The following is a 144,179-nucleotide window of genomic DNA, read 5'->3' as shown; positions in this document are numbered from 1 at the left end:
AGAAGAAAGGGAAAAAAAAAAATCAATGTTTTCACAAATCCCATATTCTAAAAACCACCTACCTGAATTAACTTTTAAAATTTTATATCACCTAAAATATTTTCCTCTGGAAGAAAAATGGCATTAGAAGCTTTTAGATGAAGTGTACTGAAATAAATATGTGTGGTATTTGAAAGGCTACAGCACCAATCTTTAAAATAAAGTTACAGACTGCAGATTTAACAATCTGACTCTAAAACAGTCCTAGACAATGACTGACTCTGAGATTTATACTTTTCAAATTATTAACTATTTAAATACAAACACTGATATTTCATTCTTTGATAGAATCTCTAAGAATAATGACCAATATAAAAATTGTTGTAAAAAAATGCCAGGTCACTTCCTTAAGAAAAGGAAGGCATTAAAACCAACTTCTTTCTAAATAAACAAGAACACTGTATATCTTTAAAGGATGTGCTGTGAAGTTATTGTTGTTAATAATACCTTGGTAAGATTCATTATTTATTTATTTAAACTGTGAAAGAAAAATCTCAGATATACCATTAGAGCAAAAAAGACTAGTTACCAGGGGTCCAAAGAAAGACCAAGTTTTTCAATCATATCCAACTTCCATGTCTGAAAAATATTTAAGAGTACTTTTGTAATTATACATTCCTCCCTACTGACAGCTCTCATCTACATGAGTCTGGCAAAGGTGTGAACATTGAAGCATGTGATAGAAAAGATTCACATAAATCTCATGGAAAGAATGGCAAGTAAAAAAAAGTACTGTAGAAGGTATATATTTGAACCATAGCCAGACCCTAAGGAAATTTATTTTAGATTATAAACATTCATATCTTCTCGTTTCTTTGTCATCTTTTTCTGCAACAGAACACAGCACCTTTTTTCAAAGAGGCAGTCTGCTGCGATATAAGCAGTTCTCAATTGAGAGTGATAATCTGTTCCCTGGGCATGTGAACTGTGTTTTTATTTATCTCTCTTCAAACATAATTTTGAACTACTCCAAATAGATTCTGATACAGATTTACATAAACAATGGTTAAAGCTGTGAAAATATCAAAGCTGAAAATAGATTTCACCTTACCCAACTAATTATTTGAAGCTTAGGAATCTATTTGAAACTAGCTGTCCAGAAGGTCCTTTTATGTCAAGAAAAGTATTTCTCAAAGGTATTTTGACCTGTCCCTCATTTGATGTCCCAGATAAGTAGAAAAATTCTCTGAGTTGGAATTCCTTCTCCATTAAGTGAGGATTTAGGCATTTTAATAAATAATTCCTAAATTTTAGAATATTTGTCAAAATTTTAGTTGGCTAAAATTAGGTGAGATGAATGGTGGGCTTAGAAGGTCATGTTGGAGAGCTGATGTCTTTTTAATAAATACAAAGAAAAGATTTGGTCCTAAATTCTTCTCTCTGCTTCACAACAGTCTATCTGTGGAATGCTCATACTTCACCTAGGTTTTTTCAGGTTTTTTAAACACAGTGCATTTTTATAGGCACAGTATACCTAAAGCTCTGCATGTGACCCCAAAATTAGCAAAAGAAACTCATCTTCCACACCTCTGCATTGCAGAATAGTGTCTGTTAAGGTATTAACTCACTTGAAGAGAGTGATTCTGGTAAACTTTTGGGAATTTAAAATTAAGAAATTACACTCTAGCATAGCATAGTCCTATTAAAAATTAAATATTAAATATCTTCAGCTCTTTGGAGTCCACAGAATGAAGTTCACATTGAAGTAGAACACTAGAAAATGGTACGATCACATATGACAACTGTTGGCAATTGCATGGCGCTACATTGCTTTACAAATTTTTTTTAGCTCGTTGATTTATTTCTGGATGAACACAAGGCACTGACCAACCGGCTTGAACTCACTGATTTCAGATTCTTACAGACAGGTCAATAGCAAACTTCAAGATGTGTCAGTATCTCACAACATCAAATGGCACCAACACTGCTGTATGCTTTCAGAACAGAAAGATTAGACCTGTCTTGCCTTTCTGTTTTTTGAACTGGAGATTTTAGGTATTGTAACACATAAATTGTACTGGAATGTGTATTATGTTTGACTTGATATTTTAACTTAAATACAAGTGACACAAAATGTCATGGTATAGTTATTTATGTCTCCATTAGTAATGGCATATGTTTAAACATTTTTCTCATGAAGTATGTTCTTCATGAAATACATTTTTTGTATAAGAGAATTGGCATCTGGTCCTAGTTTTCTTCTGTAATATACATAGCTGCATGGCAACAGAGACATTACTGTCCCTCAGTAACTACATTTGGCAATCTGTTTAAAAATGGTCTCGTGCCAAAAATTGACTGAAACGTTAGCCTGTTGTCACATTCATTAGCTAGTGTTGAGAAAGAATGTTATCTTCTTCCTATTGTATTTTCCTGTTCACTTCTATGCAACTAAGCACACAGTCACAACACATAACACATGAACTCTAAAAACTTCATTTTAAGGTACACTTCCCTCTAGGAACAGACAGATGACTAGTCTAAATCTTAGACTAATCAAAATGTTAACTCTGTCTGCTTTTGCAGAAATAAGGATTAATAAACCCTTACCTTTAGTGCCATAGAAAATATTTTCCTACACATCTGAAAGCACAGAGCAGTGCAACTAGTTAACAGATCACGGTCAATGCATCAGCTGAATAGCATGTAGTCAAAATAAATTCCTGTTCTTTAAACCAGAAGCTATTCCCTGTACTCTGTTAGTACCAGAGAACACAACTTCTTAGCCCATCTGAGTCAAGAGCTGTAACATGACTTACCCCATTCTGCAGACAGTGAAAATTTACTTACTCACAGTATTTTTCTCCAATAAAGAAGACCTAAGCAGGCAGTGTCATGGTGCAGAATGGATGAATAATTAATCAAAACATTGGAAATATGGGACAGGAGAAAAATGATTTATTTTCTAAGTAGAGATAGATAGCAGTAGCATCTCACAGAGTTCTCTGAGGGAACCTGTGCAATTTGACATATTCTCAAAAGAGGTGAATAATAAAGTGACAAGACTCGATATTGATGCTAAGCTACTAAAGGTAAATCAGGACCAAGACAAGAAGCACATAAGTTCTTTCTAATACTGGTAGATGAAATTCATTGTAAATAAATGTAAAATGCTGTACACTGGATGAGGAAATTGATGCTAATGTTACATATGAAATTGTGGGCTCTCAACTGACTTACAGCTCAGGTGAAAACTTGGAAATATAATACATAAAAGATGTTCTCTCACTACTCAGCAGCTCTCAAAAATAATAAATTTAAAGCTAGAAACTATTGAGAAAGAAAAAGGAAAAAGGGGATTTATGTCACACTATTATTCCATGGTTCAGTAGCATCCTGATTACAGTGTGAAGTTCTGGGTACTGATCCCCTCCATCTAAAAAAGGATTCAAAGGAATCTCTGAAGATGTACAGAGAAAGGATGACAAGAGTTACTTGAAATGGCTTCTGTGCACTGAACAGTGGAAATGGAGGAACAGATGACTAAAGGAGATATGAAAGAGGCCTTCATGGTCATGAGGGACAGTGAAAAATGTAGAAATCCATTTTTCACTGTGTCTGCCAAAAAAAGAATTAGGTGATATCAGATGAATCTAGAGGATGGCGATTACAAACAAAAGTCTTCAAATGACAGATAAGTAATTTGAAAAACAGCCAAAGGGGACTGAAGACAATAAATGCTTGTAAGGTTTGCAAAAGTAATTTGATTTTTCCTCCAAGGTTTTGTCCACTGAGGGCTACTAAGCACAAGGATACATGCTCTGCTATGCATCATACATGCTTACTCTGTTCCTGTATTCTTGCCTAGACATGCACTTTTGTCTCACTTACTGTCATGGGCAAAACAGACTCAACTTGGGGGAAATGAATTTAATTATCAATTTAATTAATTAATTAATTAATTATTTTATAATTCATTACTTTAACTGACATTAAAAAATAGAGTTGGATGGTGAGGAGCAAGACAAAAGCTAAAAGACCTTCTCTCCCCTTCTTCCCAGGTTCAACTTCACCCCATCACTCCTAACTCCTCTACCTCCTCCCTTCAGAGTGGCGCAGGGGGATGAGGAATAGGGGCCTGTGGTCAGTCCATAACAGCTCCTTTCTGCCGCTCCTTCCTCCTCACACTTTTTCCTACTCCAGTCTGGGGCCTTCCCACAGTCTGCAGTTTTTCATGAACCTCTGTAGTGTGGGTCCTCTCCATGGACTATGGTCCTTCAGGAAAAGACTGGTCCAGCATTGGTCTCCATGGGCTGCAGTTCCATCAAATCTTTTAAATGTTTCAAATGTATCTTTCAAGCATTAAACTGGATAGGACTATGCTTTCTTCTCAAACAGGTGATTACATAAATTGCAAACCCAACATTCTCCTTTCTGCCAAAACAACTGCTTAGGCAGCCAACTTAACTAGTAAGGCTGCCCTAAAGAATGCAGAAAGTAGTTCAATCAGACCCTAGAATAGAAGTCAGAAAATTCTGATTTTTTTTTTTTTTCTCTCAGGTATGGGTCCTGAGATGGTTACAGTTTTCCATTTTTTTTCATGTTATTGAAGACTTAAGTTTCTTGTAATTATACACGGAAATTATTAGAAACTCAACTTTAAAGACTGAAAATGCTATAAGACAATGATAATACTGAAATAGCATTAGTATAAATATTGCCAGTATCAGGATGGAGGGCCTTAAATGTCTTAGTTTGGTTGTGGCTTTCTCAGAACAATAGAGATAAAATCAGAAACACTTTCTAATCTTTACTCGGAAGAAGTAAAGACATTCCTGTATGAACAGTGAACCCACTGATATTATGTATCATTTTAAAAAATTTGACTCAGTTCACAGTACAAATACAAGGCTGAAAGGCCCATAGAGATTTTTAGTTGCTTGCAGTAGTACTCTCCAGAGCACATTCTCACTAATGCTACAGGAATACAACAGAAGGGGCAGGAAACAAAAACATGTTTACTAACAAGTGTATCTTGTCATAGACTTGATGGTTTCAGCAGGTTGACAGTGCAACTACAGTTCGAAGTACTACAGAAACCATTTCAAAGTTGGTAGGCGAGAGTTACCTCTTCTGCCCCATTGATCATTATGTCTACACAGCTACATTCACAAGTGATGCCCTGGGCCTCCTCTTCACCTTCTCAATTCCTATGCACCATGCATGAAATGTGTGGAGAAGAGGGAAGGGAGAAACACAGCTAACACAAATGTTTTCTCCTTTGTAACCCCACAGAGGCTTCCATAACCATGGAGCTTATCAGTGTTGTGGACAACATCCATGCTTGATCCTGTACTTTTAGTAAAATTGTCTTAGATATGAGGTGCACATTTCCATGCTGAAGAGCTCTCTACCCACATTTTAGGAATACATGGATTAATCTCATAAATTGCTTATCCAGGATTTGATTGAACACTCACACATTTTCCCATCAGCTGGATGAGGAATCCTTTGACTGTGTTCTGACCTGAAATCTGAGGCAAATCTGTTTGTTCACTTATCTGAAGTTGATTAATTTCATTATTGATCGCTGCAGCTTGTTTACCATGGCTACAATGTCACAGGTTAATTCTACTTGCTGTGGTCTTGACACCATATCTCCTAAATTATTGACTTTTGTGCATGCTACTCTCATTTTGTTTATTCACAGTAATAAATCTTCAACTTTGTTTACAAATAAACAACACAGCACTGTTTAAGTGACTTAAATGTCACTCCAAGGGAAAAAGCCTGAAACTACATCAAATCTTTACCCCAAAGTAATGTTGCTTTCTGGTCCTCTTAGTATTCCATTTGTTTCAAAAGTTATAGTCTGCTTTATGAACAACAGTTAATTTTCCTGATACTTTCAGGACTCTTGTAATAGAAAAGCCTAGTTAAGTTCTCCAAAGTTCTCCAAAAAACCCCAACCTGATCAATAACTTCTGTTCTATTTGAGTATTTCCTGAGATTCATGAGTATACCATGGTTGGAATCTATCTGCTCTATATGTGTCCTGTCATAAAGCTTGTTACACTCAAGACCCATGTCATGGAGGCAGGCAAACGTATCCCTTGGAGCTAATATCACTAAGTTAAGACAATCCTGCACTAAACAGAGTTGGATTCTCCACTTCTCTAAATGGTTATTTTTACTTCAATTCAAATTCTTATGAGTGAGGAAAAAGAAGGATCAACATTCACATGAGCAAAATGACAATGCAAACAAATTCAGAGTACTGTGGGAACCTCCCCTTCATCATTAAATATCATCATTCAACAATGGAACAACACTGTTCCATATTTGATCACCCAATGCTTGATGGAAAGAATATAGATCTTTGTTAGGCCACAAAACTAACTAGTCCTTATTTTAAAATTGTTCTTGAAGCAATAAATATCAGCAGTCAAATAGGTACTTAAATTCTTCAACAGTTTTATTGTGAATATCATAAATTACTATAGCCTTTTCATTTCAATACAACTATGTTAATTTTTTTCAGACATTTTGCTGCTTTCCTTAAGGGAAACTAAGCTGCTTATTGTACTTAGAGACACCACAGCCAAGAATGATGCATTTCTGTCCTGAATATCATTGCATTTAAATGACATTCTAATTTCTTTACATTCAGAAGTCAGAGGTCTCTACATATAACTTAAGAAGAAAATTAAATAAAGACTTCCCCTGATTTACATTTTCATATCAACTCAAGAGTCACCACAATGAGCAGTTAAACATTGTCTGTTGACAGTTCCATAATGTATATGTACAAATGCCTACAATCAGAAAGAATCATAATAATGTAGAGTTTCACTGGACACAGTAACAAGCTGCAACATTACAAAAATTTACATCTGAAATATTTTACCTAACACATCTATTTGACAAACTGTCAGGCAATTCTCTGCTGAATATGTATTTAAAGTCACTTTGAAAAATAATTTAAACGAGATTATAACTTTTAAAAGTTCGGAAGATGAAGTGGGACTCTTATTAAGCAAACATTTACATGCTAGTAAAAGGCTACACATGCAATTGAAACAAAAATGTTGAGAGACTGTGTTGTCTCGACATTGCTGTTGCACCACTACCACTACCTAGCCTCAACATCCTGTCGCTGTGGAGGAGTATGTTCTGGACGAGATGAACCGTCCCTGAAGAAACCACCATATCCGCCTGAAGCCAGAACAACAACATCCTTGTCAGTGCCTGCTAAGCTGCACTTGCTCACGAGCCACGTGGAGAAGAAATCAGGGTGAAGAAGGCGTGCGGAGTCTGAAGATGCCACAGGCTGACACCCACCCCCCTCCTTGAGCATGACTACCGTGAACACCTGGACATGCGCGCATGAAGGAACACAGGGCGGCACGTATGACAATAAGCTTCATGGAAATGGGTGGACTCTTTGGAGAAATTGTGGGGACTGGGACAATAAAAGGACTGCGTACTCCTCTCTCAGGGCTCAGAGCTGGGATTTCAGGAGAGACCGAGCCAACAGGACGTCATTGGATTCGTGGTGGTGGTAGCTGATTTTGCTGCATCTCTTCTGTTTGCTTGCTTAGGTATTCTGACTTTTTCTTTCTTCTTCCCTCTGTCCTATCACCGTTATTGCTTGTTACAGGAAATAGAGTTTACAAGGTTGTATGGCATCTAACCTTGTTTGTGTCTTAAGTTCACTATTGAGATCATTTAAGAACCCTCCCCGATATTGGATCGGGACATGTCTGACGAGATATCATCAACTGACGAATGAAGACTAATGTCACTAACCATAGAGATGGTTTGAGAGCCATGATTCACCTATAGGTCAAAGGACCGAATGAAGTGCTAAGGCTTGGACAATAGGCCCAAGCCAGAGTTGACCTATTGATGAATCCTGTATATTTTATAACTGATAACCATTGTGCTAACAGGTATTATACTAAGTTATAACAAACCACCTAGTCTGATGTAAAAGGTGGAAGTGTTGAAGCCTGAGCAACAGGCCGTGAACCAAAACTGTTAACTCAGTATGTAATCCCTAATGAAATATGGATGGAGGATGTAGCTATGATGAATGTATCTTTTCCTTCCTTTGTATGTGAATAGAACAACAGAGTCATGGAAGCAGGTGTCTGTCTCCAAGACCTGATGTGATGAATGTATCTTTCCCTTCCTTTGTATATGTATAGAATAACAGAGTCATGGAGACAGATGTCTGTCCCTGAGGCCTGATGTGAGACCTTGCACATAATCCAATCAGATAAGCAGAGAAATTCCCTTAGTTTCTTCCTTGAGCCCTGGCCAGGCTCTGGGGAGAACCTAATGTGAAATTTAAACCAGATATTTCCGCTTAAAACAAAGGTGCCAGCTATTCTGCTTGCTGATTTTTGGGTATATAAGGCTGGACCCGCTCACAGCGATTTTGGAAGCCTCACCTATGGGTGGACGCACCGCGTAGGATTTCCCACTTGCCGGGACAGGCTCTCCAAATCCTCGCTGTAACCGGGGCTCCCCAGCGACTGCGGATCTGGATGATGGTAACGTATGCAAGTGGTGATGGATCTTTCTTAATCACTATTCTCTCTCTCTTGTAGTAATGATTTGATGCATTACCCTGTATTTTCCTATTTGTTTAAGTGCACTATTCTGTCTTTTCTTACTGTATGTTTTCTGTATTATTCTGTTATATTATTTAGTTATTTCTAGTAAATACACCTGCTCTTTTCACTCTGGTGTCTGAGTTTAATTGATATCCCTAATCAGCAAAACCAACGTAGAGTTCCTCTTAAATTTAAGATTTCTCTTCTTGGCCTAAAAAAGTGAAAGGTCAGAAAAATGAGAGGAGTCACAGAAAGCATACAGTATAATCATTTAAGAATGAAGTAAGATTTATCTGAGCCAGGCACCTGCTTCTTACAGGTCTTCTTCCAGCAGTCAGACCCAAGGGCCTACAGCTGGACTGGATCACAGATGGCCTGGAGCACAGTCGGTCAAAGCAAGGGCCCGCAAGGGCGACTTAGAGGTCCTGACCAAGGAGGAGCAAATATGGGTTGAATAAAGTTTCTAATCATAGCATCTTCATGCTGAGAATGGCAGTTTTCTCTTTTGCAATGCTTTTCCCCCAGTTTTCCTACTGGAAAAGCTGGATATGAAGACAATCACTTTTGGAAAGCATAGGATTTTTGAGGATGAACTGGAAAGAACTAAGGACAACAATTCAGCATATGGAGTTGTGGAACCATTTTTTTAAGGATTTCTACAATTGTTTAAAAATCTGGTTATATCTACAGAGGGACTGAGAAGAAATAAGTTGGTGCTGACTGTAAACAGAATGTCTAGTATGGGAGGGAAAAAAACGAAACCCTTTACTACTGTGCAAGTGATATGAGGTAAATAATTAAAGATAGATATTGATTTTCTTTGAGAAGTATTCTTACAGAAATGAAGTCATACCTTTCAACAAGCTATCATGTCTTCTGGTTTAGAGGCAAAACAGAAAGTTGTATTTATACAGCAATGCAACAAGCACTATTCAGACCATTGGTAGACCAGATAAAGTAGGATGACAGTTCTCCTTCAAGCTGCTATTTTACCTGCCTCATTATAAATCGATCCAGATCTTCTTAGATGAATACTGTCCATAAATGTTTGTTTGACTGTATTTGTGTACTCAAATGGGAGAGTACCTTCACTCATTTTCCAAACATATATACTTTGTATCAGAAGTAGTTTTCTGAAGGCATATTTTCTCTCTAAAAAGTCATCTACTTGGCTACACAAAATTTACAAACTTAAATTCTACCATGTTAATCCAGGACTAGGGTGATTTCACGAGGTACTCCAAGGAAGAAATACATAGTATTTCAAAAAATATGCACTATTCTAATATTTTGCATCCTTTCATGACCCCATTTATCCAAAACATTTAGTTAAGACATAGTCATGTCACCTGTCTGCCAGAACTCTCATTTCCTTCAGTTTAAGAAGGGGCTTTAAATTTTGTTTTCTCTTTTTTAGGGCTCAAAATTTGCTATGAACTCTTATCTTCTCAAATGCTTTGAAATCTATTTAACAGTGCATCTGAACCTTGGCAGATTTCAGAAAGTAATTTTAGGTATTGGAATGAGAAAGTTAATAGTGTGGAGGGGTGGAGAATGTTGTACCTGGAAAACCACGAATCTTCTGCAGGAATTTAAACTGCTGTATATTATTCTTCCCTAGACAAAATTTTAAAGGAACTGAATAAAAACAAATCGATGACAATTTTAATAATTTAAGACAAAGCAGGGTAATATTTGAAAGAAACAGGGTTAGTATCCACAACACCCAACTTTTGGCATCAAGATGTTTTGCTGTAAAATACGTTCCTTTTTCATATCCCTAATTCATACATCAGTTCACCGCTAGTATACTCTTATTTCCTAGCTAAAACAGGAGTAGATATAACTTTTGCTTCTCTTGCCTATTTTTCTGTACTGTACATGTTTTTCACTTTTTCCAGGGTGGTTTTGTCAGGCTCCTGAGGGCACTACCAACCCTTCCTGACCCTGTTCAGCCTGGCCTGGGACATCACCCCACCGCTCTCTGTGGCCCAGAACTCTATTTGAGCTCAGCCTTAGGTATATAGGTGCTGTCTGAGATATCTGTTGGGGCAGTGAGGGGGCCACCAGCTCCCTCGGGCCTCTCCCAGGTGTGTGATGGCAGGGCCTGGCAGCCAGGGGCTGCCCCATCTCCCCAGCCAGGAGCAGGGCAGCTGGGGGGGCACCAGGGCAGCCCCAGCCCTGGGCATCAAGCATTTCCCAGGAGACAGGGGCAGGATGAGTATGGGCTGGGACTTGGGCCCATGGGTGGGCCCATCTTGGCAGAGCCCATGGTTGGGCAGGGCAGGGCTGTGGGGAGCTGGAGACCAGCCTTGCTGCAGCATTGCTGGGGCAGGGGCTGACATGGGGCCCTGGGCCATGGGCAGATGGGGGGAGCCCGAGGTGCTGGGCAGGGACATGAAAGCTGGCAGTGCCCTCGGGGCCATGACACACTGCATAATGAGCTGAGAAAGATGCTTCTCCAGAAGAGATTCAGAGCAACCCCATTTAGGGTTTTGAATTCCCATCTGCAGTCACCTTCTTCATGGGGTAAAGAAGGTTGCCTTAGAAGTTACTGTCTAAATTATTATGCAGTTAGGTGCTGAGCATAACGTCTGCTATTGTTTCCATGGATGACTTTCTACATTTTTGGTCTCAGTAAATACAAATTTGTTATCACTAACAGAAAGCCCAAGGCTTTGCAATCCCCTGACAACTCATGGATCAGGACCTGTCTGTTTGTAATACTTTGGCATGTGCTAGTGTTATTGTAACTGGAATAATACAACTTCTGGTTGCATTTTTGTTAAATTGTTATTATTTTAATTTGTTAACAGTAAATTGATGTTTACTGTTCCTGTGACAGGTGGGTTCCAGTTTTGTCCATAACAAGACTCTGAGTTTAACAAATGTAAATTACTTTCTTTGGACCTCTCATTTTTAAATGTAATATAAACACCCTACCGAATCTGAACATAAGTGAATGCAAAGCCTGAGATCCAGTCACCCTAACTGGTTACCTAAATGACATTCAACTTTTAGACACCTCACATGTTAGCTGTCTTAAATTACCCATCTGTGGTGGTTTAGCCCCTGCCGGGGTCTGAGACCACACGGCTGCTGCCCCTCCCCCACAAAGGGAGTGAAATACAAAGCCCTGGGGCTGAGATAAGGACAGGTTTAATACAACAGTGCAACAGCAACAAAACAAACAACAACAATAATAATAACAGTAATAACAATGAACAGAGCAAGATATCTACTAATACAGCAGTGAGAGCAGAGAGATCGCATAACACACGCGCTCACCAACTCTCCCGTGCTCCCGCACTTGGGTGCCAGGATGTGATGTCAGCATGGTATTGAATAACCCGGCTAGAGCTTCCCCCCCACACTGCTGGGGAAACTTAACCCTATCCTAGCTGAACCAGGACACCATCTAAATGCATACATAGCCAAGATTAGTGTTTTTGATAGAGATTAAAACAAAATAAAATTTTAAAGCCACCTATCTGGCTTTTTAGAATTCTACTGAGTGCTATAAAATTATCATGCATTGGAACTACATTTCCTGAAAAATACTTAAGTTATTCAGTCAGCTAAAATAATGAAAAATATGGTTTATTCCAGGACTCATAATTTGTAATTCAGTGTAAGAGTTTTACTGCAATTCCTCTATGTTCAAGCTAAAGTATAAAAACATAAATATTTCAGGAATAAACAATTAAAATCTTCGGCACCTCCCTCTCTCACTTGATAATTTATTTTGATAAGACAGGAGCGCACAATAATTCATCAGCCCTAGAGTGACATCTACAGTTCAGAAAAGTAGGCAAGAGAGAAGCAAAAGTTACATCCAGTCTTGCTTTAACTAGGAAATAGGAGTGTACTAATGATGAACTGATGTATGAACTGGGGACATGAAAAAGGAACACATTTCACAGCAAAGCATCCTGATGGCCAGGCAGCAACAAGAATACCTCAACCCACCTGTCAATTCAACTCTTCTGTCAGTAGTTTCCCACCTCTACCTTTTCCTAACAGTTCTATAAAGTTTTAATCCTCGAATAGGAAAGGAACATCACTCAAGTGTAGCTGTGAAATAATCAGATCTGGGGAAAGAAGTTATGTGATGAAGCAATCTTTTTGGGGGATGGAGCACAGAAACTAATAGGAAGGACAGCTTGAGCAGGGATGCAAAAGATTCCGTACAACATATTGTGAGATAACAAAACTTTACCTCATCCGTGTAGATAAAATTCCATCACATTACAGGTAATTGTGCAGTCTGCAATATTTGCTTCAATGATAATAAGCAGAACCAAGAATTTCATCACCAGATAACAGAATTCTATTTTTTCTTCTAAATGTGTTATACCATTTAGATGTTATTTTATGGGATAGATGTGTTTTCAACTCATCAAAGTAAGAAAAAAAAATAATTAACATTTCCAAAAGAGGAAAGCATTTAATATTGGCTTTAATGCAGTGATAAAGACAATAATTCCACCCTACTGATCAGGTCAATGGTACCATGCAAATACTGATTGGCGTATTTGATCTGATGGTAGTTCTGGAACTACACATATAGTATTCTAACCTTGAAGACTCTTCACAATAGAGTAAAATCTTAGTCATATGCAATAAATTTGAATGCTGAAAGTTGGAAGAGCTGAAAAAGTCATTAGAATGGTCACTAGAAGATAAAAATTGCTAGCTGCAAGAAAATTCATGATCTGTTTAGACACGATAATCAATGATAGATAATTTGGAACATGTGAGTCTATTGTAGGTCAGCTACTTTTGAAATATGAATCTGAAATTATGTCGATTTCTTGCTAATGTCAGGTTGTGAACAGTCAATGCAATATTTTACTTACAGGAGATAGATAATCTCTTTGCATGTGGTTAGAACAGTTGTAGGAAAAATGACCAGTACCTATCAAAAGACTTCTGTAAGAAAAAAACCCCACCTTTAAATTGTCCTTTTAAAAGTTCCTTTGGCTTGCTTTTCATGCTTTCAATTTTATTAGTCTTTGGGTATCTAGAAATGTAAAATTCTGATTTCTGTGTACCAACAATATTGTTTGTGCACAAAGATCTGTAAAAGAATACAGGAAGAAAGAATTATTTTTAAAAGGTTCTGGAAAAGACAGGAGGAAGAACAGGGAAAGTACCACCATAAATAACCCACTTGCAATAGACTTACTGTCCTTGTCAGGAAAGAACATGGTTTAAAAAGATTTAAACTTTGTGGACATGACAGATTTATTTTTACTGAACACAAGCGAAAGATAAAGCCAATATGAGTGAAGGTGAAATGAAAAAACTAATGTATAACTATTTTGTGTCATTTTAACAATTTGGCCAATAAATGTGTATGTGTCATCATTCAGAATAGATACAGAGCTCACTCATTAACATGTGCTCTAGCACAAATTAGGTAGGCTGCAACAATTGTCATCTTTAAAACCAAACAAAAAAAAATCAGTATGGAAGATAATTTTTTTTTTTTTTTTTCAATGGTGATGGAGTACGCCAAGATGTTAAGCAGTCCCACCATCACAGACAGAACACTACAAAAGACTTCAGTATAACTCCCCCTCTCCACTTCACCACACAGAGTTCGGGAGCTGATCATTGATTCTTATTAATGTTAAAAGATCCCAAAATAACAGTAAAATTCTGTTTGTTTGTAGTTTTACCTACTTTCTGGATTTCAACTTTTTGATTTCTACTCAAATTTATTTGAACATGTATTGACAAACTCTGTTTCTTTAAAAGAAAGGTCCTTTACATGTGTGTCCTCATGGGTATAACTCTCTACTCATATATAGCATATTATTTGTTATAATGCTTTGGTGGAGCAAGAGATCTACTTACTCTATCCTTTCTCTGGTGCGTTACTTCAAGGTGGAGGACTTATTTTCTGACAGTTTACCTTCCATTGCTATGTTCTGGGCAATTTAAAGGTGCTTGTTAGCTTATAGTTCCCCACTTGAAAGGAACAGGCCCTAGAATTCAGCACTGAGATTACCACTTCCTATCATGGGGAACAAACAGGAGGAATTAGAGGTCTGTGTGCAGTTGCAGGGCTACAATCTGATTGGTATCAGAGATGTATGATGAGACAACTCACTCATCTGGAATGCTCCAATGAGTAGATATAACCTCTGTAGGAAGGACAGACTGAGAAAGCAGGGAGAGGGAGTTGTCTTCTATGTGAGAGACATGGATGAGGACCAGTCAAGAGCTTATGGGTTAGCCATAAAGGGAAGACCATAGTGGGCAATATTGTGGTGAGTGTCTGCTACAGATTGCCTGAACAAGAAGCAGTAGTACACAACATGAAAAAGCCTCACATTTGCGGCTCCTGGACATCATGAGGAATTTGAAGAACCACTTTAATATCAGCTGAAGGGACTACTCAGAGCACAAGAAATCCAAGAGATTTCTGGAGTGAATTGATGATAAATCCTGACAAAAGTGCTCAAGCAGACAATGAGAAGAGCCACTCAGCTGGACCTAATACTTACAAAGAAGGAAGGACTAGAAAGAAGGTAAAGGCCAGGAGCAGCATTAGCTGCAATGACCATGAAATAGTGGAGCTCAGGATCCTGAAAGGAGAAAACAAGGCAAAAAATTCACAGTCACAGACCTGAACTTCAGTAGAGCAGGCTTTGGCCTCTTCAGGGACCTGCTTGGAAGAATTCCATGGGATGCTATCCCAGAGCAAAGAGGCTTCCAGAAGATCTGATTGGCTAGCAAGGATCAGCTCCTTCCAGGTTAAGAGCAGTCCAACCCAATGACCAGGAAATCAAACAAAGATGACAGAAGGCCTGAATGGCTGAACAAGGAACTCCTGTCAAAACTTGAACATAAAAAGGAAGCATACAAGAAATGGAAGGGGAGTAATGTTATCCAGGAGGAATATAAAGACATTGTGAGAGCTTGCAGAGTTAGGAAGGCCAAAGCCCACCTGGAGTACAATTTGGTCAGGGATGTGAAGGGCAACAAGAAGAGTCTCTGCAGGCACATCAGCAGCAAAAGGAAGGGTAGGGAAAATGTGAGTGTGCTGCTGAATGGGACAGAGTAGCTGGTGACAAAAGACATGGAAGAGGCCAAGGTACTCAATGCCTTCTTTACTTTGGTCTTCTGAGACCAGTGGGAAGTCTAGAGCAAGTCTTACCTTTAGTGGAGGAGGATCAAGCTAGGGAACATTTAAACATATGGAATATACACAAGCCCATAGGACCTGAAAGGATGTATCCATGAGTGTTGAGGGAGGTGGCTGGTGTCACTGCAAGACCACTGTTGATTTGAAAAGTTTAGTGATCAGGAAAAGCTCCTGAGAATTGGAAGAAAGCAAATGCCACTGTTACCTTCAAGAAGGGCAAGAAAGAAGATCCAGAGAACTACAGAACAGACAGACTTACCTGGATCCCTGGGAAGGTGAAGGAGTAAATTCTCCTGGAAAACACTCCCAAACTTCTTAAGGACAGAAATTGTGGAATAGTCAAGATGGATTTATGAAGTGGAAATCATTCTTAACCAATCTGATAGCCTTTTAAAATTAAATGGTCAGCTCAGTGGATGAGGGGAGAGCAAATGATTTTGTTTATCTTGACTTTAGAAAGGCTTTTGACAATCTCTCGCTAACATCCTTATTGACAAACTGATGAAGTGTGGGTGATAAAAATGGACAGAGAGATGGACTGAAAATTCACTTGAACTGCTAGACTCAAAGTGTTGTGATCAGTGGCATGAAATCCAGCTAGAGGGCAGTGACTCATACAGAAAGCAGGTCTGCAGAGAAAGATTGGGGGGGTCATGGTGGACAAAATGTTCAACACAAGCCAGCAATGTGTTATCAGCCAGCAAAGAAGGCCATCTGCATCCTGGACTGCATTAGGAAGAGTACTGCCAGCAGGTCAAGGGAGGTCTTTCCCCTCTACTCAGTACTGGAGATGCTGCATCTCGACTGTTATATCTGTCTGAGCTCCCCATTTTAAGAAAGGTATGGACTTACTTGAGTGAGTCCAGCACAGGGAAACAAAGATGATTAAGGGACTGTAGCACCTGTCATACAAGGAGATGCTGAGAGAGTAAGGACTGTTCAGCCTGAAGAAGAGAAGGCTCAGGGGGATCTTACCAATGTGTGTAAATATCAGGTGGGAACAAGTAAAGAAGATGGAGCCAGACTCTTCTCAGTGGTGCTCACTAAGAGGCCAAGAGAAAAGGGTACAAATTAAAATACAGAAAATTCTATTTAAACATAAGAAAAAGCCTTTCAACTGTGAGGGTGATAAGTCTCCATCCTTACAGATACTCAGAACCCACCCAGACACAGTTCTCAACAACCTGCTCTAGCTGATCCTGTTTTCAGCAGAAGTGCTTTCCAACCTGCACTATTCTATGACTGTGTGATATAAAATGTTTTTTTTGTGGACAGGGTAATGTTTTAGTCAGATGAACATTTCCAATAATTGTTATCTATGTCTAAGAGTGTAACATTTACTTCTTGGCTTTAGGAAGGGTACATGAAAAATATTCCATCCAATAATCAAATCAACCATGTGTGTCTTCCAACAATTGTACTTTTAGAGGAAGTTCTTTTAGATGTTTTTCTGGATACCTAGATGTATTAAATATCTTTTCAAACTTTTTTTTTTTTTTTTTAAAATCCAGTTGGGATTTGTGCTCCCAGAAGAGTGGTGAACACATGTAACATTTATTTTAATAGGATTGGTTTGGCACAGATCTAAGATATTTTTGATGTATTGCTCAATACTATTCCTGCAAGACACAAAGTCCCTGGGGTAAATGAAAGGTACTTCAGAGAAGCTGAAATCCACTTTACATAGCTAAATGCTTGGAAATGGTATCTTACTGTAAAAAGCAGAGAGCCATGCATTTCTGATAGCCCAAGACATTTCTTATGTCTCTGTAGAGGAAATTGAGTTAAATAGGTACTACTGAATTTAACATGAGATCATATGAGACTAGGGCAGCTCTACATTTCAGTGGAGAAAAATATCTACTGTTCAAAAGCTACAGAGAAAACACAGAGGAAAGCATGTAATGGAAGGTGTATGGAAGAGATTAGTGCTTGCTTTTCTTTGGATTATTCTAGTTGGTTTTTTGGAGGTGGTTTGTAACAACCTATTCTTAAAAAAATTAGAACTGGTTTGTCTTTAAAACTATCAAAACACATACTCATGGCAATCAAGAGTATCTTTCAGATGGAATAAAACTGCAAAACTCCATTAATACTCTATGGGATCATGAAGTTAACATTTTAATTTACTTATAGACAACACATTTTACTTATAGAAACAAATAGTTTTTTCCTAATTGTAGTTAGGTAACTATGAAATCTCAGATTCTGCTGTACCATGAAAAAGTATTGTCAGTTTTGCAGCAATTCTAACTAGTCTGTTTTGCTAACTTTTAATGTGACAACACATTGCCACAAATAATCATTTGCCTTGGAGAATTAGCACTGTAATTACATATTTAATTAAAGTATGTATTCCAGTGACACTGACAGACATATATTGCCTAGTCTTGTGTTATGTATGAAGTGTTTTTCAAGTCTCAGAAAAAAAGTGTTTGCTTTTTGCTAGTAAGAGACATTACCTTACTTTTTTTTTAAGTCATAATGACAGACTCGGAAATATATAGCAGGCTGTCCACAGATGTTTTTTGAACCAGTCGTATCAAATACTAAGCAGCAATAAAATCTTTGAGCAAAAAGATACACAGTCATACTAAATATTACAATTCTGTTCTTAAATAAGACATGATAAATAAAAACCCACAGCAAATTGGTGATCAATATTTTTCAGGAAGTTCTCCCTTATTTCTTTGGCTCAATATAAGGAAGACGAAGAAAAGCGTAAACACCAGCCAAAAGTTGAATAGTTTGTGTTCCTACAAGAATCTGAATCAAGTAGAACTTTATACCAACTTTGGTTGTCTCGTGCTGTAAATAAATGTTAAAAAACTGTAAAATATATCTTGCCTGCTCAGCCTGATAGCTTTCTACTATGAAATGAATAATTCAATGGGGTGAAAGCAGTAGATGTTCATTATCTAGATTTTAGCAAGGCATTTGACACAGTCTCCAGTTTCTATTGGAAGGTCCTCACAGTCTGTGCTGCCTTTTTCAAGCCGCCTTGTTTTCACCTTGTTCTTGTCCCACATTAGTTCCATTACCCTTCACTCTCCATGCTGTTATTCAAACTCAGGTCAGAAGGATGGGGAAAGTCAATCTACCACTTGTCAGACCATAGCAGGAGCATTAAGTCCACTTTAGTACTCACCACACCACAAGGATATTAGCAAGCTACAGCAAATGCCCAGCAAGCCCAGGTGAGCAGGCAGACAGAGCACAGAATATATGAGGAAAGGCCAACACAACTGAATTGAGTCACTCTGGAGAAGAAAGGGCAACGGGGCCACATCCTGTTCTCTTCAGCTGCGTTTCAGCATCCTTGAGAGAGAACATAGGATCTTCTCATAGCTTCACACTGAATTCATAAGAAGCAAGAAAAGATGCTCAGGTGACATTTGCAAGCAATGGAACACACAGGACCAGCTGGGCCTAGTCGTACATGAGGCAGGTGACCTTGTGACAAAAGACAGGGAAAAGCCCAAGGGCCACAAATGTTTATTTTCCCTTGGATGATGCTGACTGTTCTGCTCTTGGGCTGCCCATATACAGATCTGGTAACAGAGCAGGGGTGAGCAAAGAAGCCCAAGATTCTTCCCTTGAAAGGAGGATCAAATCAGAGATCACTAGATGCTTTGATAGCAGAGTAATAACCATGCTCTTAAGACCAAAAAATGTGCATCTCTTTCTAACGAGCTATTACTTAGATGTAAACTCTGCAAATACTAGTTTTCAAGGACGTGACATGCTAAACCATATAATTTGTAAGATTGTAGTGAATGCAACACTTAAAGCAACAGTTACTTTGCCTGCCCTGTAAAGGGTAAACCTAAGCATCTTTCTATGTATGATCAAGGCAGCTTTTCCCCAGCTTTCTTAAATTCATACTAAATTTTGATCTCATTTTTACTAAGAAGGCAGGTCTCCCAAGCATCGTACAGATGAAATACCATAGACAGAAGTTCCACTTTGAATGAAAGTTATATTCCAATACTGCATTTAAATGCATTAAAACCAAGCTGTAAACAATTTAAATCAGATACCTGAGATAGCCATAGCAGTTCACCCCAAACCTCAGCATTTGTGAGGACAATTAGCCGAATATTTGCCCTGCTTCTTATTTGTATCAAACAATATTGCTGACAGAAAAAAAAAAGTAGCACCCAGTTACCTCATACATGTCAGAGAGACTGTAGCACAGTCTTGTTAGTAAAGAATTCTCCAGGGCTTGTGATTCTCCTTTAACAGGACACATCTTCAGCAGCACTGATTTCTACAAAGCATTTGTGTTGTGCTTTTGTATATTATTCTGCATCTGTTACTCCAGTCATACATAAAGTCAAATAAGTCTTCGTTTGGTTCAGAACAACTTCTCTTGAAACATACGTAAGCTTTGTCTGAACAAAGACTTACACTGTTAACAACAAAAAGAAGCAGAAGTGTTATTTCCTCGTGTGGGCATCTTTCTGCAAAATCTGTGCCTTCACCTAGTCATTGCACACAAAGGCCACAAGATGGTAGTCTTGCCTTGAAAATAATATGTTGACTCCTTTTCCTAAATAAGGGATTGGTTGTTTTCTTTGTGACATCAGGGATTTTCACTCCTATCCTATTTCTCTGAAATACCTTCTCATGTGCAAGTAAAATTAGAGGACAGAGGGTTTAAATCTCAGCCCAGTTTTTATCATGAAAACATGATATATCCTTAGGGAAAATGAAGAAAGTTCATGTATGAGTAGTAACATTAAGAAATTCAGAAAACTAGTGCTTCTTACAAATAACACTTGTATTTTAGTGGAGTAAAGCTCTTTCCTTGCAGGAAATTCATTATTGTAATTTGGGCCTGGGTCTGATTGTTTCTTGTGATAAAAATAATTATGATGGATTATCTGCAACAATTGACTGCTTCAGCCTCTATAGTACTAAAAATACACCGAGCATCAGCAATTTTAAGAATCAAGGACAGGTTTACAAAGGCTTGATACAATCAAGCACCTAATTACAGGATTCTAATACCAGTTTTCCAGTTCTGTAACTTATTCTAGCAACTGTTAGTTCAAACTAGGTTGAGTAGCTAATTTTTTCTTCACATGCTTTGACCACTAGGTGATTCAGCTTTATACATGGAAAGGTGGGGTTTAAAATATATTACTTGAATTAAACAGAGTCAATCAATTGAGAGTCAGTCAATTTACAGTCCAGCAATTCTTACATCTGTATCCTAAACTAGGCCCCTAAAGGTAGATGTGCATCTCGTGTTTTGAGGGGGGGGAACAAGCAAGCAAACATCTATGACATTTGGATTTCTGTTGTGGTTTCTAATTCCTCAAAGCTGAGCTAGCTCTCTGAGCTTTTTTTCATTCCAAGTTAAATGCACTAAGAAAAGTTTCATTTCTTTGCCAAAAGTGGTAGAACACTCTGTGATGAACAGTTATGCCAAGCATATGGTGAAAGAATGAATAGAGTCTTCTCCCAGAAATGCTGTGATACCCTAGTTCATTGAGATGCAGACCTGAATCATCAGGTACACAGGTTTTCTTGACAAATCTTGGTTTGTAACTAATGTGGACTTCAGGAACCATTCTGTACATAATTCGTTCTCATCTCTTTATATCATATTCTACTTTTGGTCCTACCTATACTGGTCATTAATGGTCTTGTTCAAAAAGAACATCTTTGACTTTCCTTAAGTCAAAGTTTTTCCTATATTCAAGTTTTCATAATAATCATCATGATGAGTATTGCCAGATCTTCTTTTTCAAAACAACAAACTCCGGGTATTTGGAATAAAAGTTTTAGACACTTTCAAGTACTGCTGAAAAAAACATGATTTATCTTTCAGAGGAGAGAGGATTGCTGGTGGTCTACGCCTAATCTATAACATAAGTGTTAGCTATTCTGACACAATGAGCTATGGTTAGAAAGACTTAGAATTCTATAGTCTCCAAGAGCTACTACTCTATCACTTCTGTCAAAGAAAAAAAACTCTTTTCTCATTGCTGTTAGCTAGGAATGAACCAAAGGCTGAGAAAGCTATCTCGGCTTTGAGGAATTAGGAGATTTAAGTAGCAAGCTATAGGATAGAGCAATAGAATTTATTCTTATATCTGTTTCATAAATTTAACACAAATGTGGGTTTACTGGGGATTTTTATGGTTTGGGTTGTTTTTTGTTGTGTTTTTTTTTTTTTCTCCCTAGTAAAAATATCTACTTTTCAGCAAATAATATATTCCAGAAGCATATTACCAGGAATTCACTAGGCACCTCTCTGGAGGTATATTGCCATCAATAGTTTGGGATCTACAAACAAACCCAAGTAATTATGGAATAACTTTACACAAAAGCACAGAAAAATAAAGCTAAGGATAATTCATTTTTTCAGTTTAGATAGTTTAGATAAGCTTTAGATAGTTTACCTGTGATTCATTATTACTTCCACCTGGAAAATGAGACTTAAAGTGTCTTTTCTAAGGAAAAGATAGCAAACATCATAAATAGCAAAAAAGAGTGTGGCTTGGCAAAGCTCCTATCACCCTTTAAACCAGGAAAACAAATGATATGAGTTTCCTGTACTTGAGATGTCTACAACAGCAAATAATATGGCACAATAGTAGTTAATTTGTAGATCAAAGCATTTAGTGATGAGATTTCAACATGTTAACTGCATGAGGTATGAAGGTTTTCACTTTCAACCAGATTTAGCCTGCTGGACCATAAGCAAAATTGTTCAAAGCGACCTGAAGGACCAACTTTTGTGCTGGACACTTACATCTCCACCAGAATTTGAAGTGCATTTGCTGCTCACCTGGAGCTTGTAGTTTAGTTTCCTTGAAAAGAAATCCTGTTTATACTCCCCAAGGTTGCAGGTATTTATAGGCATCTCCACTAAGAAAAAAATAAAAAAGTTTCTATGAAAAGCTTCATTTTAACCTGTGCTTTCATGTAACCTTTAACTTAAAGTAGAAAAATAAGTCTGTAGAGAATTAATAGCTTTTAAAATATAAAATTTATTTATGAAGAGGATTTTGTATTAAACTATTTCATCAATGGTTTGGTATTCCACACCAGATCATAAATGTGATGTACATATACCTTCCCCACTACACACTCCACTTACTCGGGTTAGAAATTCTCTAGTAACTAGGCAACAAATTAATTAAGAAAATCAATTAATTAAGAAAAATTAGTTTTAAGATGATAGGTCTTTGAACCATGTGCATTACAGATTGTCATCCCCAATTTAGAAATAAGCCTAATAGTTACTCTAGTTGAATGATCTTTTTTTGACCCATGTTTTCCCTTCAAATTACTCACCACTGGAAGAAGAGTAATTCTGGGGAGGAGAAAAAAATACATTTTTCTTTTTAAGCTTCTGTTTGAAAACAGTTTTCTTTAAAAACCCTCAACACTATTTTTCTAATGAAAGCTAAACATCATTCTAGAATCCAGTCATATGCATCTTCAACCAGTTCAGCATTGATTCCTCAGAACAAATGCGAAGCTAATGATTGTTACTCATTGATTTAAAATGTGAAGCTGACCCTGTAGTTCTATTTCCTAAAGCAGTCATATTGTCACTTACTAGTCCATCTTTCCCTCCTCTCTCTGATGCTACATCTTTTGTTTTACATCAAAGATGTCTCTTGCCTTAACGGATTATAGACTATTCAGAATGTTGTCATATTGTATCTGTCTGACAGAAAAGTGGACCTAATCTTCTGCCAGAAGTTCTGGATTAAATACCTATACAAATATTAAAAAAGCAGAAGAGGCATGTCAATACATTAAAAAAAGAGCTGGTTTGTCTGTTTCATAGCTTTGTGAGAAGACAGCTAAGCTAGTCTATAAGAGTGAGGACACATTTCTGCTTTATGTTATGACTCCAACTGTATTGATAAACTAAAGCTATTCATCATTAATTTATGAATGCAAAATTAAGCAACGTATTATACTCCAAAGTTTGTTCTTTGTCAGCTTTAAGTAGAGCAGAGTGACCACCCCTATATTGTCCCCTCAGAGACCCACAAGTCTCAAGGTGAGACTCCCACTCTGCAGGTATACTCTGACAGTTTATAGCATCAGAATTAAAATGTATTCATGAGTGTACACAAAAGAGGTCACTTGTCACATCAGTGCTCTATTGCTTAGCTCAACTGTGGTCCAGACAACAGTAGCTAAAGTATCTGTTCTCTGGAATGTAATTCACTTTTCAAAGTAATCTTCCAATCTTTTTTATTGATGTTATGATTACTTCTTTCCATTTTATTATGCCTCAGAATTTCAACTATTAACAGCAATAACTGCTCTTAAATTTTTACACTCAGCATGGGTAATGTTAGATTATATGTGGCAACACTTACATTTACATACAACAGTCACTTACAAACCACCTTTGCAAGCAAACTCTTCAGAGAGAAAAGAAAACTGAATTTCTCATAGCTTAAGTCACACATTATACAGGTATTTGAGTTACATCAGCAAAAAGAACATCTCTACATCTCAAAAAGGCTGAGAAATACACAATAGGGAAAAAAATAATTCCTTTAATGGCTATATTTTTACACAAGTTTAATATGTTCTACTGTCAGATTGCAATGTATCAAACATTAAACAGAGTTTAGCCAGTGCCTAGATTAAAAGCAGTAAGCTGTTTCAGAAGCTGGTCTCTAATTTATTTTATTTTTTTCTATCTTATTTCACTGAACTATTCATTTCATTGTATTATTTATGTGGCTATGAGATTAACACAACCTTCTAGATTTCCTGGTTGCCTAAGATTAGTGGCTCTCTTTAATCAGATGCCAGAACTAATTCAAGTATTAAGACCATCACTGACAAAAAGCCTTATTCACATCCCAGGTGCAGTCAAGACTGCTATAGATACACAAGTGAAAACAGAAAAACAGTGTGCATTTAGAAATCTTCTGTACCTGTTGGTCTTATTTTCTTACTTGGTCAGTTAGAGAATCTGGAAGAACTTGACAGGACATATGCATTCCCCCTTACTGAAACTGTTGAGAGTGCATGCAATATCTGTTTCCACATCTGCTGAATAATCATAGAATCATTGGTTGGAAGGGACCTTAAAGATCATCTAGTCCCAACACCCCTTCCATGGGCAGGGACACCTTCCAGTGGATCAGGTTGCTCAAAGCCCCGTCCAACCTGGCCTTGAACACTTCCAGGGAGGGGGCATCCACAACTTCTCTGGGCAACCTGTTCCAGTGCCTCACCACCCTCACAGTAAAGAATTTCTTCCTAATATCTAATCTAAATCTACCCTCTTTCAGTTTAAAACCAATACCCCTCATCCTGTCACTAAACTCCCTGAGAAAGAGTCCCTCCTCATCTTTCCTGTGGGCCCCCTTTAAGTACTGGAAGGCTGCTATAAGGTCTCCCTGGAGCCTTCTCTTCTCCAGGCTGAACAATCCCAACTCTCTCAGCCTGTCCTCATAAGGAAAGCGCTTCAGTGTCCTGGATCATCTTCGTGGCCCTCCTCTGGACTCACTTGAGCAGATCCATGTCCTTACGTTGGGGGCTTCAGAGCTGAACACAGTACTCCATGTAGGGTCTCACAAGAGCAGAGTAGAGGGAAAGAATCACCTCTCTTGACCTGCTGGCCACACTTCTCTTGATGCAGCCCAGGATACAGTTGGCTTTCTGGACTGCAAGCGCACATTACTGGCTCATAGTTTTCCATTCGCTACTATTCCCAAGTCCTTCTCCTCAGGGCTGCTCTCAATTCACTTGTCGCCGAGCCTGCATTTGTGCATGGGATTGCACCATTCCATGTTCAGAACCTTGCACTTGGCCTTGTTGAACTTCCTGAGGTTTGCATGGGTCCACCTCTCCTTCTTGTACAGGTCCCTCTGAATGGCATCCCTTCCCTCCAGTATATCAGCCACACCACACAGTGTGCTGTCATTGGCAAACTGGCTGAGAATGCACTCAATCCCACTGTCCAGGTCTCCTACAAAGACGAAAACCAGCACTGGTACCAGTACCAACCCCTGAGAAACGCCACTCATCACTGCTCTCCACTTGGACATCGAGCTGTTGACTGAAACTCTTTGAGTGCAACCATCCAGCTAATTCCTTGTCCACTGAGTGGTCTACCCATCAAATCCTTGTATCTCCAATTTAGAGGCAAGGATGTTGTGTGGGACAGTATCAAATGCTTTGCACAAGTCCAGGCAGGTAGATGATGTCAGTTGCTCTTCCCTTATCCAGCAACATTGTAATCCCGTAGCAGAAGGCCACCAAATTCCTCAGGCACAATTTGCCCTTAGTGAAGCCATGTTGGCTGGCACCAATCACCTCCTTACTTTCCATGTGCCCTAGCATAGCTTCCAGGGGGATCCACTCCATGATCTGCCAGGCATAGAGGTGAGACTGACTGGCCTGTAGTCCCCTGGGTCTTCCTTTTTTTTCCTTTTTAAAAATAGGGGGTTATGTTTCCCCTTTTCCAGTCAGCGGGAACTTCACCAGACTGTCACAATTTCTCAAATATGATGGATAGTGGCTTAGCCACTTCATCTGCCAGTTGCCTCAGGACTCAGAGATGCATCTCATCAGGTCCCATGAACTTGTGCATATTTAGGTTCTTTAGATGGTCTTGAACCTGATCTTCTGCAGTGGGTTGTTATTCTCCCAGTGCCTGCCTTTCCCTTTTGTATCTTGGGCGCTGTGGCTGGAGCGTTTCATGGTAAAGACAAAAAAGTCATTGAGTACCTCACCTTTCTCCATATTCCGGGTAACCAGGTGTCCTGTTTCCTTCTGGAGAGGACCCACATTTACCCTAGTCTTCCTTTATCACCAATGTACCTGTTAAACCTTTTTTTATTGCCCTTGATATCCCTGGCCAGATTTAATTCTATCAGGGCTTTGGCCTTCCTAACCTGATCTCTGTCTGCTTGGACAGTTTCTCTGTATTCCTCCCAGGCTACCTGTCCTTGCTTCCACCCTCTGTGGGCTTCCTTTTTATGCCTGAGCTTGTCCAGAAGCTACTTGTTCATCCATGCAGGCCTCCTGGCATTCCTACCTGACTTCCTAAGTAAAGGAAGTAATTTGCATAAGTAAAACTACTTCTACCTGTAGGTCTGAAGCCATAGTGAAATATCTTGGTGACCACACAGTTATTGTAAAGAGTTGACATTCATGTTTAATTGCCTTCCAGTTCTATCACTTGATTTGATATTTTATTGCTCTGAGTACTCTTTGTTTGTGTAAAGCATTTTATAAAGCAAGCTATATTTTGCTGCTGATAATAGTAGTGTCTGAAGATAATTCTTCTAATTCTAATGTTGCAATAACAGCAGTCACTTCACAGCTGTCACCAACCCATTTCATTGACAAGAAAAAGATTCATTTCTCAAACTTGATGATATTTTAATGGAGACAATTTGCAACTCTTTACAATTAAATTATGCCTGAACATCTTAACACAGACATACTTAACCTTTCTGACCCATGGGAAACAACACTAAACAAATACCATGCTGGACACAGTGCAACACCTTGCTCTCCCTGTTTAGCTTCACCTTTCCAGGCCCATAACCAACAAAGTATTTCATTAGTAACACACTGTATGGAACTTATACTCTATTGCCCACCATTTTAGGGTCTTATAATGCTAATTCAGACTAAACTCATCAGAAGAAAAGCTAGATTTTCACATGCCTGTGAAAAGCAGTCAGTATATTGTCAGTATCAATAGCAATCAAAAAGTATTGTGGAGCTTGGTTTAATTAATTTAATTTTTTTTTTTCTTTGGCTTACTTTGACATCTGTATCCTGTTAGTGTCTTTTTCTTTGAGTAACTCACTCTGGGTAATTTCCTACCTTGTAATTTGCTGTTGCGTTCCCAAATGGAACTGAGTTTAGAAAGCAATCACATGGTCCAGACCTAATTTGCTTTATGCGTTTTTCTCTCATCTGCATCCCTCCCTCCCCCTAAATAAATAGATAAAGAACAAAGTTTTAATAAGTTTAAGCCAACATTTATTACTTTTTTGGGTTCCTGCTTGAATGCACTCAACACATGCAACCAGATGTCTGTCAATTTGAGGTCAGAAGATCAATTAAGCAGAAGTTACACTTTGGTTTTGATCACTGTCTCCTGTCTTAGAGAAGCAGAGATATACAAATGCTTCTATAACTGTGGTAGCTAAGCAAAAACATAGTCTGAAGCTTTCTTAAACCAGCATATATTACAGCAAAACAAAATGAGCTATTTTTTCTGTTTGTAATATTGCAAACCCAGAGTAGCTGTTCTCAACCTACTGAATCACTTGGTGTTTACCACCAAACCTAATCCCAAACATTTCACATCCTATTTCTGACAGCAAAAATCAACATCATAACAAATCACAAAAATCATCAATGCAGTTAAGTTGTTCAACACAGAATATTTCAAGTCATGTTTGTATTTTGCCTAGTCCAACATGTTTAGGCCTCTGCATTGTTTTCATATCTAGAGCCAAAAAGTAAAAATGCAGTAGATTAACCAATATTCCAGATCTCAGAAAAAATTAAGACATAGAAGTGGTAATGTTGCTGAGACTGTAATGTTTGCCAAACCATAAAGAAAACTAAATATATTGGGTTTATAGCACAGTGATTATTATATTCAGCCTTTTATTGTGATAAAGTTGAGAGAAATACTGAGAATCACTGAAAAATATGTCCAATCTGTACTATGCCCCCGATAACAGTGTAGTAGCAACTCCACAATTAAGACTGGAAAGTCAGTGCAAAATTATATAGTGCAATTTATCTCCTACACTTGAGAAATTTTTAAAAGAGTGCTCTTTGAGGCATAGAGCCCCACAAAGAATATAGAATTATAGGAAAACACAGGTTGCAAAGGATGTCTGGAAGTCATCCAGTCCAATTTCTGGCTTCAAGCAGAAGTAGTTTTATCAAGGTCAGCCCGCATTGCTCAGGATTTGCCAAGTTCTAAAAATCTCCAACAATGGTAATTACCTCTAATTGAGAAAATATTTTTCCTCACATCCATTTAGACTTTTATTTGCTGCAATTTATGACCATGCTTTGCATCCTTCCATGGTGCACCTCTGACAATAGACTGATTCAGTCTTCATAATCCTTCCTAAGGTATTTGAAGATAGTAAACATGAATCTCCTTAGCCTTCTCTTCTCCAGACAAAACAAATCCAGTTCCCTCAGCCACTATAACCAGGAGGAAGACAGGAATCTCTGCTTCCCTGAGCTCTGAATCTGGCCATAGGCAGAAAGCACTGCCTCTGAGGTGCGGTGATATCTAGTACTTGGCTCTGCACTAACCCAGATGAAAGTAATTTAAGGTTTGCATACATGTTGTGCTTATCATCTGTATATAGTTGGCTAATTCAGGGTGGCTGGATTTTCCTTCAGCTTCAAATAAAAGTTCCATCCTGGAGCTCACGGGCTTTTCTGTCAAAACTGCCATTCTCTCACAAAAGTTTGGTTTTTATTAATTATTGTTATTTTCTTACTATAGAGAAATATCAGTTCTAATCTGTCTTCTTACTAACAAGTCTTAAAGCAACTAAAGGAAAAAATAGCTGCCAAGATGTCAACTAAGAAGAGATCCTAAAGCTTTCAAAAATGTAATTTCTGAGGTGATACTTAATATTGTTCAAACAGCTGAACTTGAAGGAAATGCACACAAGAAATTTCACAAGGAAGACAACAAAACCAGATTTTTATATTCTGAGAAGTATTATGATAAGGTATCTTAACCTGTATCGCAACCCTGATGAAGTGATTCCAGCTTTCATCACAAATTGTACCTGATTCTAGTGCAGTGAGTGTTCCAAAAACAGAATCTAAGAAGGAGCTCACTAATATAGGCCAACAGGTACCTAAAGGGGTCTAAGGGGTACACAGCAGTTTTAAACCTGCAGATGACCAAACTAAAGTTTTTGCCATAAAAGTGCTAACTGGGTTCTCTGGTCCCAATAGCCAGGTTTCAGGTAGCTATTATTGCACATCAGTTAATTTCTACAGTGTAATACTCATTCTCTGGCTATTATTTTCCCATGCCTTAACTAAGGTGCAGAAGTTTCCATCATGTAACAAGTTCTCATGATGATAGTGCATATTCATTCACATAGCTAAGGTTATTTAACTTGTCAAGCTTTGCATGTCTGATAAGTAAAAAAAACCCCAAAACACAAACCCCCAAAAAGAAACAAAAAAACCCAACCCCCAAGCCCCGTGTTCCTGCAGAATTGAACTCACCAGCACCTTTTTTTATAACAGCAACTTAAGTCTGGTGGTAAACACAGGCATTGGAATCTCACCATTCACCAAGATTTTTGTGGAGAAAGAACCAATAGAATTTAAATTAGTAGAATAATAATAATAAAAAAAAATCATAGCCACAACTACATTGCATCTAATTTATCTATAGCTCTGTCAGCAGTGCCAAGACTCAGAGAATAGAAAATGCGTCCATGTCATCTGCAGAAACAGAAATGGAACAAAAATGAAAGTAGCCACACCATTTTCAAAGAGAGGAGTATTGTTAACTATAAAGGCTAGACAACTTTAATTGCTATGAATGGCAAAATGAAACCTTATGGGGAAAATATATTAAAAAGTTAAAATAATGTGTGATGAAAGTGAAGAAATTCAGCAAATGGGCTCAGCTACATGTTAAATGCCTAAAAAGGCCTCAGTCTCCTTTCCTCACTGCTGTCCAAAGTAGTATTTAAAGAAAATTATTTCCCTAAAATCATTAAATACTTGTCTTTGTAACAACTATGAACAGTCAGAAGATACCGTCAACATATGTATCTCCCTCTTTTACTCCATACTATTTTCTGGCATCTAGTGCATGAGTTTAAATCTCTAACCTGTTCCTCTGTAGACTGTGAATTTAGGTAGACATTAATGCAGAAAGTAGTTTTGCATACATCATCTCTGAAGTATAGAAATCCTAGACAAGAGGCTGCTTTACAGACATTATCTTTAATTTTTTATTCTTCTTGCATTCCTGTGACACTTCAAATTAATTCCCTGCCCACAGCAGCAGGGATGGACTAGATGATCTTTGAACACATCTCTTCCAACACAAACAATTCTATGATTCTATGAATTTGTGCCTTTTTTTAAGCATTAATATGACCTAGGGGCAGAAAATCCTTTCCTACTAGAACAAGCCTCTCCTGAATATGTCTTGGCCCTTGTAGTTTATCCATGCAGCCACTGGATGCCACTGCTAGCAATAACTTTTTTTTAATATATAAACATTTGAATGCTTTCTATTTGCTGACCAGCTTTTGGCTTGTTTTCTGCCATCTAATCCAAATCCAGTGCTGTTGACATCTTTATTTTCTTTGTCTTTTATACTCATACACTTGATCCCATTTAATAAACCAATACTTGTCATATATCCATTATGTCTCAATCCCAGTCTTCAGTCTAAAAATTGCTGTGCTTAAGGACAATGTCTCATGTATGAAGAAATTATGCAAAAAAATCTTTGTGGGGACATACATATGTTTCCATTCTTTAAGCTGTTAAAACACATTACCCTCTCTGGTTTTTTTACTGAGATGCTTAAGAAATTCAGTGGAATTTTGGCAGCTAAATATGTCTCAGTCATCAAGATATTTCTCTATATAGAATTAAACAATGGTCACACATATTTTCATATCAGAGTAGAATAATTTCCAAAATTACCTTGTTTTATTATAGCAGAAATGTCTTCTCTATAGCAAGTATGAATATGTATTTTTCTAGTTAACTTCTGATCAAATGATCAACATTAATCTAACAAAACTACACACAATTGTTTTTGGAATACCTAACATGCAGAATTCCCTCAAAAGTACAGTGCAAACGTTAGCAAATCATGTGAAGTTACAGCCTCATTAACAAACACGACTGTGGCCTATAAACAATTTTGTTCCCTTAAGGGGACTAGTGTATAACTACAGCATCATTTATATCACTACTGTGACTTCTGAAAAATTCAGGAAAAAAAAAATCTCATTACCTCAGGAGTACAATTATGTCAACAGAGCCTACAAAATATACGCTCTATTTGTACTGGCTGTGGAAAAATATTTGTTCAGAATAAAAAGGCTTCTAAAATTAATGTGTAATATCTAACTACTCTCAAACTAATAAGGATAAAAGAGAGTCAGATGCCTTCACTAATAAGAATCTAGGCTCCATCAGAGAAAAAAATAATTTCCATTCTTACATTTCAAGAGGAAATGATCGTAGGGCCAGGAGAAAACAATGGTTTGGAGGACTACTGGTTAGGCAGGTAATGTAGCTATTTTGTCTAAATGTGAATTGTAGGAAACTAAGGAAACTAAGATTAAAAGCCATCACTGTAGGATGGAGTAGCAATAAATATGAGAACAGTTTGTAAACAAATTTGAAAGAGTGTGAGACTGCAATGCAAATGAAACTTAATAGGCACTTTTTTTTCATTATTTACTTTTCTATGTAGAAAATTTTAGGTTAGAAATGGTATAACTTTGCTAAAGTATCATAAGTGAGTAAGTACTAAGTAAAATAACAAAAGCTAGTGAGAAAATGGCATGGTATCTTATTCTTAAGCATGTCACAACTTCTGGGTCAAAATATTTCAGATAATCAAGGGCAAAACTTACATCTGCAGATATCAGTCTTCACATAAACTAAGAACAGAAACATGAGAATATGCAAGTGTAACAGTTCCTATATTAATTTATTTGGAGATTAACCGCATTTCTTATTACTACTAATGAGTGTTTGTTTTATAAGATGCTCAAGAACTAAATGAAAGTGTATCAAAGCCCTGCTAAGCACATCCTCCAGTTCATAGAAATACCAGTGAAGAACTTCTGCTTGTTAAATGAAGTTTTCTGAGAAAAAGTGAAGGTCTGATACAGCAGAATCAGAATCTGACTACAGAGATGCAAAGGATGGTGAATAAACTACAGAAAAGCAGCAAAAGTATTGGCAGTACTGTACCACACCTGTATATAGAATTAGATTGTTAACCCAGACCCTTTCACAACGATTATATTTAGTACCACTATTTAAAATTTCAGAAAAATCATTTGCTACTGTGTTGTAGTCCTACTGTTTTATATATTTTACATCACTAGCTTTGTTTTGACAGCATGAAAGCTGGTGTTCAAAGTTAATAAAAACATTTACTCAGTTTTACAGAGGTATAATCAGTAAACCCATTGATAAAACAAAGGTGTTTTCATTCTCTATCCAATATCTTTGGCAAATTCAAAGAAAACATCAAACTTTCTCTTTTCTGAAAAAAAGCTCTTATTATTTTTTTAAAAATCTGTTATTCAGATGTGAATGTTTGGTTGCTCTTTTTCCCATACAGACCAAGTCCACTACAAAGCATAAAGGGAATAGTAGGTTGCACCTAGAGTTTGTGCAACTGGGGATCAAATCATAACAGATGTGCAAGAAATAAGAGCTATTAATATAAACCATATTTCTTTGAGCTTTTATTCATGTTTCACTCTTTACAAAATTTATTTCATTAATCTCAGGCTCAGTTAACATTTTTAATAAAAAAATATTTTTAAATAAATAACACAATCTCAAAACGTGGCTAGAAGTCAACCATATTTGAGAAACGAACACAGAAGCCTGATATTTACTTTGGATTTAGTCAGCTTTCTACGTGTTGCACAGACTTTTTAGTGATATGCCACTTTTTTTCAACTATTTATAAGCAACACCATTTTCTAGCTGTTCAACTAAGTCACAGATAGAGTAGTTCTACTATTCTTATTAACTTTAATTTCTTTACAGAATATTGTGGTAATTTAAATATAGTCACTTTCTTTCTATTAATTTAAACCACCTTTCCTAACTTCTGTTTCTTCTCTTGATGACAGATTTTGCTTAATTTCTGTAAATGGAGAATGCATGCTTAGAAAACAATACACTTACATCATTATTTTTCATCATTCTTTGGTGTCACTTTTCTAGGAGGATTTTTGTTAGGGCCTCACAACAACCATATTCCTTACAAGAGAAAAAAATGACCAGAGGTGTGACAAGCTCAACCTGACACAGGAATACTTTCTGTTGGACTTTATAAAGTCTTTACTTATAGCATTTTCTGATCTTCCTATGGTTGAATATCTCACATTTTAAAAGATATGATCTCATATTACTTTCTGGTGAGAGAATGTCATACTTGAACTACGAATTCCAGAGAAAGATAATACAACCACAATGCATCTACACAGAGATGTATGTCAGGGAGTTTGCTTTGGCTCCATTTTCTGGATAGGGACTGACTAATCTATTGTTAAATCTGGCCTAATTTATCTTCATAAACTGGGAGATGGCTGAGATTACTGACAAGTCTTCAGACCTTATTTGGAAGCAGAACTTGTAGGGTTCCTCCATTTGTGGTCTTCAATAGCTGGATAGACCCTTGACATATAAAATTCAACATGAGATTTTCACTCATCCAATTCCTCAGGATTTTTGTCTACAATTAATATCAACTTTACTAGTTTAGTTGTCAAAAACAGTAATAATCTAAGTATTAGCACATCACTACCTCTCTTGTCTAGGATCCTGGACATCGTCCAGGTATTCTGAGACCTATATAAACACTGATGGATCGAATTTCTCAGCCTTTAAGGTTCTTGAGTTTAACATTTTGTTTTAAAATGTTTAAGTTTTAAAACTAATCTGCTCCCTAGTTGGAATAAAAAATATCCCATTATGATAACTGAATATTATCTATGTTCTTCCTATAAATAAGCAGTAATAGCATTTAGTACTTCATTCTTTTTCAACTTCCTGGACAGGATGGTTATTGTCCCACTTCAGGAGCAAAACTATCACTGCTATAATTTCATTTGCTCCAGCATTTTACTTCTAGGTTATTTAAGTATTTTGAAGTATTTCTCTATTTTAAGTGTTTAAATGTAATCAGGCAAGATTAGGTAAACCGTTCAGTGATCAATTCACTTTTGTACAATAGACTGGAACCTAATACAGAATTATCTTGAGCAAGATATGCTTCTGTCAGAAAAACATTTTCTTCTTAGAATGTCCAAAAAAGCTAAAATAACCTGAAGCCTAACACCTGCAGCATATATCCATCCTTGATTGAAATCTTTAGTAACAACTTCTCTTCCAATGTATTTGAAGGACTGTTAACTCCTTAGCTAATTTAATGACCTAGAAAAAATTCCAATCTATTTTACCTTTTGTTTGTTATTTGTAATAAAGGTGCAAAAGTATACACGTTCTTAAACATGATATATTCTAAAGAACGTAATATTTCTTAGGCAGTATGAAATAAACTCTGTTCACTATCTTTCCTGTATTTCTAAGGACTTGAGAATTCTCTTCATATAAACCTTCCCATACAGGGCAGTCTTTAGTCTACCAAAAAATCCTTATGATTATGTTTGTGAAAGCAAGATGAGGCTGCAGAGGATGTATTCTGAGATTAGTAGGAAGGCAGAAAGGATGGTTTGATGGGTTAGCCAACATAAGTTAAATTTTGCTATCTCAAAAATTAGGATCTGTGCATGACAAATAATATATATTGCATATAATTGCTTAATGAAGAATTACAATAAGTATATTCAAAAGTTTATTCAGATGATGAGCCAGGATGGAATGAAGGTCTGACCTGACAAGGGAGTCTGGAGAGTTGTGAATGTGCAAGATAATACAGGAACACAGTAGCAAAGCTAGAGGGATAACTGAGTTCATAATGATGGTACCTCCTGTGGTTGAACACTCTAGTATACAGTACGACATAAAAAAACCCCAAAACCCAAAAACCAACCCAAAACTGACTGAGAATGAGCTTGTTAGGTGAAGCAAAGCACCACAGCAAAGTGACTTGACCAGTGTCCAGAGCACAGACGTTCAGGTCACACTCATGCACTTATGTAGATACACCCTGACAAGTTTCAGCAAAGATTGCAATCATTTCTGAAGAAATGCTTTGAGTTTCCCCAGATTCACTGCTTCTTAGCACACATTTCCTGTGCACCAATGGCCAAATAAGGAATTTTGACATGCTGCTCCAAACACAAGTCAAATGGTTATATGAAATTCATCTATGTGAAACAGACAGTGCATGTTGTGTCTCCAGCTCTTTTTCTCAAAACAAGTAGAGAGCTTTTTTAAAAGGACGTTTTTTATTTGAGAGAACAATTCATTTAACAGAAGACAAATATTGCCTTAAGGAAAGTGCAGTTGAGGTTTGGTCCTTGTACTGAAAGGAAAGTAAGGAAATTATGAACAGAGTTATATATAACTATGTTCAATTCATTGTTCAGAAATAGTAATCCAACACAAATGCAGCAAATGACATAAGTAATCCTTTAAAAACCTGAGTAAGGAATCCATTAACAAAATCACAGAAAGGTGCCACAGAAAGGTCTGAAAAGAAGAAAGATGCACTTATCATCAAATGCTAAGGGAGAACTGATAAGAGACCTCTTTTCAGAAACTAAGCAGTCTTTTGTGTGAAAGTGTTCATATTTATGCTTATTGTTAGATTTTAAAATTAAGAAAGAAAGGCCTGCCTGTCAACAATGGGAACTGTTTATAATACTTTAGAACAAGTGATGCTACTAAGAAATAAATCGATATAAAACAGGCATGTAAAGGAATAAAATTATAGAGCTGACCTAAATCCAAAACACATGGGTTGTATGCTATTCACTTTGAAAAAATGTTTGCAAATGTGTCTCTCAAAGTGTATGACCCAGTTAAAAAAGTATTTTTTAATTTCAAGGTACATAAACAAAACAGTTTTATTGCTACACTGACAGCTTACACATTTCTTCAATAAATTCCAAAAGTATCGTGGCAAGAAGCATAATTGAACATCCTACGCTTTGTATTTCATTTATTTCCAAGAATCTAATAAAATTCTAAACCTTGCAGAACTTAATGGCATGAAATATACATCACATGTGAAGCTCTCAAAGGTTTTCGTATGTATATGCAATCTGAGTTTCAGAAACAATGTAAGCCATGTATCTCAGAGGCATATCCTAACAAGAGCCTATCATCTCATTCAAAATTCTGAGCCTATGTCCTCTCAGGTGTCTCTTTTTCCTCAATATGTCTCATGGGACAAGATTATGAAATCTCATTTCACTATTTGCAGTATCCCAAATGTTTAAAGTGATAGCTGTTGTTGGTTCCAGCTTTTCCTTGTCGGCTAGTGAAAATTTGGAATATTTATGAAGTATTTTCATAGAATCATAGAACCATAGAATCATTCAGGTTGGAAAAGACCCTTGGGATCATCGAGTCCAACCATCAGACCTACTCTACAATGCTCTCCCCTACACCATATCCCCCACCATCTCATCTAAACGACCCTTAAACACATCTAGGGATGGTGACTCCACCACCTCACTGGGCAGCCTATTCCACTGTCTGACCACTCTTTCTGTGAAAAATTTTTTCCTAATGTCCAGTCTAAACCTCCCCTGTTGGAGTTTAAAGCCATTCCCCCTTGTTCTGTCACTAATTACCTGTGAGAAAAGACCAGCACCAACCTCTCTACGATGCCCTTTCAGGTAGCTGTAGAGAATGATGAGGTCTCCTCTCAGTCTTCTCTTCCTCAAACTGAACAGTCCCAGGTCCCTCAATCTCTCCTCATAGGATTTGTTCTCCAGGTCCTTCACCAGCTTCGTTGCCCTCCTCTGCACTCGCTCCAGCACCTCGATATCTCTCTCATATTGAGGTGCCCAAAACTGGACACAATACTCAAGGTGTGGCCTCACCAGTGCAGAGTACAGAGGGACTGTCACCTCCCTACTTCTGCTGGTCACACTATTTCTAATACAAGCCAGGATGCCATTGGCTTTCTTGGGCACCTGGGCACACTACCGGCTCAGATCCTTCTCTTCCAGACAGCTCTCCAGCCACACCTCCCCAAGCCTGTAGCAATGCATGGGCTTGTTGTGGCCCAAGTGCAGGACCTGGCACTTGGCCTTGTTGAAGCTCATCCTGTTGACGTTGGCCCACCAATCCAACCTATCCAAGTCTCTCTGTAGAGCCTCCCTATCCTCATGCAGATCAACACTCCCGCTTAACTTGGTGTCATCTGCGAATTTACTGATGATACACTCTATGTCCTTATCAAGATCGTCAATAAAGATGTCGAACAGAAATGGTCCCAACACCGAGCCCTGAGGAACACCACTTGTGACCGGCCGCCAGCTGGATTTAGCTCCATTGACCACCACTCTCTGGGACCGTCCATCCAGCCAGTGCTTGATCCAGCAGAGCGTTCGCTCATCCAGGCCATGAGTAGCCAGTTTTTCTATGAGAATCCTATGGGGAACTGTGTCAAATGCTCTTCAAAAATCCAGGTAGATAATACTGACAGCTTTTCCCTCGTCCAAATAGTCGGGTCATCTTGTCACAGAAGGAGATCAGGTTTGTCAGGCAGGACCTGCCTTTCATAAACCCATGCTGACTGGGCCTGATCCCCTGGTTGTCCATTATATGACTTTTAATGGCACTCGAGATGACCTGCTCCATGACCTTCCCTGGCACCGAGGTCAGACTGACAGGTCTATAATTTCCTGGATCCTCCTTTCTGCCTTTCTTGTAGATGGGTGTCACATTTGCCACCCTCCAGTCCAATGGGACCTCCCCAGTTAGCCATGACTTCAGGTAAATCATGGAAAGCGGCTTGGCGAGCACATCTGCCAACTCTTTCAACACCCTTGGGTGTAACTCATTTTGTCCCACAGACTTGTGTGCATCCAAGTGGTGTAGCAGGTCTCTGACCACCTCCTCTTCAACTGTGCTGACCTCAAAGAGCTCAACCACACACAAACAAAGCTCTGCATGCATTTAGGGCTTATAAAAGTATTAATACAGCATGGCAACAGTAGCTGTATATTTATAAACTATCAGTAGAAAAAATTCCATTGGCAAATTCCTTTGTAGTGAATTATTTTATTTTTAAAATTTTACACTGTTGTGTTGCAATACAGATGGTTCTGTCTCCAGCTATACTGAGGATGAGGAACAGGGAAAAGGCATATTAGAAAAAATCCTAGTTTATTTTCACCAGCCTCTGAAAATTAGCCCACAGTCCAAGAATTAAGGAATGTCCTTTAGTGTTTTGTTATCTCTACCACAGATTCAATTTGCCAGATTTTAGGAAGGTCCTTCCTAAAGGAAATAATTTCTAACAGAAATTGTCCATGACTGTTTGTTAATAATGTAACTTAATACTAATAATATATAGTAGTATTGTAAATGTTTATTCATATACACACATAAGGGGAAGAGAAGGAGAAGGAGAGGGAGAGGGATATGTACATATATGTTACTTGTGGTTCAGGTACAGTTCAATCTCAACCTGTTTGAGAGTTTGCAGCTCATTCCTATCACAGTTATACAGTGCTATTCCTAGTCTTGATTTCTTCTCAATATTCACAAGTCATGTACATACATTAAGAATATGTTATTATAAGTATACAATGCAAATTTCTTGAGAAAATAGAGTATATCCTTAACACAATGAGCCCTTTCCCCTTCAGCTGACTGTAAGCCATATATACACAACAGGGCTGTCAGACCCTCTCACAGAAAATATTGAAAGACTAATTTATCAGTAGATTCTGGTGGGATGCTAAATGTTGTTGTTCATGCACTTTTCAGTAAACATCGCTTTCTCTTCTCTAAATAACATCATCACAAGTTATGGTTTTGTTTGGTGATGTTGGTAAGTATTCAAATACAACCAGCCAGAACATGTTGAAATTATGTAATGTGTCCTCTTAGAAAACACTATACATTATTAAATAGAAAAAGATTATTATTAGAGTATCATTGAACAGTGATTAATGACAGGAGTGTCCACGTCATTAACCCAATATCCAATTTAAAGCATAAGTAACATCAGCACTAAGTGGATCCCAGGGAGAAGAGATCAGCACCTCCCTCTCCACTTCCCCTTCTCAGGAAGCTGTAGAGAGCAATGAGGTCACCCCTCAGCCTCCTTTTCTCCAAACTAGACAAAACCAAAGCCCTTAGCCACTCCTCATAGGACATTCCTTCCAGCCTTTTCACCAGCTTTGTTGCCCTCCTCTGGATGCAATTTTTCAGGCATCTTTGGTAGATCCTTTTGGAATGTTTTGCTAGGTTAAGCAAGCGCTTCATTTGCAAGATATCAAATACAGTATCATGTACCAGATTGTACTGGGTTTGGCTGGGATAGAGTTCATTTTCTTCACAGTAGGTCATATGGTACTGTTTTGGATTTGTTACCAAAACAGTGTTGATAACACATTGATGTTTTAGCTGTTGCTGAGCAGTGCTTACACAGCACCAAGGCCTTTTCTGTTTCTTAACCCACCAGCGAGAAGGCTTGGGCTGCACAAGAAGTTGGGAGAGGACACAGCTGCAACAGCTGACCCCAGCTGACCAAAGGGATATTATGTACTATATGATATCATGCTCAGCAATAAAAGCTGGAAGAAGAAGAAGGAAGGAGGGATGTTCAGAGTTATGACATTTGTCTTCCTAAGTGATGGAACCCTGCTTTCCTGGAGATGGCTGAGCACCTGCTTGTCGATGGGAAGTAGTGAAAGAATGCCTTGCTTTGCTTTGCTTGTGCAAGCAGCTTTTGCTTTACCTGTCAAACTGTCTTTATCTCAACCCACAAGTTTTCTCATTTTCACTCTCTGATTCTCTCCCCCATCTCACCAGGAAGTAGGTGAGAAAGCAGCTGTGTGGTGCTTAGTTGTTGACTGAGGTTAAACCATGACAACTTTATAAATTATCTGGATAACTCTGTTTTGACTACTTCATTCGTATTATTTAGCTTTATAACACACTTATTAAGGCCACATATATCAAACGGATCCTTTTGGGGAAAGAAAATAAATGTGTCCAAAGATCACATGCTCAGATTTTTATGAAACTCCAGTTTCTTTAAAGTTGTCATTCTATGAGTATAGAATCATTCCATAAATGTATCCTGGACTTTTTCTTTAGTTCTTTTATTTTCTGATGCTCGTCTCAGAATTTGACTTTAAATATTTGCCCCACTGCCCAGATAATCCCAAGTGTTGCATAAATGTTCTTTATATAAATTCTTTGTGGAAAACTTCCATACTTTAAACAAGGGAAAGTGTTCATAACAATGACACTTAACACATACGGCATAACCTCCACTTTCTGCCTGGAGTTATACCTTCATTTCTTAAACAGATGCCTGTGCCTGTGCATTCTTGCTGACCTATCTGGCAGTCTCCATCCCTAAGTGCAAGACCAGGCCCTGTCTGATGTCCCTATCTGCTCCTAAATTCCCATTTGCCTCATCAAGATTTTCTTCTCCTGTGCCCTGACTGCTGCACTCAAACAGGAGGCTATTGCACCATGCCTGACTTTGCACAGGTGACTGAGTCTACTTTTGGACCAGATGCTTGACTTCCCTGGCTGGTTTCACACAGTAACCTTGACTTGATGCTTAAGCCCTGAAGAGTCTTAACAGCAGCCTCCTCAGTTGCTGCAGTGATGTGTTCCTCCATTCAGTTTCTACAGGTAAGCCTAGAAGTGCAATGTTTCACCAGGCTTTGTACTGTAAGATTTGAAACTGATTTTAACTGGTTTCTTAAAGCTTAAACTTCAACTTGAGGCTCCAGTTTAAATTAGGAAAGTTAGTTTGCCAAACTGAATCAGGGATTTTCCTTCTTTGATGAAGATATTTTAAGAAAAGTGACTGTGTTGTTTGGTCTTCCCTTTCAGCAGGTCACCATGCTCTATGATGTAGTGTAGAACCAGCCAAATCCAAAAATCTATGGAAGTCCCCTTGTATTAATACTCCTCAGAGTACTCCTCCAAGCGACACAATATGGAGTGTCCAGTAAGTTATAGTTACTATATTATGAAAAAAGAAGATACTCTAGGACTTCTTAAGAGCAGCAAAGAATAATACATGATTATTCAGAAATAGTATGCAGGAAAAAGAATAACTTCACACACCCCTTTTTCAAGTTTGTCATCATGACCTCTAGACTCAAACTCCCACTTATGTTGTCATCGCAGTCCCTTTCAGGTCCTGCTCATTTCATGCAGTATTGAAGCTAGTAGTGTTATATTTGTTCAAATATGGTTAGGATACCCTTTTCACATTTGCATGTCATAAATAGGTAGATATCACCAGATAAAAGTTGTCAAATACCTCAAGGGTACACAGAGCTTTCATCCCATATAGCTGTTTGAATGTTATACTGGAGAAAACCAGTAAACCATAATGTTAATGAAATAAATATGTAAAATATTTCCACTGTAATTTCTTTGTATAGACATTGTGATATCATTCAGGGACTGATTCAGGGTCAAGATTCTCCTGTTTCAGATTCAAAGGCTTAGCTTATCAGGTGTTATCTGATCTCTGTTAATTGTTTATTGTCTAACCAACATTTATCTCAAATTGCACAGAGGTGCTTTGAGTACTTCAGAGAATATTCTACTATTTATTTCTAACAAGATATTGGATGTCTTTCAAAAGTGCATTGTGGGCTTTCAAAAGGAGGTCCCAATGCCACATACTACAGCAGGCAGCTAGAGGTTTGCCTGTGAGTTGTAAAATTATGGATATCTATTTGCAGGTATCTGTAGTGTAACAAAAAGCAGGCATAACTCCTGACTTTACTTCCTCATTCAGTTTTTTAATTTTTTCTTTTATTTCAAAAAATTACTAGTGTTGACAGAAAAACTAGAGATGACCAGTAAATACACTACCGGTGCCTGGATAATATATAGTACATTTCTTAACCTATCCAGATTTCACAAATCAAAAATAAAACTGGAAAGAATAATTTTAGACATATTTCTAATATAGGAGAACAACAAAAATTCATTTCTGACTGTACTATAACATCTAGTGGAAAAAAATACCAATACTGAACAAGAAGTTTCTGCAGATAGGAAATTCTAACAGCTCCCGCTTAGCTTTCTCAACAGTCAGTTACTCTTACTGCTGAAAGTATTTATACTTATCACCATTTTTTTAATTTATCCAATTTCATTTTCCATCCACTGGATCTTATTTTTATCTTTCTGACAAGTTCAAGGGATGTTATCAAAGCTTTAATCTTTTGAGCTAGCTGATAGCTATACCTAAAATGTCTCTCAAAATGGATTGAGCTGCTGAAGCTTATAGTATTTTCTAGTTCTCTGATCATTTTCATGAGTCTATTTCAGTATAAGAGATTATTTTTCCAGCTTTTGTTGAGTATGGGCCAAGTAATCCAGAACTGACCATACCATAGAAAGGTAATAAACTTGCTGCAGATCCACTGTGGATTACATACACCAAAGATCATACTAACTTTTCTGGATAGATAACCCCCTACTTTCAAAAGTTAACAGAGTAAACCATTGCTATTTCTTTTTAAAGCAGAAGAAAGCATATCCGTTAACCAGTTTATTGTATTAGTAAAATATATGCATTTAAGGTTAACTGGCCATAAACACATTTTTTTCCCTTGGGAGTTTACTGGTGATAATATTGATGCTTCATTAGGGGATAAACCCATTCTTCCTTTAGCTTTAAACACCTTTGTATGGGTTGTTATAGACCACCCAGGGTTTTACCTTCAATTTATTAGTGATATTCAGATACAATAATTCCTTATATTAAAATGGATTCTTTGATAAGTACCTGGAAAAGGTTAAAAAGTAGTTGTTACTTTTGCAATCAGGTTAATAATAGCAGATTCCTTTGTAAGTAGACTGCAGTTAACATGATCTATCAGAAGTATTTTAGTAACTGTCTTTATTTTATCACTGTTTGTCTGTCACTGTTTTTAAAATAATTACGTAAAATTCTTCAGGAAATGCATACAGAACAGCAACCAATAATGTTACAGATAATAAGGAATATAATTCTAACTTTTATTTTGAAGTCTTGAAGTATCATACCCTTTCTCATAGCAGTTTAACTTCCTTGAAATAGTAGAACTAATAAAGACTTTCCCTATGGAGAAAAGTATTAACCAGAATTTAAATTTAGTTCAGAAAAGATGTCATCAGAGGTATTTTGATAAAAACTGGGGGGTTTTTCATTTTATGTAAAGGACACAGGAATATTAAACAGATTGATGTGTCTCTTAGAAGTTCGGCACTTCTGAAATGCAATGGCCTAGTTCTTAAATAGGATCTGTAGTATGTCTGTCTATGCATTTCCTTTTGAAACCTCTAGCTATGATTAAATCTAAGTTATCTTTCAAATATGTTCTGTTTATTTCCTCTCCTTCCTGCTTAGAATAATTTTCTACTATTCACAGCCTGCATTGGCCTGAAACATGTAAAATATATTATTTAAATAAGATGGACAGACTTTATTTTCTTCACCTGTTTTTCTTCACCAATACTTCTGCAGTAAAAAGTGACTTGGTTTCCTCAGATCTTCATTCAAGAATTCTCCACTCTCCTCCTTGCAGACTTTTCTTTTGCATTTTTCTTTTGTGTGAATGTAAGTTCATCTGAAGGAGAACTGATAGTACTTTGAATGACTCCTACGGCATGTTCAAATATGTGGAGTCTGGGTGTACTAGATATAGATTATACAGAAGCGTCACACTACTAGTCTGATTTGAGTACTTCTCTCTCTTATTCAGAACAGGTAAAAGGAAGATAAGAGTTTGTGAATGGTAGCACTCATGGGTATTACAATAAAAATGTAGAGACTGAACAGTTACCCTGATCATATATGGCATACTTTCAATTCAAACAATGCTGATCAACTTTTTGATTTTTTTTTTTTAAAGGAGTTTTATTGCCTGATTATGATTCTCTGGTGCTGCTCATTTATGCCAGATCAAAGAAAGGTGCAAGAACAGTTCAACAACTTTGGTAGGTTGATAGCCTAGGTTAGTAACCTCCTCCAGACTAGCCATGACAATAGCATGAACAAAACCAATGTTGAACCATTCAATGTTATGCTGAATTTCACTAAGGAGTTGTTGTATCAGACAGCCACAGCTGAGCCCAGATATATCAGCTGGGTTCCCTAGAAAGTGATAATGAGTCTCACCACCTCAGCCACCAGTAGTTTGGATCCTTCTGCATTCTATCTTCAATCTTACTACTTCCCATTACAAGCCTTCTGTATTTTGAAATATTATGTTTTGCTTTCTCCAGTTTAACTCCCACCCTCTTCCCCTTGGTATCTTGTAAGTCTGGAAAATTCGAGCTTAATGTACCGAGATCAATAAAATATAATGTAAAACCTCACTTTTACACCAGGAAATTAATTTTTTAGGTTGCTTAATGATACAGTTTCTTCAATATAACTACATTAGAATACTACTCAGACACTAATAAGCATGTGTGATCATGTGCATAGGCCACATGACATCTTTTGAAGCAAATAGGTTTCTTCTGACATTTGCAAGAAATATAAAGATATTTTGTACCCCTGAGATACTGTGTCTAAGATCCAACTGTGAATCACCCATCTGTTTCCACAAAGGGCAATGACCTATCAAGATTGAATGCTGATTTGCAAGTACTAAACGCAATACATTACTAAAAAAAATGGAGCTACAATCTGAACTGATGGTATGTCAGCTAGAATCATCCAACATCCACAAACACTCATTTTGGATAGCCTGCTAGTATACTTGTAAGGCAAAGAATTTGACTCAGAGCTGTTATGAATTATATTTACTGGAAAGCTGGAATAAAAGTAAAAGATGAACTTTTGCACTTGAAGAAATTACATAAAAATACAACCAAGGTATATTGCAGAAATTTGTAGAAATTTGTTAAATTAGAAATAAAAATGCATACAAGCCTATACAATCTATACCTCTTCCTTGACAAATCATGCAAACTCCTGTTTTGTGGTGAAAAAATTGTTTTCAGACAAGGATTTTTTGTGTGTCTTTTTCTTTCATGCCATGAGCTTTACTTTGAATCCTTCCATCTGCTGTATTTAGATAGTATGCAGAGGAGTTTTAGTAGCTGCAATATGCTAAACTCACCATACGCTACCGACATTGATAAGTTAATATAGTATAGACATAGTAAGACCAGTATAGTTGTTAGTTCGAAGTATCAGCTAAATCACAGCCAACTTGACTACCATTGTGTCAGAATGTTTGTAAGTAATTCAGTTTAAAAAGTTATGCCACAATTAGGGGGAGTCAGATAGGGGTTTAAAGGGTATAAGGCTTCTATAAACCTTCTATAAAAAAATTGTTTCCCTCTCACATTTGTCACCTGATGTTTCTCCCAGAAAAATATAGAACCGTTTTGTCTTAAGATGTGAAAAGTGCTGGAATCTCTTCAGAGCATTGATAGTCCTTACGTAGCACAGTGCACAGCTAAAAGGGGATGCCTTATTCATCAATGACATGATATTTGTCTGCCAAGTAACGAGGAGCTGAGCCTGTGGTGATGGGTTTGGTGTGAGGTTGTTTAAATTGCTACCTCCTGGGAGGAGACAACTTCTGCTTCACAGATGCTGAACTGGAAATCGTTTCTACCTCCTTTTTTTTTATATCATTTTTGCCCAGTTCAATATGGAAGATTCCTTGAGCTGAATAAAAGTAGGATTTACCAGTTTACCATACACTGAACAGATTAATAGTGCTATAATAGAATTCTAGTGCTATTGTTAAGTTCTTGTATGTTCAGTTGTCACACCTTGTTATTCTGCAGTTCTTGAGTCATCTGGACTCTGTAAGACTGTGATAGAAGTTGATGTGAAAAATCTTCTCCAGAATTCAAACCTGTACCAAAGGCAAGCTATCTATATGGACTGAGAGTAGATCTCAGTACTACTTAGTCTCACTTTAAACATCAAGATTTTCTACTGATTTCATAAGAGTAAAGGAAACAGATTGGGAGCTGTGTGAGGTCAAAATCTTCCTACACACATCTGTCAAGTAAATATCAGTGTGCTGCTAACGGATAATAGTACAGATGTTGGTGAACTAAGATCCTAGCCAGGAATTCAATTTCCATTTTAAATTCTATTTACAACTTAAGGAGATACATTACTGATAATTAGGATATTATATATTCATCAGAATAAAAGGCATAAACATAATCTTCCATGATTAACTTATGAACTTATCATGAAAGCATCATCCTAAAGCACTAGATGATGAGGAAACTTAAATAACCTAGGAACTCTTCCAAATATTTTTTCAAAATTGTTAGCAAGAAACCTGATGTTTTTCTCTCTAGATTAAAAAAATGCTGCTAGCAAGACTGTATACCTGTTTTACACCTAATGAAAAGTCAAGCCTCTTTCAGAAAATGAGTTCTTGTCAGAGGTCTCCAGTCAACTTTCATTCATTCCAGGCTCATGCTTGGCAGCTCAATATCTCCACCAGCGAATCACAGAATATTTTAGGATCAAAGACACCTATGGACGTCTTCTAGACCAGCTTCCTGATTTAATTGGGGCCAAAGTTGAAGTAAGATCCAGCTTCAAAGTTAAAGCAAGTTGCTCAGAGCCATGTCCAGTTGAATTCTGATCATGCTCAGGGATGGAGATTCCTCAACTTCTCCCAGTCACCTGTTCCAGGGTTTGATCACTCATTTACATTTTTTCCTGATACCTAATAGGAATTTCTCTTGTTGCCACTGGTGTTCATCATCCCTTGTCTTTTCAGTGTACCCCTCCAAGGATAATCATAACAATATTTTTCTTTCCACAAACAAAATAAAAACTTCTAGTTTGATTGAATCTGGTTATTTGTTCAACCTGTTTAAATGCACTAAAATTCAAAGATTAACATACAGAAGCCACAGTCATTTAATAATTGTTTTAGTAACATTTTTATTGTTTCATAATGTACCAGACTGAAGAACTAGAGCAGGTAAAGGCTGGCAGCAAAGAGAATTTTTACCTTCTTGAACCTTGAAAATTCTCTATGTGTCATGACTACAACATGTAGTCTCTACCATATTTATATATATATGTGAAGAATTATTTCAGGATATCAGTTATGTTTAGGTAAAAAAAAAATAGTGAAAGAGCATTCTAAACCAAGCCTATCAGCCAAGGGAAATGTCACATAACAGTGATCATTGCTTCTCCCACTGCTATCAGCTAGAAATTGATTTCTCCAGCTGTAGCAAACTCCTTACTCTTTTCTTCCAGCAAAGCTGATATAACAATCTAAGAGAAGGTAAGCTTCAAGCATTACAGTTTTAAGAAAAGAAAACTAAAAAAATGTTAGAGGAGAATCACCACAATCCTCCATTTTAAACATGCTCATTAATTAAGGCATCTCAGATGATCACAATTTCTGACTTGGCATACAAAGACACTCAGATGTCATTTTGAACTTGGAAGCTGGAATCAAATTAAGGTTCTGAATGATTTTGTATACCTCTCTACCGCCACAGCAATACAGATTATATAGTCTCCAGATGGCAATGTCTTTGCTTTATGTAAAGATAAAAATTGTTATCTTTATACTTTTGTCTTGTTTAGTCAACTGCTTGACAGAATCCCTTGGGACACAATCCTGAAGGGTATAGGGGTCCAGGAAGGCTGAACACTCTTTAAGAAGGAAGTGTTAATGGCTCAGGAGCAGGTGGTCCCCAGGTGCTGTAAGAGAAGCTGGCGACAGAGAAGACCACCTTGGCTAAACAGGGAGCTTTGGCTGCAACTCAGGGAGAAAAGGAAAGTTTACAGCTTTTGGAAGAAGGGGCTAGCCACTCACAGTGATTACAAAGATGCTGTGAGGATATGCAGGGTGGAAATCAGGAGGTCTAAAGCCGAGCTGGAAATTAATCTGGCTTCAGCAATCAATGACATCAAGAAATGTTTCTATAAGTATGTCAACAGCAAAAGAAAGACCAGGGAGAGTATCCATCCCCTGCTAGACGCAGGAGGAAACATGGTAACAAGTGATGAGGAAAAGGCTGAGGTGCTTAATGCCTTCTTCACCTCAGTCTTTAATAGCAAGACTAGTTGTATTGAGGGAATCCAGCCTCCTCAGTCAGAAGACAGAGATTGGGAGAACGACCCCCCTGCAATCCAGGAGGAGACAGTCAGTGACCTACTGCATCCCATAGATACACACAAGTCTATGGGACCGGATGGGATACACCTGAGGGTGCTGAAGGAGCTGGCTGGGGGGCTCGCCAAGCTGCTTTCCATCATTTATCAGCAGTCCTGGCTGACGGGGGAGGTCCCGACAGACGAAATCGGCCAATGTGACGCCCATCTATAAGAAGGGTCGTAAGGATGATCCAGGAAATTACAGGCCTGTGAGCTTGACTTCGGTGCCTGGGAAGGTCATGGAGCAGCTCATCCTGAGTACCATCACACAACACATGCGGGACAACCAGATGATCAGGCCCAGTCAGCATGGGTTTATGAAAGGCAGGTCCTGCTTGACAAACCTGATCTCCTTCTACGACAGGGTGACCTGCTTATTGGATGAGGGAAAGGCTGTGGATGTTGTCTACCTTGACTTTAATAAGGCCTTTGACACCATTTCCCACAGCATTCTCCTGGCGAAACTGGCTGCTCGTGGCTTGGGTAGGCACACTCTTTGTTGGGTAAAAAACTGGCTGGTTGGCCAGGCCCAAAGAGTTGTGGTGAATGGAGTTAAATCCAGTTGGTGGCTGGTCACGAGTGGTGTTCCCCAGGGCTCAGTTTTGGGGCCACTCCTGTTTAACATCTTTATTGATGATCTAGACGAGGGAATCGAGTGCACCCTCAGTAAGTTTGCAGATGACACCAAGTTGGGTGGGAGTGTTGATCTGCTCGAGGGTAGGGAGGCTCTGCAGAGAGACCTGGACAGGCTGGAGCGATGGGCTAAGGCCAACTGTAGGAGTTTCAATAAGGCCAAATGCCAGGTGCTGCACTTGGGCCACAACAACCCCCAGCAGCGCTACAGGCTTGGGGAGGAGTGGCTGGAGAGCTGCCAGTCAGAGAGGGACCTGGGGGTGTTGATTGACAGCCGGCTGAACATGAGCCAGCAGTGTGCCCAGGTGGCCAAGAAGGCCAATGGTATCTTGGCTTGTATCAGAAATAGCGTGGCCAGCAGGGACAGGGAAGTGATTTTACCCCTGTACTCGGCACTGGTGAGGCTGCACCTCGATTACTGTGTCCAGTTTTGGGCCCCTCACAGAATCACAGAATAACAGAATCATTCAGGTTGGAAAAGACCATTGGGATCATCGAGTCCAACCATCAGACCTACTCTACAGAGCTCTTCCCCACATCATATCCCCCAGCATCTCATCTAAACAACCTTTAAACACATCCAGGTATGGTGACTCCACCACCTCCCTGGGCAGCCTATTCCACTGTCTGACCACTCTTTCTGTGAAAATTTTTTTCCTAATGTCCAGTCTAAACCTCCCCTGTTGGAGTTTAAAGCCATTCCCCCTTGTTCTGTCACTAATTACCTGTGAGAAAAGACCAGCACCAACCTCTCTACAGTGTCCTTTCAGGTAGCTGTAGAGAGTGATGAGGTCTCCTCTCAGTCTTCTCTTCCTCAAACTGAACAGTCCCAGGTCCCTCAATCTCTCCTCATAGGATTTGTTCTCCAGGCCCTTCACCAGCTTCTTTGCCCTCCTCTGCACTTGCTCCAGCACCTCGATATCTCTCTCGTATTGAGGTGCCCAAAACTGGACACAATACTGCAGGTGTGGCCTCACCAGTGCAGAGTACAGGGGGACTATCACCTCCCTACTTCTGCTGGTCACACTATTTCTAATACAAGCCAGGATGCCATTGGCTTTCTTGGGCACCTGGGCACACTACCGGCTCAGATCCTTCTCTTCCAGACAGCTCTCCAGCCACACCTCCCCAAGCCTGTAGCGATGCATGGGGTTGTTGTGGCCCAAGTGCAGGACCTGGCACTTGGCCTTGTTGAAGCTCATCCTGTTGACGTTGGCCCACCAATCCAACCTATCCAAGTCTCTCTGTAGAGCCTCCCTATCCTCATGCAGATCAACACTCCCGCTTAACTTGGTGTCATCTACGAATTTACTGATGATACACTCTATGTCCTTATCAAGATCATCAATAAAGATGTCAAACAGAAATGGTCCCAACACCGAGCCCTGAGGAACACCACTTGTGACCGGCCGCCAGCTGGATTTAGCTCCATTGACCACCACTCTCTGGGACCATCCATCCAGCCAGTGCTTGATCCAGCAGAGCATATGCTCATCCAGGCCATGGGCAGCCAGTTTTTCTGTGAGAATTCTATGGGGAACTGTGTCAAATGCTTTTTGAAAATCAGGTAGACAATATCCACAGCCTTTCCCTTGTCCAATAGTTGGGTCATCTTGTCATAGAAGGAGATCAGGTTTGTCAGGCAGGACCTGCCTTTCATAAACCCATGCTGACTAGGCCTGATCCCCTGCTTGTCCATTATATGACTTTTAATGGCACTCAAGATGACCTGCTCCATGACCTTCCCTGGCACCGAGGTCAGACTGACAGGCCTATAGTTTCCTGGATCTTCCTTTCTGCCTTTCTTGTAGATGGGTGTCACATTTGCCACCCTCCAGTCCAATGGGACCTCCCCAGTTAGCCATGACTTCAGGTAAATCATGGAAAGCAACTTGGTGAGCACATCTGCCAACCATTTCAGCACCCTTGGGTGTAACCCATCTTGTCCCACAGACTTGTGTGCATCCAAGTGGTGTAGTAGGTCTCTGACCACTTCCCCTTTAATTGTGTTGACCTCATTCTGCTTCCCGTCCCCATCTCCTAGCTCATGAGGCTGGGTTTCCATGGAACAGCCAGTTCCACTGCTAAAGACTGAGGCAAAGTAGGTGTTGAGCACCTCAGCCTTTTCCTCATCCTTTGTTACCATGTTTCCCTCTGCATCCAAGAAGGGAGGCAGATTTTCCCTAATCCTCCTTTTGCTCTTAATGAATTTATAGAAACATTTTTTATTATCTTTAACAGCTGTAGCCAGGTTGAGCTCTAGTTGTGCTTTGGCTCTCCTAATGTTCTCCCTGCATAGTTTCACAACATCTTTGTAGTCTTCCATCACTACAAAAAGGACATTGAATTACTCAAGCGTGTCCAAAGAAGGGCATCGAAGCTGGTGAAGGGTCTGGAGCCAGGTCTTATGAGGAGCAGCTGAGGGAACTGGGGTCATTCAGTCTGGAGAAGAGGAGTCTGAGGGGAGACCTCATCACCCTCTAAAACTACATGAAAGGGGATTGCAGAGAGGTAGGTATGAGTCTCTAACCAAGTAACAAGCGATAGGACAAGAGGTAATGACCTCAAGTTGCGCTAGGGAAGGTTTAGACTGGATATTAGGAAGTATTTACAGAACAGGTTGTTAGGCATTGGAATGGGCTGCCCAGGGAGGTGGTGGAGTCCCCATCCCTGAAGGTGTCTAAGAGTTGGGTCAACATAGCACTTAGGGAAATGGTGTAGTTGAGAATGGTTAGTGTTAGGTTAATGGTTGGACTGGATGATCTTCAAGGTCTTTTCCAACCTAGGTGATTCTGTGATTCTGTGATTTTTATGTGAATGAGATTGGTTACGTTCTTCCCAAAAAGTTATTCTACAATACTTATAATTCTTAAGTATGTGCAAGAATTAGTTGTGTTTGGAAAAAGTGAAAGATCAAAGTAAATGAAAGTGCAAGAAGAATTGATCCTATCACCAGAAACAGAAGCCCTTCCCAAGTCTTTGAAGATAATTCCACCACTTTATAGGAGTAGTATATTTCATTTCTGCACAACTGGTGTCTAAGTGTAAACTGTTTATTGAACTATTGTGGAAATCTGTTCCTCTAGCATATCTCAGATTTTTCATTTTCTTTATAAAATAGATAGCAGTACAACATCAAAAAGATATTATGATCTAATTTGTGGCTAATATCTCTGGTTCTACACAAACTTAAACAAGCCCAGCACTTCTGAAGGTTATGGGAAGATCAGAGCAAGGTATAGGAAGTTTTCATACATTTGTGTTTTGTCTGAATATGTATTACAACATGCCTTCTTAACTTTATCAAATCAAAAGAGAATAAAACAGAAGCATTTTGAAAGCACAGATGCCAGAAAAGTCAGATGACCAGAATACTTGCCTGTGCTAGGAAACAGAAGAAACAGAACACTTCCACATTAAGTTCTTGACCAGAATAGACAAGTTGAAACCTGACAGTAATCTGAGTTCCATCTATTACTGTTCAGAGTTGCTGAAAAATGTGAAACCAGCACTACCGAAATAAGTAATTGCAAAACTAAGGCTAATGGTTCCACAGATACTATCAGAAGTGACTTGAGTTTAGCTGACCTTGCCCATGCCTGGAGGATAAATCAGATGAGTTTTCAGGATCCCCTCCAGCCTGAGACTCTCATATCCTTTATAAAAGCTCAATGCATTGCTTAATTTACTACATTCCTTGTTTCCCAAAGTGACATAAGGTACTGATAATAGGCATTGCTAGAAGTATTCCTCCCTCCTTTTGACACTGCATAACAGCATCTATGGGCTTACAGCCAGGCTTTTAAGCAACAACCACAATTCATCTTATGAAAGCTACATCAGACAAGAGTTAAAGTATTCTAGCGCTATGCATAGCTCTCTAGTGCAGATCATTCCAGCTGCACTAACTGCAGTAAAATTAAATCTAATTCTTAGATATTTTTTTAAGAAATGAAGTTATAAAAGTTTGTAACAATTGAATCCGTATATTTTATACATTCTGAGGAGACAAACAGACCATCAATGTAAAATCTCTTGAGTTGTCTCTGTAATTAACATGGGGTAAAAGTGAAATTATTGAAATTTACAATATCTGTGAATTACTTAAAAGAACAAGTTGTTTGGCCCATCTCATTATATAAACACAGCAAATGAACATTTTAGGAAAGAGGTTAGTTGAAGGTAAAACATGAATGCTGAATGAAAACAGTTCATCAGCTTTTGTGAGACTGAAAAAAATACTTTACAGAGCTTTCTGCACAAGACAATAAAGCAAAATATACTTTGATAAAGAGAAACCTTAAACTAAAATTCTGCTGTGGAAAAATCAACTAACTGATTAATAATTTATTATATGGTCAAGCAAAATTTTAAATTTGTTTACCTAGCTATCCTTTGGGGCCTTAAAACTACATATTTGCATTCATCTGTCTGTTTCTACTTGTTTCAGTGAGACATTTTGGGAGCCAGTGACAACAGTTCCTTTCTCAGTCCCTTTCCCTGTTTTGCTGTCTACTGACACCTCATATTCTCAACTGTGGAAGGCCTTTGTGAGCCTTCTCAAGACAATTTTGTAAGCAAACAAATTACACTGAGCTCTGTGCTTTTACCAGGTATTCAATATGACAGTTTAGATGATAAAGCCCCAAAAGGGAAAACAGCCTGCAGCGCTTTGCAATATTGTAAAATGACAAAACCAATATAATTAGGTTAAAAACAGTCTAAAACATTACCCACAGCATTGTGTAGGAAAACTTCACAAGCCTTAGTAGTATGATATTTGAAGATAGTTCTGTATAGATAAGCAATAACAGATACACCTTCACTTTTTAAGATTAAAAAAAAAAAAATTGCAAAGCTCAAATGTAATTTGTATTAGCTTGGTCAAAAGACTAGTTGGAGATGTAATTTCACATGTAGGGAAATCTGTCTCTATCTAGATATTTTTTTCCTATCTAGGAAATCCCTCTAGGTAAAAACTTGAATTTATTTTTACTTATGCCTAATTTAAAAAAAACTATATAATGTTATGATTAATATAGTCCCACAATGAACAGTTCAAATAAATTGAAAAATTGAAGAATATTGTAGCTACTGCATATTCGCAATATTTTTTCATGCTCATTATTTTATACTATAGTTGAATAGAAAATAAGCCTGAGTAATTTGATCTCAATTTTGATGGGAAACATGGAATTCCAAATCAGTTTTCCCAGAGATATTGTCATTCCCTAAATACTCAGACTCACAAAAGTTTTGAGGACTCCTTAGTGTTTGAGGAAAGCCGTGGCTTTTTACATTAAACAAAAGATGAAAACCCAAAGTCTTCAGACCTCAGGATTAGTAATCAGTGCAACATGAGTGGGAACTCTCTGGCTGGAAGAATGATCGATCAATCATCAGTATGGGGCTAGGTTTCTTCTAGCTGGGGCTGCCCATTATCTGCTGTAACTGCTGTAACATACAAGCCAAATGCTGCAACCAAGAAGAAACAAACCACTGCTGGAAAATATGTTCAGTATTCGATATGTATGACTATTAAGACTACACATGAGTAAAAGCATTTGTATACCATTGCTCAAACTGCATGCATCCACAGCATTTTAAACCTAAATTAGCTTAGACTTCTGTTTTAGCCCTTTTTCAGAACTGGTGACTTGAAGGATACTATTGAAAGAGACAGTAGTTTAAGACTAGTTTAAGAAATATGAGATTTCTTACCAGATGGAAGAAATTTCAGTGTAATAAAGGTGAAAATATTGAATACATGATATCTAATTTGATCTTTTGCACTTTGTCCAGCTAAATAGGAAATGAGAGGTGGCTAGAATCACTCCCTTTTCTGCATCCTAGGAAATGGGTAGTCTCAGACATTGTGTAGCTCCAATGGTGCTATGTGACCCAAGTGGAAATATGCAAAGAGCACCTGAATAAAGTTGGCTTTAAAAAAATACTAGCCTTCATTATTTAAGAAATTTAGAATATACATAGCCTCAAGACTCCAGAACAATATTATAAAATAATATGCTTGTTAGAAGCTTACATAGGAAATCATGCATCAAATAGTAAGTTAATTTTACCAAGGTATGTTACACTATGACTGTGTTCTGGTTAGTAAACTAAATATGCCTGAGACCATTCTCCAGTGCTGAGGCCAGCTTCCCCTGAACAGCCTGCATCTGTAATATTAAACTCTCTTATCCTTTGAAACAGGCTCACACACAACCTGCCAGTTGGGAATGATTCCTGGAAATGATCACGCTAGCTCACAGACTGCACACACAAATAAACTGAGGGAGTACAACTTGTCACAGGCCAGAAGCACATAAGCTAGTGTTCTAACATCTTGGTGATACAGAACATTCCTGGGGACTATTTAATTTACCAGTATAGATACAGCCTGCAGACCCTTTATTTTCAGTCTCTAAAGTATAAATAGTACAAAAAATTAAAATAATAGAAGACTGAATCAAAGAAAAACTTTACAAATTAGGGGAGTTAGTTTTGATTATTTTGCATAAGTATGTTCAAAGCTTGCTATAATTCTTAGGGTGAATGCAAAGAGTAATATCAGCTCAACATTAAAACCCACCATGTTGAATTTTAGGAGTACTATTTCAAAGGAAGCTAAAAGAATTTGGTGTCAAGTTTCCATGAGAACCTTGAAAATTTCCAGTAAAAGTGTCTTAAATAAATGATCCACATTTCAAACATACACCTCTATTAATGCTGTTTTACCCCAATTGTCTGTATACGAACATTTGTTTGCATTCCCAGACTCTCACATAATTAAATGATAGTTGCCATGCTAATAAGCCAATAGCCTGTCTTAGATAGAGACTGTTCTCAAACTTTCACAGACTTTAAAACGATGCAGAGAACATCATCATAGGCACGTATGGGATAACTCTCTTAGAAGGGTCATATGATTGGCATATAGCCAGACATCTAAGATGCAACTGTGCAAATAATTGTTTTCCCATGATCAGGTAAAAAAGAATTACAAAAAAACCCGAACAAAAAATCCCAACAAACCTTTTATGGAGAATGGAATTTTAAAAATGTCTTCTCTTTAATTTTAACATAAAAACTACTTTTGGAATAATTTCAAAAGTAGATACTGTTTCAAAGGGAAAAAAAAGGCAAATGTTTTAGGTGATCCATTATCTATATTTATAGAAAAAAATATTTTGACCAAAGCTCAGCACTTACTTTGCTAATATTATTTAACACTGGTATTCTTTGAAGGCATCATATTGCTTTAATTTTCCTAAACCTGCTGCTCCACAGTAGTTTAAAATAATCTAAGCCAGAGATACTGCCCCCCTGTCTTCTTTGTGCCCATACTAGGGCTTATGCAGCCAGATGGTTCAAAATCAGTTAATTTGTCTGAATTTTCTTTCATATGGGTGAGATCCTGGATCTAGTTTATTATGTTTCCAAATATCCATTACAGCTAACATGAGTGGGCTGGAATACATAGCCTGAAAGAGGGAGAGAAGGAGAGAGAAGGAAAATAAGACCAAACTGGAAATAGGAGTAACCTCCTTATGGCAGTAACTTACTCAATTGCTTTATGGCACTTGCCTTAGTTTAAGTAATTTTCAGGACTGATTCAAGTGTGTCACCATGTTTTTATGCTATTAAATCCTTCCTCGGAGAAAACTGTTCAGCTTCTTGCCAATAATTTGCTCCCCAAGAAGGAGCAAATATAAAGTCAACTGTTGCTTTATGTTTAGAATATCCTTATGAATCATGTATTTAACATTTATTATAATCAATAAAATTAATTATTTGTAAACAAACAACAGTTATTTGACTAACTTCGATAGTAAATATTTATAATGAAAATGACAGTTTTCATTATGCCGAGGTCTTAAATCAATATTCATTACAGTTTTCTCAAAGGTCATTCCTTTGGACTGAAAATGTCCTGAAAACAAGTTATACAAAATTTTAGGTGGCCGTGACCACATTTCTGCAAAGATTTTTTTTTAGCAGGAGTACTACTTACTCTCCCAGACTGGATTCTATTGAAAATCATTATAACAGCAGCAGTGAAATTTTGAAAAGCAGGACAGACATCATCATTTTAAAAACAAACCAAACTAAATTTTCTGATTGTGATAAAAAAATTTGTCCGTGTTATATGGTAATATTTCATTTGTTCTCTACACATGTTGAAAATATTTCCAATGTGAGACAGCTAAGTGATGTAAAGTATTCACAAGTTATAACAGAAACTGAACATCATCTGAAATTGTTGATAAATTTGATGTTTTATGCACTTTCATCTGAGCTTTGATTGCTAGTACCTTACTAAGTGCAATATTCACAGAATCATAGAATGGTTGAGGTTGGAAAGGACCTCTGGAAGTCTCATCCAACCCTTCTGCTCAAGCAGGGCCACCTAGACCAGGCTGCCCAGGACTGTGTCTCCACAGCTTTTGAGTATCTCCAAGGATGGAAACTCCACAACCTCTCTGGGCAACCTGTGTCAGTGCTCAGTCACCCTCACAACAAAAAAGTGTTTCCTGATGTTCAGAGAGAACCTCCTGTGTTTTGGTTTGTGCCCATTGCCTGTGGTCCTGTCACAGGACACCACTGCAAAGAGCCTGACTCCATCCTCATTAAAGCCTCCCTTCAGGTATTTATGTACATTAATAAGATCCTCCCTAAGCTTTCTCTTCTCCAGGCTAAACAGTCCCAGCTCTCTCAGCCTTTCCTCATATGTGAGATGCTCTAGTCCCTTCAGTCATCTCTGTGGCCCTTCTCTGGACCCTATCCTGTATGCCCATGTCTATCTGTACTAAGGAGCCAGACCTGGACACAGCACACCAGGTGTGGTCTTACCAGTGCTGAGTAGGGGGGAAGGATCACCTCTCTTGACCTGCTGGTAATACTTTATCTAATGCTAGTTACTGGCCTCCAACTAGATTTTGTGCCACTGATTACCACCCTCTGAGCCTTGCCATTCAATCCACCTCACTCTCTGCTCATCCATCCAGTATGCCAACAGCTTGTCTCTGAGGATCTTATGGGAGACACTGTCAAAGGCCTTAGGGAAGTCCAGGTAGACAGTATCCCCTGTTCTACCCTTGTCTATCAAGCCAGTCATCTCATCATAGAAATTGACCAGGTGCTTCAACATTACAGTGCAACTAGAACTTAAGACAGACACATTATACAGTGCCCACAGGAAAAAAAAACAAAACAAAACAAAACAAAAAAAACCCATTAATATACATATCAGGGCTCCTCAACATAAAGAGCAATATAGAAGAAAACTTAAAAGTATATTAAAATCCTCCTTTTTTTAGGAGCACCTTGGTTTATTGGACTGCTTCCTGTAATTTCCTACTATACTTGCAACTCTGTAAACTTATTTGCCTCACTCCAAGTTTCTTTTTTTAATACAAATAAGTTAAACACTTTAGACCTGTGGGAATGCACTTAAGGGAGAATACCTTTACTTTCTGCTGCCTCTCAAACACATTAATGAGTCACTGGAAAGCTCAGATGTTCCCACACTTTTCAGCAGGGATTGAAGGGTGAAACTGAAAGACAGGTGTGTACACAACAGGTACTTTTGTGCTGAATGAAAACTGGCCCAAACTTAATAAAACCATAATCTTTTGAAAAATTATTTCTTCTAAGAGCTTTTGGGATTTTCCCCATCTTTATCTAAAGAAATATGTTTACTGACAAGTTTCAGACTTGTGCTGGCAGAATTTTTCCCAGTGATTGTGGCTCTTCAAGTGGCCTGGATTTGGGCTCTGAAGAGACATCCTGGGGTCCTAGCAGAGTGGGGAAAGATTGTCCAGCTCCCACGATAATGGGCATTGAACATGTTTGGTGATAGTAGCGGAGGAAATAGATCTGTGCAGGAGAATAAGGAAGATAAAGGAACTCTGTATCTTTTGGGGAAAATAAACAGGTTCTTGAACAATACTGGGAACTGATGGAAACATATTTGGGGGATTTATAAGAACAACAAAGCAGAAGGAAAAAGATAAAGGGGGAAAAAGACCTCAAGAACTGGTAGGGAGATTTGGTCTAGGTCCATGTCATGGTTTAAACCCTGATGACAGCCAAACACTACATAGCCGCTCGCTTACCCTCCCCCTGCCCAGGAGATGGTGGAGAGAATTGGAGTGGTGAAGGAAGACTTGTAGGTTGAAATAAAACCAGTTTAATAATTGAAATAAAATAAACCAATAAGAATAATAAAAAGTACAAACAGGTAATGTACAGTGCAACTGCTCACCACTTGTTGACCGATACCCAGCCTGTTCCCAGCTAGCGATTCTGAAATACCAAGATCCTGAAATTGCAATCCTGGAAGTAAGAAAGAAACCCCTCCTTCCTGGCTGCCCCTCTATGAACTGAGTATGAAATTATGTGATATGGAATATTTTATTGGCCAATTTAGGTCCAGTGCTCTGGCCGTGCTCCCTCCCAGCTTCTTGTACACCTGCACACAGGCAGGACATGAGGAGCTGGAGAGTCCTTGATCTCTTAGCAACAACAGTAAACATCAGTGTATTATAAGCATTCTTCTCATACCAAATGCCATACTGAATTCAGCACTATTCTAGCTACTAAGAAGAAAAATTAACTCTATCCCAGCCAAAACCATGACAATCCAAATGAAAACAAAGCACAGAACAGAAACAGGTAAGTAGAGTCAGGCTAGGAGACAGTTGAACATTGGGGGAAAGGCTGATGGGGACAAAGGAGCATCATTAAGTGGCAACAGGATTTTCTGCATACAGGGACTGGAAAGACCAGCCTAAGAGGAAAACAATCTTTGCAACATGACAATGATGAAGAAACTAACATGGGGAGGAGATGGGCAGGCAGAAAGCTCCAGGTCTATCAAAAGTTCAGCTTGTAGTGAATGCTATCAGCAAATATTTCATACCTTCTGGCAAAGTAGGTATCATCTACTCATGGATGCCATCCTCTTTCATACAGGCCGCTGTCAGCTTGACCTGACAGTCTCTCAATGATCTGGGCTGCTTGCCTCAAAAATCCTTGGGAAAATATACAATACTGTATTAAAAACATTGCTGATTTCATCTTGTGTGTGCAATTCAATCTGCTGACACATTTGCACACATATTTCAGAGGACTACCACTTTCGTTTGTTCCCAAAAGGGACACTGCTCATTAAATGAGCAGCTGTTAAATACATATTCTGTTACTCAATGTCATTCTTAAGTCTTATTTCCTATGCACTGTTTGATTTCACTTTGAAGGAGGACCTACTGAATTGTTAATTTCCCTGGGTCTTTCCACTGCCCCATCATTATAGCATTTGAAGACTTTGACCATTAATATCTCTTTACAACACATTCTAAATGAGGGAGTACTCTAATCTCATTTTGAAGATAGGATTCTAAGGACTTTAATAAGTTTGGGTGCCCATTTTCAGAGAGATTGCTATTTACATATCATACATTCCAAGCACAGTTTGAATAGATTTTTATCTTGCAACTTTGAGCATTCAGCCTTTAGCAATGAAGTCTTTAGGATCTCAAATTGGTCACCCCAAAATGAATGCGCAGCCTCCAAAACATTTAGGCAGGTTTCCTAGTATTGCAAATTCTGATGTAGGCATGTGAGAGACTGAAATGTCAAATGACTGTCTCAAAGCTTGCTTGTGTGTGTGCTTTGAGTCACCAGTAACGCCTTACCCATCCATCAAGGACCAGTGTGGCCTTTGAAATTAATATAAGGAATGTCACTCAAGGAAGCAAGAGTGTATTGAAGGATGCACCCTCCCACTCCCTTGCAGTTGTATTGACAAACTCCTTCAATAAGCCTCAAAGAGGTGGACTGAGTGAAAACAGGTGTTTCTTATCAAGCACAAGGACAGCTGATTACCGGCCATTGTATAAGCCGGATACTTTGTGGCTCTATTGTGTATGCCGGACACCATGCATTGCTAATGACTTTGCGCCTTCACCATTGAACTGATAAGAGGTGAGTGTTTCTGCCCCAGAAGCCAGATGATTGCTCAAGAAACATGAAGTCAGAAAAAACCTGTGGGAACAAAGGAAAAACTAAAGGCGGACAGATATACTAATCAGCTGATAAAATGAACTTAAAAGGCAACAGAAAACTTTGCTTTGTGTGCACCCACCACCGAAGCACTGAAGGCTGAGGAACAGGATGTTGCTAGATCCGTATGCACCCACCACTGAAGAGCTGAAGACTGAGGACCAATGGGACACCACTGGATCCATGGTGGTGACTATTCTTGCAACTCTATTCTGGATGCTTGCTTTATTTCTGTCTTTTCCTTCCATTCTGTCCTATCGCAACCCCTCTTCACTTTTAATAATAAAAACTGGTTTGGGTGTACGGCATTTGACCTCATTTTTGTCTTAATCTCATTCTTGGGATCATATTGAAACCTTCCCTGACATTGGATCGGGACAAGGCACTGGAGGGATATAAGTTTGCTCTCCTTTGTGACTTTCCGTTTTGTGGACTATGAAATTGTCTGTTGTCATGAGTCCTTCCTTGGACTCACAGGAACACAGGCTAAAGCCCAGGGAGTGACCCTCTAGCTAATAGGAGTCTTCTGTAGTTGCAACTATAGAATTCTGTTCATAAATCCAATATATAATTTCTAACTCTTGCAGAAAGTGGAGCAGGATTTCTTCAAAATCTTGAAGTCATTGAAGAACAAGTTCACCCTTTACTTTAAAAAGACAAGATTCCTTCAGTAAAAGAGCATACAGTCACAAATAGGATTACTATTTTACTATACATTCAATGACAATCTGAATTCTGCTGTTCCTTAATCAAAGTGTTTGATTTTGCTGTAATACTCATACATACATTGTGTAGTTGCAGTACATTCAATTGTGTGCTTGTCAGATGTTATTTTACCTTGCTGATCTCATTTACCAGATGAGGAGTTCCTACTTTTACAGAAGGCCTGTTATAATAGCTTGCATGAAGCAGTGAGAACACCCATGATACCTGTTTAAACTGTTTTGAACTCTTTTCCAGGTCACTTAAGAGTTTACCACTGGATCTAAGGCTCTTCAGTGTCTTCAACGAACCTAGGGCAAGTAAGTTCCCCAGGAACTGACTCCCTTTGTATAACAGGGAAACAGTTCTGAGTTTAAGCTTAAGTTTTGTAATGTTTAGTCTACAAAAGGGTTAATCCCCAGCTGCTGTTTTAAATTCTCCAGAATATTCAAATACTCAAGAGAGCCAGAAGTCAATGTACAAGTGAACTGAAGAGGAGTTGACAAACCACAGGGTGAAATTCTTTTATCATCAGGAGTCCATCAAATAAATAATAGAATGCCAATAATTGCTGTTAAGGATCCATGGTATGGGAAAGAAATAAAACCACTACTTTAAACACTAGATTAAAATAAAAGGAATAGATTTCAGCTAGGCACATAAATCCTCATTTGGGTGCTTATTCCCACACTGACCAAAGCTGGAAGCATGTGATTTCTGGAAACAGGAGAAAGGCTTCAGCTTTACCTGCAGGCCTGCACCTACAGAATAGGTTTGGTGTCGTGGTGGCAGAAGAGAAGTTGGGAGCTCTGCCAAATGAAGCATCAAAGCTGGTTAAGCCTGAGACATGAAGAAGCATCAAGAGGAAGCAGTATTAGTAGCAGGTAACTCTCTGCTGTGGTGAATAGAGGTCGCCATCTGCCAAGATGCCAATATCTGCCTGTTGTCTAGGGGGTTTGCTTCTTATTGAGGGCTCAGCATCTTCTGGTACGCCATGGAAAAAATTATCCAGGCTTATCCAAGCACTCGGACTATAAAATTCTTCTACTCTTGTCTCCACATGGGCTCCAACAGTACTGCCAGAGGAGACCTGGAACATATCAAGATTGGCTACATAACCCTAGGCAGAGCATAAAAGGTAAGGAAGCCCAGATGGTGTTCTCCTTGATCCTGCTGATGAGGAGGAAGGGTTTAAGGAGAAATAGATGGATTCTGTTGGTCAACAACTGACTGCACAACTGGTATTGACAACAGAGTTTTAGTTTTTATGACCACGGGACTCCATCTGAGGATTTCAGAGTGCTTGGAAAAGACAGGATTCACCTCATGAAATGAGGCAGAAGTATCTGGCCAACCTAGGAGGAGAGAGATGACAATCCATAGTCCAGTGAGGAACTGGTAGACTGCATTGGCTAACAAAGTATGCAGGGTGATGTGGACAAGACAGACCTTGTAATTACCAAAACAGGGCTGAAGGGAGCCCATTTCAAACATGTGCACATAAATAAGGAAGCACCTATGGGACAACACTATGCAAAAAGCTTTCACCTTTCCCAGGAAATCAGTATGACTGAGAGCCTCTCTGAAGTGCCTATACAATAATGTGTGAAGCATGGGGAAGAAACAAACAAGTATTAGAGGTCTCTGTGCAACTGCAAGGTTATCATCTCATTGGGGAATATAGTGAGACAGCTTACATGATGGGACTGCTGCAGTGGATGGATACCAGCTCTTTAGGAAAGATAGGCTGGGAAAACAACGACAAGAAATTACCATTCATGTGAGAGAGCAGCAGGAATGCATGGAGATCTGTCTGGGGACAGCCAGCAGAGGACTTGTTGATCAGGATTAGAAGGCAGGCTAATGTGGGTGATGTAGTGGTCTTCCACACTCTGCCTGATCAAGAAGTAGTAGTACATAAGGCCTTCTTCAGACAACAGGAAGAATGCTCATTGTCACAAGCTTTGGTCATAGAATCACAGAATCACAGAATTATAGAATGGTTTGGGTTGGAAGATCATCTAGTTCCAACCCCCCTGCCATTGACAGGGACATTGTCCACTGGATCAGGTTGCTCAAAGCCCCATCCAGCCTGCCCTTGAACACTCCCAGGGGCATCCACAGCTTCTCTGCACAACCCGTTCCTGTGTCTCACCACCCTCACAGTAAAGAATTTTTTCCTTATATCTGATCTAAATCAAGTCTCTCCCCATCTTTCCTGTAGGCCCCCTTTAAGTACTGGAAGGCTGCTATAAAGTCTTCCCAGAGCCTTCTCCAGGATGAACAACCTCAACTTTCTCAGTCTGTCTTCGTAGTGGAGGTGCTCCAGCCCCCTGATCATCTTCGTGGCCCTCCTCTGGACCCATTCAAGCAGGTCCATGCCATTCTTATGTTGGGCATCTCACGAGAGTGGAGTAGAAGGGGAGAAGCACCTCCCTTGACCTGCTAACCACATTTTTCTTGATGCAGATCAGGATTCAATTTGCTTTCTGAGCTGCCAGCACACATTGCTGGCTCATAGTCAGTTTTCCATCCACTAACACCCCCAAGTCTTTCACAATGCTGCTCTCAATCCACTCAATCCATCCAATCAGTCTGTATTGATACTGGTGACTGCCCCAACTCAGTTGCAGAATCTTGCACGTGGCCATGTTGAACATCATGAGATTTGCATGGAACCACCTCTCTAGCCTGTCAAGGTCCCTCTGGATGGCATCCCTTCCCTCTAGCATGTCTACTGCATCACACAGCTTGGTGTCATCAGCAAACTTGCTGAGGGTGGACTCAGTCCCGCTGTCCATGTCACTGACAAAGATGTTAAATAATACTGGTCCCAACACAGATCCCTGAGGGATGCTACTCATTGCTGCTCTCCACCCAGACATCGAGCTGTTGACTGCAATTCTTTAAGTGTGACCATTCAGCCAATTCCTTATCCACCAATAGCCCATCCATCAAATCCACGTGTCTCCAATTTAGACACAGGGATGTCGTGCAGGACAACGTCAAATGCTTTACACAAGTCCAGGTAGGTGATGTCAGTTGCTCATCCCTTATCCAGCAACGCTGCAACCCCATCATAGAAGGCCACCAGGTTCATCAGGCATGATTCACCCTTAGTGAAGCCATGTTGGCTGTCACCAATCACCTCCTTATTTTCCATGTGCCCTAGCATAGTTTCCAGGAGGATCCACTCCACGATCTTGCTGGGCACAGAGGTGAGACTGATTGGCCTGTATTTCCCCAGGTCTTCCTTTTTTCCCTTTTTAAAAACAGTGGTTGTGTTTCCCCTTTTCCAGACAGTGGGAACTTCACCAGTCTGCCATGAGTTTTCAAATACGATGGAGAGTGGCTTAGCCACTTCATCTGCTTGTTCCCTTAGGACCCATGGATGCATCTCATGAGGTTCCATGGACTTGTGCACATTTATGTTCCTTAGATGGTCTCAAACCTGATCTTCTCCTATGGTGGACAGTTATTCATTGTCCCAGTCCCTGCCTTTAGATTCTCTAAATTGGGCAGCATGGCTACAGCACTTGCCAGTGAAGACAGAGGCAAAACAGTCATTGAGTACCTCAGCCTTCTCCATGTTGGTTGTAGCCAGGTCTCCCACTTCATTCATCAGGAGGGGTACAGTTTCTTACATCTTCCTTTTTTTGTTCTACATACCTGAATAAACCCTTCTTGTTATTTTTTATGTCCCTAGCCAAGTTCAGCTCCAGCACTGTCTTCACTGGGGATTTTAACAACCCCGAAGTCTGCTGAAGGGACAACCCAGAATGACACAAGGAACCCAGGAGGTTTCTGGGTGCACTGGTGGCAACTTCCTGACACAGGTGATTGAGGACCTGACAGGAGTAGGCACTTTTTGGACCTTATACTTACAAATTAGGAAGAACTGGTCAGGAATGGGAAGGACAGGGATGGGAAGGTCAGGGACACCCTTGGAGGAAAATATGATATTCCAGTTCTAAAATAACTCTTTGATTTTGGCATTTTATCTCCCCAGATTGAATTTACCGAAGAAATTTTTGAGAATTTAGAAACACTGATTTCAAGGATAACCTTCAACTCTACCAGTTCAAAGAATGAAACTACAGAAATATTTTGTAGTAGAGCTTATAAGCATTTCGCCAGTTGTTTTACTGAAAAGAAGAAATGTCTTTGAAAAGGGCCTGCAAATTTAGGACAGCATTAAGTCTAACATTACTTTTAGTCCTAGGCTAAAGAATTCATACCTTCACTTTGGAAATTTTGAATGCCATTAAATTATGCCCCTTTTGCGAACAAGATCTATTTTTATATCAGAGCATGGTAGGTCCCTATCTACATCCTAATGTTGAAAAATAGCCATCTTCCATTAACCTCATCATGGCTGGATCTGACTTTATGGAAAAAAATGGAACAATGAAGGTCACAGTTACTTTCCAGTTGCAGTTAAGAACTGTTTGTGTCCTGTGAACTTTCATTTCCAGCCTTAGTACCACCTTGCTAGACATTTACATGTTTTCAGTAATTTCTATACAGAGCAAAGCATTCATAAATCTAGGGCTCTGAAACAATCTTATTGCTTGACTTGTCAGCTCAATCCTTCCAATGTTGAATAATGCTAGCTTTAGAAATTATCAATTCCCAATCCCTTTCTTCTCTCTCTTCCTCTCACCTCTGTCCTGTTTGACTGCTTCATTTATTTCAATTTTTAAAACAAAAAAATCTCTTTTAAAAACAAATCTTTGGTTTTGTCATCTTTAATTGATTGGCAGGTTTATATGCTGTAGGAAACCGTGAACTATTAAACAGTCAGTTCAGCAACTTTAAATGAAGAGTGATCAAATTACATGACTGCCTCAATACATAGGCTATTTCTTAAACATGAAATCAAACTCTCATTAAGATATTCTTCACACATTTCCTTTTCTAAAGCAAAATACCTTAGTCTTATCTATTAAACTGATTGACTTTTGGAGTCAGAATTTAATCCTCTCTAGTTAGACCAGGAAAATTCGTAACATATTTAGTGCTACCCAATGTGGTCAAGTTTAAGGGTGAATGTAAACTCAATATTTTCCCCAAAATGTACAGGCTTATTTGGTAGTTATTCAAGCATAAAAGCCAAGAATATCACAGGGACACAAGACAGAATTAATACTTTTTGTTGTTTAAGGAAGTTGGGGTGAGGAGGGATTGGCATTTAAGAATTTTTAGACTAAGATTAATATTAGGAATCTTATACTGAGATTTCAAAACCTAGAAGGATAACCATACAAAACAAATGCATATGTTTTATACAGAGTCAGTCAACTGAAACTTCTTAGTCTTTCTCTTCTGTGAGAAAAGGAAGAAATGGACAACAAAATGGAGAGAGGCAATGCGTTGTCAGACATAGAAATTTAAATTCCTTTCCCATATTTGATAGTAATTACATAACAGGAGAAAGATGACGTTAAATTCATACAGGTTCCCTTTGTGATTGGATAGGTCTTTAAGGCATATCTACTCATGCAGATGTGGATATACACGTATAACTACACAAACTGGCAAAGTTATGCAAAGGCCATTGTAAAAGTTATTCAAAGCCCTTACTTCACAGGTGAAAACTGAAGTACTGTGTTAGGTTATTAATAAAAGCCCATCTGCACACCCACAAACTAGCACAGAGACAATAGCAGGAGGGGAGTCCAAATAATACACTAAGTTCATCACAAAACAGCCATCAACCCATCAAAGGCCCATTCACAAACAGGATATGAAATCTGCTGATAAAAAAGCCCATTATAAGAGGGAGACGGTACTAGCTATTATAAATTTTTAAAAAATTGATTGTAGTCTTTGAAAAAGATAAAATTAACCTTTTTTTAAATAAGTCAAAACTTTGATGCTGAAACAGAATCTATAAAAAGCAACTGTAGCTCAAATTAAAAAATACTCTGTCACTGATAGTGATTTTTTTTCTACTTATGTATTATTCCTTTGCGGATGAATTATGTATATAGTCTATATTTAATATTGGCACTTACTAAGGAAAACTATGATGTTAAACATCTTTTTGAAAAAACATGCTGAAATATCCCTGGGAAAATGCTTCAATTAAACTCTTAATACTCTCATCTTCAACAAACCAGACTTTCATGACAGCATTATTTTAAGCCTTATTTTTAAACACAGAACAGATTACAGTATTTTTGGTTTTCCTCATTTGCACTGCTCAGGGCAGTAAGCAAACACATGTAGCCTACAGCCTAGTCATATAATATATGCCTACTAAACCATGTGAGACTTCCTTGCCTGCTTTAACCTAATCTAGGTGGCATCAACAATTTGCACCTATATGGGCAGTCAGATCCGTCTACATTTTCAACTGTAGCTTAAGTCCCTAAACATCTTTCTTCCAAAGCCGATAGTACTGAAAAAGGCTTAAGTATTAAATATTCTGCCAGTTTCTCTGAATACTTCTGATGTATTTTTTGGTAAATCTTATTTCCACCGAGAATGCATTTTAATCCAGCTGCCTGTCTAAACTGCCTGGTTAAACAACCCCCTCTCTCAGCTTTTCTTCATAAGAGAAGGATTCCAGCCTTCTGATCATTTTCATGGCCCTCCTCTGGACCCCCTCTAACAGGTCCATATCTTTCTTGTACTGGGGGGTCCCAGAAGTCAGCACAGTACTCCAGGTGGGGTTTCATGAGTATAGTAGAGGGGCAGAATCACTTCCCTCAGCCTGTTAGCCATGCTTCTTTTTATGCAGCCCAGGCTTCAGTTGGCTTTCTGAGCTGCAACTGCACATTGCCAGCTGATGTCTAATTTTTCATCTACCAATATCCCCAAGTCCTTCATCTGCAGGGATACTCTCAGTCAGTTCTTCACCCAGACTGTATAGATATCAGGAATTCCCTGACTCAGGTTCAGGACCTTGCACTTGGCCTTGTTGAACTTCACGAGATTCTCATAGACCCACTTCTCAAGCCTGTCAAGGTCCTTCGGGATGGTAGCTCTTCCCTCTAGCACATCAACTGTACCACTCAGCTTGGTGTCTGCAAATTTTCTGAAGTTGCACTTGATCCCTCTGTCTATGTCATTGATGAAGATATTAAATAGTACTGGTTCCCATACAGACTCCTGAGGGACTCATCACTAAACTCCATTTGGACATTAAGCTGTTGCCTGCAACTCTTTGGATGCAGCCATCCAGGCAATTCGTTATCCATCAAATAGTCCATCAAACTCATATCTCTCCAATTTAGGGAGATCTTTTATTTCCAAAAAGTGTTAGGTAAATCATTTTTGAATGTTACCATGGGATCAGAAAAGCATTGGTTGGAAGAGTTTGTGTAGTCCAGTCTTCCACTCAAAACGGGATAATAACCAACATCATAAGCTAGCTGTGTCTTTGCCAGAGTCTTCAAAACTTTCAAGGATGGTGACTCAACAACTCCCTGGGAAACATGTGCCTGTGCTGCACTGTTCTCCCAGCATTTTTCCCAATGTCCAGGCCAACGAGTCTCAAGTAATGGTTTTTGGTTGTTGTTCCCTATTATATTTTCTGGCACTACCACAGAGAGTCTGGCACCATCATCTCTGTAAACACCCTTTCATGCAGTTGTAGACTGCTACAAGGTGGCCCCTTAACCTCCTCTTTGTTAGTCTGAGCAAGCCCAGTCCCCCCACTGCCAGCCTCTCCTCTTCGCTAGTGTGCTTCATGCCCCTAGCCATCTTAAAGCTGTGTATGAGAATCTCACATAATTGTCTATTGAGCTTCAATTAAGCAACTCTTGAAAATATACGTAATACAACATCATGAAGTTAAGTCTATTTGCACTTTGAGCTGCAAGATATTAATTACATTAAAACACAATACTAACCAATTTTCAAGACACTAATGTATGTTTCAGGACATGGAAATCAAAATACTTTACTCAAAGAAGAAAGAGGAATGGGAAGCATTTTACCTTTAAGTCTTTGCTCTTTAATTGATAACTTGGGATATTCAGCACCAGTATTATTTGTCCATTCATCTAAACCTTTCTTAGTTACTGGCCTAATACTAGGGACAGAAGCACCATAATTAATAAACTCCATACTCAGAAACTTCATATCCCTTTGTTTAAAGGAAGCATAATATTCAAGTTTTCCATTCACACATTGGAAGACTTGCATGAGTGACTATATCCCTTGACATGATTCTTAAAGATCATGATCTCAGCAGATCATGGAAATAGTGAGAAACAGACACTGATACTCTGATTTTCATATGTGAACATATAAGTCTGATCTCAACAATTATCTTGCTCCAGCTGTAGAATTGTCTGCAGTTTTAAGTCGAAGAAAAAGAAACTTTGCTGCCTCTTTTTGCAATCTATTTGATAAATTAAAATAAAAAATAACGATGGGAAGAATGGTTCAAATTTTCTTTACGGACAGAAAAGTATTTCTGTCAAAAGCCCCTGTATTTCAGCTGTCTAGTCTTACCTTGCACTGACCTCATACAGCAAATTTAAGTATCAGCTTTTCCCTAGAGAAAATATTAATCCTTTTAAGCCTGAGGTCCAAACAGACTGTCAAATATTTTCAAATTTTGTTGTCATTTGAACTTCAAAAACTGTACATTCATTCTTTATAGCATGAAATATTTTAAGTTGGCTACAATATATTAATCTAATAATTTTTGTTCTTCCATATATATGTTTCTATATTTGAAGTTCAGGGGTTTCTGACCTGCATATCAAGTGTCAAAGCCACTATTTTATTTTCTCCAAGTATATGTCCCCAATGTATCTGAACACACAGATTTTATTCTGGTTTTAGTTCATTAGAATAGCTTTGTTCCTTCTAAGAGTTTCTTTCCCAAGTTCCTGAGTAGCAAGCTACATATACGTGGTTATCCAACTCCAGTGTATGAAGAATACAGGACAATTCTGGAGCCTAATTCAGTTATTTAACTTGAATTCTTTGTTTAACACTTTCATCTCAGATGACTGCATTGTAAGAACTGTTTGGGTTTTTTTCCAGAATGTCAAACACACCTTGTTTTTATTCTCTCCTCTGACTGAAGTTAATGAAATGCCTGTTTGTATGTTGAAATAGCAATAAATCAAAATTCACATGGTTTTTATGAAATATCTTCAAATTATCCCTTCTATCCTGGTGTCAGTTTACAATTAACATGGTTAACTTCAAAGGGTCCCAAATCAAACTCTGTAAATGGATAACAAAAAATTACTATATTTTCTTATAAGACTTCCTACCAAAAACTCTCATTCTCACTTGTTTGATAACCTACTCAGCTACTCAGCTGAATATACAAGATTTATTGCATACATACCAATTCTGTAGATTAGTGTAGAATAGGGTGATATTGTCTAAGCCAAATCATTATTCAAATTAAAGTAAGTTTTTTGCACTTTCTTCCATAGCCAGCTATGTAATGGTCTAAAACACAATTTGGGAAATAGTCATGCATCTTTTCAGGTCTTATCTCTGTAAAGTCAGAAATTAGTTATCATTATAGAATTAGACCCTAAAACTACAGCAGTCATAACAAGTTTGTAAAGTGGATTTTTAACACAATATAGTTGGGCAGATTGATTAGATTGCCTGCAGTGTTATTTATGCAAACAAAAATGAAATTCACTAATTCACTATTGCGATCAAACATAGCAACAGGTCTAACCACTACTGTTATGAAACTTGTTAGAAGAAACCTAGCATGGACTAATTATGAGATCTTGTAAAAAAGTTATATACTTTATATACTTTTTACAGCTTTATCTCCTCCTACACCCCCCCCCACCCCCCACCCTCCCCCCAAGCAGACTTTCCTCGAAATCCAATAAAGAAAGAATGTCTATACAGTGACCTATGGAAAATAGTTTTCCTGGAACATCAACTTTATTCTGTAGGTCAGGCCTTAGGCTATAGTATAACTTTTACAGTGCAATGCTTGCCTTTCTAGATGAGGAGAGCATATTGAATCCTGGAATATGTCTCAGGTGAGAAACATGCCAAAAAATGGGTTCCAAGTCTGAGGTACCTGCACAAAACAGTTTACTCACCACATCATAAACATTAAAAACTTTTCAGGTTTTAGACTGCTATAAGTAGTTTAGATAGTATACTTTAGTCCTCACCACTTTTGTAAAATGAGAAGTAGTTTGACCAGCTTTTTTCACTATTCAAAGTTGCACCCCAAAATAATTATGCAACAGATGGAGCTACATTTGTCTTCAAGTGCTTTCTGTAAGAGGAAAAGACACTTAGTTCAACACTAGAAGAGGTGTTAGGGGACATCAAGTATTGAGAATGAAGTATTTAGTAAGAAGAACTGTAACTGCTCATGAATTTTTTATCGAAGTATTGTAAAGAAAATTCCATGTCCAACTTTTTTATTTTTTAAAATCAATTAAACAATCAAAAATGTATATGAATTAGTAACAGAATGAATTCTATGAAAAAATCTTATATATCTTTGAAAATGGAGGAAAACTGTACTGCAAGGAAGGATTTTTAAAAAGGTTAGTCAATTAATAAAACCCAAAAAACCAAAATATTAAAGTTGTTGCAGGAAGGGTTAACTACATGATTTTTATCAGATTTTGGTTTTCATTTGTCAAGAATATGTCATGTCAAAAGATGGTTAAAAATGGTTCATTGATATTTGTCCATAGCAAAATAATCAAAAGATTCTCTGGAATAAAATAAACATGTTATTTTGACACTCAAATTCCCTTAACTTTCCTGTGTAATCCTACTTCAATTACTGGTCATGTATTCACTTGAAGTCCATTTAGATAAACACAAGCAGCAGCTGATTCTGCCTTCCAACTGATACCACAGAGGTACTTCTCGCCTTGTTTTCAATGATTTTGTAACAGTTTTTGCAATTTTGTATAAAGAGTGATGTAAAGAAATTTAGTTTTAAACTTAGACTCTGGGATATATCATGGTTTGAATTACAGAACTATAAAAGCTTGAGTTACAGCATGGGCAAAAATGCCTGTATAAACCAAATACCATAATGCACAGTTATAAGTCAATACCATTTCCTGACTTTCAGCTTGTTGACTCAGAAGATATTTCATTAAGAATGTTACAATGACAAATTGTTTTCATAGATATAATAATGTTCTAGTAAAGTTCTAGATCCTTAAATTTTAGATAGATTATAAATAACCTTCTTTTACTTATAGATATTAACTATATGGGCTGCCTAGGTATTCCTCTGTTCACTACGCATTAGCTGAAGATAATATCCTTGTCTTTTCTATGAAAGCATATAGAATATATTAGTACACAGGCAACTTCTTCCCAAAATAAGCTTTTTAAAAACTTTTACCTTGTTTCTGTCTATCAAACAATCCAGATAGTCCATCAGACTTCTTAACAACGGGTTATGCTTTGGTGATATAAAAGCCCAGAGCTATTTTTCGACCAAACAGTGCAGAACACCATTTCAAAAGCTACTGTAGTTTCATATGAGGCTCTGAGAATTTCAGCATCTCCCATCAGAAATATTATCACTGAAGAAGCCTGATAATACTGTGTGTAATCCAGAGTGCTTAAACATTGAAAGGGCTCATTCTTCCTTAATAGGTCTGGACTTCACATAATTGCTTGATTTTTTTTTTTTTCTTTAGTCTTTGGAAGAAGGAAATACATTTTTTTTTTCAAATTGTTACAGAAAAGATTATCTCAAATTTTACCTCCCACCTCAAGTGAAAAACCTTTCTGAAAAAACAGCTTGAAATGATAACAGAAATGTTAAACTGATGTGAGACACGATATATCTGTGCTTAGATCTGAGATTAAAATTCTTCTGCTAAGGAAGTAACATTTTACACTTTGTACACCAATTTTCCTTCAAGGATATTCTAAACTCTTTATGATAGTAATCTACTATTTGTCCTGATCCACCTCGACAAATGAGGCCAAAATAAATGTTTTACATTGCTCCAGATATAGTGTTTTAAAAGCACATTAAAGATACCACTTCTTTTTCCTCCGGACCTTTCTTCACACATAATTACCACCCACCATAATTAGCCCCAGCTACAAAAGTTTACATGAACTGACTTATTTTCCTTAACATAATCTCTGGTTTATTAATTTGCATTGTTCTCAAATTTATACAGTTTACCTGTATAACTGCAGGTAAACTGACCAAGACATATATACAGACAAGGAGATGAAATTCAGTTCAAATAACTCATCAACAATTTTTCAGGGAATGCACAAAGTAATCTGGAAGTAGCCAAGTCTGCCCCCTGCAGATAAATCAGACAAACCTCACAATTTTTCAAATTTGAAGCTACAGAAATATCTATTTTGAGGTGAGCATGGATATATGATACATGCTGGAGATATCACCACAGGAACAGATATCATTTTCACTATCTGACACCCAGAAAGATATGAGATACTGTTTAAGTGGGCTTATTGGCTTATCTGTACACACATTTAAGAAGGCTGTGGCAACAAGAAATACTTTAAGATCACTGGAAGCTTGTGTCTGGAGAAAGAGAAATACATTTAGAGAAACTGTCAGAGAGGGGTAACCAATTTCCTGAAGAAGGGCATTTCTTTTGTTATTCTTTATGTATAAATAGATATATATAGCTAGATTTTAATGTTGCATGAACAAGTTAAAATAGAAAATCTAAACTGAGAACAAAAACACTTGAAAGACTTTTTACCATATATCTTTCAACTACCACATAATGTGTTTTGTCATGAAACACACTCATTACTCAGAGCACCTATGCCTTTGTTAATCCAGGAAAATATGTACCCTTCAGCATACGATTACTCCCCAAAAGCCTTTGTTAAAGAAAAAAAATTCTTTCATTTTTTCCAGATAAGTCTGATAGTGACTTAATGATGTTAATTGACCTCCGGTGTTTCTTTTCATGTGCCAGCTCTGCACCTCATTTGACCTCAGGCTTGCAGAAACTAATTAAATAAGAGCACAGAGGCGACTTTTAAACTCAAAAGAGCCAAGACAGATAACAAAAGAAGACTTTCTCTACTTTTTTCTTCTATTTCTTGAAGAAAGGAGTTCTATATTCTTAGTAAAATCCACAGAGTGTCCTAGTTAATAAGATCATCTGGGATCAATTACTGCCAGGCATAACAGTTCTTTACTCCAGATTTGAGAATGAGATAGCTGTATATTTGTCTCTGTAGAAAATGAACACTGGCATTCACCTTAAAATTTTAGGCATGCATCATTTTCATACATGTTTATTTGGAGGGCCTTCTGTTCACCATGTTTCTCCTGAAGGGGACAATTAGGGAAGCAAATCAGCTTGTATAAAGAGTACCACCATATAAAAAAAGGCATTTTTTTTTTCTACATAAATAGTAGACAGCTGATTTCAAAGAATTATGCCTGCATTTAGATGTTCTCTATGAAACCCAAATTTCTGCCTAAAGAAGGATGTATATTCAAAAACCAGTCTAAACTCGACCTGCTGGAGGAGATGGTTCCATCTTCCTCCCTGTGTACTCTGTGTCTTCCATCTTCCTCCAGCTCTTCAGCTCATGCACCTATGCAGTCGGACAGGTCAAAGTTCTGACGCACTGGAAGCAAACAGATCCCCAAAACCAATCAGGTTTAGCTCAAGTATTATTTTAATTGCCACACAAGCATTGGTCCCAAAATATACAGGAAAGGTAGCATTTTCAGTAGCAGGAGTCTTAAGGTAATATAAGTCAATCAAGAAATCAAATACTACAAGGAAAATGAGATTATTTTCATTACCCGTATACTGCAGGGTTTACAAACAGGTGTTTTGTAGTGTTATTGTACTATACTGTATATGGCACTTTCACAGGAGAGTGGCACTTCACAGAAGTATTTTTTTCACATGATGCAAGCAGGTGTTCAGCAAAAGGACAGGCAGAAGAAACCACAAGGTCAATGTTTTGCAAAACAAGATTTACACAGCTGCATCCACTTCCATAGGAAATCTCATCCACTCTTGATGTTTTACTGATATTTTTTCTATACCCAATTATTCCTGAACTAAGTAACATCATCACAGGGCACTACATCACACAAGATTGCCTGGTAAGGCATGAAGAGTGACAAGTGCTGTGGTGAATACATACCAACTCCTCCAAGACAATGTGTGTTCAATCTTATACTACTGAGCTGAAAAAAAAAAAAAAAAATCTACCACAGAGTCACAAAAAGGCTGTACAGCAGCCACCTTCATTTCCTCATCTTCTGCTTGCAGCTGCTAGAACCACAACTAATTTGCACATCTCTGGTCTACCACTGTAGGTTTTGCACATTTCAGAATATACCTGAAAGTGTCACTCGCTATGATCATACTTATCAGAGGATGGATATTATCCTACTGGCTAGAAATATTTCTGCATACTGTACAATTGACTATCCATATAGGTAGGTATCTGAGACACTGGAAAGGCCTAGAAATTGGTCCTAAATAATTTGCTTGCAATTGAACAACACAGGCTGACTTCACAATATTGTCTCACTTGTAATAGAGATACATGGAGAAATGTTATCTGTTGGAACACATCCAATTCCCTTGACTGAAGGAATTAAAAATAGGCTATCCTATTCTGAAGCTACTTACTACATATGCAGCAGTTTTGGAGTATCAGGATAGAAATGTTGTTGATCCCAAACAGGCTTTTATTATACAAGTAATCCATTATGTAATACACATTGTCTATATTGTTCTCTGTTTGGAATACTGCAATATCTTCCTTAGAGCCAGCAGGTGGAGAAATGTTTCCATTAAAAAAAAAAAATACAAGTGAGAAAAGACAAGTTCAGCAGCTATGGAGGGAAAGCAGCTGCACTTTCCAAAGCTATTCCTTCCTTATAATCACAAAATCTATACCAGTTTTAGTTTCCTAGGTAACCCTGCGAAATCGAGACCACTAGTAGAGACAGGAGTAAGTAAAAAACAGAAGTAATTTTCAAGTTCACCTTCCATAAAATAAGTTAAGAAATGTCAGCTTTGATAGGATTCAGAAATCTAGATTTATTTTTTTTCCTCCACCCAATGGCTTGCATATGACACTGCCATTTCCACACAATGGCTTGGAATGACTTTGTAAGATACCATAATATTGCACAATTTTTTATCAAGAATACATACACTGGCATCTCCTGGTTATTATAGTTGGCACATATTATTTTTATAGATCACTTGTACTGAATATAAGTATGGACACTGATACTAAGGAATAGCAGCATCACACAGTCACTACTGAGAAGGTTGTTCAGAAAAGAGCCAGTAGCTGACACATATTAACATTGCTGGAACCCATCAAATAAAAATAAAGATGCTGAGAGAGATAGTGGAAACTCTCTTCCCACATTTTTTATCTATCGTCCTTTTAGGAAAAAAAAGCCGCATTGTACTGGAATAGAAGTGCATTTAAAATGTACACAGAATTCATGTAAAGCAATATCAGTCACATGCCCTTCCTCAGAACTAAATTTCTTGCCCTCCATAATCATACCATCCATTCAGTATCCATCTATTGAAAGTATGGGGACACAGATTCTGAAAATGCTCTGGATGAACAGATGCTATAAACCAAGGAAAGAACAGAACTGTGTACTATGTTTATTTGCAAATTCATATGCATACACTATACCTTTCTGTCATTTACAGAGCATGCATGGGATTGAAATATAGAAAGAAAATATCCATATCCTTCAGAGAATGAGATCAATGTATTTCCACACAGCACTGCATGCTAAACCGGACCGGGCCAACAAAGTGGACTGGCAGGTTGACAATACTGGTAATAATATTTTAGATCTCTAGATAACTAGTAAACTTAAGGATTCCAGTGTTAACTATAATTGCAATTTAAGGAGTCATTCTGCCTAATTTTTATTGTTTCTTTTCAACCTTGGCCCATATTTGCAAAAAAAAATTCAAACAGAAACAAAAATTTAACATGCCTTAAGTATATCAAAAAAGCCGGTAAATGGACCTTTAAATGAAATTTTAAAGAAATAGCAGGTAATTGTGAAAATTATTATTTAAGGAACATCTTTTAACTAGGGAACATACTTTTTTTTCAAAAATCCTTAGTGATAGGCACAGGTACCGGTATGCAGCTATAGCTGTGCCATCTGCTTGCTATACAGGCTTTCAGCTGGGGACTTGCAGTAAAATTTAGGGAACAAAGCTGATTTTGTACAACTCAGTCTTTGCGTATTGATAAGCTTGACTGAATCCACAAATTAAGCATCTGACTTAACTGCTCAGTGCTATAATTTCTGAAGACACAATTCCTGCAAGATGTGTAGTTTTAGCAAAGTGTTTATGCACAGTTAAGAGATGTTGCATGATCAGTGCTCAGTTAAAATGTGTGTTTCATTGCCCCAGTACTGAAAAAGCAACTATGAAATACCCAAAATATCTGAAGATGTATTCAGTGCAATCACCTTTGGAAAAGTAAGCAACCAGATTTCTTGAGAGTTCAGAAGAGCTTTTTAACTGGTGCTGCCTTTCAGCCTCACATAAACTGATTTCCATTTCACACTTGATTTAAAATCAGAATTCTCATTAAAATATTTCTGCATTTTATTTGTGGGGAGTAAAAGGCACCTAACATGCAGCCTTTCCCTACAAAGCTTCAGATCAGTGAAGACTGATCAGAGGTCAAACTGTCTGTGACACTTTACCTTCCATGGTTTTTCACCATTTTGTGGGTTTTGTGACATGCCTATAGTGAGAGAGACCTGTAACCCTTCCACTGTGTGTTGTGGCAGTGTCTGCAGCAAATGGTGCTGAATGAAGGCTGTATTTGGTATATCTGCAATGCCCCAATAACCTAGAGGACCAACCATTTCACAGTTTAGTAGTCCAGCTGAAACTCTGAAGCATTTTGTATGGGCAGGTGCAGGCAGAAATAAGCATAATTAGGCTGTGCCCTGAACAGACTTGCCAAACTGGCTGTAATCTAGAAATGCAAGTTAGCCTGGAGCTACACCTGAATTCATGTGCCCTGTCATGGCCATGGACTACACAGCTTATACTGGCTGTCAGTCAGATCTGCAGGTTTCCTCAGATATGGCCCCATGTAGCCATGCCTCAATGATGAATTAGAGGCATTTATCACATAATTGATAGGTCCTTTCTAGGTAAAATTTCTCAGCATTATTGAGGTTTAATTGGTTTAGATATTTTAGATTTCTTTTCTAAATATAGAGAAAATAAACCTCAGCTGCTCTCTAGTCACCATAGCAACTGTAAGGTATTATGGCACTTATCTGAGACCAAATGCATACATATAGCATCTTCTATGTATAAAACTAATGTCTGAATCAAATTTTATGTATGCAAAGTACATTTATTTTTTTCTATTTTTTACCTGTTTTACAGGTGACAGACACCAGTGAAAATAAATGAGCAGAGATTTCTTAGAATACTGTTAGAATCATAGAATTATTTAGGTTGGAAAGGACCTTTAAAGTCATCCAGTCCAACCACAAACCTAACACTGCCAAGTTCACCACTAAACCATGTCCCTAAGCACCACATCTACACATCTTTTAAATACCTCCAGGGATGTGACTCAGTCACTTCCCTGGGCAGCCTGTTCCAGTGCTTGACAACCCTTTTGGTGAAGAAATTTTTCCTAATATCCAATCTAAACCTCCCCCGGCACAACTTGAGGTCATTTCCTCTTGTCCTATCACTTGTTACTTGGGAGAAGAGACTGACACCCACCTCACTACAACCTCCTTTCAGGTAGTTGTAGGGAGCGATGAGGTCTCCCCTCAGCCTCCTTTTCTCCAGGCTAAACAACCCCAGTTCCCTCAGCCGCTCCTCAGAAGACTTTTGCTCTAGAGCCTTCACCAACTTCATCGGTCTTCTTTGGATGTGCTCAATATCTTTCTTCTAGTGAGGGGCACAAAACTGAACATAAGATGCAGCCTCACCAATGCTGAGTACAGGGGGATGATCACTTCCCTAGTCCTGGGGTGCTAAGTATAGATGAAGCATTTTGGGTTTTGTGACCATTTTGTGTATTAGAAGCAAAACTTATAACTGCTGAACAATTAGTTAGTAACTGGAAAGGAATAAATTACATATAGGGTCCAAAAAAAGCAGTTAATCCTACATGAACAAACTAATAGGACATAAATTAACAGTGAAATTAACAGGTATACCAAGCCACCCACAAAAATTAGTTCTGTAAGCCTACTTCTCGGTAACTTGGTTTTTCAAACACAGCTTACCGATGCAATTTTTTCCCTGCAGTCAGATCATAGTAACATCTCACTTGAAATGCCATTATAGTGAGGGAAAGAGAGCAGGAACATGGTTAATTTAAATAAAAAGCAATCTCAAATTATGTTTAAGCCAAATTTCAGAAATTATGGTTAAGATTATTTTTGAATTTGATACTAGTTCATGGTATGCAAAGTCATTTAGTTTTAGTTTAGCTTTTTTTTTCTTGTTTCTAATAGTCACTAAAATAATTGTAAGGAAAAAAAGCTTTTTCTGAACTTTTAAATTTTCTTTCATAAAATTTCTGTTGTGATTAACCCAGTTCTATCTCAGATCAAGCATTTATCAGCTCTAAATTGCAACAGTGCAATTTAATGCAACTTAATACAGAATTATACATCAGGTTTGTATCATTGTATTTTTCCTCTTCTGGGCATTCCCTTCAAAAGAACAGCAAATCACAAAATCTGTCACTGACTGAACTGGCATAAAGGCTTAGAAGTTTATTTCAATACCTTAAGTTTCTGTTACATTAATGAACATCACTGCTCTCGAACACACAGTGTGTCTTCAGAAGAAGGGTACCACGTGCAGCTCAAAATGACTGCTGAGAAGTCTCTCACACTCTCAGAGGTAAGGATTCCCATACTAGCAGCATCAGCAGCAATTCCTTCTAGCTCTGGGCTATGCAGGAGGATTTCTATTGCTCAGAAAACAGGCACTGACTGCTTTGAAGTAACCTCTGTGCTAATGGTTCATACACTGTAATTTGGGAACCACTTCTCAGAGGTTAAGTGCTTGCTACAGGATACATCAACATTATTTTGGAGAAAGGTGCAGGCTCCCTTTGCCCGTATTTAACTAAATGTGACTCAGTTCTGAACTGAACTGAAAGCTGTGTAGGCAGAATATCTTAACTTGGGCTCTCTGCAATGCTAACATAGTTACTCTACGAAGTAGCTTATAGTACAGGCAGAGTGAGCCCACATCTGCCTGCATCAGACATACTGATTGCAGGAAGGAATAAGCACCTAAGAGGAATGAGGAATCTAACAGTCTTTATTAATCTGGACTTTAACCTCTAAATATAAGGCTTGTATAAGTGTAATTTTAGGATAACCTAATCTGTCGTGCTTATATTGAAAGTTTATGTGTAAATCCAGAGCAAAACTTAACTACTCTGAGACCTATAAAAAGCCAAGTCTGCTTTACTTTTAGATATTTCCTACTTCCATGTCAATTTTTAACACAAAATTGGGCAGCTTCAAATAACTAGGATGGGATAAATGTGCTTATCATTTTTATGAGACCTACAGAAACTGTAAAAGTACAATACTTGTCCTTTGTTCCCCACACTATAATATTTAGGGACTTCCAACTGGAATGGTATTTACTGTTTACCAGCAAACCTCAGGAAAGTCTCAACTGAAAATAAGAGCTCAGTATCTGAGGACTTGGTTCTTTTTACTCTTAAATTTAAGAAAAGAAAAAATGGAAAAGCTGAGATTAGAACATCTTTCTCTACAGAACTAATATCATCCAGCTTCCTTTCATCGCAGAACATCATGAAGTAAAAAGAATTTAAACAGTACATCCACACTTAAAGAACTTTGAAGATTCGCTATTGTCTTATGCAAAAAATATACAGCTATAAAACCAACTTTACCCAAACAGCAAATAGGTCACAACTGTAATTCCAGGTTAGCTTTAGGCTTCTAATACTTAGAATACTCAGTCTCTCCCAATTATCAGATGCTGACCTGCTTCTCTAGTTTATTTGTCTGATACCTTACCTTACCGAGGAGGAGATCCGTTCTGTGACAGGACTTATTACTTATGCCTTCCAAGCTAAAAGCTAGGAGGTGAATTGAAAGTTGTCACCTCCTAGACCAGAAATAAATGACCAAAAATTATGCTTACATGTCATACAAATGAAAGTTCCCAGAATATATAAAAGCCTATGAGCAGCACTTTCAGGGCTTGGTGTTTAAGACTAGCAGGACTAACACTTAAATCCTACCTTCTAACCCACAAAAAAAACCACAATGACAACATTCTCTCACTTAAAACAGCAGAAGCTTGTATGGCTTTTTTGTGAGCCACTGAGCATATGCTGCCACACAACAAATTCAGTCTGAGTCCAACTTTGTTCTGCCTCGTCTCTGGAGTACAGCTGTTCATCTGTAAAGTGGGGTGACATGAAAATTAATTCTTGATATAAGGGACCTGCATAGTACAGTGATGTATCACTGTGAAGAATTATTAATGGACACAGCTAAACTTTGAGTTCTTTACATGAAAAAGAAAGGTTACTAGTGCAGCTTCCGAACACCAGCATATACATCTGCTATGGAATTAGGTAGGTACTGTTATTCCACCCAAGTCTACTAAAAAAAAATTCAAAAAGTGCTGTCAGTAGCAACATTGAACATTAAGTTGTCCCTTAAGAATAGGGACATATAGGATTTTCTAGCACAACCAATAAAACAGAATTGGAAAACAGATTAAGTAGATTTCTTAAGTCAAATGAAATGCTTAGTGACAAGGGCACACAGTGCACTCAGCACATGAGATTACCACAATTAAAAACTAAAGTCAGTTACAGACATACTCTGCCACCTATATTAGATTGCATTAATTGGACCACCTAAGACTTTACATGGTATGAATGGCAGATAATACAGCTTTTAATTCCTTTGGATGGCTACTTTTACACTTGAAGAAATTCTGTTTAACTGTTACTGAAACACGGTGATTAACATGAGAAGTGAATAGATTAAACAGTCCATACACTTTTTAATCAAGTCAGTAGCCTACCTGGTGCATTAGGTAGGCTGGATTAGGTTAAAATGTTCATTTGTGTTAAGTATTACAAAATGGTATTTTTCCATTTGTTACACCTCATTGTAAACTAAAAAAACTAATAAAAACAGTCTCCAAAATGTGTAATATATATATTCAGCCCTTAAATTCAATCAACTATTACAAAACATTAGAAAAATCTTATCCTGAATATTTAAATAAGAAGTCTCTGTAATGGAACAGCCCAGTTTTGAAAGCCACTTGCTTCCTATGTTCTGTATTGTACTTTTTGTGGAAAGTTTCACAGCCTGCACCCTTTTGGCATCTTAGATGTCTGCATGAGCACACACTGTAGTATCTACATATATAAAGCATTCTGAAATCAGATGCTGGTACAGCAGCCTTTTCTTATGCGTCCCACATTTAATAGTTTCTCCCAAATAGAATTCATTTACATGCTGAAACTCAATGCCAGTTGTATCACTACAACTTCGTAATGTTTTAAACCAGATTTAGTCAAAAATGGACTGCTCTGAATGTAGTGTTGTAGGCAGAACCTATATCTACATCTTATTAATAACATAATATTGTCTGTGTTGACAACACAGCACTGTTTTCATAGTCAACATTTGCATTCTTCAGAAAAATGCTGTTCAGCTATTTACTATCAATGGAGGAAGTATTTGCATAAAATAACTATTTATGAACATATGAATATCCAGAATCCTTAGCACTAATCTTAGATTTTTAAATATAAACAATGCAATAATGAAAATATTTTGTGATTTGTAACAATTTCATAATATAGTCTACTCTATATATGTTATTTAGAAGTTCTAAATGTGATTTTTAAATCAGATTGAGACACTAAAACTAGCAGTACTGCAACCAAATATCAGTACTGATGCAGTTTTTTAGAACTTCTCCAGTTTAGCAAAATAAAAAGAAAAATTAAAATTAAGATATTGATCCTGGGAATACATAAATAGGTGTAACATTCTCAAGTGCAAAATCTTGCATCAAAGAAGGATGGATAATGAAACTATTTTCCTAAATTCCTTTTGAATTCTTAAACACTGCTTAATTTAATATATTGCTTATCTGAATTTAATGGATATCCTCTTTAAAATTCTTCCCTAGTTAGTATTTGATAACATAAAAGGTCCATTTTCATTTCCTCGAGAGGATAAAGTTCTACATCATTTCCACTTATGTAGGCTTATATACTTTAAATACAAAGAAATTGAAACTATAGTTTAAAAGTTTAAAAGTTAAATTGATCATCACTACGTTTTTTTAACTCTCCTTATTCTGTAATGCAACTTCAATGATACAATAATTAATAGATTTTGTCACCTACTTCAGAAGAGATTTCTGTCTTTACTGATGTCAAATATGATTTCTTATATTCAGAACTGAGCTCTCAAAGGTCACAAGGCAGTTTTTAGTATCTGCTGAATCTCAAGGGGTCCTTTCTTCTCAAGATTGCTTTGTATCGAAAATAGCATTCAGCCCCACAAGAGACCTATTGTTTTTGTGACCAAAAAGGTGTCATTCGTTTGCAGGCAGATTAACTGAGCAAAGACAGTTCTGTGTTTGCTGAGGGACAAAACCTCTGTCTTTGCAGCCTTAGCTAGAAGTCTATCTCTTCACTAGCTTCCATATTTTGGCCCCAAACCCTCCAATTTTAGTGAGCATAATGAAAGATGTTTTCTATGCAGCTTGTCTTGCAGAATAAACCTTGTTTATAAAAATAAGTAAGCAAAAACTTGAAGAAGCAACCTGAAATAGAAAGAACATTCTCATTTTTGAGCTGTTTGCCAAAGTAGGTATGCAAATACTCAGTGAGATTGAACTGTTAAAGTGCATCAGTCATACAAAGCATGCTTTCAATATACCTTTATGCAGACTTTGTTTAAGAATATAGATGGATTCAGGATCAGTCCTAAGAAATCCTTTCTTCTTAACAGTGCTTTGAGTGCTGACCAGACCCTCAGAATTCTGACATAAATACATTTTATATTTTATTATGGTATGAGATATACTAAAAAAAATCAGGTATTTATTGCAGTCATTATATCTACTGGATTTTATGTAAACTGTGCATAACTTATTGCACTGTTGAGCTCTAGCGATGATGGTCCACAGGGACAATACACATACATACATTAAATAACTATATAAACTAGGAAAGTTCATAAGCAAATACAATTTTTGGGATTTAGTCTTAATCCCTTCTAAAAAGGCAGACATATATTAGCATAGTAGAAATATGCTAGTAGTAGTAGAACATAGCTAATCTTTATATAAAAAAAAAACGAAAAAATGGCTCAGAACAGTGAAGTTAGGAGGTGCATTCCACAATGGGAAAAACATGTCTCCTTTAGGCCTTTCAAAACAAAGCCATGATATTTAAAGATGGAGAAATGCCAAAAATTTATGATCTTCCTTGGGAAGACATCCATCCATATCTCAAAAAAACAGAACTAGTGCTGTGACTGACTTCACTCTTTGTCAGAAAACAAGTAGAACTTTGATTGCATACAATTTCCAAGTGAAATTTTGAGTAGCAAACTGAGCTTGACTAAATTAGTGCCTGTGTTAATAACATCATTGTTTTACCTATGGTGCTAAAATGTTGTTCTTAGTACATAGCAAGAAGCAGTCAACACAGTTCAAAAATTGGAAATTTGCTGAAATTTGGAAAAAGACACCCAGCACCACAGCCATAACAATTTCAGGAACATTAATAAACTAAACTAATCCCTGTCAATCATTCACTTTTCTGTTGAAAAAGTAATATTTAGCAAAATGAGTAAAATCAAAATGAAGCAAATATTCACTTTGGCTTGAACTACATGGCTTAGAACTTAATCATGTTATAGCAAGGGAGGAAGTGACAGACAGAAAGAGACTGATGAACTTTAACTAACCTGTTCTAATTCAGTAAAAATAGTTAAGAAACATAATACCAATTAGTTTCTCTTCAGAGGTATCTATGTTCATACTCAGATTTTTTCTATAATTGCACGTGAAGTTTAATCTTGTTCATGGATTTTTTTAAAATCTTCCTTATTTTGTCTGTTTTTCAAACTAAGTGATCTAAATTCAGCTATACATTGAATAACAGCTTTGAATTTAATTATGTTTAGATTTAGAACCATGGAAATGATAAAAAATCTGGTCTGCAGTATATTCCAATTTTTCTCAAAGCAGAACATTTGCTAATCATCAGTGACAGCTCTCAACTTTAGGATGACATCTTGAAAGAATACAATCACACAGACAAAATATAAACTAGAGTTCTGCAAAACTATACACCTTTTAGGCAAATTAATAGAAGAGTGGAATAAGAAATGTTGCTTAACAGCAAAAAGCCTTTTTAGGACAACTGACTGAATGCTAGCTTCTCCCTCTGAAAACTACACAGAAGAGCATTTCTGTTAAGTGGTTAGACAAGCAGGCGGTGATATGCCATGGGGCCTGAATTCAGAAAGCAGCTTTTAGGAGGTTGTAAGAAGTCAGGCTGTTCATTAATTTGGAAATAAGCTTGCTTGACAAATGTTGAAGATGCTCGGAGATTCCTTCTGGAGGAAGCTGTACAGTGTAACCACTTTACACTGAGAAATCTGGTGAGTGGGAACTAAAGATGTGACCTGATGATCCCAGGAAAGGGTCTTTGAGAGGCTGAGCAAAATTAATGTGCTTCTGATTTTTGTCTTTCTTATTTAGATCAGACTCAGAGAGTGTCAGATCTTGTGCTGAGCCTAGAACGGGAAACTAGCAACACATTTAACTGGATTTTAAAATGTTCATTGCACGTCCCTTGCAAGTTAGCTTAATGTAGAGTGAGGCTCCAAAAAGGAGATGTTTTTTATACCAGATACTCTGCTTGTGCTTCTTTCATATTCTCAGAGCAACCTTCCCTCAGATGCGGTGCGAGGTCAAAGACCTACTACTAGGCTGCCTTCAGCACTTGGTATACTTGGAGAGAGAGATGCAGTGGTGCCATATTGAGAGGAGGAATGGTGTCATCTGGGGTGTGGACTTCCTCATATTTAAAAAATGTGAAGGTTCAGGACACATCTCCATTAGAAAGGAATGTGAAGACGTATGCATTATCTATTCTCCTAAAACTGTAAAAGACTAATTGAAGTGCTGAAGATCACTGGAGTGCACTAACTGTTTTTTCCCAGAAATAATTCAAACAAGATTTGTTACTTCAGTTGAAGTGGACACTCCAAATGAAAATTTAATTTAGCAACCAAGAATAAACATCTTCTGTTTTTCAATGTTAAGAAAATCCTTTGAAGTGAAGATGAGAAACATAACAAAATATAAGAAGAAACTACTACTCTTTGAGAGGTATTTTAGGAACCTGTAGTACATAAACGGCCACAAAATACAAAATCTGGCCATTAAAGTCTGAAAAAACATTTCATAGTATATCCATAGTACATCCAAAAGGTATAAAACATACCAATGAAATTAAATTTCCTGCTTAAATGATATACTGATTGCTTTTCATACTAATATTCTGGATTCATTGTTTTCACTCATGTAAATGATTTATTTCCTAGAGATGTCAGCTGTGGTGTATATTCGTTTTCATCCTCTACACAACAGATGTTCTATTTTATCTTCTCTGCCACATCTCTAGGCTTTAACAGATACCTTTATGCAGCTCTTTCCTAAATGCTTCAGAGTGATCACTTCAAAACTCCATTTCTACCAGGACCGCTCTACAGCAATGAGTATTCATTTATATATAATCCCTCATTCTGATGTAGAGTCCCAGTAATGGCAAATGTGACAAACTACATGCTTAAATCAAAGTCTGGTGAGAATACTTCTGAACTGTTCTCTGAAAAAAACATCCAGCCTTCTAATGAGTTGGTCTTGCTTGAATACAGTCTGTCTGCCAAACATCAGGTTACGTTGTCCTAGGAAAGCATACCTCAGTTTGAGCATATGCCGATACCTTCATAGAAGCATTTAGGTTGGAAAAGACCTTTAAGATCATCAAGTTCAACTGCAAACCTAACACTACCAAGTCCACCACTAAACCATGTCCCTAAGTGCCATATCTACAGTCATGGTGGGACTCAACCACTTCCCTGTGGGCAGGCTGTTCCAATGCTTGACAACCCTTTCAGTGAAGAAATATTTCCTAATATCCAATCTAAACCTCCCCTAGAATGACTTGAGGCCATTTCCTCTTGTCTTTATCACTTGTTACCTGGGAGAAGAAACCATCAGTCACCTCATTACACCCTCTTTTCAGGTAGTTGTAGAGAACAATAAGGTCACCTCTCAGCCTCCTTTTCTCCAGGCTAAACCTCAGTTCCCTCAGCCACTCCTCCTAAGACTTGTGCTGTAGACCCTTCACCATCTTCATGGCTCTTCTTTGGACACGCTCCAGCACCTCAATGTCTTTCTTGCAGTGAGGGGCCCAAAACTGAACAGAGTAATCGAGGTGCGGCCTCACCAGTGCCAAGTACAGGGGGATGATCTCTTCCCTAGTCGTGCTGGCCACACTATTTCTGACACAAGCTAGGATGCTATTGGCCTTCTTGGCCACCTGGGCACAATGCTAGCTTCTATTCAGCTGGCTGGCAACCAACAGCCACAGATCCTTTTCCACCAGGCATCTTTCCAGCCACTCTTCCCCAAATCTGTAGCATTGCATGGGGTTTTTGTGACCCAGGTGCAGGACCTGACACTCAGCCTTGTTGAACTTCACACAGTTGGCCTTGGCCCATCAATCCAGCCTGTCCAGATCCCTCTGTAGAGCCTTTTTACCCTCAAGCAGATCAACACTCTTGCCCAACTTGCTGTCATCTGCAAACTTACTGAGGGTACACTCGATACCCTGATCCAGATCATTGATAAAGGTATTGAACAGAACTGGCCCCAATACTGAGCCCTGGGGAACACCACCTATGACCAGCTGCCAACTGGATTCAACCCCATTCACCACAACTCTTTGGGCCTGGCCATCCAGCCAGTTTTTTACCCAGAGAAGAGTACGCCCATCCAAGCCATGAGCAGCCAGTTTGTCCAGGAAAATGCTGTGGGAGATGGTGTCAAAGGCTTTACTAAAGTCCAGCTAAACAACATCCACAGCCTTTCTTTCATCCACTAAGTGGGTTACCTTGTCATAGAAAGAGATCAGTTTAGTCAAGCAGGACCCACCTTTCATAAACCCATGCTGACCAAGCCTGATCACTTGGGTTGTCCTGTCCTGTACGTGTGATGGCACTCAACATGATCTGCTCCATAACCTTCCCCAGCACCAAGGTCAGGTTGACAGGCCTGTAGTTCCCCAGATCCTGCTCTTAGCCCTTCTTGAAGGTGGGCATCTCATTTACTAGCCTCCATTCAACTAGGACCTCCCTGGTTAGCCACAACTACTGACAAATGAAAGTGGCACCTCTGCCAGCTTCCTCAGTAGCGTTGGGTGGATCCCATCTGGCCCCATAGACTTGGTATGTCTAAATGGTGTAGTAGGTTGCTAACCATTTCCCCTTGGATTATGGGGGCTTCATTTTGCTCCCTGTCTTCCAGTTCAGGGGGTTGGGTACCTGGAGAACAATTGGTTTTTACCGTTAAAGACTGAGGCAAAGAAGACATTAAGTATCTCAGCCTTTTCCCCATCCTTTGTCACTATGTTTCCCCTTGCATCCAGTAAAGGGTGGAGATTATCCTTAGCTCTCCTTTTGTTGTTAATGTATATTTTATTGTCTTTTATGGCAGTAGCTAGATCAACTTCTAGTTGAGCTTTGGCCCTTCTAATTTTCTCCCTGCATAACCTCACAATATCCTTGTAGTCCTCCTGAGTTGCCTGCCCCTTCTTCCAAAGGTCATAAACTCTTTTTTTCCTGAGTTCCATCCAAAGCTCTCCATTCAGCCAGGCTGGTCTTCTTCCCTGCTAGCTTATATTTCAGCATATGGGGACAGCCTGCTCCTGCGCATTTAAGATTTCCTTCTAGAAGAATGTTCAGCCTTCCTGGACTCCTTTGCCTTTCAGGACTGCTTCCCAAGGGGTTCTCTCAACCAGGGTCCTAAGCAGGCCAAAGTCAACCCTCTGCAAGTCCAAGGTGGTAGTTCTGCTGACCCCTCTCCTTACTTCTCTGAGAATCAAAAACTCTATCATTTCATGATCACTATGCTCAAGATGGCCTCCAACTATCGCATCACCCACAAGTCCTTCTCTGTTCACAAACAACAGGTCCAGTGGGGTGCCTCCTCTAGTTGGCTCACTCACCAGCTGTGTCAGGAAGTTGTCTATTCACACACTCCAGGAACCTTCCAGCCTGTTTCCTCTCTGCTGTATTGTATTTCCAGCAGATATCTGGTAAGTTGAAGTCCCCCATGAGAAGAAGAGCTAGTGATTGTGAGAATCCTCCCAGCTGCTTATAGAATATTTCATCTGCCTCTTCATCCCGGTTGGGTGGTCTATAACAGACTCCCACCATGATATCTGCCTTGTTGGCCTTCCCCCCGATTCTTAACTATCTTCAAGCTCTAGACAGTCAAAACACTCCCTAACGTACAGGACTACCCCACCACCTCTCCTTCTTTGCCTATCCCTTCTGAAGAGTTTATAGCCATCCATTGCAGCACTCCAGTTGTGAGAGTCATCCCACCATGTTTCCATGATTGCAACTATATCATAGCTGCACCATTGCTTCCAACTCTCCTGTTTGTTGCCCATGCTGTGTGCATTTGTGTAGGTGCATTTCAGCTGGGCTATTGATCCTGCCACCTTTTGTGGGGGAGAAGCTCTAATTCCTATGTAACTGTTCTCAGGCATTTCTGTGGTTTCTAACACAGCAATAACCCTTGTGTCTTTGCTGCCACATGGATGTCCATCCCCTTCCTCTACCTTCCTTATGAATACTTCAGTTTGTTTGGATGAAACATGATCAATTAAGGAAGTCATGTGCAAGTCTTATGAATTCATGTTAATCATTCACTATGAATTGTGAGATCCCAAGTTCATACTTCTCTTTTCAACAATACCGAAGACTGTGGTATTTCCTACAGGGTGCCTGCTCACTGTACTTAGTGCTAGTTAGATCAAATAAAAACTCACAGTTATGCTTCTAACCTCTACCATCTTTACTTATGAAGGAAACCATGTTTTCTTTAATTTTCTTTAGGCTAAACAACCTGAAGGCCTCCTCCTAATAAGTAAAAACTATTGGAACACATGTTGTACTCGAAACAGGATGGTTAGTTCATCTTACAAGATAAATAGTCCAACTGTTCTATCATAGATATGTTGTGGTTTTATCTTCAAAATTATAAAAACCCCATAATATTTCCTAGAACACTTTTCAAGTAATGGACAATAAAACAGCTAAAGCCTCTCCCTGTGGCAGCACAGCCTCCTCAAAGGGTCTCAATCAGGACAATCTGACATCTAATACAACTACTAAAATATGGACCCTAGAGGATAGGCAGAACAGCCCTGAGTCTTGGAAGACATGTCCTATAAAGTTCAGTTGTGTAAGGAGAAGAGGAAAGTGAGCACTCATCCACACCGGAGACTGTCTCTGAAACAATAAAACTTTCTACTTCACATACTTGTGAGGATCAAAAGACCCTTATAAGCTGCAATAGCCACAGTCAAGTTCAGTTGGCCAGAGTCAATGCAAATTTCACTCTGCACAGAGTGGAGTATCAAACAAGGTCTACAGCACAGCTGAAGACACCTGAATTCATCTTCAGAGAAAATTCCTCCCTCACATTTTCTCCCTGCCTATCTTCTCACCTTGAGTCCCACCTCCAGAGCATTAAGAGCTTCTGTTCACAGACCTGCTAGGGCTCAGGCTCCCTTGCTTCAGTCTTTTTCTTGCTGTGTCCATCCTGACTGCAACAAAGGGTAGTAAAGAGGATCTAGAGATGGTGGAGAAGATGATCTAGAGATGGTGGAGAAGATGATCTAGAGATGTGTCCTGTGGGCACGAGACCAAACAGTCATGCAAGTTCCCAGAACAAAATGATGTGAAGCACCTGGATCCTGCCCAGACACCCGTCTCCATTTCAGTCTGGGAAGAAGGCAGTGGTAAGTGTGCTTGACTAACTTCAGTTTAAGCAGTAATTTAAACAGAGCCTAAGTCTTAGCCTGCTTCAATCTACTGCCAAACTAAATGCCAACAGAACAAAAGTTTGTAACATATAACATCAGGATGTGTGCAGTAAATATTTGTTTTCAGGGCACTTAGTTTTTCTCAGATTTATCTGCTATGCTATGAGAAACATCTTTTTTACTTTATGCTCATGTTCTCTGAACTGTAGTTGCCTTGACATTTCAGCTCTATTATTTCTTGGCCTGAGCCTTTGATCCTTACAAGAAGCGCATGAATGCCTGACCTGTAGAGAATGTAAGCACATGTGTTGCAAGGGGATTGGAAGAGATACCTACATCACTTTAGACACATGCTAGAAAGCTAACTGAAGTTGTGACTTCTGCATAAACTGCTTTCAAAATTAACACGGATCCTGAATATTTTCTTGCTCAGAACATGTACCATAGTAAAAACTAGTATACTGAGACCCACTACAAGAAAGAAGAAATAGAAAATCAAACAAATCACTCAAAAATTTGTACTAAGATAGCTTCCAGTGTACTCTTAGGAAAAAAAAAAAAAAAAAAAAAATGTATCAATGATTCTCTAAAGAGCTGACTGAAGCAATAAAGATGAGATTGAAAGTAAAGAGTACTTTCCGTATTAGATGAAAGTAAGATTGCTGGAAGGAGATAAATAGAACCTAGTAACTTATAAGTGGGAGTACTCAGACTCAATCTAGTTGTTATACCTGGGTGGGGGAGGGAGGGAGTTAGAAAAGAAAAAAAAGGAATAGATGTTATCTTTTACTGAAGAGGAAACTGGTACTTACATGTGGCTTTAACAGCACTGCAAGTCCCTGAGTTAAAGGCCTGACTGCATATAGAAGATGAAATCAGATCACAGTAGAAGGTGGAACATGCAAGGAAATAGGCAGGGTCAGGACCAAGGACAGGCTTTCTGAAGCAAAATGAAGTGATTCTGGTCAAACAACGTGGCAGGTAGAGTGCTGTAGCTCAGCTGCAGTCTTTAACATGGTATTGAAGCAAAACTTTTGGAATTTTCCCACAGGAGCCCTGAAAGACTTGGAAGGCAAGAAGAAAATCATGCTTTCTGAAATGAAGAATGCCAGCAATTCACATTCAGATAAAAAGTTTAATCTGATCACAAGCCACTCTAAAGCATCATAATGAAGTATACTCATGCCTGTAGTTGGATATTACTATGAGGAAACCCGTGTAAGGTGAAAAGGTAAAGTACTGTGCCAAAATTTTTTCTGAAATTCTTGTTACAATATTACAAAAGTGTAATTTCAAACAAAGCAGCAAGTGTCCTCTGAAAACTGGTAGTGTGTAGCTGTGCTTTGATCATGCAAAGGGCTTCATACAGTTGCCAGTTCTAACTGGCATGAAATTTTCTACCCAAGGCCATCCACTGGCTTCATGCACAGCCTGCTCTGACACCTCCACAAAGCAGTAGAGTCTGGCCCCTGAGCTCTGCCCTCAACTGTAGTGTAGCACACAGATATAGGTATGGTGCAGAAACAGAGCATCAACAGCAAAGAACACACACGTGGCCAAGCATGGAGGGATGTTCTGTAAAGTTGTGCCTAAGATTAGGCTAACTGAAATATTTCCCCACTTAAAGTGCTTAGAGTGCACGTAAAACTATTGCATAGCTGAGTGGGTGGGAAAACCAATTAAAACGTGCAAAGACCTAAAGTGGGACAGGCTTAGAGAAATTTCATTGTGTCACCCTCTTCTACACTATTTCACTGGTATGTGATAGATGATAATGATATTTATCATCACAATTATAAGTTTTGCCACAACTTTACAGCTAGCTTCTTGTCTTTTGGTACTTTAATAAGATCAGTTCTATCCATTAACCAGCCTTAGTCCATCAGTCTATCCCAAAATGAGTTAAAAACTGTGAGAAAGGTGCTAATGACAGTGTGACTACTATTAAGAGGAATGACTACGGACCACCCTCAAGGGGCTGCTTGAGTTTGAGTCCAGTCCTCTGAATCTCCTATTCAGAAAGTGCTCATAATTAACTTTGCAGAAGCTTAATAGCATTTAAACTGTTTAGCAATTGACAATACTCTGCTTCAGAAGCTGTAGATGAGAAAATAAAGATATATTTTCTTCCTTGAAGAGAGAGAATAGGTCTTCAGAAAATTCTTCCTTCAATGTATAATATTACCCTCTTAAAATGGAAAAGTTACAGGAAAATAAAATACAAGTCGTATTTTCTTGCTTTCTTTTGTCTTTCCCCAAAATCCCCACCCCTAAAAGAACTCAGCTTTTCATAAGAACTCTGAACTTTAACAGCATGAATTTTAGCTGCACCAGAACTTTCATCCTGGAATGGAAATCAAATAAAATGTTTAAATAACATAAGTAATGGTTATTAGACTATTTTACATTACTATTACAGCCAAAGCAAAACATCTCTAACTCTTTTAAAGTATCAAGCCCACAACCTAGAAGAAATCCTAAATAAAATTCAAAATTCAATTCAAACTGAACATCTAAACACTGCCACTGACATTGACTTAGACCATGACTTCTATGTTAACCCATTTTATTCTTTTTTTTATTCTTCTGCATATCTTCTGAAAGCCACTAACTAAATATTCATGAGGCAAAAAAATGAAAGCATGGCTCATCATCTTCACACACTTCCTGCTCCGTTTTTCTTGACATGTGCTCTGAGAATTTGTATTGCAGAAAACCTGAAGTCTCCACGCTACCTTAGCTTTCAATTCTTCTGCTTTCCAAGTGTCTTAGCCCTCATATGCACGGTTTCTTTGCAGTTTTAAGAAAAAAAAAACTCCACAGTACTCTAAAACATATTCATTTTAAAATGTGTTGCTTAGAACATAATCTTTGAAAAGAATATATTTCATTACATATTTTTGAAAACCGAGCCAGTTTTAGATGTCTGCATCTCCAGTATATATATGCCCTCTCTTTCATTATAGAGATGACTATTGCAGATAAGCCCCAGATCACACATGCAATTAAAAAAAGGAACCATTGTTAAATTTAGCCTTCAGTAGAGTCTGGAACAACTGTTTCACATAAACTAGATGTCTTGGCATCTATATTTAAGTTAGATAGAGTAGCTGGTGGGCATTAAAGCAGCTACACAAATGGATTCAAGATCTCACCAAAGCATATTTAATACTTAGGATAAATGTTGGATTGATAGTCCTGGAAATAAGTACTTGTTTTTCCACAGAACAGGATAATAGCAACAGCTGCATGCAGTATTCAGATGGGCATGAGAGGGATCACTGCTATTGTGGAATCGTACTTTCACTTTACATTTAATTCAAACCTCTCCATTATGCTAAGCCCCCAGCAGAAAGCTTGGCTGCTGTGATGCAGACAAGGCAGGGAAGCATAAATTCCAGAAGGAACAATCTATCTGATAAGATTAGCAATTGGCCCTGAAGTCAAACTGAAGGAATCTATAGAGAGCCTTGTGCAAGATATAATCTCTCTTTGAAATGTCCACATGATAGCAGAAATATAGGAATGTTTTCACAGCAGAAAATATAAGGAAAGCTTCTAGGACTGGGCACAAAAACATTTAGCTCAAAATTTAATGAAAGTGATTATTCAGTGTCATTAGTCTTCTGCTCCTACTGAAGAAACTGAGGCGGCTTTCAACTTTATGCTCGTAAATCATGAAATATTTTTTGAAAAAGCAATTATTTTTTATTAGTACGGTTTGAGTCAAGTATTGACTCAACCTCTTGTCCATTATCTAATTACTATAAATCTGGGATATTTATGCTATAAAAATATGTATATTCTGCCCTGTTTAAACTGTTCTATTTTGTGTACAAGACAATTATGTGAAAAGGAAATAATTAGTACTTTAAAAAATCCTCATATTTCATACTGCCTCCTGTTGTATTTTGAGTTTCCTTCTGAAATTACTTAAATGAATATAAGTCAGTTATATGGGTTGTATATATGTGAAAGTTATGAAAAATAAAAATAGGAGCAATGTTGTATTTTTATTATATCTGGCATATAATGCCTTTTAAGGTTCAAGTAAGCTGTAATGGAAAGCGTTTCACCAGGTGCCTTGCAGTAATTTTAAAATTAGCATAAATCAGAGTTTCATATGAGAACACTAAATATACTATCAAAAAACCCCTGCTTAAATCCTTTCAAGGCCATGGTATCCACTGCACAAATATTAAAACTCACCAATTTGTAAAATCAGGCTGTGATTTACAGCAAGCCTTGTATAAACTTATCTCTCATGGTGACCTGCTGAAATGTTACTTCAGCTTCAGCAGGCAAATAAAACACCTTTCACTGCTGATATAAATAAAAAACACATCAAAGAACTCTTAGTAGAAATACTTAGATTTTTAAGCTCTCATTACTCCAGGGGTTATCAGTTTAGATTTCTTCATTTATCTTTAATTTCACACCAGGCAAATCATCCCCTCCAATTCTTTATTTCTTTTTTTCCCCTTTCTTTTCCTTTTTTGGTGGTGGGGGTACACAGTAGAACCAAATACTTCATATATTCTTTTATGTGTCTTACCACTGAACACCTAACTGCTTTACAGATATTAGCTTAGTTTTAGAACATGCGTGTAAAATAAAGGTTTATGGAAATCTCTGTGCCTTATTTCCAATAGTGGATAGACCTTAAACACTATTCATAAATCTGCTTACACAGCATGCCTGTGCAAAACTGACTCTTCTTCAGAGTAGTTAGAGCACTGCAGTACTTCATGTTCAAAACACAGTCCCCACTGATCTTAGCTGCAGCAACTGTGGCCCTGTATGTCCCTTAAGCAGCCAAAACCAAGCACCTCACCAAGTCACTACCTGTAAACTATTTGTCTTGAATTCATTCAATCTTTGGCACAGATAAGAATACAACTGAGTACTCCCAGGAAAACACCTGACTGGCTTACCCACTGAGTCGTGTTTCTTTTCCTGCATGCTTTCTAACTGCTGCAAAAAGTGAGACAGTGGCTTTAGCATCAAGCCTTCCCCAGAGTGGATGCAGAATTGATTTGGGTCCTGTAGGACACACAGTACAATATAATAAAACAATCATAAATCATATGCCTATGGATAATGAATTAAGACCACGTAGGCAACTAACACTTTCATATGCAGCAATTTTGGCATGCTTGGTCTACAACAAGGGAGTAAATTCTTGTGCATTGATCCCTATTTTTAAAAAGCAAATTCAAACAGCACTAAATCAGCTGGTAACATATTGCAATCCACCAGGGCACAACCAGGACTAGAAACTCTAAAGCCAACACACCCCCTGAGCAAGCTGGAGAGTTGATAGCAGCGTTTGCTTATCTTCTGCTTGGAAAAGCACTTCAGAGAAATGAGAGATCTTAACATTGGGTTCCCTGTTTGCCAATAAGAGGCAATAGTGAGATTCAGAAACCTCAAAGTTAATTTGATGCCCTGTTGATATGTTCCCTTATCAGGACAGATTTCTGCCTAGCTTTTCCCTAAGGACAGTGTTCCACATTGCCCTTCATGTTTTACCTTGAGCCCCTCAAAGCTCCTGTCCCAGCCACTTCATGTCCCAAGTTCCGGTTTTACCTACCCAGGTTCCTCATCAGTTTTCCATGAGGAATTCTCATTAAACCTTTCCTCATGGTTAAGCTGGTTTTCCCTTCAACATACAGAAAACTCCTTCTCACTAAAAGACAATATATTTTTCAAATTTCAGTGCACTTTCATCCTTTTCCTAATATTACATAAGAATTTGTTCTCCTTTTCCTTTTATCTGAGGTGGTTCAGATTGGAAAATCTCATGCAAAAATGCAATTCAGAGACTTCATGAAGCAATCTTAGATTTAGAAAACTTTAGGCCAAAAGGTTGAAGACAAAATGCCTCAAAACAATATTTTATAGTGATAGAAAACATTGGCTCCCTTATTACAGGTAGTACTGCTCAATCAGATTTTCTTGCCTATCTAAAGCCATTTTATATATACATAATATTTTAAATTAATGCAGGTTTTGATTCTTTATTTTTGCACAAAGAATGTATTAACCCAAGATCAAGACTCATGAGAGAAAGTAAATAAAGCAATGACTGAGCTTTTATCCATTTTGGAATATTTGCAAAGTAGTATTATACATAGGTTATTTGTTTAATCTATATTGGTAATAATGCTGTTCTAATATCTATAGTCTTTAGCACTATCTTTTAAGTACCTGGGAACTGTCACACATTTAGAATGATGCATAGTTTTTTGATCTTCAGAATACGTTAGGAAGCTTTCCTTATCTTACCACATCATCTGTCTTATACTGAGAAGAGTATACTCTCAAAATTGCATGTAGTATACAAACCACTTGCACCAATTAACACATCTTGAATTTTTTTAAGGAGTGTTCAACCAAACCAATATTCTTAAACCATTATGTATCTTATGTCTTTTATTCTAAAGCCTAAAACCAGTAACAATTTTTCCCCCTACAGAAAAAAATATTTTGATAAGCATTTGTGTTTAATTATTTCTTGGAGATGACCTTAACATATCAGCTCTGTTTTCACTGCAAGGTAAGACACCTTTATCGTTACCACAAAATATCTTATAGCACCATTACAAAGCAAATCAAAATACAACCTCTGAAAATGCCACCACTTGTTAGAATACTTCCTGTGTGAACAAGAGGGGGAAAAAAAATTGAGAAAATATATTAGTGCTTGCATAAGTTAGTAGGATCACACCTTTCTTGGAGGAATACCTCATCTTACTCAGAAACAAAGCTTGTATGCAAGTATAGCATCAGACCACAAACTTACTGATAGTAAAGACTAAATTTAAACTACTAGAACTCTTGACACTGAAGTTTATCAACAAGTTGTACAGAAAATTAGTGGTGCAGTGAATCACAAAAGATAGCAAATGTAGAGAACTAATAATTGTCGTTTGATACTTTTAATGCAGGTTTTAATGTCAATATTAAACTAACTCAGATAATAAAATTTCACATACATTGTGACTAATTTAAAATAAATAATATATTTTACAAATACAATTTTCTATAAGAGAAAAAGTAGTAGTTTCAAAAGAGCATGTTTTAAGGCTCTCCATTTCCTGCATTCTTCCAGTAGGTTTAACAGCTCTCTATGAAACTTATGTTTTATGCCCTAATTCACCAGCTAAAATACATAATTATTGAATATCGCAACCATGCACAAGGCATGTTGTCACAAAAAGTATTATCATCACCTTAAATATCAACTAAATATCATAGAAGCTTTGAAATTTTATTTAGTAAGTCTTCCTGATATTGTTTTAACAATATTAGATAAAAATGTCATCTGGGCTCCTGAAAAGGAAGGTTTCTGTTCTATCTATGAATTCTTGTGTTCTTTTTAATTACCAAATTTCTACATAATTCAGTTCATACTAAAAAATAATTATTTTCATTAAAATCTTTCACACATTTTTTCCTAGGGGTAACCAGTGTATTAAAGAGATCAAGAATGAAGACTTACAAAAGAACACATTTTCCCCTGATATTTAATTCAGTCTGTTCTGTGTTACATGTACTTATACAAACACATGAAACAGTCATAAGAATTTGGACATAATGTGGTAAAAAATTCACTGTGTCATACACTAGGTATTCAGGCTCAGAAGGAAACGTGCATCTGAAGCAGTGCTGAAGATATTGTTTGCTTGCCACATCTGCTAAATGTCAGCAGAAAAAGAGAGGATCTGCTTCTAAAATCCCTTAGCAACACATAGAAGTCCTTATACTCACCTTCCATTTAGTAAGTCCACAGAAACTGGGCCAAAACTATTAGACAAAAGGATGTAAAACTGAAAAGAGTAACATTTGTTCTTTGTGATACATATTAGACAGCTGATACAGAGTAAAACTCCAGTATTACTTTCTTATGTAGGAACTTGGACTCTCCTGCATTGCTCCATCTTGAAGTGAAATTATCAAAAAGCTATGATCAAATAGAAACTAAAGGCTGGGTTATCAAACGCAAGGTGCTGCTGAAGCTCTTTCTTCCATGAATGATATATTTGCATGAAGTTAGAAAAAAAGAATTTTAAATTCTATTGCACATCATTTGCATTGAGCACAACTTTTTCAAATAATCAAACTTGATTCCTCGAAGTCTTGTGACATACTCAGAAAGTGATGTTGACAGCTCTGTTTTCAAATTCAATGTTTGTAAACAAATAGCTATATGATTTACTTCTGTATCAGAGTGAAACACCATCTGTATTCAATGCTGTGAACAGCTACTAAGGAATTTGCGTTTGATAAAGAGAAACCCAGTTCCTGAGAGAACAACATAAAAAATATGTATTTACAAATCTTTTCCTGCATATTGAATGTCACTGTAACAGAGATAGAAACTTAGAAATAGACAAATTTCTATCAGTGTTTCAATAGATAATGCTGACAAGGAAATCAGACTAAAATCTTTTAAATGTGAGCAGGAGTGTTAGGTGCCCAGGTCCTGTTACAATCAGCTGCACATTAAACTCATAATTCTACGGCTGCTCTTCATATGGCTGATCTGCAGCTTCATTGTAGGAGCAAAAACTGACTCATCTCATGGAGCTCACTTCAGGAGAGTGAGCCAAACTATCCATATTTGCTTTCCATAGAATAATATTCATCTGAGTCTCTATTTAAGCAGAAGACGAGCTAAAGCATGATAAAATTAACAGGAAAAAAAGCAAAGGATGTATCTTTTGTTAGACCTCAAGCTGAGATGTCACCTCCAAAATCAGAGTATAGAACTTTATATTCCACTGTTTCCACCAAATATTAAATTTTAAAGCTTTCCTAAATGAAGTGATGCTAACAAAAAAACCACCCGATAACATTCCTAGTAGCCATCTGCACCAAACTACATGGACTTCAAGTCAAATTTCTGTGAATTATCTTGGAAGCTAAAACTAATTAAAAAAATAGGATTAAGTACAATGTAAGCAAACCATAAAATAATTAACTTGATAATTGGTTTCTTAATGGCCAACGGCGCATTATATTGTCAATGAGTGTTTCTGTCTCAGTTCCTTGTATGCAAGCACAGGCCTTCTCTCACATCTCCTAGTTGTTCCCCCTCTGGGCTTTTGAGAGCATCTGTGAATACTTCCTACAATAGCATTCTTTTTAATGTTGGAAAAGGGGTGGGTTCTTTTGCTCAGACTAAATTTCGGGGTACTCAACACCAAGATTTATTGAGGGACTACATCAGTGAGTCCCCAAGCAGCATTTCCTCACAGCCCTCCCAAGCTCTGTCAAGAGAAGCAGTGTCAAGCTTTAAGCATTTAACACAGTATGGACCATGAAATGGCAGAGTACTGCTCCAACCACTGCTGTGTCCCAGAAGTGCTCCAATGGTCTGAAGCATAAGCTCATCTGAAAAAAAAAAAAAAAAAAAAAAAAGTTGTTGCATATCTATATACACCCACTCAAGTAAAAACACATGTATATGCATACACATATGTGTGTATACATCTGATAGCTTAAAAAGCATTCAAACCAGCCACATGCCGACTGTAAGGTGGGAAGTCTGGAGACAGAAGAGATGAAGTTTCCTGAAGGGTTTCTCTTGTTACCTGGCAAAGATGAGGAGAATTATGATTACACAGGCCAGATGTGTGTTGGATGTAGGGCTGTATTGGGTGTAAATGGCAAGGTGTTAGCAGTTATGGGGCTGCAGGGGTGACCTCTGTGAGAAGAGACCAGAGGCTGCCCCACGCTGGACACAGTTGGTTCCAGGTGGCTCCAACGGCCCCAGCGCAGGGCACAGCTGAGCCCCTCAGCCCCGGGCGGGCGCCTCGGGGAAAGTGTATTTAAGAAAGGGCAGAAATTTCCACATAGGCAGAGGAGGGAACAAAAGAGTGAGAAACAGCAGAGGGAACACCAAGGTCAGCACAGTAGGAGATCCATGAGAGAGCAGTCAGACTCCCAAAGGGAATTCAGCCCATGGAGGGCCTACGCCAGAGCATATGAAAAGACCAAGAAGGAAGAAGCAGCAGAAAAAACTGCGCTGTACTGACCATAACCTCCTGAACTGCTTATTGCTTCACTGAAGTGACCTGTGGCAATTATAAGGGGAGAGAAGAGGTGTCCAGAATGAAGTTGAGTGTGCGAAAAGCAGAGGAAAGGTAGTTTTTATCAGTGTTTTAAATGTTTGGGTTTTTTTGTTTGTTTCCCTAATACCCAAATCAGTAATTAAATATTTATGCTAATTGGCAATAAATTAAATTCCTCACTTTAAGTCTGTTTTGGCTGTGACAATAGTGACTGAAGTGACTGAAGTAAGAAATAGTTGACACATTGCTTTGCTTGTCATATCTGAAGTGATCCTATCTGAAAAGTACTATCACAAAGGGCATTCTGTGATACACACATGGAAACATAGAAAATATTGACTCCAGTTTGATTGACCACTTTAATCCACACCAGAGTTTCAAGAGCAAATTTAAGGGCCTGGGCTGCCAAAACTAGAAGTCTGGGAATATAGCAGGGACCAGATGCAGATCTAAGAGGAATGACTCGTTACCACTGGCAGCCATTTTGTGAGAGGGGAGTGTTCTTTTGGTATTCTGAGTTAAAGTAAAAAAGAAGAGAATGAGGTCATTCAGTATAAGATTTATACTAAAAGAATTCAAGAAAATTGTAGCTCTTTAGGACACATATCTCCATACATCTCTACTTGGACCTCTGCAGCATGCCAAACATTTGTAATTACATATACAGAGGAGTTTCCCTGTACCATCTACTCTCTGCTACTGTTTCACTGTACCATCTACTCTTGTCTTATGAAGATCCAGAATCTCCCAAAACTAGTTGTCATAGCGAACAAATTAAATTTGGCTAACCTATGTTGATTCCACAACAGCCTACTTTTGGCATTCTAAATGCAAGTGCATGTAGCCAGATAAGTAACAAAAATGTTTCAAAATAAAAAACTGAATGTCTAACTGAATGTAAATATCAAGAACTATCTCATCCCCACTCTTAACTTTACTGCCTAGCAGATATGAGACCTAGCAATAGATTTTTAAAAGCTAAAAGGTAAAAAAAAAAAAAAAAGGCTAATAAAGCTGTAGATGGGCAATGTTTGTTCTTTTAAATGAATTAAGCTTACTCCTTTCTGGTTTAACTTTAATTATTAAAATAAACAGAAGCCTTATAATTAAAGGATGAAAACCAAAACATTTGGGAGGCAAGGCAAAATAAGAGTTTCCAAGAGAAAGGAAAACAAATACCAAAATTTTTCAAAGGGTGCATTTAGAAGAAGCCCATATGACTGATCTTTAAAGTGCACATACATTTTAAAAAATTTAACTGTTGTTGAATTTGCACATATCCATCCACATACTTCCTATGTAGTATAAGCTCTGCATAACTCAATGAAAAATGCATTTAATAAAGTGCTTCTGCTAGAACTTGTCTTGCAATATGAGCTTGCTTCAAGGAAGAGCTTGCATTTCTTTTCTTCACCATCCTAATAGACCCTTTCTATTGAAAGTCCAAGGTCAAAACAAATAAAGATTCAGCAAATTCAAAGACCTTGAATTATTAAATATATATATGATTAAATCTACTGCTACAAGTAGTTGCACTGAAGTTATTGAGATTCTTTAACTGTACTGAAGCTAACTGTATGCAAACTGAATAAAGGAGTAGAGATGAAAGATGCTTGTGTATTTACTTCCACCTGTAACAAAAACAAATTTTATACTTTTACTTTAAACTCTTCAATTTTCCAATTTTCTCTTAAAACACAAGAGATTAAGTTGAAAAATAAATATGTCAATAGAATTTATCTATAAATACAGAGTCTAATACCAGTTTTATTTCAGAGGGTGATAACATACGTATAGGAAAAGGATAGGCATGATAGGTCTTAGTACATTTTAACAAAAATATTCCACACTAAAAGAAAGCCATAGAAAAGATAAGAATTAATTACACTGACCTATGTTTCAGAAGCCTGGACAATTGAGTTAATAAAAAGTCTTTGTAGTGCATCTGTATAGATCTTATTATAGCTATTTCTCTCTTATAGGCTCTTCTTTTAAGGCACAAAGAGGATAAAAGGCTTTCAATCTCAAAAGTTATGCTTTACTGAAACATAAAGTAGGATAGTTACTTTCTTAAATAGAAAACTTGCAAACTAGGAAAGGTAGACCACAAACAGAAAATGTTTATACGAAATCTCTCTCCCTTGCCCAGTGTGCAGATGTCACTGTGGAGACGGACAAAGTGACACACACACCCCCACATGGGTGAAGAAGCGGCTAGTTTTTTTATTACTAAAAGCATGTATTTTTATATATTTCAGGTGCCAGAATGTTTCAATATAATTGGTCAAAAAGTTGTTTTTAACATTCTCATTGGATAACCTTTATCAGTTTCCTCCCTACTTGCTTCATCCTGCTATGTAGTCAGCAGCTCCTTGAAAGTTATTTGCTTTAAGCATAGCTTCCTTATCTCAAGGGTACTCCGGAATCTTGTCAAGGTCAAACTCTTCTTCAATCAGGTTATCGGCAGACCAGTTGCCTTCCCCGACATGCACTTAGGGCAGCTCTTACTTCCAGTCCTGGAGCTGGTCAACTCAGTGGCTTTTTGAATTGCAGCAAACTGCACATTCCCCTCTGATCTCTATCCACCATCACTGAGTCACAACCAACCAATGCCTACCTGCCTAATCCTTGCTTTCTCATGATCCTGTTGTATTGGAAATTGTGATTGTGAATCAATGTAGTATTATTAACTGTTGCTTCACTCCAGTTCATGTAAGTTGCAGGGTTAACTCAATGTTGTTGATATGCAGAACAGGGTGGGATGAAAGTTGCATTCTGTCACATTCAAAATGTCTAACTATACTTACTTTGTAAAGTTAGACCAAAAAAACCCCAAAACCCAAACCACTAAACTTGGCAAATCATGACTAAAATTGAATAAGGACTGACATTACATGACAAATGAATCCCACAAATATAAAGGGAGCATGCAGCTCAAGGCAAAATAATCAGACAGCTGATGTCCATTGAACCTTCAGTATGACTGTCTGGTTTCAATGTCAACACAAATTTCTTTCTAGGGTATTTCATCAGACACACTGAAATTATTTGAAGTGATTCAGACAGAATTGGAATGTGGGAATGCTTACCCACTTGCTGGTGACTAATGGCTAATACAGAAAAAAATCCCATGGTTTCATCTGAAGGTCTAATGATGGATGCTTGGGGTTAGTTTTCATTACCATGCTCTGAACCACACATGCAATGCTTCACTGTAAAAAATGGTCTGCGTAATTAAGCTTTGAACTCACCATAACAAGAAAAAAAATCTTCAGTTTCCCATTACAAGAGTGTATTTCATGCTACAAAACTGATTTCAGCTTTATCTGAGTCCTTCAGTGTGTTTGTTAACTAACAAATATTCTCTGTCACTCACTACTTTTATAATGCCAAATCAGATTACAATATAGGGAAGGATGAAAAAGACTATTCATACTATACTTGCATTTATTTTCCAAGATTGTAGGAGTGTGTAGGAGTACCTATTATTACCAAACTGAGATTTTTTTTTTTATTATCAAGTTGTTCTTATTCATGGTTAGTGTAGAATTTCAGTCTTCACAGGACCTTCTGGTTCAGTAATCCTTTACTTCAAGTTCTTAGCTAAGATGTTTATTCTCAGTCATTTAGATGCAGTTTTACTGTTTTCCAATCATGTCACCACTAAATAGGTACATTAAATAAATAATTTTTATACTGAACTCTTTTATCAATCTGCGTAACATGATAAAATAACAACTAATACAAAAAAAATCAATATTCTTTGCACTCTTGTATTACTGAGTTAATGAACTGCAGATATTCTAACTTGAATCGCAGGGTTACACATGTAGGACATCAGTTGAACCTAATGCTTCCACCACTACCACCTCTTTAAATGTACCCCAGGCACAGTCCCGAGTGTTTGTTTCTTACATATATATGGTTGCTGTTAAACCTTATGTAGTCTAACTTGTCCTGCCCTTACAGGTGTGCGATTCCATGGTTTTCCTGCAGTGACACTTTTACATAATTTCATTTTGTTACGAGTGTTCGTATAATATTTTACTGTTACCAGTCTTCCACAGTGGGTTTGTTTGTGGGGTTGTTGGTTGTGGGTTTTTTTTCTTTTTTCTCTATTTTAAGTCCTCAGATTTCTTGGTATTAGAAATAAAACATCAAGATTGGAAAAGTTAGAGCCTTTTTATGCATGGTAAACAAAACTCATACGGAACAACAAGAAATATCAGATCTTTTTTATCAGGGATGGTCCTTAGTAAAACAGGTGGAGGGGGAGAAGGAAGGGTCTAGGCATAAGTTGGACATAGATACTAATTCCTCAAAAAAAAGAAAAAAAAAAAAAAGAAGGATTATTCTGTTTTGTAAGAAGGAGTTCAAGACTAAAACAGGACTTATCAACTGTCTCCTACACGTGTCACAATTAGATAGCTAATATAACATGCACTCACTCTTATTTTTTTCTATTCTTTTTAAATAATAAAGCCAATAAAGCCAAAGAGACTGACTTCACCACTTCATATTTGTTCTAACACCCAGCACTCTTACTTGGCAGCTAAAAAACCTGTGATTCCCATTCTTGCTCCAAATAATTTCTTTAATGAAATATGACAGTGTCGGGAGGTGTGAGTGAAACCACCTGAATCCAGACCATTGCCTAACATGACACTTAATGGCTTGTCACCTACATTGACCACTGATACTGCAGTAGGAAGGACTGATGTTATTTCCAACCTTAAGACTCTACTCCAACCTCCTACTTGGTCAGCTATGAGACGAGACTGGGTTGCTCAGTGCCTTATTTAGTCAGACCTTGAAAGCCTACAAGTATGAAGGTTGCACAGCCTGGTGGACAACCTCTTCCACTGACTCTTCTCATGGTGAAAGTGTTTTTCCATATATACAGTCCAAACTTGTCTTGTTTCAAATTATGTCTATCACCACTGTCTTCTGTAAATCTATCCCTCACTTCACTTGTTTACTTACAAGTGAACAAAGACAAAACATTTTGTTTCAGACAAATAAAATCTGCATGCCATCAGTCTCTATTCAGTCTTCTGTCCAGGACAACTCCTCTCAGATTTTCATTTCATCATGCAATATTACTTTAATTACTAGAACTCTGAACTTTCTGTTTGAGAACTGACTCCAAAACTGCCCATCATTCACACAGCCTTTGTGAAAGGGAGCTTATAAAAAAGCAGCACAGTACAAGATACTAGTTGACTTTGCAACTAAATGGGATTATTATGTATCTGAATGACTGTTGTGGTTTAATCCCAGATGATGACTAAAACACAGCACAGACGCTCACTCACTCCCCCTTGGTGGGATGGGGGAGAGAATCTGAAGGGGAAAAGTGAGAAAACTTGTGGGTTGAGACAAAGACAGTTTAATAGGTAAAGCAAAAGCCACGACACTCAAGCAAAGCAAGCCAAGGAATTCATTCACCACTTCCCATCAGCAGGCAGGTGTTCAGCCATCCCCAGGAAAGCAGGGATCCATAATGATTACTTGGGAAGACAAACACCATCACTCTGAAATCCCCCCTTCCTTCTTCTCCCCCCAGCTTTATATGCTGAGCACGATGTCACATAGTATGTAATATCCCTCTGGTCAGTTGGGGTCTGCTGTCCCGTCTGTGTCCCCTCCCAACTTCTTGTGCACCCCCAGCCTACTCGCTGGTGGGGTGGGGCGAGAAGCAGAAAAGGTGTTGACTCTGTAAACACTGCTCAGCAATAAGGAAAACATCTCTGCATTATCAACACTGTTTTCAGCACAAATCCAAAGCACAGCCCCACACTAGGTACTATGAAAAAAATTAACTATATCCCAGCCAAAACCAGCACAGTGACTAAGTCAGTAAAACTATACTATAGTACTTTTTAATGAGACCTACACATTTGCGCAGCTCCTCAGCCTTGGTTGTAAGTCAAAAATTAATTCCCATATGAAGAAAAATATTGTAAAACTTCCTAAAGAAGTTATTTTTTCTTAAAAATCTATTATTATTTAACCAGAGAAGAGCCAGGAGAGAATCAATAATGAATTGCAGAGTCATTCAGGCTAGAGAAACCTCAATAGGTCTCCAGTCCAACTATGCTCAAAGCAGAGTCAGCTCTGAGGTCAGACCAGGTTGCTCAGGGCTTTATAAAGTCTGGTCTTGAAAACCTCCAGGACAGACATTCCACAACACTTCTGGTAAACCTGTTCCAACACTTGTCTGTCCTCACGGCATTCCTGCTCCTTCCACCCCTTAAATTGGATCTTCCACATCCTTCAATTTGTATCCATTATCCCTTGTCCTCCTGTCATGCACATCTGTAAAGAGACTGACTCTATCTTCTTGATAACCTCCCCATTGGAACTGAAAGTCTTCTATTATGTTCCCTTTGCAGCCTACCTCCCCTTTTCTTCTCTAGGCTAAGGAAGCCCAGTTCCCTGAGCCTCTCCTGGTGGGTCATGTACTTCAGTCACAATTAACTTCAGCACTAGGACACAGACTTGAATAAGTAATATGCAAAAATCTTTTGTTTAGGGTGGAAAGTCAATGTAGGAAGAAATTTCTAGCCAAAGACAATATTATTTTCTGAAAAAGTGGAAAACTGAGATTTTTAAATATGGTTGCATAGACAGTGCAAAGCCCCTAGTTGTGTTGTATGTAATCTAAAGCAATTAATGATAGCCATGCTATAAGACTGTCTTGGAAGATAAGAATATTCTGCTTGAATCCTGTTTAGGTCCTCCCAAATAATTATCTTGAAGTAAAGGACTGGAAGTTAAAGTGTGCTGAAAGAAAAGTATTCGTTACAAGGAGAGACGTTAAATACTGAAACAGGTGTCCAGAGAGGCTGTGGCATCTTAATCCATGGAGATTTTTAAAAAGAAATTAATAATCAACTGGACAAGACTCTGAGTAACCTAATATTGATCCTGTTTGGAGTAGTGTTATGGTGGGTTTATCTTGTTTGGCTGTCAGATTCCCATTCTCTCTTTTTCACTTCCCTTCCTCAATAGGACAGGGTAGAAAATCAAAAGAAAAAGCTTATCAGGGGTCAAGATAAAGACAGGGAGATCACTTATCAATTACCATCATAGGCAAAACAGACTTGACCTAAGGAAAATTAATTTAGTTTATTGTCAATTAAAATAGAGTTGGATGGTGAACAAAGACAAAAAATTAAAACACCTTCCCCCATCCCCCCCTCTCCCCACACCACCTTCACTCCATCATTGCCGACTCCTCTACCTCCTCCCTGCCGAGGGACACAGGGGGATGGTGAATGGGGGGCTGCGGTCAGTCCCTAACAGCTCCTCTCTGCTGCTCCTTCCTTCTCACGCTTTTCCCTGCTCCAGCCTGGGAGCTTCCCACAGGCTGCAGGGAAACACCTGCCCCAGCACCACCTCCCCCTCCTCTCACCTTGGTGCACAAGAGAGGTGGTCAGGACCTGAAGGCATTCCGAGGTGCTTTCCAACCTAATGTATTCTGTGATGAACCTGACTGTTTAAAGCACATGATAAGACATATAAGAACAGACACATCTGACTATTAAAAGCTCATTCAGTTTGATTGTTTGTAACTTAACATAGGTATTGGCAGTTCTGCCTTTTATCGGCTTGTGAACTGCACATCTATTTAAAATACTTATTTCCTAGGAGGGACAGTTACTTTAAATTTCAAATTAGTTTAAGATAAAGAATAACAGTCCTTCATGTTTTAAAAACAAATAAATGTTGCGAAGTAAAAATATTTGTGTTTCCTTTCTGACTAGGAATCTGCAAGGAAGATAAACTGTAATGCTTAAAGTTCCTGTATCAAAGTCCCCAAAAGCATTTTAGAAACTGTCTTAATTGCATGAGTCAGTTTGCTATTGACATACTGACATCCGCTTACTGAAACATGAAAGTCATTATGACCACACTGTAGCTGCTCCAGACATCATATCAGGCAAGAAAGAGGAATATGTTCAGTTTAAAATCAAAAGGTATATAGACATAGGCTTGCAATAATAGCTCTTTACATTGAGCTGAAAGAAGACTGTCTGAGCTGTTCTGTGTTGACTGTTATAAAATACCAGATAATCTCTAAAAATCTTTTTTTTTTTAACTGAATATTAAATTAAAAAAAAAAAACAAAAAAAAAAAACAAAAAAAACCAACCAACCAACAACCACAGGTAGGTAAGACAGCAGCAAACTTCCAGAAATAACCCTGTACCAAAATTTTCATATGACTAGGAATTATGTTTTATCCTATCATATCTCTATATGCCTAAATTTCACCATCATTCTACTAAGTACATGTATTTCTTCATGCCTCTACAGACACTACGACTACAATTCAGCCAGAAGAACGGGTCCTTCACAAGTAACTGTGACTTCAGGAATGGTTGTAGGAGCTGAAGTCTGCAATCTAGTGTAGAGAATACATTGCAATGCAGGGAAATAACCTTGTTATTGGGTTACAGTTGTTTAAAGAGAGTTGTTTCTGTATTCTGGACAGGAGTACTAGCACAGCAAGCTTTTCCCCCACATTGATAGGTAAGTTCAGTCCTACTTGTTCATGAGCCACAAGTCAAACTTTCCTAAAGCAAAATAAAGATGAATAAACACAGTAGAGGTCACTTTTTTTTTTTTTTTTTTTATAAACCAGTTATAGTACAGCAACCTTGCAAAATTAGTCTCCGCTAGAAGATCTAGAAGACTTGTAGTACAATTTGATGGAGCTTGAAGCAGTGTTGCAGTTTATCCCCATGAGCTGTTTGAATCTGGGGGGCTTAGGGGAGGCAGAGAACATGCCCCACATACTCATGGGCTCACTGGCCAGAACCTGCTGTTACTGTTATAGAGACAGCCACTTCACACAGTCCTCTAGAGACCCCTGCTATAGGGTGCTGCAGCTGTCTTAACTAGTCTCTGATCTACTGTTCCTGATCTATTTCAGCATGCAGAACTTAGTATTATCTTCCCACATTTAGATCTAGTGCCCACAGTGGAATCCAGAGTAATTTTGTTGATATATTGTTCATAGATAAAACAATTTTAAATTGACCATGAACTTGATTACTGTGTGTAATGGCAGAAGTTACGAAAGGATGCTACTTAAAGAAACGTTCCTGGTTTGCACTGGATGGGAAAAGAGCTTATGTAGCGTTATATTAATGTAATATTCTTCAATCCAGCACAATACAAATATCACCTTGCATCTTTGGGACAGCTTGTGCTGCTTCATTCTCAAGGACATACAAAACTTCTCTGAAGCTCAGGCAAAGTTCTGCTGCAGGTGGTGCTCAGCGATTGACAGAGTTGGGCTGCTGCAATATAGCTTTCTGAAATGTGAATTCACTAGCATTTTCCTCTTCCTTCTCTAAGGTTAAATTGCAGAAGAACTGCTAGATGAACATATCACGGGTGTAGCAAATAAACTTATACGCTGGAAATTGTAAACATGATCTTCCAAAGTCATCTTTTTTCTCACCAGGATTCTCAGACTTTGCCTTTTCTCCACAAATCAACACTGTGTGCTTTTTGATGCACTTAGTACTCTATTCTTACAGGCCAGTTCCATCATTTTTGCTAAGATGTTAACCCATACTGATTAGCTATGATTTCCCACAAAATATTTCTAGACCCATTGCCATTTTAATTTGTAATAATATGCAACGAAAGTCTGTTGACTAAAGGTTCTGGAGAAATTTTATTCTCTTCACATGAAATGTCCATTTTTAATTTGCTATCAAACCCAAAGATTTTCCACTGAGCTTGTGCAATGCAGTTGCTAGGTAACCAGAATAATTTTTCCTATCATAGTTCAGCAAAGATACACGTTTACCAGCTTGAACCTTGCAGGAGCTTTTGTGGTTTAATTAAGTCTCTCGTGTTTATAATCCCTTGTCACTCATATCTCTGCACACTCATTTTTTCATTGGAGTTTCATGCAGATGAGCACAGATGTAGCAGTTCTCAGACTGCCTGCTATATGCACAAGCTAATAGCAAATTACCTAGATTCATAACTTCAGAGGGAGATGTGGAAATGCATAGAGTTTTTCAGTAGCTTTCTATCTGGTGAAACAATACGTCATAAGTCACTAGAGTCAACTTCAAAAGCCAAACACAGAACAGCTGCTGGTTGTAGTGTTCTCAGTGTATAGATATTTCTAGATTAAGAGAACCCTTCAAAAAGTCGTAAGGGCTACAGTTTTCTGTGAACAGTATCTTACCTTTCCCCCCCAGTTTATTATTTCATATTTAAAATTGGACACATTCCATATTTAGAACTCTCTGATTAAGTGATCTCAAATTATTTTGCTCATTAGAGTGCCTCTTATCATTCAGCAGTGAAATGTTTGTATCCAGACATGTGTCCAATGCAGTAACCATGAATGTAGTTTTAAAAACACAAGATTTAGCATATTCAATGAGTCATAAGTTATATATAGCATTTTCAAACTGGGAGAGGAAGATTGGTCAGTCAAGCAGATGACTATATTTAAGTTTAGGGCAGTTGAGAAGCAAAATAAGAACTAGCAAATTATAACAATTGTGCCCTTCATGACGTGAAGAAATCACTACAGGAAAGGTAAGACAGTACTGCCAACAAAGTCTATGCTGTGGTGAATAATAGTGCCGTTTCAAAGAATTCTTCAGCTCCCACTTTATTTTTTAGCAGAATGATAGATTTGCATGCTGATTCAGTATTTTCTAGGCACACAAGTTCTGTGATAACTGCTATGGCAGACTGAGCTTCAAAAACAGTCTCCAGAAAACAAGTTTTGGTTAATGCAACAGATTCCCTGAACAGATGCAATTCATTAAATGTTGGGTGCGAAAAAAAAGGTGTAGTTTTTATTATCTTCACAGTGGTTTTCAGTCTCAACAGCTAAAACTGGAAAATGCCCGTCTTTCAGAATGACTGATAAAAAAATGTATTTTTCCAGTTAGACTCCAAATAGCATTTTCCCTCCCACTCAGCACTTCATTTTTAAATCCAAGACTATCAAATTAAAAACCCCAAAACACTGAGAGCTACAGTAATAACTGGAGCTCAGTAGGATTTAAGCAAGGTTTTATGGGGATTAAGTAAAGGAGGAACTTAATCATAAATATTCCACCTCTAAAGAAAGATTTTCAGCATGAAACAGAATATACAGCTCTACTACAATAAGATGTCACATTAGTTATTCCAGAATTTTTTAAAAATTAATTTGGTATGTGACAAAAGTAGGGTTTAAGTGAAAGCAGTACCTCTCATAGGACCTAATATACCAAGTCTCGTGGCTATGTTGCCCAAAATGAAGTCCATGTCAGACGTGAGAGGGATCTGAGGGTCGTTACACAGAAGATAACAGACAATAGCAGGGGGGTGTTTATAATGCCAAATGATTCATTACCTCGACTCTGCTTCTGCTATTCATGCAGAATACAATAATTAGGACTTGCTACCTGGGCAGTAATGTAGGGACAGGATGACCCTGCTTTTTCATACGTGGCATACAAATCCAGGCACACTGAAATAAGACCTCCAAGATTGCTCTGAATCATTGCTCAAAAATAAGCCAAAATGGACCATCATGAAAAAGGATTCTGCTGGAGAACACAGGACTTTACTGTCCTGTCTGCTATGCCAAATAACTGGAAGAACATCTGCCATCTTTATACCAGCAAGGGATTTGGTTAACTTCTTGGGAAAACAAAACAAAACAAAACAACAAGACAAAAACCGAAACAAAACCAAACACAGGCAGTTAACTTAGTCTCTCTTACTGTAGACTGCAAGAACATTAGACATTAATCTTGTCTGTTTTCTGCAGCAGCAAAGATGTGAGCCTTATTTTGATACTGAGATCAATTTTTTTTAACTTCTGGACACACTTCATAGTGAAAACCATCTAAAATGTTAAGACTATGTACTTTTGTTGTCCTACAAATAGTCCGGCAAACTGCAAGTAACTAAAAGAAACATTGTAACTACAGGGGCTACCTCTGGTTGGTGTTTTCACTGCATATCCATGCACAGCATTACCCTGCTGCGTTGCTGTAGCATGCATACCCAATTTCTGCTCAGTTAATCATTCAGCTGAGTCAACCTTTCCAAAACAATGAGATGCATCTTCCATCTTTAAGACAGCAAAATACAGTGGTAGCCCAAGCATGATGCTAAGCAAAGGAAAAGCTTTTCTTGAGGACATGTTCAGACATTCACATTTATTCAGAGAAGTACCCTGATTTCCAGCTGTTGCATAACAACACGCATGTATTTTAGCATGGGTTAGTCCCATGGCATGAATAAACTGGCAAAAACAATTACTTAACCTGTGTACATTTGAAGCTTGCCAATAATTAATACAGTGGACCACATTCTACCCTGAGTGACTGAAAATTAAAAGTCCAAATGACAAAAGGGAGGAAAAACTAGACTTCCATTCAGATTTGCATCACATATTACAGAACTATTAGATAGTGCCAGGTGAACAACTAGCAGAATTTCCAAGCAGCCTGAACTGCTGTGAATCCCTGAGATCACAACATTGTCCCTGCAGCTCCTTAACTAAAAATGGTGAAGAGAGGGATATGCACAGTGCTGGTGAGGGTACTTAGAGAGAAAGGAAATTGAGCAGTGGAAGCAGCAGCCTCTTCAGAGTAGCAGCAGCCCATCAAAGTCCTTGAGTATAAGGGCAAATCCAGGACAGATGTACCCTGCTGCCTGCTAAAACCATCAGTGTCATTACTTGTTCCTTTAATGTCTGCAGACAACCAAAATGCCTTATGTAGTTTCCTAAAAGGAGATGTTCCTAGCTCTCATTGCCACTCAGTTCACCTGTGCTGGAACGACTGTAATATGGCACCAAATAGTCTGAACTGAAGGTTTATTAAAAAGCAGAAGCTTAAAAAGTGCAGTAGGAAAAGACTGTCCGGGATACTCGGGAGTTCATAATGCAGATGTATCAAAAAAGGCCACCTTTGAATTTCCTTCTTGGGCACATTAATGTTCCACAGTTGTGCCAGACACTTTACAGTAATAGCTCACTTAGAAGAATGACAGAAAGGAATTTGCATTTAAGACAACTAAAAGTGTCCAGTCACTGATCTGTCCTTTTTAGAAAGATAGCTCTCTGAGCCAACCTCATTTTTTTTTCCCTACCATTTGCAGTAAGAAGATCCAAAAAAAAGTGCTGTGCAAAAATAAAAGAACAGTCCCACATGGTAGTTCCTGGAGCACAGTGAGCTGTTTACAACTGTAGGAAAACTTTAAGCAACAAAGGGAAAAGACAAACCTCCAGAGACTCAAAATTCCCTATTTTAACGCAAGGTAAAGGTAATGATTAAATAGTATCATTAAAATGTGTGCAAATTATTTGTCATAAATAATATCACCAGCAAATTACCTTTTATCTCTTCATAGGTTGTCCAACCAAATTAGCCATAATTTTTTAATGAAATCATCTGTAACAACTACAAAGGTGGCTTTATTCCATAAACTTTCCTGTAAGCAGAATTCTTCTATGAGTTCAGACTCCTGGGTTTCAGAAAAAAAAACAAACCACCAAACACAAAACACACCCCACACACACCCCTAAAAAAAAACCCAACCTAAACCCTCAACTTAAAATACTAACTTCCCCATGGCTTGCAGTATTCAGTAAAAGTGTACATATAGCCATAGTCTTGGTTAAGAAAGGCTTCTTTAGTGTGCTTGTATATGTGGGCAAGACGTTGTCCTGAGGTAAGAGATGTAAAATGATGTGTTATTTAGCTAGAACTAGGGAAAGTTGATACATTCTGTAAAATCAGCCATAGGGAAATCCCCATCTGTAAATTTAAACCCTGCCAAAAGTTACATAATTTTTAACAGTCTAGATTACCCCTTGAAGATATTGATTCAAGTAGGGTCAGAAATATACCTTCCTGAAATCTTAGTTTTATTAAATAAAATGGAAAATGACAGAATTAAATATCTTGATAAAGAACAGAAACCAAGGCACTCATATTCCTGAAATAACTAGCACAGGACAGATTTTGGCAGCAAGGGCATCACTTGCCTTTTAAAACTTATCTGAAGCTGTTTTAAAAATAACTGGTCTGTCAACTTGAGTCAATCATTTTATTTTTTTAATCCTCTAATACTCTGTAGCATTTCTCTCCAAGGAATGTTTCTGGTGTGCTGTCATGTCATATTAGGGAGTTGATACGGAGATTGTATATATTGGTGAAATCATTAAATTCAATCTTTATCCCAAGAGAAAGTGAAGCAAATATGAAATTGGACTCAACCTCTTACGTAAATCGTAAAATATTTTAGAGAGTTATTATGATATTTCTGTTGGTTTCAAAGCAAAATTTTAATTTAAGAACAGCAGCTTTTCAGCGAGCAAAATTACCTTTTTGGTGTCGATGTGAGAGTTAACAGTGTCATAACACACTTGAGTGAAACACTTTATTGAATGCCTCTGAACATTAGCTGGATATTTTGAACTGTTCCGTTTGATTACTTTTTCAAAGGCATGCTAGAAGCATGGCCTTCTCAAAGGGTTCCATACGTACTCCTCAGCTTACCTAACATAAACTGAACACAGATTTTGTCTAAATGATCAAATATCTACTTTTAGTTCTTTGCACCACAGCACCTGTCATGCTTCAGTCCTTTGGAATTTAGGAGTGCAGGATTTTTTTCCTGTTCACAGTTTCTCCTCTAATCTTTCACAGTAGGTTGGAAGGAAGAAATACGGTCTTTTCTGCCATATAACTAGCCAGCTCATTTTGACTGGTTCAGATCTAAGTTAAGACTCTCTCCGGAACAAAACCACCTTTCTGCTTCTTTCTGCTACCCAGTCTACTATTTTTGTGACATTTGTTTTCCCATGTCCAAGTTGGGTGCTAAAGAATATCATTAACATCTGATATCTATTCTGCTGATGTGTTAATTAATTCTTCTAAATATTTTCTGCATGTTGATCTCCTTGGTTTCAGCAGTTTTGTTACTACTGATCTGGAAACACAGGAACCAGTCATGGCAGGCTATGATTCACATCACATGCTTTGGGAATTTCTTCAGCAAGAACCTTAAAAACAATTTATCTATCTATTGGAAGATACTTCCTAAAATGAAGCATTGCATTTCAGTAACATGCTACTATATCAAAAGCCAGAAGGTTATTACAGTGGACAGGACAGAGGTTAACAGTGTGTCATATGAATGTTCTCAGTGTCCAGTAGCAATCTGTAACGAGAGACAGAAAAACTTTGCTTCTAGTTGAGATCCAAGAATTTCTGGTACAATAGCAACTTTCTTACACTAAGTTATGGTACACAGAGTAAAAGCAAAAAGAGATTCTTCCATTTTTTTCACTCCTTTTGAAAGATCTCAGGTCTGAAAGCACAATTTTGCTCTGTGCTGAGAGGCACTAACTATGCTTAACGCCTATTGAGACATCGTCCTCGTTCAGGGAGTAGGGAAGGTGGCATCCTTCATCTTTACTGTTCATTGCAACCACTTTGTGAGTAGAAAAGGAGGGAAGGAAAGGAGAGGAAAGTTGAAGCTAGGACAGTGGATGTATAATTACAGCCTGCAAAGACGAAGTCCCATATTTTTAGTTGTTACTGAATCAAGACTAGTGATTCAGGATGTAGAAATGCATGCCAAATCTTCTGAAACACAAATTATGCAAACAAATACTCGATATTAGCTACTGAATGTTTTATCTAAACAGCTTTACACATATATACACACAGAGGAAATAAAAAAGCAGTATAGATTTACAATGAACTGAGAACTTCATTTTTCTAAACCAAGTTATTAAAGATGAGTGTGTAGCTGCTCTTTATTTTTATTAATAATATTTTAAAACCAGTAAATAATATGAAGTATAACCCTTCCTGCTAGTGCAGCAATTTTAGTTGTAAAATACTTATCAGAAACATATGTCTAATAGTTAGTAGCAAGAGACTAAACTGTGAACCATATAAGCATTATCTAATGAGCTTGGTTATCACGAACTAAACAATCCAACTTGTTACTGCTCTCAGTTTTAATGCTCTGTTCGAAAACTTTATTCTACAATTTATTCATTCATTAAAAGAAAGAAATGAAACCCTGCTAGGATCAAGAAATAAAACTATCAGGTGTGATGTTTAAAGTAATAGGAAAGACCAAGTGGCTTGCTTAGCCTAAGCTACATGTGGTGTCAAAAACTTTAACTTTTAGAAATTATTTTCAAATAAGACACACTCATGTTCAGAGTTACTCTGCTCACTTTACTCATATAAGTGCTTTTGAAATATTACTGTGTCTATTTATATGCATGCATGTATCTTCATATTGTCTCTAAGCAAACTAAATGAGGAATAAGTCACCAATTCCTCACAGGCATTTAACATTACATACAGCATTACATTTCTGAAAAAAATCCATTAGTTATAACAATGATTTTTATAGACATACTCCTTTCTTGCTAACTTATAAGGTGTTAGCAAAGTCATGCATGCAAACAAATCATAAAGCAGAATAAGCCTGGTTTCAGAGCAGAAGGGTGCTACTATCTTAGATTTCACACTTCAGCAATTAACTTCACTCGGTTGCACCACCAGGACAACACAAGGTTTACTAAGACAAGCTTTGTCTAATATATTTTCTGTAGACAATAATAGCGAGACAGCAGATGACAACTCAATTCTGTTACCTGCTGTCCAGCAATCTGAACTAGTTTATGTGTCACTTGCCATTCAGCTTTCTCCTACTTCAGCTCTTTTGCAACCAAAACTTGCACATACCAACCTCACCACTAAACCTGTACTCTATCTTGTCTTCTGTGATTAGTTTTTAAAAATATGGCTGGTTAAAATTATCCAGACTCAACTTTGCCTGCTTCAACAAACCATTATTTCACATTCCTTTCAGAATGTTTTACTTCCGATTAAGCATCAGGAACATAATGGCACATAATCTTTCTTGCAGATCAGAGCTACCTTTGACTTTTCATTGAAAGGTTATCACACAGAATAAGCCAAGAAAGCTCCCCAAACAAAACACAACCTCTAAGCTGCACTATTTACTTAACTACATAAAAGTTTAAATACCAGTTTTTGCAGTTTTAATTGTTCCATATTACTGTGCATCTCAACAAAACCAGAAATCCCATATTTATGTTCAAGGTCTTAGCTACATATATAAAAAGCCTTCCCAGTCAAAATGCACATAACCAGCTGGTGAAGACTAAGTGCAAAACAGCTTGTAAAATAGAGAATCCTTGAAAATCTAGTGGTAGGCCCTCAAAATGAGATTTTCTAAATAAAAATAAATTAAAAAAAAAAAACCTGGACCTTGAAAACCTTTAAAACTGATTTGACCCAGTGGTTGAAATCAGATTCTAATTTCCTTCAACAGTATTGTTTGTTATACAAAAGAGTTCTGACTGTTGTAGTGAACATACAAAAAATATTTTAGGAAGTGGTAAAACAGATTATATTCTGCAATCCTCAGTTATCTTGCTAACTCTTCTAGCTCTCCAGTTCATCTGAGCAAGAATTTTAATTCTGGAATCTAAGAAAAATCCATCTCAAACCAAGTTTTTATAAACAACCAGAACAAGGAATTAATTATATTAGAACCAGAATCTGAGCAACCTGTATTTTCAAAGCTAGGTAATTTTTGTAAAACTACGTCATCAGACAGAAAGCTGTTTCAAAACTGTGGTTTTTGATAAACACAATTTTTCAGAAATGAAATTTCAGATATTAAAGTTAATTGCTTTTTTTTAGACTGATGAAATTCCTTAACTTTTGGCAAATCATTATTGAACACAAGATTCACATAGCACTTTTTCCTTTCAAAGTTGTCTGGGCAACTTAAATTGTCTAAATATATAAAAAAAGGTGTTATTGTCTTCCAATCCTGAATACAAACCACATCAAAGTAATAGATGCTTTTGATTTTTCTAAAATATACTCAGTTTATAACTTTGGACTGACAACAGCAGCAATTATCATTTCAATAGTCAAATAAATCAAAAAGAGGAAGTGAAGTTTTAAATGTTATTTGGGGGGAGGTGATGGAGGGAAAGAAGATATTGATGACTGAGATCAAATTTCATATTCAAATATTGAAGGCAGGTCCCAAACTACAAAGAAAGTATTGTAGACACTTCCTTCCTCTTGGTAATCTTCAATTAATTAGGATTAGATTTTACTGAAATTACCTAGTTTGGGCATAATCATAAAGATCCTAAGAAAAAACTTCCCAGCACAGCCCCCTAAGTGTAATAGCTGTCATGGCAGATTGCAGGAGATCTGCTTACAACCTACCTTACTAATACAAGCATCCATGAATATAAGTTATCAAAACTGAATATTCAATAATGAAAAAAAAATCATAATGAGACATCTGGACTGTTTTGAAATAAAGTCTTACAGAAGGTGATCCAAGGCAAATAGGACCGCAACTTACAATCAAAGTAGGCCTGCTTCTCCCTCCTAACCCTTTCCATGTGGTCAGCGATACATTGGTTTTCTGAAGAATTCAAACCTGATCTTTCCATTCAATCAATTGTTGAGAGCTTGTTGACCCAGAAACTGAAATGGCACTAGAGACTTATCTAGTGCAGCCTTCATAAAAAAAAAAAAAAAAAATTACATCCTCCATGCTTCCCAAGAAACAATATTAAATATGCAAACAAAATGAAAGAATGCAACAGCTTTGAAAATGTTTACAGAAAAGTATTTCAAGCAGTTTCTATTGATGATAGATCAACCAGAATCTTTTAACACAACAATTTACAATCCTTAACAGGAATACAAGTATGGAATCCCTGTTCTGCATAATACAGTAAAACCATTCTAAGAGGTAAAACAGGACCACAGTCTTGAAGACTTGGAACACATTCAACAAAAATAAGGGCAAAAAAACTGCTATGATGCTCTTAAACACTTTCTTCTTTTCTTTCCCCTCCTTGACCCCAGCTGGTGTACATTGAATTGTTCTAAGGTGAGAATTACTGAGTCAAGATCAGGCTTTCAACGTGCTTTCAAATTTCTCTTTGAAATATATGTGTGTCTGTCCTACTGATTGAAGGATGAAGTGACTTCAGGTCAACCAATGTGTGACCTAACACAGTACAAGTCTTTGTATGTGATCTGGCTTTGACTTAAAATTTACAACCTTTACTCAGTGTTCCTCGTGATGGAAGATACCAAAGTTACAGTTTCATCTATTTAAGAAAGAGTTTGTCCTGTTTTGGCTACAAACAGGAGTAATGCTACATATTTTGTTTTCATGAGTGTTATTTACATCTGAAGTATAGTCAATTATCTTACTTCTGTCATCTGAATCATTATGACAGCATATAGTACACAGGTAAAGGAGGGGGCATAGGGTGGAAATAACATCAACACCCACTACTGTGAGACAAATCTGCCCCATACACATTCCAAAGGAAATAAAATTTCAGAAGTAAAAAGTAATTGAAAGAAAGGTGAGGAAACTAAAACCTTAATAAAATATACAGTTCATTTCATTGACAAACAGAAAACACAAAACAAAAGTGAAGGATTATTTCTTACAAACAAGTTTTTGAAACCCTCCTCTTCTCTATGGAGAGGAAAAGACATGGAACCAAGGAAACAAGCAAGTTTGGAGTCTTGTGAGGTCTGTCACTCTGAGCTGCAACAACTGCACTGCAGCTGGCAGCACTGCCTGCTGGTGTCACAACCAGTCTGACCCACTGTGGATTTTTACTAGACATGAGGGAAAATATGTGGCCATGAGGGAAATAAATTACAGTTTTGTCTTACACTTACCACTCCCCAGGGGGTCTGGAAGAGTGCAAATAGCGTATTTTTTCATGATTTAGCATTAAAAATGAGTACACACTCACCTGTCAGACACTGATTCTGCTTTCAAATTGGTGCATCTTTGTTTACTTCTCTAAGGTCTTAAGTTCACAGTTTGACCTGGGCAGAGGTGGTTCCTCTTTACTTATTTTTCCCCCCAGTGTGAACTGGGAGTGCCAAGCATATGCAAGTAAAAAGCTCAGATAAAGACCAGTGCAAGTCAGTTGCAACAATATTAACTTTGAAACATCTTGTATCCCAAAAGTAAACTTTACTTTGTTTTCTATAATGACCATATACTTCTGAAATTGAGTTTCATTTACTGAAACATTTTTTAACGTCAGAACTTCAGTCAGTTTTTGAAAAACATTTCAAGCAATCGTGGTATTTGTTCCAATTCATTATAAAACATTTCAAGTTTATGCTTAACATATTCAGAGAATTATTCACCGTTCAATAGTTTGTCTATATAGTAATAGTCAGTACTTATCTAGGAACGCAATAACCAGCCATTATTTAATATGCAAACAAAATTACATAGTGCTTTCAAAAGTAGCTAACAAAATCTGAAGATGAACTAAAATTGGCCAAAGATGCCAAGTTCAAGAAAAAAAGGATTCTCCAGATACATGAGCAGCAAGCAGAAGCACAGGGAAGACACAGGCGCATTACTAAACAGGGCAGGGAAACTAGTCACTAATAATGCTGATGAGGCAGAGGTTCCCAATACCTTCATTGACTCTGTCTTTACCAGCATAGCTGGACCCCAGATCACAAGATAAAATAGCTACAACAGCACATGTCAACCCACCATATAGTGGAAGGGCTGGCCTGTGTCTTCTTGCAAGGTCTCAGCCCACATATATCTATGGGCCCAGAGGGAATTCTCCACAGGACATCAGGAGAAGTGGCTGACATTGTTGCAAGGCCACTGTCTATAATATTTGGAAAGTGGTGGAGACCAGGAGATGTCCCTGATGAGTGGAAGAGGACAAATATCAAGCCCTGCATCTGGGTTAGAATGATCAAATACCCCAGTATAGGTGAGGGTCTGTGTGGCTGAGGAGCAGCCTTGCTGAAAGGGACCTGGGGGTCCTGCTGGACAACAAGCTGAACGTAAATCAGCACAGTGCTGCTGCAGCAACAAAGGCAAATCTGATCCTGGGCTGCATCTACAGAGGCATTACTAGCAGAGATAGAGATGTGATCATCCCACCTTACTCAGTGCTTGTCAGGCTGCACCTGGAGTGCTGTGTTCAGTTCTGGTCCCCACATTTCAAAACAGATGTGGGTAGACTAGAGAGGATCCAAAGGAGGGCCACAAAGATGTTCAATGGGCTAGATAACCTGTCCTGCAAGGAAAGAGTGAAGGAGTTAGGTCTTTTGTCCCTGGAGAAAAGGCTCAGGGAGTACCTTTTCACAGTATTCTAGTATTTAAAGGGCAGCTACAAAGAGGACAGAGGCTTTCTTTTCACAAGGAGCCACATGGAGAAGACAGGGGATTAGAGGTACAAGTTGCACCAAGAGAAGTTTCATCTCAACATAAGAAAGAAATTTTTTACAGTAAGAACAATCATTCACTGGAACAACCTCCCCAGGGGCATGGTAGAGCCCCTATTGCTAGGAGGTTTTGAAGATGCAATTGGACAGGGTGCTAGATAATCTCATCTAGGCTCACTTTCCCACAAAATGTTGGGCCAGATGATCATTCAATCCTTCCAACCTGACGTCTTCTATGAAAGCTGGAATTACTTTCAGTAAGAAAACACTGGGTCCTGCCATTATTGCATGCTTCTTGCATTAACAAGTGCCTGAATCACCGTGGATCATTAAGAGGATTTAGAGACTTATAAAAAGTGAACGTATATGAGTTTTTCCACAGTTTCTCAGATGTTTTGTAGTTTGCTTTGATGGTATATTTACTATAAATATTTATAGGACCAGTAGGGCAATAGAAGCTTGAAAGCAAAACTGTTCAATATAATCTGCAGCTATTTATATAGTAAAATACTTATAACCCTCTACATTCCAGATTTTTATAAGTAAATGGTAAGTCCAACACACATAGGCAATATTAACTCCATCTTAGTCTGCCACCACATCAACACAATAAGACATGAAAAAATTTAACGGCTACCGCCATGTTTCAGCATATTTAAAAGAAGTCAGTAACACACAAAATATTGTGCAGTGGAGTCATCATTAGAGGGGACACTTTTCAATAGAGCCCTTCACTTTTCAAATCATTTGCTATCCTTGGTCTTGTCTCCCATTTGCCCCACTAGTTAGGCTGCAACCATCCCAAATCACACCGCCAGTACAAGAATAGACATGACTACCAGTGATTCCATCCTTTAGTGCCCATTTTGTTTCTATAGTGAAAACAATTTCAGATTGTTTTGATACTGGTGCAGTAGTGGGCCACACCATGTTATGCTAGATGGTTTAATCTTCTACCAGATACTGGAAGAACTTTTGTTGCTCTTCTAGGTCTCTCTCCAGTTGAAATTCAGGGCTAGTTTGTGCTCCTGTCACTGTCATGTACCAAAGGGGCCTATCTTTTCCTTCCCTTTCCATAGAACTTCAGACCTGTAAGTCTTTCAGGGCTATTTCACATTCAGCTCCAGTCCTAATGTGAGGGGGGGCTTCAGTGCCAAGCTAACAGTGCTATGGATCTTTCAGTGTGTATCAATTTATATCTTCCAGGTATACACATCCTCAGCAGGCACCTAAGTCAACTAATCGGATCAGAAGATCAGACAGTCTACTATATATATGTAAAAAGGCTTTGCTTATTCACTACTGCAAAAAAGAAGGCTCAGAAGGCTGCCTATAGATAGGCTTGTTGTAGTAGCAGCATTAGCAAGGAAGAAGAAAGAGTTAATATAAAGTCTGTGTTGGCACAAAAATAAGCTGGCAATTAAAATATACAGGCTGCTAAGCAAAGAACTTTTCTAAACAACTGCAAAGTAAAAAAATAGAGATCATACCCACAGTTACAAAAAAGGGGAAGGGAAAAATGGACTGATAACATGAAAAATTTGTTACTTTTGTTATCTTTATGTTTGCTGCTTGCCAAAACAGTTTTCTGCCTACAATTTTAGCAGACTGGAATTAATCCATCACTTTTTTTTATTTTAATATTAAGAGATAGTAAGCTTGGCATTTCCACATTTCATTTTAAAATTAGGTCCAAAAGACAGTCAGAACTTGAACTCACATAAAAAACACTGAAAGCATAGATGCTAGGGTGGAACGAATAGCAGGTGGCCATGGAGCGGGTGATTCTTCATTTGCATGTAAAATGTGAAATATGTATAAAAGTAAACAGAGATTTATATTATTTATCCTGACCAGTACTAGAAGTAGCAAGTAACTTTAGAAAATATATTGAGTATGACAAGAAAAATATACTATTTTTTTCTCAACAGACCGACTTCTGTGTTTCAGAGGACAGAACTCTGAAAGCTGTAAGAACATTATGAGGTAGAGGCTTGTGCAGGAGGAGACAAGTCACCAGAGATTAGACGCAATATTTCTGACAGAGTTGCCTACCAAATGGGTCTGTAAGAAGGGAAAAGGAATACATAAAGCCTTCAAGAGACCTTGGCTTTGCCCATATTTTTATAATACAAAAAGCTATATTCCAAGGCTTTTTGAGTATTTTAACTCTTGGCATGACAGAAATACCTTACCTACTATTTGTTGCTTTTCCCAGAAAATCCTATTCTGAAATGACAAGGACAACAGCAAAACATCTTCCAGGAATTTCATTCTGTCCAGATAAAAGAGAGAACGATCTTTGGACAAGGTTTTGAAGCAGCAGCATAGACCAGATGATTCCATGCAAGTACCAGTGTCTGGTTCCAGGCACAAGTACTTCAGTTCATGTGCATATCCAATTTGTCATTCTACTCTGGGTTTTCACTCTCTAATGATCAGTGGTAGACAGTTCTTGGGCCCCATAGTTAAATAAAAGCTCTCTCCAGAGATAAGGAAAGGATCTACCATTCAAAGCTCTTGGCATGAAGTACCATTCATGGAGTCAAGAGGCTTCTTGGTTTGTTCTGGTTTGGTTTGGATTATTTTTCGTTGGGTTGCTTAGGTGGTTTTGGTTTTTTTAAACTGCATAAGCATCCCATCACCCATCCTAGGAAAAACAAGTAATTTTTTTTTTTTTTTTGTTCTGGTTAGATGTGCGATAACACTTTTCTTAGTCTATACACCAACTAATATTGATGTAGGTTTTGTCATTTTAAGACTAGATTTACTCCACTAAAATATGGTAACTTTTTAATTGATTTGACAAAGCTCAAAAGCCCTTCTATTTCAACACTACAGCAGTATGCCACTACTATTATGTTGAACTATTTTTTTAAAATCAAAGGATTTTAGAGAAAACTCCACAAGATGTATGATTCACTACCATATTTGTCATTGCTTCCTTCTCTACTGCATTACCTGAGATACTCCATTTCTCTTTGTATGGTAAAAGAAATAATTCTTAAACAGTAATTTATTTTGATCTTCCTTGATACTATAGAAATGATAAGGGCAGAATTTTCTCTGAGGACCACTAGACTAGAAATTGTGCTTTCTCTTCAGTCCTTTGTGGCCTAACTTGTTTTACGCTCACTGCTTTGTTTTTAGATATTAACCTAAGGATGACATGTTTGCTTGCTGAGAGATGTGGCAAAGAAGTTTGGCAAGAAAGAGTCTGATTAAGATTTCAAAGTCTGAATACCATATTTTGATTACACAAAGGCTGAGTGGCAGTAACAGTCCACCTGCTTTTCTCCATAGCTTATCTAAATCATTCCAAATACTATAATTTCATCCAAAAGTCTGAATCATGAAACTGAATTCTCTGCATGTAATATTCTTCTATCAGCAGTTCTTCACAACATAGGTGAAGAAGATTCCTTTAGGATTACACTTGCTCCTTGATTCAGTTTGGAAGGGAAATGAGTAAGACCTCAGTGACTGAGAATTGAAGAAAAATGAGAAACCTGGAAGGAGAAAGTTCCACCCTTTCCATAACCTCATCTCCCAAATGTGAGAAGTCAATTTCAAATATGTTGAGAGTTTTAAATACTCAGACCAACAACGTTTGTAACCATTTCCAGATTTGTCACTGCTTTATGTCCATCATTAAAATATATCCTGCTCAATATCTTAAAAGCATAAACCAGACCTTGTAGACTGCTTCCAGACAATGCCTAATGCTTATTCTGGGGAGAGAGGAAAACACCATATAACAGAACATGTGGCACTTATGCAGGTTCTGTTGAATATCTCCAGGAAAAATTTAAACACTCCTTCACTATAGAAAATACCACAGAGGACCAAGAGAATAGTTTCAAGTACTTCCATAAAAGCCTGGGTTTTCAAGGTGGCATCTTCTCCTTATTCCCTAAAACTGAGTCTCAATTACCATTATACTTTCTTCTGTCTGGGAAGATAAATTATAATCTCATATTTATATTACAGAAAAAGTATAAGCATTTTAAATTACAGAAACAACTGAAAACAGGACTATATAATACAATTTTCTTGGTAGCACTACTAATGAAAGCTGCTAGAAGCTTACTGTCCTGGAGCTTCCAAGCATGGCAGCAGCCACAGTATTTTGCCCTTTAATGACTTCCACTGTGTTTGAAATGGCTCTGTAAAGAATCCATTAACCTACCCATGCTGCAGGGAGGCAATACTGTCCACATTGTGACATCAAGTGAACTGAATCAGTTCATACAATTCACCCCAAGTCACATCAGAAATTTAACAAAACCAAGATGAGAGGAAGACAGATCCAATTCCTGATCCTCTCAAAGTTTTAAATCTCAAAAAAAGTTGAAACGTTCTATGCACTGATTATTTCCCACCTGTTTTAATACAGGCAATTCTAGAATAGAAGACAACTACAACAGAGCTACAGTGTGCAACAGTTGAGAATAACATGCTTTTGAAATTTAATAAGTGTAAGCAGGAGGAAAGTAACAATAAAAGCTGGACAACAACCTTTCTGCCCAGACTGGTGAGAAGTACTGTATCATCATTAGTAACTGCATCTGGAAAGAATATCAACTTTAGTGCATCCACAATTATATGACTAATTGTGTTGGGTTTGTGTGTGTGGTGGAGTTTTGGTAGTGGGGGAAGGGGCTACAGTGGTGGCTCCTGTGATAAGCTTCTAGAAGCTCACCCAGCTCCAAGTCAAGGACCCACCTCTGGCCAAGGTAGAGCCAATTAGTGACGATGGCTGCACCTCTGTGATAACATATTTAAGAAGAGGAACTTGAGGAGGAGTGGTAAGTGAGATACTTATGCAAACACCAAGGTCAGTGGAAGAAAGGAGGTGGGGCAGGGTTGGGGCCGGTGGGGGCGAGGGGGAGCAGAGCACACCAGAGCAGGGGACTCCTCTGTCCCCTGCAGCCCACGGTGAGAGGGCAGGCTGTCCCCCTTTAGTTCATGGAGGTCCACGGCGGAGCAGATGCCCACCTGCAGCAGGTGGCTGTGCCTGAAGAAGGCCTGGACTCTGAGGGAAGACCCTGATGTTATAGTTCAGCGCTGGGGGACTGCAGCATGCAGGAAGGACCCACACTGGAGAAGCTGAGGAAGAGCTGCAGCCCGTGGGAAGGACTCATGTCAGAGAGTATTTCGAATTCTCTGCTTAGATAAACTCACAGGAGAAACACTGAAACAGCACGATAGTGACTGTTACTGCAGAGCCTCATCTGAAGCTGGAAAGCCTTTTATTTAGAAAGTTAATCTGTATTTCATAGCTGACCTGCAGGTTCTCAAGATTTCTTGTGTCCCCCATTTCACTTGTCTAAAAATTGGGTAAGTACAGTTAGGCTAGCATTAGTGTCTTTAAGGTCAAATTAGAAAGAATCCAGAGTTTTTTTCCTGAACTAAACTGTTTTTAATATAGTTTAGATTGGAATATCAGAAAGTAAGACAAGATGACACATACAGAGAATTAAGATGATGCAAAGAAATGCAAAATGGGATAAAGACCACACAATATATATACAACATAAAATCATCCATATGCTGAAGTTTTTGTAGAAGCAAGCTTTTTTTAAAAAAAGCAATTCAATTCTTTTAATGGAATGATTAAAAATGAAATCAGGAACCTGGGCTCTACCCACTAAATTGTGATAATCCTTTGTAATATATAGAAAATTTAATTTGGTCTGTACTTTCATTCAACTCAGGAAGCTGTTGATTAGTTCCTGTTGTGGTTTTCCTAATAGATATCAGATGAAATTTACGGACAGGAATTGATTTTTCAGGTTTAGGGCAAATCTCCCTGCTGACTGGGTTTGGGGTTTATTTTGAAACTTCAGCTTATTTCCAAAGTGCAGAATTTGGACTGACAGTTTAGCTTTAGAAATATCACACAAAATACTTGTCAACAACTGTCCACAAGTATATGATTTTCTACTATGAATTGTATAATTTGAAGAATTTAGTGATGCCTTTGAAAGGTTACACTGTGGTGGTCAGTATAATATTAAATTTATCTTTGCTTTCATCTTCTATGTTGAATAGAGCAGATTGAATTTTTTATACAGGCTTTCTCTCTTCCAAAGCAAATATATTGCTATTTCCCCTCTACTTCTTTCCTGAAAAGCAGTAAGAAAAGCCAGAAAACAAAAGGCTCACAATATAAATTGCAACATTAAAAAAAGTAACAGATAACACAGATAAAAATTTCAGAAAGTAAAAATTATTAGATTTGGAAATAGTTTATTACTGCAGTGCACACACCTTTGTTGTATGTATTTATTTGTGCATATGTGAAATGAAGGTCCATCTGAAGGACAGGAAGGAAAGAGCAGCTTAACCATGTTCATTCTCAGTTAACCCTCACACTTTACCACACCAAAATTCTTCAATAACATAACACTTTGGGATTACCCAGTACCTGCTCCAGGCACTGATAACCTAATCTGTAGTGACATCTTGCATTTCCACAGCAATCAAACATTTAACTAGAATTTACTTTTTCCTACCTCATTTATAAAGCATGCAAATGGAATGCAGTTCCTACAGATGCTGCATCCTAAGAAATTAAACTACAAACTGTATTTGGTTTAGGAGCATTAATTTCATGTATCCAAATCAGCTAGGACTGTATAAAAAAATAAATAAGGCTCTAAAGTGGCAGACCTATGTAAAAGCTTCATTCATTTCTTAGTCTAACATTTCTTGACCACTAATTTAGCTGCTTATACCTTAAGTTTTCAAATACAACAATTTCACTTTTACTCCAGAAACTACCAGCCTGCACTGAGATTTTAATCAGCTTGAAGAACATACATAGGAGAAATGGAGGGGAATATGAAAATAAAGTAAGAGCAGAAATGTGTCAAAATTTATTTTCTAATCAGCTGCATGTACAGTCAAGATAGTTACAGAAAGGACAGTTTCACATTACAGAATTTCACAGAATTTCACAGAATCATCTAGGTTGGAAAGGACCTTGAAGATCATCCAGTCCAACCGTTAACCTAGCACTGACAGTTACCAACTACACCATATCCCTAAGCGCCATGTCAACCCGACTCTTAAACACCTCCAGGGATGGGGAATCCACCACCTCCCTGGGCAGCCCATTCCAACGCCTAACAACCCGTTCTGTAAAGAAATACTTCCTAATATCTAGTCTAAACCTTCCCTGGTGCAGCTTGAGGCCATTACCTCTTGTCCTGTCACTCATTACTTGGTTAAAGAGACTCATCCCCAGCTCTCTGCAACCTCCTTTCAGGTAGTTGTAGAGGGCGATGAGGTCTCCCCTCAGCCTCCTCTTCTCCAAACTAAACAACCCCAGTTCCCTCAGCCGCTCCTCATACGACATGTGCTCCAGACCCTTCACCAGCTTCGTTGCCCTTCTCTGGACACACTCGAGTAATTCAATATCCTTTTTGTAGTGAGGGGCCCAAAACTGAACACAGTAATCGAGGTGCGGCCTCACCAGTGCCGAGTACAGGGGCAAGATCACTTCCCTGTCCCTGCTGGCCACGCTATTTCTGATACAAGCCAGGATGCCATTGGCCTTCTTGGCCACCTGGGCACACTGCTGGCTCATGTTCATCCAGCTGTCAATCAACACCCCCAGGTCCCTCTCTGACTGGCAGCTCTCCAGCCACTCCTCCCCAAGCCTGTAGCGCTGCTGGGGGTTGTTGTGGCCCAAGTGCAGCACCTGGCATTTGGCCTTACTGAAGCTCATACAGTTGGCCTTAGCCCATCGCTTCAGCCTGTCCAGGTCTCTCTGCAGAGCCTCCCTACCCTCGAGCAGATCAACACTCCCACCCAACTTGGTGTCATCTGCAAACTTACTGAGGGTGCACTCGATCCCCTCATCTAGATCATCAATGAAGATGTTAAACAGGAGTGGCCCCAAAACCAAGCCCTGGGGGACACCACTCGTGACCAGTTGACAACTGGATTTAACTCCATTCACCACAACTCTTTGGGCCCGGCCATCCAGCCAGTTTTTTACCTAGCAAAGCATGTGATAATCCAAGCCTCAAGCAGCCAGTTTCACCAGGAGAATGCTGTGGGAAACGGTGTCAAAGGCTTTACTAAAGTCAAGGTAAACTACATCCACAGCCTTTCCCTCATCCAATAAGCAGGTCATCCTGTCATCGAAGGAGATCAGGTTTGTCAATCAGGATTTCCAGCCTATCCAGATGAGGAAGAATTAATTAGTAATAAAACCAAAAGACACACTTCCAGCATTCAGAAACATATCCAAGCCTCCTTTACCAGAGATACTGAATAAAGAAAGACATGTGGGGAGAATTAAAGTTATATTAAATGTTGTGATACTATTAGGGAAAAAAAGGACAAAATTTGGGGCACTCAACCCTTCAGGTATTAAAGAGGAAAAGCCAACTTCAACTTAAGTATAGATTTGGAGGAATTGCTCATGTTTAACAATTATCCCATTAGATAGGCCCAAGAACTTGTCTCAGTTTCTAACAGTAACTGTTGGTCCTTCTGCAAGCCATGCCACATTCTGAGATCACAACAGTTAAAGTTATACTACTCAAGCATTACAGATGCACCTTTTCTTACTAGAATTTGTCACTGTTGGGGAAGATGTGATGTGTCTAGTTTCAGTTCTAGAGAAGGTCTCTGCTTTCTTGGTGATGTTTAAATCCCTTGAACCAAGAAATATACAGTAGAGAGAAAGAACAGCTACCTCATTTTGAGAGGCCCAACAAGTCAAAGAAAACTTGGGAAGCTTTCTGGGCTGTGAATTGGTTTAAATGATGTCTCATATCTCACTGAAAATTTATTCTTAGAATACATTGATGTAATTAATATTTTTCTGCATTGATTTAGGCCCAGGTGTGCTAAGGAGAGGATTAAAAACTCACTGTTGCTTTAATGAATATTATCTACCATCTTTTCTGCTACCTTGTTTAGAAGTGGTAAATTATACTTCTGAGGCTTATCAAGGACTTAAATGATATAGTCAGTCATGCTCTCTGTTGTCAGCCTCAACTGTCTGCTCTGCACCAAAAATGTGTGATACAGTCAGGCTTTTCACTGGATATAATTTACATTAAATCTTTGATTGCTCCCTCTGATTAGACAATAATTAATATTTGGCATTTTTAAAATTAATACTATAACAGAAGACATATATAATAATGTCTCTGCATATCTGACTCCATAATTGCCAGCATTTTTAAGTCCCTATAATTGATTTATTACATTATCTGTTTATGAGCTTAATTTATTCACCTCATTAATAATTTTCTACTTTAAAAGTTTTATACATTGCTCCTCTGCATCACTCAATCAGTTTTAGATATCATTGATCAATTCCAATGTAATCATTACCCAGAGGACCTGACTACTGTACCACTGCCAGCTACTAACTTCTTTCATTCCTGCCATTTAATTTATTATATTCTCATCCTTGGAATACTAATTCTTCCCAAATTTAGGCCTTTCAGATTCTTGCATTATTCAGTAACACTATTACTATTGAAGCAATCATACCACACTCACAAAATTTGCTTCTACTAACCTCACTCCGGAAGTACTCCTCCACAAAATAGTCCTCAGCCCACCCCAGCTAACAAGGATTATTTTTTTTCTACTACCTTCCTGAACAAGCCTTACTTTTCCCTCCTGAATGACCTAATCCTCAGACAAGCACTGGCAGTTTCTCAGTTTATTTTTATTTTACCTTTTTAAATCAGCTTCTCTACAATTGCATGGGATTTTGACAAATTTTTTCTTTACAAACACAAAATCATAAAAGATTACAACTTGCTATCTCCTTCCTATAGTACACATACTCCAGTTCTGTAGGCTCTCTGTCTCCTCCCTTGAATTTTTATGTTGAAGGTATTCCCAGACCTTGCACATGTGAATCTACAAAAACCCACAAGAAGTCTCAAGTTAAAAATATTTTTCATGTTAAAAATACTATTGCTTACCTATTAGCCCATGGTGGATTTTTGGATTCTGTAACTTGCTCAACTAAACTATCAACTGTTATTATGGTGATGAAATTCTAAAAAAAAAAAAAACAAAAACAAAAACAAAATTTATGTATAACATTTTGGAGATGCAACACAGCAGTAAACTGCATCTTTAATATCCTCAATTAGCATTGTTTTTCCAATAAAGTCTCCCAATAGTGGAAAATGGCTTCTCAAACTGTTTGAGATATTTTATTAAATTATTCATGTAAGTTTATTTTCAATTGCTTGTACTCCCTTGGGAACAGTAACTTCAAAAAATATTAGGAAAACTGAAAATAATAATGAAATCATTTAGATAGCACACTGGCACAAAAATTACATAACTCAATACATGCGCTTAAGAGTCTTGTGAGCGTGGCACTCTGATTTTTAGATGCTATTAGACATTTCAGTGCTTTCAAATTAACCAGGTCAGTTTAATTTACTTATGAAATATTCTTGCCTATATCAGTTTTCCCACTTAAAGATTGTCTTTTAAAGTAAAGTGACATTCCACAAAAAAATATCTCCTAATAGCTAAGAGTTTTTGGTGTATATGTTCCTTTTCCATAAAGGAGGGTGTGACCCTCTAAGGGTACTAAAGGAGTACTGAAACTTAAGTTGCCATCACTTCAAAAAATGGTAGAAAATTTGACAGAGAAAAATTGCTAAGATGTTGCCTGTGTATGCCCATATCTATATAATTTTACAGTAATTTTTTCATAATTTTAATATAAATTAGTTTGCTGTTTAAACTGTGAATTGTTTCAGTATTTGTGTCCTGCTTTTATTAAAAAAAGCAGCACCATGAATTTAACAATTCATGGTTGCACAGCAATGAAGAGTTAAGCATGGAAGAGTAAATCTGAACAGTGCTTTCTCACTATAAGGTTATGATTAGTCTTGCAAATATAAGTGCAAATATAATCTTATAAGTGAGTCATTATACGGATTAGTATGACAATGGCAGGGCTTATCTATGTTAGTCTAATAAGAAAAATACGATGTTACTTCATATATTACCTGCCACCTTCTTGTGTTTCATTTACTAACAATACAGCTTTTGCAATTCTTAGAAAAACAAGTTGGGGTTTTTTTTTTAATTATTACACAGCAATAAGGCAAGGAAAAATTCTGAGAGAAAAATTTATGATAAAACAAACTTTTGTTGCTGTAAGTAGAATAAAGGCAAGTGACACCTGTATGCAGCCCACCTACCCCTCAGACCCTTCACAGAATCATAGAATAGTTTGGTTGGAAGGGACTTTTAAAGGTCGTCTAGTCCAACCCCCACTCCCTCCCTGGCAATGAGCAGGGACATCAAACTATATCAGGTTGCTCAGAGCCCCATCCAACCTGGCCTTGAATATTTCCAGGGATGAGGCATCTACCACCTCTCTGGGCAACCTGTTCCAGTGTTTTACCACTGTCATTGTAAAACATGTCTTCCTTATATCTAGTCAAAATCTACCCCCTTTTAGTTTAAAAACATTACCCCTTGTCCTATTGCAAGAGGCCCTGCTGAAGAGTCTGTCCCCATCTTTCCTGTAGGCCCCCTTTAAGTACTGGAAGGCTGCAATAAGGTCTCCCCAGAGCCTTCTCCAGGCTGAACAACCCCAACTCTCTCAGCCTGTCCTCATAAGAGAGGTACTCCAGCCCCCTGATCAACTTCATGTCCCTCCTCTGGACCTGCTTCAACAGGTCCATGTCTTTCCTGTGCTGAGGGCTCCAGAGCTGGACACAGTACTGTAGGTGGGGTCTCATGAGAACAGAGGGGCAGAATCACCTCCCTTGACCTGCTGCCCACGCTTCTTTTGATGCAGCCCAGGATATGGTTGGCTTTCTGGGATGCGAGCACACATTGCTGGCTCATGTCCAGCTTTTCATCCACCAGTATCCCCAAGTCCTTCTCATCAGGGCTGCTCTCAATCCCTTCATCCCCCAGTGTGTATTGATACTAGGGTTGCCCTGACCCAGGTGCAGGACCTTGCACTTGGCCTTGTTGAACCTCATGAGGTTCACATGGGCCCACTTCTCGAGCTTGTAGATGTCGCTCTGGATGACATCCTGTCCCTCAGGCATGTCAGCTACACCACTTCCTTAGCTTGGTGTCATATGCAATCTTGTTGAGGGTGCACTCAATCCCACTGTCATTGATGAAGATATTAAACAGTACTGGTCCCAGGTTGGACCCCTGAGGGACACCACTTGTCAGTGATCTCCATCTGGACATTTAGCCATGGACTACCCTCTGGATGTAACCATCCAAGCAATTCCTTATCCACCGAACAGTCCATCCATCAAATACATACCTCTCCAATTCAGAGAGAAGGATGTTGTGGGGACTATATACTGAGGTGTATCTAATGTAAAAGTCCAGTCAATCTTGTTTCCAAACTATGTTAAGAAAGAGGCAATTCCAGAAGTGCAAGGAAAGGAAAACCAGCCCGCAACATGAAAAGCCTTTAAAAAATTCTGACTAGCTTTGTTAAAAGCATGTTTCCTGGCCTGGAGTAGAGTGAACTATCTTATTTTGGAAACATTTATGCTCTGACACATAAAAAGCATAATTCATGATCAGGAAGGACTCAAATTCTATTGAAAAATATACCTTCTTAAGTCTTGCAGCTGTTGCCCCATATAAAATGCAGAATGTTGTTTCAGAAAAGATTAAGCTGATTACTAGGGGCAAATTCTTATTGTTGCCATTTGCTTTGAAAAATCCTTTTACTTTGAAGAAACCCTTAATAAGCTTCTCTCTTGGTGCATATAGACCAGTGAATGAAGAACAGAAAATGTTTCTATTTGATTTGTAAAATATAATCAAGCATGCAAACACTGTATGTCTGTATAGCATAGGGATAAATACTAACAGTCTTATCTTCATTCGAGATGACCTAATTTATTTAGTTAGAAGGAAGAGATGTTGATGTAAACAAACATAAAAATTACTAGTACATTAGTGTTTAACATTACTGGGAAAACTACATGTAGTTGAAGGCATGCATTTTGGGCAGGACTTGAGTTCATCCCGTTACAAGTTTTCTTCATTCTGTTGAACAAATTCCTTACCTACAGTTCTTTAACTGCCTTCTCTAAAAAACAGCTAATATCATTTCCCCTTCTTATATGGTTTTCTTTTCTTATCTTGTCTGGTTCACCTACATCTAACCTTCCATGTTTTCTTATTGACTAGTAGTACACAAATTATCACAAATCTTGAACTGTGATTGTCTAAATATCACCTTTCTCTTCTCCATACATAGAGCACAATGAGAACTCTAGTTCCCTGCAAACTCTTCATTACTATAGAACTTTGCAGATTTTTTTAAATTAATAGAATAACATTAACTGCTTTAGTGTTTGTTGATTTTATGATCAACATTCTTTGATTCTTCTATATAATCACTGATTACACTCTAAAATGAAAACTATTAGAAGTTTGAGACTATTCTCCATTATGTTAGGCAGCCATATAGATAGGTGAAAAATGTTACCACTTTTGTTTGCCTTCAGAGATGTTAATTTCTAGTCTCTTTAGTCAAGAAAATCTAATAATGAACTACATTTATGTAGACAAAATAAATTCCCTACTTTTATTTCCAGTTTATTAGTAGTGTTTCAAAAATAACAGAATTTCACCATCAATAACATTCAATAGATTCTAAAGCACAAAGTAGTAAGAAAGCTAAATTTCAAAAATTACTTTTTTCTTCTATATAGGAAATACGGTTTATAGTACAGTCTGATAATGCAAAAACTAGATTGTTTCAGAGAACATTTTTTCTTCAAAACATTTTTAACTTTCAGTTTTCTAAATGCAAGATAGCTATTAAGCAATTTATTTCAATATGTCTTTGGAAAAAGTTTTATTTTGAATAAAGCACTCTGATCTGGGATACAAATCAAAATCCACTAACAAGTCAACAGATATTCATGTAGTGAGACTAATAGAATTTTCAGTCTTGTAAATAGTAAGTTTTCTCCAAGCAGATCAGGCACAACTGCATCTTTTAGGGAGAAGGCACATGTAATTTCATACTTTAAGTTGTTACAGTTTGTTTCTGCCTTTGATTTTTAAAATGAGAAAAGTACAAACAAATTATTTGGCTTTGGAATAAGTTCCAATGGTTTTTAATTTTATTTTTTTTAAGAGGCTAAACGGATGTTTGTTTACCCCTTTCTTAGCTAATAAAGAGTTCATATTTTCCACAAAGGGCTCATGGATCCTTTTAGTGATCAGAAATAATCACTAGAGGAATTATAAAGTCATTAACAATGATTTTATTGTCAGCATGGCTATTTCTCAAAACATTGCAAGGTTTTCCATGGAATATCCTGTACTTGTCAATTTTGTCACATTCCAATAACAAAAAGAACCTCCAAACCCTAAAATCAATTCTTCAGGCAGGAAAATCGAATAACACAACAATTAAGTCCACACTAGGAGACAGGAAATAAATGTGTTACTCCAATAGCCTGAAAAATTTGCTTGAAGCAGTGCATCAAATAAAGCTTCTCTGTTCACGGTAAAATTGCAACCAAGACAGAGTTCCTCTTCAAACAAATTTTCTAGTCAAAACAGTTATTGTTAGTGGTGTCCGTAACCAATGCTAAAAATATTGCTCAGAAGTCTCAGGCTCCCATTGTAAAAGATACAGCTTTGAATCATAGCCAGCCTTTCACATTTGACTACATTAATCACATTTTAATATAGTGGAAGGGAAAACACTCCCCAAGAAGGATTCAGTCACACTATTATGAACAGAAAATACTTTCACTAATAGAGCAACAGAAACAAGAAGAAATGCAAAAATTAATTTCCAGATACAGCACTTAAATTCCTCAAAAGAAAGGCCTTTAGTCTAGTTTTAAAATATTCTGTCCTTCCCCCCAACAGATGTTGGCTTCATCAAAGTTTAAAATAATTACCAAAACACTGGGGGGTGTGGGGTGTGTTGTTTGGTTGTTTCTTTAATACCTCTACATTGGGTCAACTTGTGTTGGGAGTCTTGCTAACAAAACCATTTAAAGAGTATTATGCATTTGCTCTTAAAATGTTATTATAATATGAAAGTTGTATACATCACAGATATTTTATCTCACTGGAGGCCCATGTTGGCAGAGACATCACCACTATCTGCTATCATCTGCACCATAGCGAAAGCCAACCTTAAGGAACAATGGATTTAGATCAGGAAGAGACTGCATGAACTTTTGTCTAAAAAAGTTTTGTTAACTCTTATCTCCCTCTACAAGTTTACAGAAAACGCTCTATACAAGCTACTAAGAAGTAGTAGTAGTTCTCCATTAATTTCCTGTCAATTGGATTAACTAAATTTAATGTCATCATTCCTACTGAAACTAGAAGAAAATAAGTTATGCTAAACAAGAATACACAATTCTAATTCATGTGAAAAGTGAAAGCACATCGGAAGACATCTTGTTTGGCACTTACAGGTATTTGTCAAGATGACCAAATCCATTTTAAGACTTTTTTTTTCTCCTACTGCAGCTAAATTCCAATCTGAGAGATTAAATAGATTAGGTTTCAGGAAGACTTGCAGAACATTCCTTAAAATAGTAAAAAGGCCAGGAAATTTAAACTTTCACAGCCCTTGTTACTTCCTCATTGCTGGTACTAAAATTCATTTACTGTCAAGGAAAAAACAAAATAAAATACTTGTTTGTAGTCAAGAAATACTGAATTTCTTAGAGGAAAGCCTGTTTTGAAAAAAACTGCACATTATGAATGTAAAACTGCGTGGTGCTCAGAGGTAGCTGAATTTAGGTTGACAATTCAAAGTTTATGTCTTTTGATGTTATAGTGCAGCATTAGATAAGCCTTTTTATTATACCAACAATTGCTACTGAACATAGTTTTCTTCACAAACCTGTCTCCGTAGGAGATTTATCTCAATAATAATCATCTAGAAGTTTAGGAAAAAAACAAGTTCCTTTCCTACACTTTAATTGCTCCTGAACCTGCATGTTAGTAAAAAGCCCAAAATTCTCTGTTTCTACTTAATACTGTGTCATGCAAGACAGTGTAAAAATTCTGAAGTTATTTCAAACCCATACTGTTGGTATCATTGTTCTGCTATTATGGCTACATTCTGAGGTCACAGTGATTCTTGTATTTTTAGTCATGATCTTATTGATTATAAATATTATTAGAACTAGGTGGCATTATAGTTAAAAGTGCCAAATAAGTATCCTGAATTCTATGCCATTAACAGCTCAGGAATAAAATAATCACTTAGTTATCCACCACTGTCTGAAGAAACAGTGAAAATATGACAAAGTGCTTCCTAAAAATAAACACATACAAAGATTATGTAGCACGCCTGGTTGAACCCACCTCCATTCACTTTAATGCAGTTGAAGAGTGAGACACTTGAAATAAGTCTTTTTAAAATCATTCTGTGTTCAGTCTCTACACAAGGAAGTGAAATCACAGCCTGGATTTTGACTTTAGTGTTGTGCTCATGGCCTGCCATACCACAGCTACACACACCTCTGCTGTAGAGAGTAGACAGATGCATAGGAAAACACCACTAGGCAGATAGCATGACCTTAAACTTTTGGTGTTAACATTACCAAGAACTATTGAATCCACTGTTACTTTTCATTCAAACAGCTAGTATATGGTGGAGGGCAGGGGAGATATTCTCATCCTGAAGCACTGAAAGCAAACTATATCCCACACCTTGCAAAGAAAGATTGATTGTTCCAAAACCTAACACATTATTCTTTGCAGGATAGATTTATTTTCTCCTTATTTTTTATATAGCAGGATTGCTTCTACATGTCAGCACAGATAGTTTCCCCTCCCTCCACATCACATGGAGCAGGACTGCAATGCAAATGAATTAAATAGTAGTGCAGTTTAAGTATAAAATGAACTGGAAAAAGCGGGTAGAATACAGTGAAGTACAACAGAATGGGTACAAAAATTAAGTAGTTTATATATGTTTAATATTGAAAGAATATTTTTTGATAAATGACAGTAAAATCTTTCCCCTGGATGGAGAATGAGGAAGAGCACTTAGCATTTTTATCTTCATAGCACTCAGTAAGGAACTTGCATTCCAAATAAATCTAAAATTTAATGCAGCAGGCAATCTGTCTTCAGTTATGTGGTTTCCTTTGAAGCCTCTATAGCAAGTTTCCAAGCAGCCGCAGTGTGCTACAATTCAAGGAAAGGAAAACTACTCATCATATCAAGACTGATGTCTCCACGACCACTGAATTCTTTGGTCTCATCAGTACAACTACATCAAACAAACAGTAGATTTTTCTTTTAGAGAAGACTTTGGTTTAAGCAGTTCTCTGTTAAGAAGTTTGCAAGATTAGCTGCCTGATAGTCAGGAACCTCTCTGTTGATTAGCAACATTTGGGGGAGAAATATTTTAGAATTTGTTCTACTACAAGAAAAAACACTTTACTGAAAGCACATCTGGACTGAAAATGTGTCAGATCTGTCTTTTTACTAGATTCCTAGTTTTATTGAACGACTTAAAACATAATCTTCTCAAATTTTATGTCAATGTGAGCTGAAATTTCTGGATCTTGAAGGCATTTCTTCTTCTGAGAAGGTTTCAGAACCTGCAGTTATCCTAATATCTATATGGCAAGCCTATCTGAAGGAATAAAGCAATCTTTCCCTTCTCTATGCCCATTCATTTGTGATGGCAGCCAGTGCATACTAGAAATTGGGCTCATGAATCTGTAGGGGGTCCTTCCATCTCCATGTCATTATTAAGGCAGTAACACCATTTTACTTCTTGTGTACTCTAATATTGTTGGAGGTACAGATTTTCTCTTTTTAGGCTTGACACAGAACACACATTCTGTCCTTTTACATCTTCCTCCTCCTCCCTATCCCCTTCACAGGTTCTTCTCTTTGCTGGAAGTTTCATTTATCAGATAAAGCCTCAAATCATCCCTGGAACATACTCCCTGCTCAGCTGCTTATAGATCAATAGATAGAACAAAGTTACTTATACAATTGTGTAGGACAAAGATATGTATTAAGGTTTCAGGTTTGACAAAGATTAAGTATTTCAAGCCCCAATGCAAATAAAGAGGAATTATAAGACTTGTCACCATATGTCTTTGCATATAAGGATCAGTCTTGCATACAGTTTAAACTGATGAGGATAATCAATACATAAGACAAGGTGGTAGTTCGCAGTGGTCCAAAGAAAAGTTGGAGGAGTTTTGAAAGTGTTTAAGAATAGGAAAAATGCCAATGAGGAAAGAAATTAGTGTGTGGAACAGGATCCTACACTGAAGCAAGAAAAAAACCTATATTGTTCAGATCAGCACATAGAGAACATACAGCCACAAAGTCAGGACTGGATTCAAGAGTAACATCCAAGTCCCACTGTTTACCTATAAAAAAAAAAAAAAAAAAAAAACAAACCATTCTATGGCTACTTGAATACTTTCTCTGAAGTGTAAAGACAAAAACACAACCCCACCCAAAACTCCCTACCACCCACAAAATCATCCAAACACTTTGATATGGAAGTTCTCTGAATAGCTTACTGTATGTATTTCCAGACACCCTTCAGTAGACCAGACTATTTTGTTTTTACCTGACCTCAAAAGTGTTTAACATAGCTTGCATCTTTTACTATACTTTATTTCTCTTATGATGGACTTTATGTCAGTGTAAATGCCTCTTGCAGGGAGAGTTTCACTCAGTGGTACATTGGATCTTGTTCTATTTGGATGAGGAGGCTCCAAATATCCCATTCAGGCAGATTCTTGGCAAGGAAGGCAGCCCATCACCCCCAGTCCCATCCCTAATTATGCTCAAATAAACAAGCTGTAGGGTGTCCTTTAGAAATAAGTGCCAGTGTAGCATCTTCTGTCCACTTGTAGAAATTATAAATCTCTTACAGTGATGAATGGTCAGCCTATATACTTTTCCAGAGTTGGGTCCTATTTATAGGTTATATAGGTTTTTCAGCAAAGACTCTTCATCCATCAAAACAACAAGATCTTGACCATGTCTTATTTCCATCTTAGTTAGATTACTTGCATGTCTGATGTTATCATTTCAGCCCACATACAGCCTACATCTAGGTAGAGTTTCCTGGATTTGTTTTTTCCTTCATAAACCTTAGATACATACAGACAACATACTGAGATGCCTTCAAGAACAATAATCTACCACGGTGTCCCAAAAAACCATCATGGTCTATTAGAAAGTGCACTGGACTAGGCCTCAGGGACTAAGACTTTACCACTTAGTGTGCACTGTCTTTTTGACATTTGTCAGAAAAATCAGTCCATCCTCCCTGACTTCATTACTTCTACAAAAGGAAGGGATGATAATTTTTAAAAGGTTTTGAGGTTAACAGTTGAAAAATGCAGTACATTAACTAGCCAGGGCTAGCTACCTGTTCTTCTAGTCTCCAAAGCAGCCAAGTATTCCTGAATGTTAGTATTTTCCTCCTCAAACTATACAAGCTTTTGCAGACATGGTGAACCCTAGTCACAGCCTCACAGGTTTAACATCTATAATTTTTGCACTCTCAAAGCAGGAGAGGAAAAACATTCCTTTGGTGACCAATTGTTTTGCTGAGCCCTTAAGCAAGTTGATCAGGAAATAAGTGAACAAACACAGCTCTAATGGATTTTCCCCCATCACAATGACAGGAGTCCTTTAAGATCTGTACTTGCCTAGTTTTTATTGTGACATGGGGGTGGGTGGCTTATTATGGGGGTGGGGTGGGGGGGTGTTGTTTTTAGTGTATCTCTAATTTACCATTATCTAATGACCTTTGTTTAGAAATTAGAACCTTCATATCTACTTTTTGCCAGGACTCGATGACAAACCTTGCTTGTATGCACAGTTATTATTTTTCCTGTCACACATCACCATGTTTGTACACATGCAGCAGCTCACATTTCCAAGCAATTCCAAAGATAACTGATCAATATATAATCCACTAACAATCATGTTTTTAATTTCAGGGAGAAGCGTTTAGAATCAGTTTTCCAAACTACAGCAAACATGTAAAGCCATTCTGTGTTACCAAAGCATCACTTTCTCTTCTTATGATGAATTTAGTAAAGTTGCCCTTTGAAGAGTAAGAACTGAAATATTTGCTTTCTAGCAAAACAAAATCATCACATGCAGTAATAAGTAGAGCTGAAACAGGGCGACAGGACTTAAAATCCATAAGAGTAAAATTTGTCTATATTCAGCAAGGAGGCTACAGGAATTAAAGCACAACCAGAATACAGTTTCATCACCATAACATTCTTAGTCACGTCATGGTTGTTAAACTAACATTCCAGACTTTAGTGTTGAATCACAGAAGTATTACAGCAACCTATTTCTATGTAAAGCATGCTCTCTACCTGCTGTCAGTCAGAACCTGGTCTCTCCAGTCAAGATTTTTTCTCTCATTTAATCCTACCAGAAGAAAAACAGCTTCACACAGTCACAA

The sequence above is a fragment of the Strix aluco genome, chromosome 1 (assembly GCF_031877795.1).
Source record: "Strix aluco isolate bStrAlu1 chromosome 1, bStrAlu1.hap1, whole genome shotgun sequence".
NCBI classification, from domain to species: Eukaryota; Metazoa; Chordata; class Aves; order Strigiformes; family Strigidae; genus Strix; species Strix aluco.
Note: the sequence above shows the minus strand (reverse complement) of the source record.